Source organism: Callithrix jacchus, chromosome 17, assembly GCF_049354715.1.
Source record: "Callithrix jacchus isolate 240 chromosome 17, calJac240_pri, whole genome shotgun sequence".
NCBI lineage: Eukaryota > Metazoa > Chordata > Mammalia > Primates > Cebidae > Callithrix > Callithrix jacchus.
Genome location: NC_133518.1, coordinates 35,964,461 through 36,108,639, shown reverse-complemented (window position 1 = coordinate 36,108,639; position 144,179 = coordinate 35,964,461). Strand labels below are relative to the sequence as shown.

At 38.7% G+C, this 144,179-nt stretch overlaps 4 protein-coding genes and 1 pseudogene across 26 annotated transcripts in view; 2 read left to right on the top strand and 3 right to left on the bottom strand.

Annotated features, from left to right (window-relative positions):
• HPS3 (HPS3 biogenesis of lysosomal organelles complex 2 subunit 1) overlaps nucleotides 1-1,636 on the top strand; it is a 41,347-nt gene extending 39,711 nt beyond the window's left edge. For all 14 annotated transcript variants that reach the window (XR_013528554.1, XR_013528553.1, XR_013528549.1 and 11 more), the window contains one exon: nucleotides 767-1,636. Coding sequence is in view for 7 of the 14 variants with exons in the window: in XM_078354023.1 (XP_078210149.1) it covers nucleotides 767-894 (128 nt within the window). In the remaining 7 variants the exon portion in view is untranslated. The remainder of the gene's footprint in view (nucleotides 1-766) is intronic.
• LOC100404354 (ceruloplasmin) overlaps nucleotides 1-56,414 on the bottom strand; it is a 65,172-nt gene extending 8,758 nt beyond the window's left edge. The window contains exons 1-19 of one of the 5 annotated variants that reach the window (XM_078354025.1): nucleotides 56,235-56,414; nucleotides 51,992-52,046; nucleotides 45,099-45,346; nucleotides 43,037-43,249; nucleotides 42,090-42,263; nucleotides 39,913-40,167; nucleotides 38,776-38,947; nucleotides 35,092-35,231; nucleotides 32,862-33,014; nucleotides 31,235-31,446; nucleotides 25,036-25,186; nucleotides 23,208-23,420; nucleotides 20,986-21,193; nucleotides 19,532-19,671; nucleotides 11,531-11,659; nucleotides 8,807-8,913; nucleotides 7,719-7,935; nucleotides 7,148-7,287; nucleotides 4,935-5,097 (exon numbers count right to left, since the gene is read on the bottom strand). In XM_078354025.1, coding sequence (XP_078210151.1) covers nucleotides 4,935-5,097; nucleotides 7,148-7,287; nucleotides 7,719-7,935; nucleotides 8,807-8,913; nucleotides 11,531-11,659; nucleotides 19,532-19,671; nucleotides 20,986-21,193; nucleotides 23,208-23,420; nucleotides 25,036-25,186; nucleotides 31,235-31,446; nucleotides 32,862-33,014; nucleotides 35,092-35,231; nucleotides 38,776-38,947; nucleotides 39,913-40,167; nucleotides 42,090-42,263; nucleotides 43,037-43,249; nucleotides 45,099-45,346; nucleotides 51,992-52,014 — 3,058 coding nt within the window. In that variant the 5' untranslated portion in view covers nucleotides 52,015-52,046; nucleotides 56,235-56,414. Of the gene's footprint in view, nucleotides 1-2,249; nucleotides 2,392-4,934; nucleotides 5,098-7,147; nucleotides 7,288-7,718; nucleotides 7,936-8,806; nucleotides 8,914-11,530; nucleotides 11,660-19,531; nucleotides 19,672-20,985; nucleotides 21,194-23,207; nucleotides 23,421-25,035; nucleotides 25,187-31,234; nucleotides 31,447-32,861; nucleotides 33,015-35,091; nucleotides 35,232-38,775; nucleotides 38,948-39,912; nucleotides 40,168-42,089; nucleotides 42,264-43,036; nucleotides 43,250-45,098; nucleotides 45,347-51,991; nucleotides 52,047-56,234 lie in introns of those variants that run through there. The other 4 variants (XR_614802.5, XM_008983683.5, XR_013528557.1 and 1 more) reach the window with 4 other exon arrangements.
• Nucleotides 56,415-62,560: 6,146 nt separating this feature from the next.
• On the bottom strand, nucleotides 62,561-122,579 carry LOC103788828 (ceruloplasmin-like). Of its 5 annotated transcripts, XM_078354020.1 has the most exons (24): nucleotides 122,526-122,579; nucleotides 122,318-122,409; nucleotides 116,922-118,612; nucleotides 105,015-105,201; nucleotides 104,754-104,821; nucleotides 103,910-104,023; nucleotides 102,872-103,107; nucleotides 99,640-99,852; nucleotides 96,735-96,905; nucleotides 95,840-96,082; nucleotides 92,746-92,911; nucleotides 89,929-90,059; nucleotides 88,594-88,734; nucleotides 88,129-88,340; nucleotides 86,324-86,474; nucleotides 85,053-85,265; nucleotides 82,069-82,276; nucleotides 81,126-81,265; nucleotides 79,485-79,613; nucleotides 77,506-77,612; nucleotides 76,161-76,362; nucleotides 73,193-73,332; nucleotides 64,578-64,740; nucleotides 62,561-62,685 (listed from the first exon to the last, which is right to left on the bottom strand). In XM_078354020.1, exons 4-24 carry the CDS (start codon nucleotides 105,039-105,041, stop codon nucleotides 62,681-62,683), a joined length of 3,180 nt encoding a protein of 1,059 aa, XP_078210146.1. In that variant the 5' UTR covers nucleotides 105,042-105,201; nucleotides 116,922-118,612; nucleotides 122,318-122,409; nucleotides 122,526-122,579; the 3' UTR covers nucleotides 62,561-62,680. The 5 variants fall into 5 exon arrangements, with proteins under 5 accessions (XP_078210146.1, XP_078210147.1, XP_078210148.1 ...); XM_078354021.1 differs by lacking the exon at nucleotides 116,922-118,612; XM_078354022.1 differs by having other exon boundaries at nucleotides 104,582-105,201; nucleotides 122,318-122,579.
• Nucleotides 121,505-122,054, top strand: LOC100403632 (ADP-ribosylation factor 1 pseudogene; annotated as a pseudogene).
• A 7,892-nt stretch (nucleotides 122,580-130,471) lies between the features above and the next one.
• On the bottom strand, nucleotides 130,472-142,905 carry TM4SF18 (transmembrane 4 L six family member 18). 2 transcript variants are annotated; one of them, XM_002759504.7, is made up of 6 exons: nucleotides 142,811-142,905; nucleotides 142,527-142,720; nucleotides 139,691-139,780; nucleotides 135,210-135,352; nucleotides 131,704-131,884; nucleotides 130,472-130,943 (listed from the first exon to the last, which is right to left on the bottom strand). In XM_002759504.7, exons 2-6 carry the CDS (start codon nucleotides 142,701-142,703, stop codon nucleotides 130,929-130,931), a joined length of 606 nt encoding a protein of 201 aa, XP_002759550.2. In that variant the 5' UTR covers nucleotides 142,704-142,720; nucleotides 142,811-142,905; the 3' UTR covers nucleotides 130,472-130,928. The 2 variants fall into 2 exon arrangements, with proteins under 2 accessions (XP_002759550.2, XP_035133913.1); XM_035278022.3 differs by having other exon boundaries at nucleotides 131,704-131,873.
• Nucleotides 142,906-144,179: the final 1,274 nt, after the last annotated feature.

The following is a 144,179-nucleotide window of genomic DNA, read 5'->3' as shown; positions in this document are numbered from 1 at the left end:
TTGCTGCATATTGGACAGATGACTTTGAGTGGATCTTACATTTCACTTACTCGGCAAATAGAGTAAGTGATGGGCGCAAATATCACACAGGGAATGGCACTGACATGTGGATAGAGGTGTAAGACCAAGTGGATGTTTATTGGGACACTGTTCATAGCTGTCACTCTTCTATCCCAGGAGAGGGCAGAATGTATCTGTTAAGAAGCACTAGAATCATAAAATTGCATGGTTATTGTTTTTTAAATGTATGTTAAATTCCTTAACATTAAAAATGTTCATTAGAACACCTTCAGACTTTAGGGTAAAAAGAAGTAAATGGTCATGAAAACAGATTTGTGCTTATTAACAACATGAAATATTATAAAAAGGAACTAATTTGGGAAAACATTGGTGTTACTTATCCTATCAAACAATCTTTGTAATTTAGTGTTACTATAGTCTTAGAGTTAAAAAAAAAAGTATGCAAATGATTGAACTTTTCTTTAGAGGATAGTAGAAGTTGATTGCAAAATAATACAGTCATTGAGTAATGAAATAATAAATCCAAATTTCATGTGGCTGATATAAAATAAACTTCAAAGGATTCTAGTAAGGAAAAATAAGTTAAAACCATAAAGAAGCCTATGGATTTAAGAGATTGACTTTTTTCTTTGTAGTTATAACATTTTGTTACCTGAACTGGCTTCTAATTGTTTGGTTAAGAAAAAAGAGATTGAACGTAAGACTGACTTTCAGTTCTAACTCAGATACTTTTTTCTACAAACAGAAACATTGTCAATTGTTGCTGTGGAACTAGAACTGAAGGATTTCATGAATGTTCTCCCAGAAGATGGTACTGCAGCATTTTTCTTGCCATACCTTCTCTATTGCAGTCGAAAGAAATCATTGACTTAAAGGTTTCATTTGAAAAACACCATAATGGCATTTGAGACTGAATTTCCAAAAATTGAAGGCCAAAGTACAAGTAGAGGCATTTTGATTACACACATATGTATATGTAATCATATATATATAATATATATATCACACATGTATGATGCAGATGCTTTCAGGCTGCTTACCTTACCATATAGTGGTAACTATTCATTTCTTAATTTATGACCTCAATCAGTTTAATTGTCTAGAATGTAAAAAGTCTTCAAGACATAAGAATTTCTCGGAGAAACCATATATTTTTTTAAGGTAGAAATTGACTTTTATTCCAAGGAACAACATCAGTTCACTGTTATTGGAGACACGACAATCTTTTTCGTCCCAAGAACACTTTAAGGAAACATTTTGCAAGTATGCTTGAAAGAATGTCACTAACTGGTCCAGAATTTTATCTTCTTGATTTTTCCAATTTTCTCTATGCTTTTGAGAAAGATGTTAATGTTTTGCCATGGTAAAAAATTTCAAACCTCATTTTTTTGTTACTTTTCTTGTTACCTTAAGAAAACTCATGCTCTGTTTCTCTTTGAATCAAATGAAGTGAATGTTTACAAAGCTGACTTTCTTCTTGTCTAGCTATTAACATGATTTGTCGAATGCATGCTTTTTTAGCCAAAGCTTTGTTTCCATTTTTTGTTGATGTGTACTCTTCCCTTGTTAGCTACAGTGTATGTGAAAATAAAGAAATATATCACTGTATTCACAACCATGTGTCTTCTTTTTTAACTTGTTTAAAAATTTTTTAGTTCAAGTTCAGTTCATTGATGTTATCCTTGGAATGCACTTAAGGCTGGGCAGAAATTCTACTCCTGTGACGTCTGCCACAGGTGTATTTTGAAGCTTTTCTTCTAATGGTGATGTTTATCCTTAACAGGATTTAAGCTGTAGAATTCTCTTTCATCTCTGCATTTCTCCAGTTCCAGATACCATCCTTTAGACCATCTCTTCAAGGGTTCACAAAACTGATTTGCATCATCCTGTTTTATTTTTATTTCCTTCTCTCGTACCTTGCATTCCCATTCCCTCTGATTAGGTGTGATGTCAACAGCATGTTAGAAGGATCGATGGGAAGGCAATGATTGAAAGCATTTCACTGAACCTTAATAGTGCTCCTTTGAGGACCACCCAGGAGAATATCTGGTCATAGATCTTTTTAAAAATGCAGTTTTATAAAACCCTAATAGTGGTGATATGAGAGACTGTCTGAATCAGTTTTATTACCTAGTATACAGGTGTCAGTCATGTATCATTATATAGTTTGTTGATCTTTCCATTTGCAAAAAGTTAAGAGTATTCCCCCACAAATGCACAAAGTTGTATGTTTTCAGTCTTTTTTTTAATGTTTATAGTCATTCCGAAGTAACATTCTTTTTTTATACTTTCATATACATTGTTATGAATCATTGGTTTTTCTCTTTTTTCCACTTATCACCAGTTTATTTCATCCAGCCATACTGGTCTCTATAGAAAAAGAAATTTTAAGACCGTTATGAAAAATAATATATATTATATGGTTTAAAAATTAGTAGATGGTTCTTTAAATGTATTCTACTTTTTTACTGTTACTTTATTCCTGATTCATTTTTATTTTTCTACTTTTTATATGTTTGAAAATTTCTCATTCTATTACTGCTTTATTTAAAGAAAGATTACTTTCCTTCCTACAAGATCTTTATTAATTGTAAAGAAAACACGAATAAATTTACAGTGGAGAAACTTGGTAGACACCACCTTAACCAAAGCCTGAAGTTAACATAACCAGTAATGGAACCAATCACTATCTTGTGCCTCCTGACATCGTGTACTAAGAAAAACACAACATCATGCCATGATAGTCTTCAAAAGTACAGAACCTAAATCTAATCATGAGGAAACATTAGACAAACTCAAATGGAAGGACATTCTACAAAGTGACTGCCCTGTATTAAGGACCTATTCAGAGTAAGGGAGACTTAAAAGACATGACAACAATGCAGCATGTGATCTGGGATTTTCTTTTTCTATAAAGAACATGATTAGGTTTATTAGTGAAATTTGAAAAAGATCTATTGTTTTTTAAATCATTGTTAATGTTCTGATTTTGATCATTGTATTGTCATGTACAAGAATATTCTTGTTTTTAGGAAAGATAGTTGTATGTATCTATACATGTCTGCGTGTGTACTTATGGAGGGTGAACATGAGAGGGAGAGAGGAAAAAGAATGAGAAAGCCAGTGTGGCTACACAAATCATTAACATTTGGGAAATCTGGGTGAAAGGTATATGGGAATCTGAAATCATGTCAAAAAATAGTTACAAAAGTTTCTCTTCATTGAATTAATACATTGTTATATATTCAGTAAGCAAACTATTGTATTGGATTTGGGTACTTAGCTGGAAATACAGAATACAGAATATGTAGTCCCTGCCTGTAAGAAATTTAAAGCTAAGCAGGCTTTTCTAAGACTCCTAATTAATGTAAACTTGCTCAAAGCTTTATTGGACTTATGTAAAGATAATTCAGACTGAGAAACATGGCTACTGATTTTATGGGCCAAAGAGAGTTCAAACTTATCTTTTTTTAATTCCTTACTGCTTCTTACAGTCTCATGCAATACCTTTTCTCTTTACAAAAGTTAGGTTTCTCTTTAATTTTTTTGTCCAGTGTCGATTTTCCCTTCATATTTGCTGTTTGTTCTGTATTTTTCCTATAGCTTTAAAAACTGTCTCACCTTTCTTAACCAAGCAGTAATCTCCCTCTTCTTTCATGGTTGTTACACAGGAGGAATCTCATCTGTGGCTGGCTGTGTGTGTACGGTTGCTCTGTAGTGTCATACTGCACATGCCAGGCATTTGCACACATGCATTCCCCAAATACCTCCACGTTCCCTTACTCGCCATTATTTTTCTAGCAGGACCATCCTTTTGTGTGGTTTCATGCAACTACATGTAACCACATGGTTTACTAGTGTTAAAGTTTTCTTTCTCATCATATTTGGCTTTTTTCACCTTGTTAAAGTTATTGGCATTAAATTTAGGGGCTTGTCTGTGAGCCTTTGATATTCTCGTGTTATCAGTGACTGCTCTAATAAAAAGGGCATTAATGGAAATAGTTTTCCATGATATAAGTTGTTTGTGTAAGACCCAGGAGCAGAAATTAAAACTTTTCATTTGCACTAAAGGTTAACCTTTCAGGGCTTCTTAATTTTGAAATATATTTACATATATATTTTGTTCATTTGTATGTTCCCTTTTCCCCCCATTTTAGAGAGGAAAGACATATATTGGTTTTCTTCACATAATTTCCTCCTGTTGGGTTTGCCATTTCCAATTACAACAATTCTCAACTCAAAAGACCCAGGAAAGACCAAAGCCTGCAGCCACAGTGCAGGAATCTTAGAATAATAATAATAAACTGTTTATTTTTCTTCAAGTGTATGTGTGTGTATCTACATATGGGGTAGGTTATTGCAGGGGTTGGGGAGCAGTACATTTAAATTTTGTTTCTTCCCTGGATCTTTCACAAACAATAATCAATAAGGTCTCTCCTTCTTCTTGGATGCACAGAAAGACACTGCCTATTTGAAACTATATTATTTGGGGTTGTCTTGGGCTTCTCTTACACAGAGACGCCACTTAGAAAAAAAATTCTTTTTGTTAAGAAAGAAATTAGATCCTAAATGTGTCTTATGTAAATAATGGTTTGTTTCTTGGTAAATAACTAACATGACTCCTCATATCAGCTTTAGGTATAATTACTCTGCATCAAATGGGTGTCAATTTGTATTAGCTTAGAAATGACAGGTGCTGTTAAAAGTACTGGCTATCAGGAAATTAGCAGTATCCCTCACCATTTAGCAGTAAAAAAAAAAAAATCCTTTTTTGAGGTAGAGGAGAAATCAGGGCAGCAGATTCACAGATGCTTCATATTGATGCTTCATGTTGGGGGAAGTATTTAGGCAAAGTAGTTCCTTTGATTATATTTGTTATATATGGCTTCTAGAATTGCCACCTGGATATTCACCTTTACTTTGTAGAACGGTGTAAGTTGTTTCCATTCCAGCGTGAATGTGGTCGGTCACATGGCAGTGGAGTAACCAGATTCCAGGTGTTCTTGGAAACATTTCTAGGGTTTGGTATGTTCCAGGGAAAATGTCAAAGACATCAGAACTATAAATGCCCCTGTGCTTAATTAGAAAAATGACAAATAATGTATAATATTATATATGAGAGATCACTCATCATTTGGTATTGGTCAGCTCAGGCATATTGAAAGGATGGATAAATCTGTTTAAAATAATTGAGCTTGTTTCTGTGTTTAATACAAACGGTAAAATGTGGTTTTTGTATTCCTAGTAAGTCCTTGGTATCCACATCAAGTGGGTGTGAAAGAAAGATGAAGAGAATGAATTCATCAATCAGGACTACCCACACACCTCCTGTACCTCAACTCTGGTTTGCCTGTTTGTTGTAGCACTTAAGCTACACAAAAGGAACTCAGCCCTAGCCCTGTTTCAGCCCTAGCCTCTCTTTTGCCTGAATCTATCCTAGCTTTTCCTCGAAGCTTTAAGTCAAGGTAAAAAATAAAGGAAGTAGCCAGGCGCAGTGGCTCACGCCTGTAATCCCACCACTTCGGGAGGCCGAGGTGGGCGGATCACAAGGTCAGGAGTTTGAGACCAGCCTGGCCAATATGGTGAAATCCCATCTCCACTAAAAATAAAAAAATTAGCCGGGCATGGTGGCGTATGCCTGTAGTCCCAGCTACTTGGGAGGCTGAGGCAGGAGAATTACCTGAACCTAGGAGACGGAGGTTGCAGTGAGGCAAGATCACGCCACTGCACTCCATCCTGGGTGACAGAGTGAGACTCCGTCTCAAATAAATAAATAAATAAATGAAGGAAGCAGAAAAGGAGGCTGATGAAAAAGACAAAAACCAGAGGCACTTCAGGCAGTGCCTGAAGTAGGTGACAGCAGTCTATTTCTACAAGGATAGAATTAAAAGTCCTCTAAGAATACAATATATCTGTGTAAAACAAGATGGAGATAACAAAACAGGCTTTCTGCAGTATGCTTTTTGATAACCTCTGCATTTTCTAAATTAGCCCAAAGCATAAGGAAAACGGATTTCCAGGAGGGCCGTTGGCTTCTGCTGAAATCAGCACTGAGAAAGAATAGAAGTAGGATTGAGATGTATGGACCAATTGCTTGTCACCTAACTGATCTTGCTCATCTTGGGCCATTTGAGATACAGAACTTAGAACACACAGGGCAAAGGTTATGATAAAGTCTTGCAGTCTCTACTCTCATCCATCATTATGTGAACACTCCTACCCTCTTTGTTAGCAATTCCATTCAGTTAGTTTCCTTACTCAGGAATGTGTGAGCAGAACTCCATGAAAATTCAGTTAAAAATGCAAATCCCAGGAAGAGCTCAAGGTGTAACAAAGGCTGGTGTGTCAGTTGTAACTGTTGTGCCCTATTTTAGTCATCTCTCAGTATCTATGGGGGATTGGTTTCAGGAATGCCCCCATACCGAAATCCATGGATGCAAAAGTCCCTTAAGTAAAATGGCATATTTCCATATAACTTACACATATCCTTCCATATACTTTAAATCATATCTAGATTCTTATAATACCTAATACAATGCCTACATATCTCTTCATTTGCATGGATTTAACGTAGTAGTGCTGCAAATCCACATTTTTCTTTTTGGAACTTTGTGGAAATTTGTTTCCTGTATATAAATTTTTTCATTTATTTATTTATTTCTTTTTTTAGACGGAGTTTTGCTCGTCACCCAGGCTAGAGTGCAAGGGTACGATCTTGCCTCACTGCAACCTCCTTCTCCTGGGTTCAAGCAATTCTCCTGCCTCAACCTCCTGAATAGCTGGGATTACACATGCCCACCACCACACCTGGCTAATTTTTGTATTTTTAGTAGAAACAGGGTTTCACCATGTTGGCCAGGCTGGTCTCGAACTCTTGACCTCAGGTGATCCACCTGCCTCGGCCTCCCAGAGTGCTGGGATTACAGGCGTGACCCACCACGCTTGACCTTCCTCTGTATTTTCAATCCATGATTGAATCCTGGATGGGGAATCCATAGATAGGAAGGGGCAGTTGTAGTCTTTGCAGCTTTCAATTTTTCATCAGTCTCTCTGAGGAAATATTTCCTTCACTTGTATTAAAACATTTTCAAATAGAGCAAGAGTAATTGCCATGGATGGCTCTTACCTTGTATTGGAAGCTATGGCCATGAAAATGTACAGTGTGTAAGTCTATTTCATTGCCCATTCCCATAAGATACCAGTTGACCTCATCTCCCACATGCATTGTGAGGCCTTGTAGGTTTCCAAACATTCTTCCATTAATAGCTAGGGAAAGCATATGGTTTTATATTAGTTTTCAGGATATTTTAAACCAATAGCTCTTTCAAAGAAAATATGATTTCTAAGTTAATGTAAAGAATCTTTTTGATGTAATAAAATTTATTTTACTACAAATGAGGAAAATGGATACTTTAAAGTCAATAATATCACACACTGCTTTGCTAGCACTTTGCACCACAAGCCTTAATCTTAATCATGGATTATTTAAAAGGAAATGAGATTTTGGAATTGGAAAATAAATTAGCAAATGATTTCGAACATAGTCCCCTTTTTGTTTTGAACAGAATTCTACCTCACATACAAAGTGAGGCAGAAGTGCTTTAAGACAAAACAAATGAGTAGTATCCAATATAATTTTATTTGAAAGAGAAAAGGATAAAAAAGTAGAAAAATGGTTTTAGAATCATGTAACATACCATGCATTTTGTTGCTTTCTATGAATTCCTCATCGTCTTTGTTTACTTTCTCAGGGTGATCAGAGTATGTATTGATGTTGTCATCTAAGTACCAAGATTCATTCTCATCAAAAACTAGAAACAGAAGGACAAATTCCAGTTTCTTCCTGGGATTGAACACTTTCAAGTAATGTGTTCGACAAACAATCAGTGGGCCAATTAATCCACTGTAGAGATCCTAGAAACAAGGAAAATCTTTAGTAACCCTTGTGGTGTAGGTCAAGATTTCAGAGAACTGAGACTTTACACCCATGGCCTCAGGAATTCTGGAGCGACCGATTGAAGCAGTAGACTTTGCCCAGTGTGGTAGTGCCAATTTAGTAACTTTTCACTTGAAGTAGTTAAATTGGAACAACGTTAACTAGTAGGTAGGTCATGTGGGTGATGCTGACATAACAAATGTCTGCAGAGGCAAAATTTAACTCAGCTAATGAACAGTGATTTTAAAAGAATCCCAGATGAACAGTGTTGGTTTGTTCCGTAAACTCATGAACTCTTGAATGTGAGCCAAACACTGTGGCAGTCCCTAAAGCATCCATAGATGACTGAAATATATAATAATAGCACCACAAATAGCAGATTTACTCATTTGTTTGAGACAGAACTCTGAATTATCAAGGAGCTACTTCCCCCTGGCTCACTCAGGCAGTTCATCTACCTATCTATAACTCATTCCATTTCTTTTCTCCCTCCACACAGTAGAGGTCCTTGACACATATTACAACAGCCCTTCAGCCTCCAGCCTTTCATCATTCCACCAGAATGAATGATCTGAAATGCAAATTATACTTCCTTTCTTTGTCAATTTTTCAGTGGCTTCCTATGACCCACAAGACAAAATCTAAACTTCCTGAATATGATCTTGAAAGACCTTTGAGCTGTATCTTAGGAAATTTCAGCAGTGTATTTGATGAAGTGGATTACACAGCAGCTTATTTTCCTAGGATTTTAACATAGAATTGGACCACAGGAAAATGCTAACCTCATCTTCCTTCAATTGTGTGTCTATTTTGGGAAGTGTCACAAAACATAAAGGATTTACATTTTACCTTAACTTGATCCACAGTTGAATAGTAAGCCCACGGAATACAAGCAGAATCCTCTTCTCCAGCTCCAGATCTTTCTGGGATTTTCCATACGTAAGTTCGAGTTTCACCTAAATTAATCAGATGTTAATGGATAACAGATCTGGTTATATTTGGTTTATATTATACACACACACACACACACACACACACACACACACACACCCTTGATAACTAGAACCCAGGAACTGGAAATGTCAGTGTAATTAGTTTTTTAGTTTTAAAAAATTGTGGTACTGACAAGTTTTCAAGAATAGAGTTTTTAGACAAATGCTAAGACAAAATTTTGTCATTTTTTAGGTTAATTATAAATTAACTTTAACCCACTTACCATACCACAAAGCTTTAGGAGGTGCACTTCCAGTATTAAAATTTGAAGAAACTTTGCAACCAATCTTTTCTTAGCTTGAAGTATGTTCTCCTAATATATTTTGTTCTCTTCAGATATCAAGCGATTTTTTTCCCAGTTGCTGGCACCTTTCCCGTAATCATCTCAGTGTGTATCTGGACTGTTTTGTGCAATTCCCTCAGCTTCAGCATGGCCTTCCTTTCCTCGTCCTCTCTCATGATCATCCTTAGTGAGCTCATGATTCCTGGCGAGGAGCCATCAGACCTCATGATCTCATGAGTCACTGACTTGCCGCAGTTCTGTTTACCTCCCCTTTGGTCCATCTCATTCTATCACACCATGTGCTATTCTGTCACTACTCCCACGTACAGGACATAACCACACCCTAGGCCTTGGCACTTTGAAGACAACCAGTTGCTTCACCCTCCTACTTTGCCAATGCTCTTACCCTCTTCCTATGTGCTCTGGGCTTTTCTCCAGTCTGATCTGCATTTCCAGTCACCTCAGGACTTCCTGTGCAACTGCTCACCAGACCTCAACTTTTGACCATGCCCACTCACCAATCCCAACCACACTCACTGTCCATCCCATTTATTTAGACCACACCATTACATATGCATGCTGTCATACTAATCTGCCAGAGTCTGACAGACATTCACTAGGGAATTAAGCAAGACAAGAGAGATGGTCCCAAGTGATGTAGATATCTTACTTTTTCTTCAAGCCTCAAGCTGAGCTATTCCATGTCCTCGCCCTTTTTCTAAGCAGAAAATTTCACCAGAATATAAAATATGGATTCACCATCTGCACAGATTACTGTCTTGCCATCACTGCTTTTACTTATTCTCATAAGCTGCAAAATAACATTTCCTTCTCTTTTCCACACCCCTTTACAACCTGCCCTTTCACCAGCGGTCAGTGCCCAAAACTTTGGGGTCACGCTTGACCCCTCTCTTCCCTAACACTCCCTAGTGCCCATTTGCCAGTAGGCCCTTTAGGCATCACCTTCAAAATAGAACAAGAATATGATAACATCTCACCACTTCAGCTGCTTCCCCCATGTTCCAAATCTTGATGATTATTATTTTTTTACCCAGATTATTGCAATGGTCCTTAATTGACCCCAGATTCTGTCCTTGCCTCTGTATGGTCACTTAACCACACATCAGCCAGAACAGCCCCTTAAAAAGTATCCATCAGAACATCAGTCTTAAATCTCGAGTCTGAAGTCCTCCCTACTCCATCTGGTCCCTGTTCTCCCTGGATCTCACCTCTAGCTTTCTGTGCTCTTAATCTAGCCTCCGGCTGCCTTGGTAGTGCTCAAACACACCAGGCATACTCCTGTCTTCGGGGCCCAGAATCTCTTCCTGCACAATTACCCGAATTTCACTACTTCTCAACCTTTAGGTGTTTTCAACAATGCCACCTCCTCAAGGAAGCCCTCCTGACCACTCTGCCTAAAATAGCACCCTTGCTACTCCCTGCTAGGTTATTGAGAAATAGTCTTTTCCTGGAAGCCATTTTTACAACTAATAGAAGAAAAATATGGTTCTTATATAAGAAAATGTTCACCTGTGTATATAATCTGTGTAAAATTTTACTGTGTTTATTAAAGGAACATTTGATGACCTCCTAATACATGCCAGATACTGGACTAGATAGGGGGAATTTAGAGTTCCATGTGGCGGCCTCTGGCCCTTAGAACAGCATGTGCTGGAGACAGACGTGGGAACATCAGCCACATGCGGTGTGGTAGATGTCATCTGAGCTGTGTTCTAGCTGAGCGAGGAGACAGCATCTCTCTGAGTCACCCTTGAGTATTCATAAATGTCCGCTACCTTCAGGTTTTTCTCTTAAGTTCTCCTGTGGACTTTTTTTTGTATGAGCATGTGTGTACACCTCCTTGCATCCTGGCTTCACAACTACCTCCCTTTTCTTTCTTTCTTTCTTTTTTTTTTTTTGAGATGGAGTCTCACTCTGTTACCAGGCTGGAGTGCAGGGGTGCGATCTCAGCTCACTGCAGCCTCTTCCTGGGTTCAAGCAAATCTCCTGCCTCAGCCTCCGGAGTAGCTGGGACTATAGGCTCACGCCACCATGCCCAGCTAATTTTTGTATTTTTAGTAGAGACAGGGTTTCACCATGTTGGCCAGGATGGTCTTGATCTCTTGATCTCCAATCCACCCGCCTTGGCCTCCCAAAGTGCTGGAATTACAGGCGTGAGCCACCATGCCCGGCCACAACTACCTCCCTTTTCACTTTCTCGGTCCAGACTCTCTGATGAGAGCAATCTGTGGAAAGGCTGTGCACCCTGTTAAAATGCTTCCCCCCACCATGAGTACCTGGTAATGTTGGAATAACTGTAGAACTCTCCGTTTGTACCCCATGGGCATGTATTGAGTAGGGTCTCGTGGCCATGTTTTTAAAGATAATGTTGACTTTGTCTCTAACATCTGCATGAAGTTGTGGACCTGGCAAAAGTGAAAAGAAAGAGTGACTTGTATACCTGTCCAATTGGAAGGTCTAACTTAGTAATAAAAGCAAAGATAACTTGTTTATCTCCTCATGGGTTTGTGCTGTAATACTCTTGAATTTATACTGGGTCCCAGGGAATTTGGGACAAAGATGCTGGAAATAAAGATGGAGACCATTTGTTTATCTCTTAAGAGTTCTAGGGGTGGTTTGGCTTGAAAGTCTTTTGCAGAACACGAGAGAAGATGGCACTGTAGGACCAACTCAGGATTGCAGCTCCCAGTGAAACCACAGATGGTGAGTGGACGCCGCATTTCCAGACAGATCTTTATTGCCCACAGACCAGGAGATTCCCAGGTGTAGGAGCCCCACGGGCCGCCAGCATGGCTGTTTGGGCTGGGGCTGCAGCGCAGCAGCACTCCATACAAAATACACTGGTTTGGTTGCCCTGTTAAACCAGCAATTGGAGATTTCCGAAGGCAGATTAGCACATTCATCTGATTAAACGGGACTGAAACAGAAAGCCAGGCCAGGAGATTCCTGGGCAGCAACGTGGTTCCAGCCGGTGCAGTCGGTCGCTGCACGGGAAATCACACAGATCCCGGTGCCCTTTCAACAGGCAACTGGAACACCTGGGAGAGAGTCAACTGCTCAACTTAAAAAAAAAAAAAGGGCTCTGAGGCAGGGAGCCAGGTGATCAAGCTTGGCGGGTCCCACTCCCACAAAAACAAACAAAACAGCAATTGGAAATGCTCGGGGTTGAGAGTTTCATGGCAAGCACAGCTGAACCCAGGATGGTGCAGCTTGGAGGGGGAGGAGCATCTGCCATTACCGAGGCACTTGACCCCTATGGAGGTACACTACCATTGCTGACTGACGCAGCCTGCCGTTGCTGAGGCAACCCGCCATAACAGAGAGTGTCCCCCACTACAAAGGTGGGCCATCTTCACCACAGCAGCTCTAACCACACCCATATAAACAGAACTACAGGGAATTACACAGGGCAGCAGGGCAGAGCCCATGGCAACAGGGCGGAGCCCACGGCAGCTCAGCATAGCCACTATAGGCAAGCAGTGATTAGACTGCCTCCTTGCTGGGCAGGACAGTGCAATGGATACTCAGAAATAAAGCCCTAATTCTCCGGGACAGAGCACCTGAGGAAAAAAAAGGTACTTTATGAGTTCTGCTGCAGCAGACTTAAAAGTACCTGCCGAGCAGCCCTGAATGAACAACAGAACTCACAGCTCAGCACTAGAGCTCCTATAAAGTACAGACTGTCTCCTCAAGTATAAAGTACAGACAGTCTCCTCAAGCAGCTCCCTGACCCCCGTATATCCAAAGAGTCACCTCAAAAAGGACTGATCAGACTGACATTTGGCGGGCATCATTCAGGGACAAAGATAGCAGAAGAAGAAACTGGTAGCATCCCTCACGGTTCCACAGCTGCTAAAGGTGTACCCCAGGCAAGCAGGGCCTGGAGTGGACCTCAGTAGTCCTACAGCAGAGGGGCCAGACTTTTAGAAGGAAAACTAAGAAAAAGAAATACTTCATCATCAACAATCTGGACGTCCACTCAGAGATACAATCAGAAAATCAGCAACTACTCAGATGACAGGTGGATAAATCCACAAAGATGGGAAGAAACCAGCACAAAAAGGAGGAAAACACCCGAAACCAGAACACCTCGCCTCCTACAAGGGAACACAGCTCCTCACCAGCAAGGGAACAAAGCTGGATGGAGAATAAGTATGATGAAATGACAGAATCAGACTTCAGAAGGTGGGTAATGAGAAACTTCCATGAGCTAAAAGAACATATTCTAACTCAATGCAAAGAAACTAAGAACCTTGAAAAAAGATTTGAGGAAATGATAACAAGAATGGACAACTTAGAGAGGAATATGAGTGAACTGAAGGAGCTGAGAAACACAACACGAGAACTTCGTGAAGCATGCACAAGTTTCAACAGCCAAATTGACCAATCAGAAGAAAGGATATCAGAAGTCAAAGATCAACTCAATGAAATAAAATGAGAAACCAAGATTAGAGAAAAAAGCGCAAAAAGGAATGAACAAAGTCTCCAAGAAATGTGGGACTATGTGAAGAGACCTAATCTATGTTTGATAGGTGTACCTGAATGTGACGAAGAGAATGAATCCAAGCTGGAAAATACTCTTCAGGATATTATCCAGGAAAATTTCCCCAACCTAGCAAGGCAGGCCAATATTCAAGTCCAGGAAATACAGAGAACACCACAAAGATATTCCACAAGAAGAGCAACCCCAAGGCACATAATTGTCAGATATCCCAGGGTTGAAATGAAGAAGAAAATGCTAAGGGCAGCCAGAGAGAAAGGTCGGGTCACCCACAAAGGGAAGCCCATCAGACTCACAGAAGATCTCTCGGCAGAAACCCTACAAGCCAGAAGAGAGTGGGGACCAATATTCAACATCCTTAAAGAAAAGAACTTTCAACCCAGAATTTCATATCCAGCCAAACTGAGCTTCATAAGTGAAGGAAAAATAAAATCCTTTGCAAACAAGCAAGTACTCAGAGATTTTGTCACCACCAGGCCTGCTTTACAAGAGCTCCTGAAAGAGGCACTACACATAGAAAGGAATAACCAGTACCAGCCATTCCAAAAACATACCAAATGCTAAAAAGCATCAATAAAATGAAGAATCTGCATCAACTAATGGGCAAAACAGTCAGCTAGCATCAAAATGGCAGTATCAAATTTATACATAACAATATTAACCCTAAATGTAAATGGGCTAAATGCACCAATCAAAAGACACAGACTGGCAAATTGGATAAAAAGCCAAAACCCATCAGTGTGCTGTATCCAGGAAACCCATCTCACATGCAAGGATACACAAAGACTCAAAATAAAGGAATGGAGGAAAATTTACCAAGCAAATGGAGAGCAAAAAAAAGCAGGAGTTGCAATTCTCATCTCTGATAAAATAGACTTTAAAGCAACAAAGATCAAAAGAGACAAAGAAGGACATTACATAATGGTAAAAGGATCGATACAACAAGAAGAGCTAATGATCCTAAATATATATGGACCCAATACAGGGGCACCCAGATATATAAGGCAAGTTCTTAATGACTTACCAAGAGACTTAGACTCCCACACAATAATAGTGGGAGACTTTAACACTCCACTGTCAAAATTAGACAGATCAACCAGACAGAAAATTAACAAGGATATCCAGGACTTGAACTCAGACCTGGAACAAGCAAACCTGATAGACATTTACAGAACTCTCCACCCCAAATCCACAGAATATACATTCTTCTCAGCACCACATCACACCTACTCTAAAATTGACAACATAATTGGAAGTAAATCACTCCTCAGCAAATGCAAAAGAATGAAAATTATAACAAACAGTCTCTCTGACCACAGTGCAATCAAGTTAGAACTCAGAATTCAGAAACTAACTCAGAACCGCACAGCTTCATGGAAACTGAACAACTGAAATGAAGGCAGAAATAAAGAAGTTCTTCGAAACCAACAAGAATGAAGACACAACATACCAGAATCTCTGGGACACATTTAAAGCAGTCTTTAGAGGAAAATATATAGCAATAAGTGCCCACGTGAGAAGAGTGGAGAGATCCAAAATTGACACCCTAACATCAAAATTGAAAGAGCTGGAGGAGCAAGATCAAAAAAACTCATAACCTAGCAGAAGACAAGAAATAATAAAGATCAGAGCAGAACGGAAGGAGATAGAGACATGAAAAACCCTTCAAAAAATTAATAAATCCAAGAGCTGGTTTTTTTAAAAGATCAACAAAATAGACCACTAGCCAGATTGATAAAAAATAAAAGAGAGAATAACCAAATAGATGAAATAAAAAACGATAAAGGGGAAATCACCACAGGTTCCACAGAAATTCAAACCATCATCAGAGAATATTACAAACAACTCTATGCACATAAACTAGTAAACCTGGAAGAACTGGATAAATTCCTGGACACTTGTGTTCTCCCAAGCCTAAACCAGGAGGAAGCCGAAACTATGAATAGACCAATAACAAGATCTGAAGTTGAGGCAGCAATTAAGAGCCTACACACAAAAAAAGTCCAGGTCCAGATGAGTTCACAGCCGAATTCTACCAGACACACAAAGAGGAACTGTTACCATTCCTTCTGAAACTATTCCAAATAATCCAAAAAGAGGGAATCCTTCCCAAATCATTTTATGAGACCAACATCATCCTGATACCAACATCATCCTGATACCAAAACCTGGCAGAGACTCAACAAGAAAAGAAAACTTCAGGCCAATATCCATGATGAACATAGACGCAAAAATCTTCAATAAAATACTGGCAAGCCGATTGCAACAGCACATCAAAAAGCTTATCCACCATGATCAAGTAGGATTCATCCCGGGGATGCAAGGCTGGTTCAACATACACAAGTCTATAAATGTAACTCACAACATAAACAGAACGAAAAACAAAAACCACATGATTCTCTCAATTGATGCAGAGAAGGCATTTGACAAAATTCAACAGCCCTTTATGCTAAAAACCCTCAATAAACGAGGTATTGATGGAACATATCTTAAAATAATAAAAGGTATTTATGACAAACCAACAGCCAATATCATACTGAACGGGCAAAAACTGGAAGCATTCCCTTTGAAATCTGGCACTAGACAAGTGGCCCTCTCTCACCACTCCTATTCAATATAGTACTGGAAGTTCTAGCCAGAGCAATCAGGCAAGAAAAAGAAATAAAGAGTATACAAATAGGAAAGGAGGAAGCCAAATTGTCTCTATTTGCAGACAACATGATAGTATATCTAGAAGACCCCATCGTCTCAGCCCAGAAACTCCTCAAGCTGATAAGCAGCTTCAGCAAAGTCTCAGGATATAAAATCAATGTGCAAAAATCACAAGCATTCTTATACACCAATAACAGACTAAAAGAGAGCCAAATCAAGAATGAACTGCCATTCACAATTGCAACAAAAAGAATAAAATACCTAGGAATACAACTAACAAGGAACATAAGGGACCTCTTCAAGGAGAACTGCAAACCACTTCTCAATGAAATAAGAGAGGACACAAACAGATGGAGAAACATTCCATGTTCATGGTTAGGAAGAACCAATATTGTGAAAATGGCCATACTGCTCAAAGTAATTTATAGACTCAACACTATCCCCATCAAGCTACCATTGACTTTCTTCACAGAACTGGAAAAAACCACCTTGAACTTCATATGGAACCAAAAGAGAGCCTGCATAGCCAAGTCAACTCTAAGCAAAAAGAACACAGCAGGAGGCATCACACTACCAGACTTCAAACTATACTACAAGGCTACAGTAATCAAAACAGCATGGTACTGGTACCAAAACAGAGATATAGACCAATGGAACAGAACAGAGACATTGGAGGCAACACAACATATCTACAACCATCCAATCTTTGATAAACCTGACAAAAACAAGCAATGGGGAAAGGAAATAAATGGTGTTGGGAAAACTGGCTAGCCATGTGCAGAAAGCAGAAACTGGACCCCTTCCTGACACCTTACACTAAAATTAACTCCAGATGGATTAAAGACTTAAACATAATACCTGGCACCATAAAAACCCTAGAAGAAAATCTAGGCAAAACCATTCAGGACATAGGAGTAGGCAAGGACTTCATGAACAAAACACCAAAAGCATTGGCAACAAAAGCCAAAATAGACAAATGGGACCTAATCAAACTCCACAGCTTCTGCACAGCAAAAGAAACAGTCATTAGAGTGAATTGGCAACCAACAGAATGGGAAAACATTTTTGCAGTTTACCCATCTGACAAAGGGCTGATATCCAGAATTTACAAAGAACTCAAACAGATTTACAAGAAAAAAACAAACAAGTCCGTACATAAGTGGGCAAAGGATATGAACAGACACTTTACAAAAGAAGACATACATGAGGCCAACAAACATATGAAAAAATGCTCATCATCACTGGTCATCAGAGAAATGCAAATCAAAACTACATTGAGATACCATCTGACGCCAGTTAGAATGGCGATCATTAAAAAATCTGGAGACAACAGATGCTGGAGAGGATGTGGAGAAATAGGAACATTTTTACACTGCTGGTGGGAGTGTAAATTAGTTCAACCATTGTGGAAGACAGTGTGGCGATTTCTCAAAGACCTAGAAATAAAAATTCCATTTGACCCAGCAATCCCATTACTGGGTATATATCCAAAGGATTATAAATCGTTCTACTATAAGGACACATGCACACGAACGTTCATTGCAGCACTGTTTACAATAGCAAAGACCTGGAACCAACCCAAATGCCCATCGATTATAGACTGGACTGGGAAAATGTGGCACATATACACCATGGAATATTATGCAGCAATCAAAAACAATGAGTTCTTGTCCTTTGTAGGGACATGGATGAATCTGGAGAACATCATTCTCAGCAAACAGACGCAAGAACAGAAAATAAAATACCTCATATTCTCACTCATAGGTGCGTGATGAACAATGAGAACACATGGACACAGGGAGGGGAGCACTACACACTGGGGTCTATTGGGGGGAATAGGGGAGGGACAGTGTGGCCGGGAGCTGGGGAGGGATAGCACGGGGAGAAATGCCAGATGTGGGTGAAGGGGAGGAAGACAGCAAATCACACTGCCATGTGTGTACCTATGCAACTATCTTGCATGTTCTGCACATGTACCCCAAAACCTAAAATGAAGTAAAAAAAAAGAAGAACGTCTTTTGCAGAGTACTGGTCTAATTATGGTGGGTTGAATGTCCAGCCAGGAGTCACTTTGCAGCCCTTGCTGTAAGGATACCCCTCCCATTTATACCCTTTATACAATCTTAGCTTGACTCTTGTAAGATTTTTGTGCTCCAGCAACAATGTCATTTTGCCTTGGTGTCTTTGTCTAGGAGTTGAGCATAACCAAGCCTCAGGGGAACTCTGACAGTATGGAAATATAGTGGGGTTGGGATGGGAGTGGGGGTCTCTGCACGTGAGAGTTTTAAAGAAATGTCTCAATACCAGTGTTGCTCAAGTTTTAGACATTCTGTCTTAAAGTGAGTCCTAAAAGATTGAAGGCAACTTTTCCCCTGCTTTGTGCACGGCACAATTTTTTTCTTTTCTTTATTACCTGTTGTAATTAATTTCTTTTGCTATATTTCTTGTTATTAATCATTTGTATTTTAATTTTAAAAGTAAATATCTATAATTTGGTGGGAATGGGTAGGATAATGGGGAGAATTTGGTTAAGAATTTCATTAGGACCAGATGTGGTACCTCACACCTGTAATCCCAGCAGTTTGGGAGGCTGAATGGGCAGATCACTTGAGGCCAGGAGTTTGAGAACAGCCTGGCCAACATGGCAAAAGCTCGTCTCTACTAAAAATGCAAAAATTAGCTGGATATGGTGGCTCATGTTGTAGTTCCAGCTACTCGGGAGGCTGAAATGTGAGACTCAGTTGGGCCCAGGCGACGGGGATGGTTGAAGTGAGCCGAGACTGCGCAACTGTACTCCAACCTGGGTGACAGAGCGAGACTTTGTCTCAAAAGACACAGTGTCATTAGAAAATAGTTTCTGGGAACTTCACTAAAATTACAAGCATCGATTTGATAAAAGCCAAATATACATACATCAGTATATGGGATAATACATTGTTTCCAAGAGAAGTAATATTTTACTATGCCATATTATTTAGTAAACATAGGTCTTATTTTATTAGATAACTAATTTTTAAATTTTTATTTGAATAACTTTGATATATGAACCAAGAAAATAAAACCTGTAGACATGAATTGACTATGGATTTCTACCACACACGACAAACTGGAGCTAGTAACATACCTAGAATTCCCAGATGTTCTTCTTCTGCTTTTCTCTCCACTGGAACACTGAATGTCCCATCAGTATACTGTCGATACACAACTTTCTTGTACTTTGAGCCTATGTAAAACTCTTCCTTATCTAAAAATGCATTTGAAACACTTAAAAAGGAAAACTAAGGTTAGTATTTATCTTAATTAAAATGGAATTAAAGTTTTAAACTTTAAATTTCAAATAAAAATATAGTTTTTATTAGAGTAAATATGGTAGTTTTTAATCATCACTCTCCTATCCAAGTAAGGAAGAATAATAAGACTTAGAAGTATGTGTGGGAGAAAGCACACCTAGCCATTGGAGTGTAGCCATCTGAGCCTGGCCTCTACCCTGCCACTAGAGAAAATTTCCTCCAGCTAGTCACTGCCTGTTGGCACCTTAAGTTTTTTCATACTTAAAATGAGATATTTGAACAGATAATCTCTAAGATTTCTTTATAGCTCTAAAATTTGATGAGTCCAATATTTCTGATTTATAGGAACTGAAATGGACATCTTTTCTGAGGCATTCCCTTTTCCTGAAGTTTTCACTTACTTCTAATGGCACCTGGAGTCTTTTAACCATTTTACCCCAATTACAAAATTAACTTTTACTTCTTCACACTGCAAACCATACTCAGTACTGCTGTAAAACTAACCAGGTAGCCACTTTCTAGCCACAGGTCACGAGTTGTGCTGCACACCTGGATCTGAACACCTGTCCATCCCAATCCCTCAGATCATCTCCATGTGGTCAGTGCACGATGTAAGTGAGATGATGAAGAGGAAAGTGCTTGGAAAAGTATGAAAAAAGGACTAACTAGAAGTAATGAGTGATGCTGTTCTAAGTTAATATTTCTGAAGCTCTAATAGTTACTTACATCTATTCATACAGAATTTATTTTGTACTTTTTCATAATGCACGTTACTGGTAATTTTGTGCCATTTTTTCCTGTACGTTCTTAGAGGGTAGAGAACCATATCTGCTACATCACCTTCAAGCATTTAAAATATTCCACACATAACAGTTTTAAGAATGTGAAATGACTGACTGTTAGACTAACAATGAAATCTTTGAAGAAAAAATAACAAACGGTAAGGGGAATAATATTTCATCTCTAAATTTGGGCATTAATTTTTGTTAAGTCTGAAAATAAATGGCAACAAGAGGGCACATGAGTGTGAGAAGACACTCCAATAGAAAAGAAAGCAAGACTCCAAAGGATCAAAGGAGTACATGGACATTTTCCCTTGAGGAAATGGAGAGAAGCAGAAATGAATGAGGACAAGTTCCTAGGAAGTGTTTTGTTGTTATTTTGGTTGTTATTGTTTAATGCAACTGTTTTTTTTTTCTTTTTTAGAAAATTTGGTGTAATTCTTACTTCTCTGAAAAGGAAACTTAAAATTACAACAGAAATTGGGAATCAGAGTCTGGAGAATTACTTTTGCTCTTGTAAATGATGCAGCTCCTTTTCCCACTTCCTTTGTGGGGAATAATCCCATTCCACCTCCACTGCTGCAATATAGTATGTCTTCTCTCCCAGGTAGAAGGTAGAATCCTCAGACTGCTGTCTGCATTTTTTCACAGTATATGTTTGCTTCATGCCGCCTGTGTAGTGATCAGTTGTAAGGCATTCAACGTTAAAAGTCCCTGGAGTGGTAAATAAGAAAACATGTCACTTCTTTGCTAGTGCCCTATAGGGCTCCCCACCTTCCTTAGAATTAATACTGAAGTCCTTATTCTGGCTGCAGTTAGATAATCTAGCCTTTCCACATCTCTGGTTACATCCCCTCCCGCTCACCCTTCTCCATCCACATAGGCCTTTTGCTTAGAACAGGTCAAGTGTGTGCCTGCCTCAGGACCTTCGCCCTTGCTGTTTCCTCTGCCTGAACCACTTCTCCCCAAAATATCCTCATGGTTCATGCCCTCATTTTATTCTGGTCTCTCCTCCTGAGAGAATCTTGACCCTTTCCCCTCTCCGTCACCATCTCATTCCCCTGCCTTATTTTTCTTTATGTTCTTATAATCATTTGACATATATGTATTAAAATACTTGCTTGTTGTTTGTCTCCCTATATTAGAATTTCAGCCACATGAGACATCTTATCTCTCTTGTTCATTGTTATATTTACATTTGTTGAAGGAGGGAAAGAGTGACACTGGATTGATCTTAAGTTTCACTGGCCTATAATAAACCAAATAAAGCCTGGAACAAGTTAGCATATTTTCACATTTTGATTAAAATTCTTTTTCTTCTGTTTTAGTTTGTTTTACTCATTTAGAGCTTGGTCTGTAGATGTCTCTCAATTCGCATGGCTACAATACTAGAATAGAATATTCACTTGCAACCGACAAGCCAACACTACATCGAGGCTACAGAGACATGATAAAAAGTTTAGGTGCAGAATATTTAGGGAGTCATTCCCCCTCTAGACTGATTTTCCAGCTATCTTTAAAAGAACCATAATTTAAAAAAGGATCATCTTAGCCAGGTGCGATGGCTCATGCCTGTAATCCCAGAACTTTGGGAGGCTGAGGTGGGAGGATCACTAGGTCAGGAGATCAAGACCATTCAGGCCAATATGGTGAAACGCCGTCACTACTAAAAATACAAAAAACTTAGCTGGGCAAGGCGATGCATGCCTGTAGTCCCAGCTACTCGGGAGGCTGAGGCAGGAGAATTGCTTGAACCCAGGAGGCCCACATTGCAGTGAGCTGAGATCACACCCCAGCATTACAACCTGGGCAACAGTGCAAGACTCTGTCTCAAAAAAAAGAGGGTGGAAACAGAGAAAACCACAGCTTGTTACTTTCTTACTCCACATTCTCCTCATTAACTAGGAAACAGACCTATCTGGTGCACACTTGAGCTGATAGCGGCCCAGACTTGATCTATCTTTCTTTCTTTCTTTCTTTCTTTCTTTCTTTCTTTCTTTCTTTCTTTCTTTCTTTCTTTCTTTCTTTCTTTCTTTCTTTCTTTCTTTCTTTCTTTCTTTCCCTTCTTTCCCTTCTTTCTTCCTTCCTTTCTTTCTTTCTTTCCTTCTTTCTCTCTCTCCTTCCTTCCTTCCTTCCTTCCTTCCTTCCTTCCTTCCTTCCTTCCTTCCTTCCTTCTTTCTTTCTTTCTTTCTTTCTTTCTTTCTTTCTTTCTTTCTTTCTTTCTTTCTTTTTCTTTCTTTTTCTTTCTTTCTCTTTGTCTCATTCTGTTACCCAGGCTGGAGTGTGATGGCATGATCTCAGCTCACTGCAACCTCAATTTCCCAGGTTCAAATGATTCTCCTGCCTCAGCCTCATAGGTAGCTGGGACTATAGGTGCATGACACCATACCCAGCTAATTTTTGTACTTTTGTAGAGACGGGGTTTCACTATGTTGGCCAGGCTGGTCTCGAACTCCTGACCTTGTGATCTGTCCACCTTGGCCTCCCAAAATGTTGGGATTACGGGTGTGAGCCACCGCCCTCAGCCTTCCTCTCTCCACAATAGGAAGAGCACTGGGAGGCTCTTGACACTCAGTGTCAGGAGTGGCAGGGACACTCCCTGACACTCCTGGGATAAACTTATCCCAGGAGAAGGGATAAGTTTATCACCTAATACATTCTGCTACAGAATTTCAAATGAAAACTACACAAATCCATCCAATAGAGACTTGGCTTTAAATAAATATACCCTCTGTGTCAGGCCACATGAGGAGCGTAAGACTTGTTTGAGGGAAGAGGTTTGCTGTGTCTCTCCGTTGTCCTCTCCACAGATATGTGTTTCCTGAAAAGTATATCCCATGTACATCGGCCTCATTTCCAGCGCTGAATAAGTACCACACGACTGAATCTCCTTTGCACATACTGAGACCAGGCTGATTCCCATACATGAATCCATTCATGGCTGTAAAAGTTGGAAAATAACATTTTGGAAGTGATTTAGGTTCTACTACATGACAACCTCTGAGACTTTCCAGACCAACTTTGTTTTCTTTTTAATTTTTAATTTAAGACCTATTCAGGCCTGCCTATGCTTTATGTGTCAGGAGTGTCCCTGCAACTCCTTGCTGTTCCTGGCACTTTCCGAGTGGCCCCTGGCTGAAAGGAGCGGAGCTGAATGCATAGTTCTTGAAGTTCTGTGCTAGTGTCGCTAGCAACCTGGGAATCTCACTGTTTTTCCTGGCTAAAACAGTGATTTTGTTATTTCCAGTTATTTAAGTGGTTATACTTGTGAACACCCAAATCTGTAAATAATAACAGCTTTTCCTGGGCACCATATGCTGGAAGTGTGTTGCTGTTCCAGGTGAAAAAGTCTCTGATTCATCTTGAATAACAGGGAAAGTCATATGTAGGAAGTTTTTTCCTTGCTTACCTTGCATATTTAATTATTTCCGAAGAATAATATTCTTAGTGCCTCCAGATATACAAAAATGCAGAATCAAAAGAAGTAGTTTAAAGATTGTGGGTAGCATGACTAGTACTGGTCTAACTTTAAAAAATCAGTTTGTAACACAACTTTACATGTTTTTCTTCTACTAGCTACAGTAATTTGTACTGTTGTCCATTAGTGGTGTAGGCCTTTTGAATAATGAGCTCACTGTCTCACTGTCTCTGAGTTCTAACCACTTTTAAGAATTACAATAGGTATTTTAAAAAATCTAATGTTAGATTTAAATAATAATCTCTGGGGGTATTCCAGGGCACTGGTCATTTTTTAAAAGCTCCCGGGTGATTCTAACATGCAGTCAAAGGTTAGAATCATTGAGGGCTGAGATCATATCTTTCTGCATATTGAATAATCAAATAAGCCTGTCATCACTGAGCCACAGATGAGAAAAGCATTTAATCCAGTAGTTTTCAAACTGTAGTGTTCATCAGGATCACCTGCAGAGTTTGTTTAAAACAGATGGCCGGGATCCATCTCCAAAGTTTCTAATTTTGTAGGTCAGGGTAGGGATCCAAGAATTTGCATTTCTAATAAGTCCCTCGGTGATGCTGAGGGGGCTGATCTAGGGAACCACACTTTAAGGACCATTAATATAATTGACATATCTTGAATTAAGTGAAATAATGAATAACTGACTGACACATCAAATAACCAATGATATTACCTTCAGGGCACTATTGTAATTACTTATTGAAAAATAATCGATGAGCAAAGCTATTCACATTTTGGTTTAGTAAAAAGCATTACCCCAGCACTTTGGGAGGCTGAGGCGAGTGGATCACAAGGTCAAGAAATCGAGACCATCCTGGTCAACATGGTGAAACCCCGTCTCTACTAAAAATACAAAAAATTAGCTGGGCATGGTGGCGCGTGCCTGTAATCCCAGCTACTCGGGAGGCTGAGGCAGGAGAATTGCCTGAGCCCAGGAGGTGGAGGTCGAGGTGAGCCAAGATCTCACCATTGCACTCCAGCCTGGGTAACAAGAGTGAAACTCCGTCTCAAAAAAAAAAAAAAAAATTACATATATAGTACTAAAATAACTTGGTAGGTTGGTGGATGATGCAGTACTTACAGTGCATCTTATTAGATTCCTGAAAGTCTTCATCTTCCTTATCCACCTGATCAGGTGCAGTTGTAAACATTCTAATATTATCCTCCAGGAGTAAACTCTCATTCTCATCAAATACTGTAGGGAACAAATAGAACTCCTTGTCTACATCTTTCTGTAAATCAAAACAAAATGAGATGGAGACAGAATGAGTAAAGCAGAAGACTTCCATGTGCACAATACTGTTTGTGCACACACACGCCTAAAGGAAGGAATGAGAACAGAAGTTTCTGTTGCTCTTGGGAAACTAGAGTTCATGAAATACCTCAGATCACCACCAGAGCTTTCTTTGGTATCTGTTTAGTGCATTTATGGTTCAATATGGTAATCTGAGCCTCTCTCTGTATCTAAAAGTTCTAACTCTACCTTCCTGCCCATGTTGTGCATACAAATTGAAGCCGCCAAAAAAAAAAAAAAAAAAAGATTGTTAAAATAGGGGAGAATATGGGTCTGTGCTGGAAATCAGGGAAGATCCACATTCATAAAAACTGGAAGAATTCCTGTAAGGCAGAGCAGGATGGAAGCAGATTGAGGAAGAAATCATCCTAGATGAATTTGAACAGAGATTCATACAATCTCCACCCAGTTGTACAAACATTCTCACCTCCTCCCACTTCTCCCAGTGGAAAAAAGGAAGCAGAAATGCTATCTGGTCTATGAAATGATTCAGTAGTTCAGAAGAATGCAGTCAAAGAAGTCAAACCAAATGAGCCCCTCCCCGAGAATGGGTGACTCTCAAAGGAGGGAATACAGATGATTGCCTGTCTTTCCCTTGAGATCAGTCCTTCAGATACATGGTAAGGTGATTATCAAATTAAAAAAAAATCGAACTAAAACAAAGACCTGAAGATTAGACCCTGCATAGAACTGAATCAATGATAAAAGTGATCTAAAGAAAGCTCCCATAAATCAGAGGAGAGCATTCCAAGATGAAAAATATACACACTGCAATAGTTTTAGAAAGAAGTTACAAAAGAAGGAGGCACAAACACAAGAAATACTACTGAAAGTGTTTGCCACCACAAACGGAAAAGACTAGAGGACTCAGATTCAAAAGCTTCACTGAAAACAAGACAAAATTAATAATAGAGATCAATACCTAAAAATGTCCTGGGAAATTTCCATTTAAAAAATGTTATCATGAAACAAAAAAATCAGGTTGACATTGAGATTATCAAGCACAATAAACACCAGAAGAAGGTGAAGTAGCATTTATCTTTTTGAGAAGAAAATATGCTACAAAAATGTAATACCAAGTAAAGAACAACAAATGTCATTTTCAGATGTCTAAGCATTCCAGCAGGGACTGGAACAATCACTTATATACTGATCAACAGAGAAAACTTCGATGAAATGTTTTCAGGTCATATTTTCTGATCATAATGCAATAAAATTAAAAATTACTAGTCAAAGACAGAAAGTAAAAAAAAAAAAAAAGTATGTCAGTTTTGATCCAAATAACTCTTAGATCAAAGAAGAAATAAAAATGAAGTACTGAGATTTGGTAAATAATTTCTGTGAAAACACTGTAAAGAAAAATGTATGAAATATGACTAAACATATAAACTAAGAATAGAAAAGCTTTTTGTCTTAGGCAAAACCAAATGAAAATAAATGTAAATATCTAAAAATTTTTAAAAACTAGTTATGGAGAAAAATTAACAAAGACAAAAGCAAAAATTAACAAATTTAGCACAGGTAAAATAATTAAACCCAAAACTATATTATTTGAGAAGACCAGAGAAATATATAAATCTCTGGCAAGTCTAATGTTAAAAATGGAGAGAACCAGAAAATACCACATTAGAAATGAGAAAAGAATATAACCACATATATAGGGGTGAAAAATTTAAACCATTATATGCAATAAATGTGATCAACTGACTTAGAAAGAAGTACCTGAATAGACCAGTACTCATGAATGAAATAAAACCGTGATTAAAAACATAAGCAGTCTGGGCGTGGTGGGTCACACCTGTAGTCCCAGCACTTTGGGAGGCAGAGGCAGGCAGATCACTTGAGGTCAGGATTTTGTGACCAGCCTGGCCAACATGGTGAAACCACGTCTCTACTAAAAATACAATAATTAGCGGGGTGTGGTGGCACATGCCTGTAATCTCAGCTACTCTGGAGGCTGAAGCGGGAGAATTGCTTGAACCCAGGAGTCTTCAGTGAGCTGAGATCGTGCCACTGCACTCCAGCCTGGGTGACAGAGCAAGACTCAATCTCAAAAAAAAAAAAAAGGAATCCAAAAGTAGAAAACCTTTTTTATTTCAGTTATATATTTAAAACAAAATTTTTTTTGAGACAGAGTCTCCCTTTGTTGCCCAGGCTAGAGTGCAGTGGTGCAGTCTCAGCTCATATCAACCTCCACCTTCTGGGTTCAAGCAATTCTCATGCTTCAGCCTCCTGAGTAGCTGGGATTACAGACATGGGCCACCACACCCGGCTAATTTTTGTAATGTTAGCAGAGATGAGGTTTTACCATGTTGGCCAGTCTGGTCTGAACCCTTGACCTCAGGTGATCCACTGTCCCTCTCCTAAACTGCAGAGATAATAGGTGTGACTCACTGCACCTGGCCACATATTAAAAATTTTAAATAACGGTGTTACTATTTACAAAGGCCAAATAAAAATAAAATATCTTGGCATAATCTTAAAAAAAATCCAAGATCCGTATAAGAGGAACTATACTCTTGAAAAACACAAAGTAGACTTGAACAAATGGAAAGACATCTGTTCTTATGTAGGATGACTCAACCTCATAGTTATGTCTGTTCTCTCTAGTTTAACTTACACATTTGAGACAATCCCAGTAAAACACTATCAAGTCTTTTTTCCAGATCTAGATAAATTTTTCTAAAGTTATTTTAGAAAGAATAAGCAAAAATAGCCATTAAAATGATGGAAAAGAAGAGCAATGAGACATAGCTACTAGCCATTAAACATATTAAAGGGCTCTCTAATTAAAGCAGTACGTTATTGGTGCATGAATAGATAAAGACCAGCAGAACAGCATAGAAAATCTAGAAAAAAACTCACTTATGTATAAATATTTTAGTAGATGATAAAGGCAGCATTTCAATCAATGTGGGAAAGTTTAGCTTTTTTGTGAATAATGTTGAAATAACTGATAGCCACATAGAAAAAGATAAATTTGATCCACTCCTCACCTGTACCATTTATTTCCCATCAGACTGGTGAAAATCCCCAAATTTGACAATATAGTTTGTAATAATGCTGTGGAAACACAGAAAGTCTCACATATATCTTCTGAAAATACAAACTGGCACAACTACAGACGGGGATTTGGCAATATTTCACGAAACTGTTTAAGCATTTACCTTTTGTCCCAACACTACAACTGATAGGAATTTATCACAAAGGTATGCCAGCAAAAATACAGAGAGATATGAACAAGGCTAACAAGGCTGTACATTGTTTTCTATTTGTGTACATGTTTTGTATTTCTAGTAAAGACTAGAAACAACCCAAACACTTATCAAATAAGGGACTGATTGTATAAACTGTAGCATGTCCACATATCAGAGTAATATATACTATGTAAAGAAATGAGGAATGGGCAATATTTCCGTACATTAGTATGAAGAGATGTCCAGATTCTATTGTGAAGTGAAAAAAGCAAAGATATGAATACACAAACTTGTTTATTTAAAATTGGAGGAATAAATTATAAAGTGAAAAAAAAAAGTTTACCTATAGTTAGGAGGCAGAGACTAGGTAGGAGGGGAAAGGGATGGAAGCTAGATTTATTTGAATATACCCTTTTTATAGGTTTGGTGTTAATGCCATATGAATATTTTACATAAAATGATATTACAGTTTTCAAAGGAATTACTTAAAAAAGATAAGTAAAATGAATTAAATAAATCCGCATACCCAGTGGTGGCAAAACTATGTAGAGAAGAACTATCCCAAGTGACTTTAGGTATGTAATTTGGCTAAAAATCTCTAGTAGGATGTACCCTAAGGACAAAGTGGCAAACAAATCTTAAACTGTTTTCAGTTATTATATTGTTGATTGTAGTATTGTAATTGGGATTCTGAGATTGCTGTGTGTATATTATGGGATGAATCAAGTGAATGTGTTGGTGTAATTAAAAAAATAAGATTTTTCAGTGCAGTTTAAGGCAGAAACAAATATAAGATTGATGCAGTCAATAACAAAAAAAATCTGTAGACTGAAATTCAAATAGAAAGAACTAGTATGAAATCATGATGAATTTATCTGAAAAGTTTTCCCCCATTTCTTTCCATTGCAAAGGTTCAGAAATAATGGTTTCCCCAGGGCCGGGCGTGGTGGCTCACGCCTGTAATCCCAGCACTTTGGGAGGCTGAGGCGGGTGGATCACCAGGTCAAGAGATCGAGACCATCCTGGTCAACATGGTGAAACCCCGTCTCTACTAAAAATACAAAAAATTAGCTGGACATGGTGGCGCGTGCCTGTAATCCCAGCTACTCAGGAGGCTGAGGCAGGAGAATTGCCTGAACCCAGGAGTCGGAGGTTGCGGTGAGCCGAGATCACGCCATTGCACTCCAGCCTGGGTAACAAGAGCGAAACTCCGTCTCAAAAAAAAATAATAATAATAATAAAATAATGATTTCCCCAATAGCAACAAGCACTTCTAGTGCCCACATTGTGGTTCTAGAAATGATTCCTCACCAAAAGAAAAACAAAAAATGGCTTTTGGGAACAAATGGCTAGTTCCAGTTCTGGCTCAGAAAACGTACAAAATGAGCGTGATATTTCATTATACTAGAAAGCAGAGAATCTTCAAAGACTACGATGATAAAAAAATAAGGGAGTCAACCTGAACAAGTCCTTCAATGTCAAAAAGGATACTTTGAACATCAGTAGGGATAACGGCAGTGAATTGTAACACACCAAATATGCTTAAATCCATGAGTGCACAATGCTACTTAAAAGGAAAAAAATTATTGAGACGCCTTTGAAGAATGCTAGAGGAGAGTAATTAATTTGAAAACTGGTAAATACAGGGAATGAATCAAGTATTTGTCATACCCTTTCTATATACTGTGTGCCTCAGTGTAACCAAATAATTCTGTTTGTAGAGAAGTTTCTGTTTGTAGAGAAGTATGCCAGCTAATAAAGAAAGGAAGATGCAATTAGAATAGTACTATTATGCAACTCTGATTAGTTTATGAATCTAGGAAACCATCATCAGTAGCTGATAACATCCCCAATTAAGGGACAACTATGAATTAAGTACTCCCTGATAGAAGTGCTCAGTACCATATTTGAAGTAGTCTTGAAAGAAAAAAAAATCTGAATTAGATCAAACTTTTAGATCTAACTACTAGTTACAGGAAATAGAAGCAGAGAGAAAGGAACATGTTTTAGCATCCCCAACATTTTTGGCACCAAGAACCAGTTTCATGGAAGATAATTTTTCTATAAAAATGCTGGGAGACAGGGAGGTTTCCAGATGAAACTGTTCTACCTCAGATCATCAGGCATAGATTCTGGTAAGGAATGTGCAACCTAGATCCCTCACATGCACAGTTCACACTAAGGTTTGCACTCCTATGACAATCTAATGCCGCCACTGATTTGACAGGAGGTGAGCTCAGGTGATAATACCTGCTGCTGACTTCCTGCTGTGTGGCCCAGTTCCTAACAGACCATCTAACAGGCTCACCTCCTGCTGTGCGGCCCACAGGTGTGTGTGTGGCGGGGGCGGTGACTGGGGACTCCTGTGTTAAATGATACTGCAGGGATAAAATAAGTAAAATCATGACATAGGAAACTTCTACAGGACCGATGACTCTAGCAACAGAAAAATTTCAAGTAAACCATCTTAGGAAACATATAAATTCATTGTAATATGTATAATTGTTTGAATACTGATTCAAACAACAGACTTAATAAATCAGTTGGGGAAATGTGAACGTTGATTGGCTATTTGATAACTTTAAGGAGTTATGATGTGTGTGGTTATTATTTTAAAGTGTGGTAATTATGGGCATTTTAAAAGACGTCCTTATATTTTAAAGGTGTATACTAAAGTATTTTTGGAGATAATGATAAGGTTAGATATTTCTATTTCTATGTCAAATGATCATTTTCAAAGAGACTGAACAATTGTTCATTTCATGTGTTTTTTCCCCAATTGCACTTACCTGTCTCCCATTTGCATGTAAACTTCCTTTCTTGCATATTTTCATTGGCCCAATAAGCCCAGTGAATATATCTTTAGTGGGGTCCACAGCAGAATAATACATCTTAGCTAGACATACAGGATCTGCATAAGTGGGTCCTACTTCTTCAGGGACAGTCCATTCATAGGTGAATGTTCCTGTAGGTGCCACATGGGAGGCTGAAGAAGGCACACCTGAGAAAGGTCACATTAGAGAGGTTAAGTGTTTTCTAATGTGGTCATTTCAGCCAAAAGGTAGACTAAGTTTAGTCCAGAATAGCCCATCTCTGAGTTTTTAGTTAAAAGTTAGAATGGAATCTCACTTATGATCTAGTGACAGATAACAGACTAATGTGATTGTATCCAGATAGACTTTTTTTTGTTCAAGGTGGAGTCTGGCTCTGTCTTGGGGCTAAAGGACAGTGACTCAATCTCAGCTCACTGCAATCTCTGCCTCCCAGGTTCAATCGGTTCTTCTGTCTCAGCCTCCCAAGCAGCTGGGACTATAGGCACACTCCAGCACACACAGTAAATTTTTATATTTTTAGTAGAGACAGAGTTTCACCATGTTGGCTAGAATGGTCTTGATCTCTTGACCTCATGATCTGCCCACCTCGGCCTCAGAAAGTGCTGGGGTTACAGGCATGAGACACTGCACCAGGCCCCAGATAGACTCTTCTAAACCTCCTGGGATTGGTTTCCCTCTCGGTGCTCACACATCTTCCAGAAATGTCCTTAGCACCTTTCATGTTATATTGTGTGTATTTCTCTTGAACAGAACTTAACTTTCTTGAAGGCAAGCACTGTATCTATATTTCTATCAACTAGAACAATGCCTAGCAATACAGTGTAATCAATGCACTTTCTATTGAATAAAATGGAACTGAAAATAATTGTAGGAACTTTGCAGATGATCCTATTTAAATCTCTCAAATTTACGCCTGAGAGAACTGAGGCCAGAAAGATTGAGTAACCTGCCCACAGTCATATTGCAGGTGATAGCAAAGTCACTAGTCTTCACTGGTCATCCTTGATATGTTAAAACAGTAAAAAATATACACATGATGAAATATTTTATATCATTAAAATTATGTTTATAAACCCTTATAATGCTAAGAGAACAAACTGATTATAAAATTAAAATAACATGTGCTATGATATAAACCACATTAAAAAGATATGTATGTAATACAGATGAAAGTGGAAGAATCATGTAAAAATATAATAGTGATTATTTATAGAACTATGGACAATTAATATTTTGGCTACACTTTTCTATATTTTCAAATATTCTAAAGTGAACATCGAACATTCTTATAAGAACTTTTTTAAAAATGAAAATCACCCAGAATACTCCAGAAATGTAAAAACGATACTAAACTAAATTACTATCAGCATTGTTAATAATCACCCAATTAAGGCAGGACAAAATTCCATAAACCAATTGGAGGTAGAAGAAGGGGCTTATTTGTTTCCTGGCATGATGCCTAGAAATGATATATGAGCAGTTTCCTTGGGAGTTCCTGCCTTCAGTTTTTGCAGGACACTGTAAGTGACCAGTACAGTGGGTTATTAAATGTTGTTGATTGGTTACAGAGTGCCATACTCACTTCCACTCTGGGTATTGTAATGTGAGGAATAGTATGTGCCCTCGTTGTTCTTATTGAATCTCACCCCAATTGGCTCAATACTCAGGGGATATGCCCCTTTGTTATGGAAGGTTACTCTGATCATGTCTCCCACCTCTGCCCAAATGACAGGACCTGGGAACAAAGAGAGAATTATTATCCTTCCTTGGTATATAACAGGCAGAACGTATAAGACAGTACTCTTCTTTGACTGTGTCCTCTGGCAAGAATTACTAGGAGCAACATGCCTATTTGTGGTGAATGGAAAGCTTGGTTTTCGAAAAGTACATAATCAATCTGATATGTTGAGGTTTGAAGGAGGAAGGGCTTTTTAGTCCAACTTCAGATTAATGAAATTGATTACCATTTTTGTACAAGTCAGTTAGTAAGCTTTACACATGTACAAAAACTATCCAGAATGTTGACACTCCTCAGCCTAATCTTCTATTGGCTAGAGGTGTGTCCTTTGTCACAAGAGTTAGGTACTATAAACTTTGATCACCCAAAGCAGGTAAGTTGAATTATTTTGGATGTGAAGGATAACACTGTTTTGGATTTTCCATGACCAAAATTAATGATTACCAATTATAGAATAAAAACATATATTTTACATAAATATTTTATGTAATATACAAAGTGACATTTATCGAGAGCTGCCTATCTGTTCTTCTGAGTATATATATGTATTAATTCATTTAATCCCTATACCAACTTTAGTAACTATTGTTCCCATTTTACAGCAGGGAACAGACACAGATAATGAATAATTCTCTTTCTTTCTTTCTTTTTTTTGAGTCTCACTCTATTGCCCAAGCTGGAGTGCAGTGGCGCAATCTCAGCTCACTGCAACCTCTGCCTCCTGAGTTTAAGCAATTCTCCTGCCTCAGCCTCCAGAGTAGCTGGGATTATGTGCCCATCTAATTTTTGTATTTTTTTTTTAAGTAGATGGAGTTTTGCCATGTTGGCCAGGTCTCAAACTCCTGACCTAAGTGATCTGCCTGGCTTGGCCTCCCAAAGTGCTGGGAATACAGGCATGAGGCACTGCACTTGGCCAAGTTGAGTAACTTTCTTTTCTTTTTTTTTTTTTTTTTTTTTTTTTTTTGAGATGGAGTTTCACTCTTGTTACCCAGGCTGGAGTGCAGTGGCGCGATCTCGGCTCACTGCAACCTCTGCCTCCTGGGTTCAGGCAATTCTTCTGCTCAGCCTCCTGAGTAGCTGGGATTACAGGCACGCGCCACCATGCCCAGCTAATTTTTTTGTATTTTTAGTAGAGACTGGGTTTCACCATGTTGACCAGGATGGTCTCGATATCTTGACCTCGTGATCCACCCGCCTCAGCCTCCCAAAGTGCTGGGATTACAGGCTTGAGCCACCGCGCCTGGCCCAAGTTGAGTAACTTTCAAAAGTCACACAGCTAATGTATGGATTTTATACTCACACAAAAAAACAGCTTTTTATAAGAGCCTCCAATTCTTGTAATATCTTGTTGAAAAGTATTATACCTCTGAATCACCGCCAGGAAAAAAAAATTGAAGAGCCAGGACAATCTGAATCCACCATACTCCACTCACCCACTAGGCTATTCTGCCTGAGTGCCTTGGAAAGAACAGGTCTCTGGACTCTGCTGGGGGCAGCCTGCAGAGGGCTCTAGGATAATTGGGCTGGTCTCATTAATGGCCTGGGTTTTCTTTGTTTGTTTGTTTATTTATTTATTTATTTTTTAGATGGAGTCTTGCTCTGTCACTAGGCTAGAGTGCAGTGGTGTGATTTCAACTCACTGTAACCTCTGCCTCCTGGGTTCAAGAAATTCTTCTGCCTCAGCCTCCCGAGTAGCTGGGACTACAGGTGCATGCCATCATGCCCTGCTACTTTTTGTATTTTTAGTAAAGATGAGGTTTTACCACGTTGGCCAGGCTGGTTGGTCTCAAACTCCTGACCTCAAGTGATGCACCCACCTTGGCTCCCCGAAGTACTGGGATTACAGGCATGATCTACCACTCCCAATCATCAGCATGGCTTTTAATGATGAAAATTTACTATTGATAATTTATATTTGGAAAAGTAATTAGCTGCTGCATTTTATTGTTTTATCTTCCACACACCTACTTTCACATAGAAATCAGGCAGTAGGTCCTGAAGTTACTATTCTTTCTGAGGTTGGTGTAGACCGTGGGAAGAGTACACCAGCCATATATATTCTACATGGACTCACCCAAGATGCCAAGATGCTCTTCTTCAGGGCCTCTCACCTTTCGATTTGTGAAGGAGGCATCTGTGTACTCACGATAAACCAGTTTTTTATAAGAGCCTCCAATTCTTGTGGGACCTTGTTCAAAAAACACCTTTGAGTCACTGCCAGGGGGAAAAAGTGTTTAATGCTGGAGTTGAAATAGAACAGAAAACAGGTATTCACATAGGGTAAATGAAGAGAAAAATCCTGACCAGGGCTTACAGATGAATATTATCCATGATTTACAACAATCATATGAGTTACTCAAACAGAGCAGGCGGTTCCAGGCCACTCATACAGGGATGGCAAGTTAAGAAGTAGAGAGTCATGGAGGATGTTTACATTGTCAAGTGAAGAAAAAATTTTCAGGCGGGCCCTTGTCAATCCCTTGACAAAGGGTTCTACCATAGAATTTATTTATTTATTTTTTTTGAGATGGAGTCTTGCTCTGTCGCCCAGGTTTTTGGAGTGCAGTGGCATGATCTTGGCTCACTGCAACCTCCGCCTCCTGGGTTCAAGTGATCCTCTGCCTCAGACTCCCAAGTAGCTGGGATTACAGGTGCCTATCACCACACCTGGCAAATTTTTGCATTTTTAGTAGAGATGGGGGTTTCACCATTTTAGCCAGGCTGGTCTTGAACTCCTGACCTTGTGATACACTGTGCCTGGCCAGAATATTTTTATCAAATTGTGAAATGTTTAAAACACAATGGCTATTCTTTATTGTGTATTAGTACTGGCCAGCTGCTCAGGAGCATTGATTGATTGATTCATTGATTGATTCACTGATTTTTGAAACAGAGACTCACTCTGCTGCCCAAACTGTAGTGCAGTGGTGCAACCTTGGCTCACTGCAACCTCTGCCTCTCTGGTTCAAGTGATTCTCATTTCTCAGCCTCCTGAACAACTGAAATTACAGGCTACACCACCACGTCCAGCTAATTTTTTCTGTTTTTAATAGAGACAGGGCTTCACTATGTTGGCCAGGCTGGTCTCGCATCCTGGCCCCAAGTGATCCACCTGCTTTAGCATCCCAAAGTTCTGGGATTACAGGCATGAACCACTATGCCTGGCCAGGAGCTTTTATTTATTAGCTGAAACTCACATGACATTGCAACAAAGTCAGTACTATTCTCCATATTTTACAAATGAAAAAATTAAATTTTAGAAAGGTATTTATTTGACTTCCACAATGCCTCCTCATTCGTCATGTCTTTCATTTGACAATGTATTGAACACCTTCCCTTTTCTGGGAATCCTGCTATGTGCTGATGACTTAACAACAAGCAAAGTGGACTCATCCCTGTCCACATAGACCTTACAGCTGGCAGAGAAGACATGCTATGAACCCATCAATATAATACAGTATAATAAGCACAGAGTGTTATGGAACATTTCTTTGAGGTTGGGGAAAGTGCAGGGAAGAAGCCACAAAGAGGTTCCAGAGGAAGTAATTACTTAAAACTGAAGGGGAAGTAGAGTTAGCAAGATGAAGTGTGTGTGTAGCGGGAAGACGGGGGTAGGTGTATACAAAGAGAAAACTGCCTGTGAGAAGCCTGAGAGAAAAGAGCAAGCATGCCATATTCTAGATAATATTCTAGATAATATGGCATAAGCATATCTTCTAGAAGGATAGCATGCAGGGCAGGGCAGAGGAGTGATGAATGAGGCTTAGATAGATGGAAGGTAGGTAGGAGGACCTAGCTGAGGTTTCAGCCTTCCATCCCAGGACAGTGAGAAGCATTTGGGAAGACTTAAGCATTCAGGATTAGCGTTTTAGGAGGATCCCTGTGGCAGCTGTTGGGAGAATGTGTTGGAAAATGCAAGACTGCAGTAGGGAGACCAGTGAGGAGCGTGCTTTTCTAATTTCAGTGAGAGGCAGAGATGATTTCATAGGTATTGGCAAAGAAGATGGAGAGAAGTAGAAAGCATTCAGAGCAAGTTACTATAAAATGAGGCAGTACTTGATGAGGAGAGAAGTATGAACAGACTCATCCAAGGAGGGGTATCACTGAGAAGTTTGAAATGCAAATCCGAAATTCACGAGAGCCTTCTAAGTTGGAGATGCAGCTTTGGGAGTAATCACATTTAGGTGTCAGTATAGCCTGTGCCTTAGATCTCTCCTTCAGGAGTCACAGGTCTGGGCTGAGCAAGGCCTAACTGTCCATTTATTGTGTGATGTTGAATGAATGAATTACTTAACCTTTCCAAGGAGGGTATTTTTAATATGGATGGCAAACAGGCCTTCTCTGAGGAAGTGATATATGAATAAAGACTTGGGGCAGGGGAGTGGCATCATCTCATTGACATTTTTGAAAGATCACAGTACTGCTTTATAAAAAATCGATAGTAGGACAGGAAGACAAACAGATGGCTGGGAGGCTGTGGAAGTCATTCAGACATGTACAAAGAGTCACTTCTGTACATCAAAGGACACTATCAAGAGAGTGAAAGACAACCTATAGAGAGCCAGAAAATATTTGCAAATATTTGATAAGGAATTAACATCCTAAATATGTAAAGAACTCCTACAAGTCAACAACAACAAAAAATCCCACTTCAAAAATGGCTGAAGGACTTAAATAGACATTTCTCTGATGAAGATACACAAATGACCAAAAAGTACTTGAAAAGATCCTCAACATTACTAGTCATTAAGAAAATGCAAATCAAAACCACTATGAAACATGATCTCACGCTCATTAGGATGGCCATTATTAAAAAGAAAGAAAGAAACAGAAAATAACAAGTGTTGATGAAAATGTGAAGAAATTGGAACCCGTACATTGTTGATGAGCCTGTAAAATGGTGCAGTTGCTGTGAAAAACAGTAATGTGATTCCTAAAATAATTAAAACTAGAATTACCATATGATCCAGCGATTCCACTTCTAGCTGCATGTGCAAAAGAATTAACAGCATAGACTTGAACAGTGATATTTGTATAACAATTGTTCCTAACAACATTATTCACAATAGCCAAAAGGTGGAAACAACCCAAATGTTTATGAAAAGATGAATGAATAAACAAAATGTGGTACATATATACAATGAAGTATTCAGCCTTCAAGAGGAGTGGAATTTGGATGCATGCTACAACATGAACAAATCTTAAAACACTACGCTAAGTGATATAAAAGACACAAAAGGACCAATATTGTATGATTCCACTTGTATGAATTGCCTAGAATAGGAAAACTCATAGAAACAGAAAGTAGAATTGAGTTTAGCAGAGGTGGAGACAGAGTGGAAGAAAGTGGTTATTCTTCAAAGGGTTCAGAGTTTCTATTTGGAGTGAGAAAAAGAAGTTCTGGAAATGGATAGTAGTGATGGCTATACAGCACTGAAAATGTACTTAATGATGCTGAATTGTACAGTGCTACGTTTTCTAAATGAAAAGCATATTCGTTGATTTATCTAATTGTATTCAATGTTTTCTTAGGACTTTGTCAAGCATTTGATAACTTTTGAATCCATCTTTTTTCATGAACTCAAAACTCATAGTTCTCAAGCTCAGACTCTTACACCAAATACCTTAATAAATATTTAGCAGTCTAAGTAATAAGTTTCAGATGCCAATTAAAATTCTAATGGCTGAAATAGCCTTTTGTGGTTCTTTTGTGTGGGGAAGAGCATACTTTGAAATAGTACTCTTTTTTGTGAATTACCTTCCAGGTGCTGTTAAGTTTTCTTTGGTGAAGATGTCTATACCAGAGGGAGCATAGTTCCAGATGATTTCCTCAGCAGCAATGTAGTAGTGTCTCACATGGTTCCCATGGGTATTATCCTTTGATGAAGACTTGTTACACTCCTGGACCTGGAAAAAGGCTTGCAAACCAGCTGAAATGAAACACAAAGAGGCATTGATTAATGGAGCCAGTGCTTCTCTCTCCTATTGCCCTGTAAACACTGCTCACGAGATGACAAGTGGAAACTGGAGGAGTAGATAGATAGAAATAGTACTATAAACTAGGGCAAACAGCTGTAAATAAATTAGTAATGGAAAACTCAAATTTAAAACAGACATACTTTGTTTTTTGTGTACATATAGCACAGAGATATTAAGCACATGTGTTTTCAAAATATGGTACCAGTTTCTGTGGGGCTTCACTTGGTAGTACTTTTGATGAGAGATAAAGAACAAATGTATAGATAAACAGAAAAGAGAGGCTTTGACGTATTTTAAAGGGTTGCATTGGGTGGAGGAGGAGGAACTGAATGAGCATGTATTATTGCTCTCTTGCACAAGATGGTTGTGCCTCTGCTGTGCAGGGCCTTCTAAGCAAAATATCCAAACTCCTATGTTAAATTTAATTTCCTTCAGTAGACCAATATTAAAAACTAATATTTTTCAAGAACAAGGAATGTTTTTATTGCCTAAGTTAAAGAGATAAAGGAAGGATTTATTGAATTAAACTAAAAGATGGCCAGGCTCAAATAAAGAACAAAGTTGGTTATACTTGCTGGAAATAAGTTGAAAAACAGGGTACTTTCCAGTGCAACATACAGTTTTTCTGGATTTTACAATACTGCATATTTTACAAAGCTGAGCAAATATGTACAGCATTATACTTTCAGTGCCAGTTGTTCTTTTCCAAAAACTAATTTATTTTCAGATCTCATTACTTTATAATATTCCTGTCTTACAGTCTTTTTTATTACAGTATTACATAGACCATCATAGGAATAAAACTAAGATGCCAGTTCAAACCTCAGATTATTTCAAAGATATTTTGCTTTCAGATTCTGATTCCCAGTCATCACCTTTTTCAGTTGACAGCTAACTTCAGGTAAAGATATCCTACCTTTCAGATGGTTTAGATTCTGACAGCTGAGCATCCATTCTCCAGGGTTCTGAGCCACCATAAAAGCATCAAACAGGGTAGCAGGAAAGAGGTTGATTGTGTCAATACGGTAGTTTTTGTTGGTCAATGCTTGCCCATGAAAGAAAGCTGCGTGCACATCAACTTCATTACCCATACCAAAAAGGTACCATTTCACTTTGTCTTCAACGCACATGGAGAGTCCTGGGAGACTTCCAAAAGTGTACCCATTCACAGCTGTAAGCCAAGAGCAGAGGTTGTGACTAACAGTCATTAATACTTGAGATAGTGAGAGTTATTGCTATATAAATAGAATCAATTTGGAATGGAAAATATCTTGCACACATGCTGGTATTCCTCCCTCCCATACCCATGTCAGACATTGCTAATCAATCACATCAGTCTTTCATTTTGAAGTTGAATCAGCCCGAGGATTCTTATCAATACCATATTAACAGATGAACACAATACTGGAGATAAAACCTACTTGCTGTCTTTGTTACAAACTGTACACATTGTGTGTGTGTGTGTGTGTGTGTAAATACAGATGTTGCATAATATACACAAATAAACAAAACACATACATAGAGTTAATAGAAAAAAGACTGAAGATTATTTAGTATTCAGTTATTAATCACGTTGGTAGTAGTTGTATGGATATTTTATACATATATTTTTTTGTTTATCAGAAATTTTCCAATTTTCTACCATAAATTTCTTTTGTAAAAAGAACATAAAAATAGCTTTTTCTAAAGATTGCAAGACAAAATTTTTAAGATTGGGAAAGATACAAAGGAGGGAAAAAATGTAGGACAGCAGGAACAGAACCACCAAGACCTCAAAGTTCATATGCAAAGTGGCCTGAAACTCTCAGAAGAAGCCTACAATCATTGGCCGGGTGCCGTGGCTCACGCCTGTAATCCCAGCATTTTGGGAGGCCTAGGAAGGTGGATCGCAAGGTCAGTAGGTTGAGACCAGCCTGACCAACATGGTGAAACCCTGTCTCTACTAAAAATACAAAAAATTAGCTGGGCATGGTGGCGGATGCCTGTAATCCCAGCTACTTGGGAGGCTGAGACAGAAGAATTGCTTGAACCCAGGTAGCAGATGTTGCCGTGAGCAGAGAACGTTCCATTGCACTCCAGCCTGGGCGACAGAGCAAAATCCCATCTCAAAAAAAAAAAAAAAAAAAGAAAAGAAAAGAAAGTTATGGTCATTGTTCAAACTGGGTGGGCCTACACATTTCCAAGGTGGAAATTAGTTCAGGGAAGAATCCTGAGTGTACCATATGTGACAGTGGAACCAAGCCCAACCTGCTCAGGCTAGAATTTTGACGATGTTTTTATAACATCTATTTTTGTTACTACAAAACAAAGGAATAAAGTAGGGAAAGACGACTCTCCACCCAGATGTAAGTAAAAGTTGGAAACAAAACCTGTGCTTTGTTCATTGGCTTATTACTTTGATGGTATAGTTATTTTCGTGCTCTCAGTTTCTTAGTGCAGGTTATTTTGAAGAAGTTAAACACAAACAAAAAATCTCTACGTATTGGTTTAGTTGTTGTCAAGGGATTCTCTTTCTCATGCAAATTATGAAATAGATAATCTTACTAAGCTCATTATTTTGTGTCTGAGAATTAAGAAAAAGTCTAAACTGTAAAAAAGGCATTTCCAGATAAGTAAAGTGAACTGAAATGTAGAAAAGAATGAGGCAGACTAGGGGGCCCAGTGAGGCAACATAGTATGTAAAATGAATACCTTTCAGAACTCGTGGTTCAAACTATTTTCTTAAATATAGTTAGTTTAAAATATAAGTATAGTTTTAAGCATTTAGTTAAATAATTTTAGGCTGCCTCAAATAATTTTTGGAATGAGTCTAGTGGATAAATAAATATATAAATATAACACACATATGCATTAAACCATAATTGCTGTTTTATCCTTACCAGTTTGGGAACAAGTTTGGTATATCTGGATTAACCTGGCTGAGAGTTTTTAGTTTGACTTACTTAGCCAAATATCAAATTGCACATCCAATATGCTTTGTTATGAGGATCACTGACTAATAGAAACTACTGACTTATGTGAGGGAATAAGGTTAGCAGAATTAATGGATCAAGGGGAAAAAAAGTAAAGTTAACATGTCTTCTGTAATCTTACAATACATTCTGTTACTCTCCTGGAAGTCTTCATTGTCTTTGTCAACTTTCTCTGGTTCTGAGCAGTAGGTTTTAATGTTGTCCTCTAGGTACCAGCTGAGATTTTCATCCACCACGGAAAACATCACCACAAATTCTTGGTCAATATTTTTTTCTTTTTCTTTGTCTAGAGAATCTGGAGTTAAAATTACTATTTTAGTAGGACTAAATTTTTAGCATGTGTTTTGGTTTATGTTTTCAGGTGATTTATAGTTTTTAAAAAGTTTAGCATTCATTTTTTCTAATAAACCACAAGTCTGGACCAGTCACTCCTGTTTTACAGACAGAAACACTCAGGGAATTTTATGTTCAGTGTCTAGTGCCTGGAAGACACTCCTGTATCTGGATATTGACTGACCACATAACTGTTAAATGCTTTTTGGCAAATGGGAAGATTGGAATTCAAAGTTGTGTGTCTATTTTCTGGTGCATGTAGCCACACACTGAGGCAAGTCTTTACAGGTAACTATTGTTCAAGTCAGAATTATATTTCAGGCTCTTGAGACACGTTGTCTTTTTCACAATGTTAGAAATAAATACTATGATGTTATATTTACCAATATAATACGAGTAACTACAGATCTATCACCATGGAGTGCCTTTTTGGGAGTCACATTTGGTAAAGTCATATTCTCTTTAGCACCACTGCTGGAAGTTAGATACAGCAAACTGATCCCAGGGGAGAACATATTTCTTTCAGCTTAGCTTCATTGGCATTTTCCCCATATGAATGCTTGTTCCATTTATCCCTTCTTCTCTTACTCCTGCCTGGCTCTTCCCTTGCTCTCTCACCACCACCTCTCTACCTTACTTGATCTCAACACTGAAGACTTGGCTTATTTTTAAAAGACACACTGCCCTGCCCCTGTCTTTTGGTAGTATAGTGAGTGCAATAATAAGAAAATGTACCTTTTTTACAGATTATTAAAGGTCCGATGAGTCCTGAGGCAATATCTTTAGGAGCATCAATGTGGGAATGGTAAATCCTAGTCACGCAATTGCCATCTCCCTCACCAGGACTTTGTTCTTCAGTGGCAAGCAACATGTATGTATACTGCTCTCCTGGAAATACTTTGTCGTCTGCTCTTTGAAAATCTGTGGTGTTATCAGGGTAGATGGCCCCTAGGAAGCAACATGCAATGAAGGTGCAGAGTGAATGTGTTTGAACTTAAATGAGAGAAAGATAGTCCATTAATTCATTCAGCAAACATTTATCAAACAACTACTATGTGATCCTTGGGGATATGATATCCTATTTGGACACAGGAAAATGAGAGGCTAATAGCTAGGGTGTTTAGAAGCTTCACAGACATTTATATTATTTTTTATATTTGATTGGGTTTTCACAGCGCGTAATGACATTTTATTTGCAATGTAAAGATCTTGGGTCATGGTATGGAAGTCTGAGCAAAATGGACTCAAACTTCTTGTACGATCTCAGATGTTTGTCCATGAAGTAACCATAGAATTTAAAAAATTTCTACTCTTAACTTTGGAAATTTCCAAACATACAAAGGTTGAGAGAAGAATATGCTGAACCTCCATGTACCCGTCAAACCAGCTTTAACGATGATCGACTGAAGGCCAATCTTGTTTCATCTCTACCCCAACACACGATTATCTCCAGTACCATCAAAGTATTTTAAAGCAAATCTCAGTCATCATATTCCATTCATAAATACTTGAATATGTATCTCTATAAGTTAGGAATTCTTTTTTTCTTTTAACAAAACCACAGTACCATTACCATGCCTTTATAATGAATGCTAATTCCCTAATCAGCTATGAAATCACTAAAAAGAAATGAATGGCAGTCAGCCTTTTATGCCATGAATGTAATTTAGCCCTAAACAGCAACAACAACAAAAAAAGTCAACACATTCACTTTCTAAAACAATATCTCTTTTAAAAAGACAGCTAATAATCAATCAAATCTAATTTTAAATTATTTTCCCTGCTTGATCATTATAATTTCAGTGAACTGTAGCATGACTCTAGCATTTTTGCTTATGATAACAGCTGATATTTATTGAGCTATTACTACGTATTCTCATTGTCTCTATTTTATACATGAGGAAACTGAAGCTGAAATAATTTAAATAATTTGTCCAAGGTCACTCGACCAATAAAAGGCAAGGCTGGGGCTCAGAACTTGGTCTATTAATTTCAAAGCCCTTGCTTTTTGTCACTACAAAATACCACCTGTTTCATCATCATTGTTAAGGACTAAGAATGAGATCACAGGCACCAAACCTTATCTTTGTTTTTCAGGTACTATTTTCAAGGCTTCCAAGTCCTATATTCAAATGACTTTTTCAGTTAATTGTGTCTCATTAACTGTGTCTCATTGTGACTTGAGTCATCCAGGCACATGTACAATTTGACTGACATAGGAGACTACTTATGCCACCTTGGCTGGGGCAGAGGTTGTCTAAAGTTAGAATGGGAGGTAACAACAGCCATAGCATGTTTACATGTAGGAACTTCAAAGATAAGGCAGTCCACATCTTGAGTCCTTCTTTCTCTTCCCTCTGGATTTTTGCCTCTTCTAGGCTCTAATGTACATTGTCCCTTTCTCTTATTCTGACTATTTGGCCAGAAAGGACTGGGCGCTGGGAAAGAAGCTCCAGTTCTCTCTGACTCTCACTGAGTCCACCTAGAAATTCTACCACATTCTGGGCCAGGCGCGGTGGCTCACGCCTGTAATCCAAGCACTTTGGAGGCCAAGGTGGGTGGATCACCTGAGGTCGGGAGTTCAAGAAATTCTACCACATTCACACTTTCCATAAACCAGCACAACAAAGAAAAACATGCCATTGTTATGTGGAAACAAAGTACCTATTAATAAAATAGTTTAGAGCTAAATGGCAGTTATAGGTCTTATCCAGAAGAGAAGTCTACAATTTTAGAAGCTAAAAGACACTTCTACTGAAAAGTAGGAGGAAATTCCAGCTACATGAGCTGAACTTACCCTCATGTTCCTTATAGTAAGTTATCCCATGTGAATGAAAAGTGTAGGGCCTAGAGGCAAGGTTTTTTAAGTGTACATAAACTTTATCTCCAGTTTCAGTTTTGATAATAGGGCCTAAAAACCCGAGCCAGAGCGGTTTTTCTATAGTCGTCCTAAAGGTTTCATCTGTGTACTGAAGATAAATGGCCTTCTTATATACTTTCCCAATTCTATCTGGGCCATTTTGAAGATAGATGTTGGAATATTCCCTGCAAAGAAAAAGAAGACAACTCTATTAGAAGCCATCATTTCTAGGGATGACATTATAATTATAATTATAATTTAATAACATTGTAATTAGAGAAATTAGTGACTACATCACATTAAATGTTTGCCTGTTGTAGGGATGCCTCCAAATTTGAAGTGGAGAGCTGGCAGTTAGCCCTGTTATTTTAATTATGTGAGGCTTTCCATATCAGGTATATGTCAAAGAATCGTCTGCAAAGTCATCATAGAAATATAGTGCATCTTACTGAAGTATTTTGTCCATGATTTTTATGTTAAAGCTCAGAGATATTATATAATGGAATAGAATATAAAATTAAGCTGAAATATTAAGATAAAGCAGCTAATTAACACATTTTTTCACTTATACCTCTCAGCTACTACTGGAAAAATTTGAGTTTACAATTAATCAATCTTGATATTTCAGACTTCCGTGTGTGTGTGTGTGTGTGTGTGTATACTTTTTTCCTTAAAGTAAAATTAATGAAGCTAAATTAATTCTTTTTAATTTCTTTTAACAGCATTAAATCAAAGCTAGAGTTATTGATGCATGCAATGTATGTGGTTTTTAAATTACTTTTGAATTTAAATTATCCCTGGGTTTTTTAATCCTGCCCTAGTATAGATACTTAACATTGAATGTTTGTATTCTAGTGAATGCCCATTAATGGTTGCTTAAAACTTTCTTAAAAACGTCAGTGAAGTAAATAGTAACCTGGAAAAGAAAAGATGGAAAGAAAGTAAATTTGGTTTGAACCAATTTCTTGTGTTATCAACCTTAACTGAAGGCTGTGTATAGCCCAGTGGGATCTATTCCTGGGCAGTATCATGTAGCCATTTGGCAGGACCCACCTAAATTCTGGCCTTTGGCAAGACCCTCTACAACCAAGGTTTCTTCCATTTGAATAATTGCCCATCATCGTGTGTGTGTGTGTGTGTGTGTGTGTGTGTGTTTTGCCTCCTTTCATCTTAGTTATCTTTGATACTTCACTGTTTTCTACGCAACATTTGTGAGGTTTAGTAACCTGACTGAGGAATAAATTTCTTCTTGTTACCTCAGCTCATTGGTAAAAGTGAGTTATATTTTTGTTTCCCTTCTTTAAGACAAGAGCAGAGCTTGTCCGAGAACTCTGGACTTTCACTGCTACAGAATTTAAAGATGTGGTTTTCCAAAAGGCCTGTTGTTTCTTAAGTTTGAATATGCACAGGAATCTACTGAGGAACTTAGTGAATTGCAAATTCCTGGGGCACAACTCCACTGATTCTGATTCTGTGGGTCTGGAGCAGGGCTCAGGCATCTGTATTATTAACCAACACACTGGTGTGTTTCGATGAGACAGGCTGCTCTGGGCCCCTGGGTAACCTGTGTTGAAGAGGCTTCAAAGTTTAAGATTAAGAGAGCTGCCCAATCCCAGAGGCAGTGGGATTTCTAATACCATGAGATAGAAAGGTAGAAAGCTCTGTTTCCAGGTCACACCTGGTGATGGCAAGACTTTTGCTGGTGTTGGCTATATAGATTAAGCCTTAGTGCTGGGGCCAGGTAGCATGGCTGGTTGGCAATGATCCTGGTGGCTGAGTTTGGGCAGAGTGAAGAGGTATTGGAAATAAGAGCCACCATTCTCTGGATTGATCAAGGAGTTTCTATGATGAGTATTTCCTCCTAGTCACTACCATACAGCAATACCTGAGGATGCCAGTTTTCCAGAATTGTATAAAAATGGATTCCCAAAGAAGACAAAATTATTCACTAAAAAGTGACTGAGTTGATGTTTCCTTGCCTGTCCCCAACCTAGTGGGAGGGCTAAGCTAGCAGTTAGAAAAATCAAGTGTCATTATCTGCAGCCTACGTGGAGCAGCAAAACCAAGGGTGTACCCTCATTTTTCCTCATTTTTGTGTTTATCTTCTAATTGTTTTCTACCATTTCCAAATTTGTTAAAGCAAAATAGGAAAAGATTGGGAAGGCAAAGAGAGACTTCATGGACACAGGTAGGCATGGGAAAAGGACAAAACACAAGTATGAACTCTGCCTCTACCCATAGCAAGGAGTGCACCGAAAGAGTCTTAATAAATGTATGCCTTGACAACAGCAAAATTGTTGCATTGAAGACCAGTGAGATTAAAAGCAGAGTCATTTAGTCCATATGACTGAGAAGGTCAACAAGAGCACTATTTCAGTTAGGTACACAACTGTAGCTGCAAAGTCTATAGTACAAAGGTACGATTCCACTCTGGTCTCACCAGAACCCTGGACCAATCAATCTCACAGAGACTTTTCTAAGCCCAGGGTAAATTTTCTTAAGGGTCTGGGCATACTTTTATTTCTGAGAGATAAACTTGATAATATTTGGAGACTTTTACTCTGTGCTTTACCATGTCCTATTGATACGCATCTTATTTAGGCCAAAGTTTAAAGATAGCCCTCAAATTCCTAAAGCTTCATTTAAATAAAACGTGTATTTATATTTACTGAATGTACATACACTTTGGCATATATCACATCCTATTTTGATAAGCAGGCTTTGTCAAAATGCTTTTATTGCATTGAAATGCTACTGTATTAATCATTTCCTAAAACAGGAAGAGCACTGCCGTAAACCAATACCTAATACCAAGACCAAGACCTACATTGCCTGGGCTTTGTAACTAATTTTGCTAGGCAAAGATGTTTTCGGGGGGTGAAAAATGCTTTTAAAATTATTGATCTGAAAGTAAAACATATCTAGGTGTTTTAACATTTGAAATTCCTCTTATACACATTGTAATATACAAACTTTTTGCATCTTGCCTTTTATTGTGGAAAAAAACGGTCTTAACCAAATTGAAAAATGTTTTACACTGTGGGCCGCTTTGGGAGAAGTCTATTTGTCTATGCTTTGTCTCCAAATCAACATTAAAAGGTCGTTAGGGACTGTCTGCTTAATTTCGACAGCACGGCTTGGGGACAAAGGGCCAGTTACTGGAAGCTTGCAGGAAGTTTGCCAGTCAGTTATTCAGCCACAAGAATCTATTATAGCTGTTCTTTGAACCAAATAATTCACATTTAATTGTAGTTCTTCCTGTTGACAATTGTAATATGTTCCTTTCTATGCATTACAGTAGACATATCTCCCCTCCAGTAATCACATTCCCTCTTTTTAAGCCCCTTATTTTAAAAAGGGGGCTTAAAAAAAAAGAAAAGCCAGCTCCTATAATTTCTGGTAGTCTTAGACCGAGAAATTAGTTTTCAATAGTAGGATAATTAATTTTTAATATTGCTTTATTAAGATATTAATAATGCTATTCTCTCCCTTAAATTTAGAATTCACTCAAGTGTTCTTGGTTTATGTTTAGACATGGTTCCCAAAACTTGGATATTATAGGTGAAAAATTTCTAGATTTTTGGCTTCATTAATTGAGACATAATATATTAGGTTTTTTTGCTGCATAATAAATTATCACAAAGTAGGTTAAAACAGCACCCATTTATAATCTCACAATTCTATGGATCAGAACTGTCACTGGGTTCTCTGCTCCATGGTGTGACTGGGTTCTCTGCTCCAGGCATCACCAAGCTGAAATCAGGCTGGGCTGAGTACTTGCTCTGTGGAGTAATCTGCCCAGCTCATTTGGGTTATTGCCAGAATTTAGTTCAATGGGGTCATAGGATTAAAATCCCTGTTTGCTTGCTGGCTATGGGCCAGAAGCCTCTCCCAGTTTCTTAAGGTCACCTTTATGCTTTCTTAGGTGGCCCCTTTCATCGTCAAGTCAGCTTCAGTGTGTGGAATCTCCAGATAATCTCACTGACTGAAACATAAATCATTTGTGTGTCTCTTCCTGTTCACAGGTTTTGGAGATTTAGGATAGGATATCTTTTGGGGCCACTTTAGAAATGCTGCTTACCTTAAACAAGAGTCATAAGGAAAACAATCAAAGATTAACTGGTGCAAGAAGTTGGCAGAGACTCAACCCAGGTCTATGTAACCAAATTCGAGTGATTTGCTGGTTCTAACTAGCCTTCCTCCACTGCACAACATGAATGCAGTACTTAGTGATGAATTTTCTTTCATTTGTGTTCTCAGGAGAAATAGAAATTGTGATAATAAATGGAGCTTGGTAAGTGTGAAATGTTAGTCACTTAATTAGCTCTTTCATACAAGCTGTCTTGTGTGAAATGTTTGTACTGCACTAGCTATTACTTGCTATTTTTTTTTTTTTGAGACAGAGTCCTGCTCTGTTGCCCAGCCTAGAGTGCACTGGCATGATCTTGACTCATTACAACCTCTGCCTCCCAAATTCAAGTAACTCTCCTGCCTCAGCCTCCCAAGTAGCTGGGACTACTGGCGCATGCCACCACACCCAACTAATATTTTTCTTTTATTTTGGAGATGAAGTCTCACTCTGTCGCCAGGCTGGAGTGCAGTGGCACGATCTCCGCTCACTACAACCTTCACCTCCGTGTTCAAGTGATTCTCCTGCCTCAGCCTCCTAAGCAGCTGGGACTACAGGTGCATGCCACCTATTTTTTTTTATGTACTTTAATAGAGATGGGGTTTCACCAAGTTGGCCAGGATGATCTCGATCTCTTGACCTCGTGATCTGCATGCCTCAGCCTCCCAAAGTGCTGGGATTATAGGCATGAATCACCACATCCCGGCTTATTGCTTGCTATTTTTTTATTTGCAACCTTGGAGAATGAGTCATCTAAAGTAAACTTTCCAGAAAATTTTAGCTAGTAATTATACGTATTTAAGAATCATTAAAAAATTCAAAAATCATTTTTGAAGGAATGTTAATAAATTGGGAGGCCATTAGGCTGAGACGGCTTCAGTGCCTTGGGTTCCTACCTAAGCAAACCAAAACCCAATTCAATGTAATAAACAGTGAAAAGAAACTTCTAATCTGTAACTAAAGACTTTATCAATCAGAAGCCACCAACTAACCTCTAACTAGGGAGTCTCCACTTTAACCAGTTTTACATCTATTTCTTAGTCTTTCTTCTGAGATACCTTATAAAAGTTTCCTCCCTACCCAGAGGAGCACTGACTGAACTGCTTGTTGTCCTAGAGCATCCAACTGATGTGGCTGAAGCCTTGAATAAACTTGTTAAAATGTCAATATGGCCGGGCGCGGTGGCTCACGCCTGTAATCCCAGCACTTTGGGAGGCCGAGGTGGGTGGATCACGAGGTCAAGAGATAGAGACCATCCTGGTCAACATGGTGAAACCCCGTCTCTACTAAAAATACAAAAAATTAGCTGGGCACGGTGGCACGTGCCTGTAATCCCAGCTACTCAGGAGGCTGAGGCAGGAGAATTGCCTGAGCCCAGGAGGTGGAGATTGCGGTGAGCCGAGATCGTGCCATTGCACTCCAGCCTGGGTAACAAGAGCGAAACTCCGTCTCAAAAAAAAAAAAAAAGTCAATATGCCCAAGTGTATCTTTTAATAGGGGTAAAAGGAATGCCTTTAGTGCAAGCTTTTTCTTTAAAAATATTGTATTTGCTTCCCTGTTTTTCTAAACAGAGGATATACTGGAAAAAAGGCAACCTTTTGATAATAATAATAGTGAAATGAATGCTTATTGAATACTTATTATATCCTGATCACTTAAGATCATAATTATAATAACTATGATTACCATAGGGTGGAATGTTCTTTGTTGGCTAGATTTTGGTCAGGATTTGAGCTGTTATTTCTTCTTGGTCACTGGACCTGTTCATAGTGACATCTGTACTGTACCATTTGTTTTGGAAACCTACAATGGAATGAAATCCCAGTAACAATGTAAGAGTTTTGTGATCACTGTTCTTATGCTTTAAAAATTTTTCACTTATTTCCAGCTTTCTAGAGGTCATCAGAAAAAAAAGTAATCTGAAGATAACAGAACTATATAATTTTTGCTATTATATAGTCAATTAATTTAATAATTAATTAATTAATGCCTACTATGGGCCCAGAACATGCTATTATGTTTACTATTGTTTTTATATGTATGCCATTTATTTTTATTTGAATATATATATAACTTAGGATCAGGAATTATATCTTATAAAGTCTTTAACTATTTATTGATGTGTTGAAGTGACAGATCAGGCACTAACCCAAGTAAATGGCCGTACTGAGCATAAGAAAATTATTTTCCACTTCATCCTTTTAGAAATAAAGATTATTGGCATTAATACCAGAGAAATAAACTCTATTTTCCTAGTATCCCCCAAAACCTATATATTTTTCTCTTTCAATATCTGCCAATGTTTTCAGTTGCACTAGCCCTGCATATAATCCTCTAAAGTGACTTTTCTATTTTATTCTGTTGCCTGATTGGTTCTATAGCATGAATCTCTCCACATGGGGAGCAAGAAAAAGTTTTACAATGCAGTCTATGATTTCTTCTGTCTTCCTATGTATCTTTTGTTTAATTTAAACTTATTCACAAATATTTATTTAGGATATCCTATATTCTAGGTACTAGTTACCAAGCACTAGTTCTTATCATTTCAGTGCACATTTTCCTATTCATCATCCCTGACCTTCAAGGTCAACATTCAGCTTAAACTCATTACATAAAACTCATATTGCACTCTTTCACATCTTACTCAGCAGCCTGTTTATTTCCTCTCCTTTTTAGTTATCACACAATGAGGAGTACCAACCATGTCTTGTGATACTCCATCATCCTTCAGTGACTGGGATCAACATGCTGCAAATCTGGGACAAAGAAGGGACCAAAAAGTTACTATCTGCACACATCTATGCAAAAAGTTTAGCACAGTGTTGGCAAAATTGTTGAAGCTATATTCAAAATTCTCTGGTCAGATATATGGGGAAAAAATTTACAGAGCAAGCAGTCCCACCTAGAGTTTGCCCAAATGTAGCATATTGTTGAAGCCAATGGAGATGTTAAAGCCACAGAACAGTGACAAAAAGAGAGATGGACTTTGCAACTAGAAGATGCTCCATTTTTCCTTTTAAGGATCCTTAAGTATCACTATTAAGTATACCTTTTAAGTAACTGATATGGTTTGGCTGCGTTCCGACCCAAATCTCACCTTGAATTGTAATAATCCCTGCATGTCAAGGGTGGGGCCAGGTGGACATAATTGAATCATAGGAGTGGTTTCCCCCATACTGTTCTCATGGTAGTGAATAAGTCTCATGAGATCTGACTGTTTTATAAATGAGAGTTCCCCTGCACAAGCTCTTTCTTGCTTGCTGCCATAAAAGATGTGCCTTTGCTCCTCCTTTGCCTTCTGCCATGATTGTGAGGCCTTCCCAGCCATGTGGAACTGTGAGTCCATTAAACCTCTTTGTCTTTAAAAATCACCCAGTCTTGAGTGTGTTTTTATTAGCTGCGTAAGAACAGACTAATACAGTAAATTGGTACCTGAAGTGGGGAACTACTGTAAAGGTACCTGAAAGTATGAAAGTGACTTTGGAGTTGGATAGCAGGCAGAGGCTGGAATAGTTTGGAGGGCTCAGAAGAAGATAGGAAAATGTGGGAAAGTTTGAAACTTCCTAGAGACTTGGAGGGCACAGAAGACAGGAAGATGTGGGAAAATTTGGAACTTCCTAGAGGGGTGTTGAATGGCTTTGACCAAAATGCTGACAGTGATATGGACAATAAAGTCTAGGCTGACATGTTCTCAGAGGGAGATGAGGAACTTGTTGGGAACTGGAGCAAAGGGGACTCTTGCTGTGCTTTAGCAAAGAGACTGGCAGCTTTTTGCTCCTGCCCTAGAGATATGTGAAACATCTAACTTGAGAGAGATGATTTGGGCTATTTGGCAGAAGAAATTTCTAAGTGGCAAAGTATTCATAAAAGTTTGGAAAATTTGCAGCCTGATGATGTGATAGGAAAAAAAGTAACATTTTCTGGGGAGACATTCAAGCTGTTTGAAGAAATTTGCACAAGTAATTAGGAGCAGAATGTTAATCACCAAGACAATGGGGAAAATGTCTCCTGGTCGTGTCAGAGTCTTTCAAGGTAACACCTCCTGTCACAGGCCTAAGAGGGAAAAATGGTCTTCTGGGCTGGACCCAGTCTCCCCCTGCTCTATGCAGCCTAGGGACTTGGTGCCTTGTGTCCCAGCTGCTCCAGCCATGGCTAAAAGGGGCCATGGTGCAGCATGGGCCATGGCTTCAGAGGGTGCAAGCCCCAAGCCTTGGCAGCTTCCATGTGGTATTGAGCCTGTGGGTGCACAGAAGTCAAGAATTAAAGTTTGGGAACCTCCACCTAGATTTCAGAGGATGTATGGAAACACCTGGATGTCAGGCAGAAGTTTGCTTCAGGGGCAGGGCCCTCATAGAGAACCTCTGCTAGGGCAGTGCAGAATGGAAATGTGAGATTGGAGTCTCCACATAGAATCCCCACTGGGACACTGCCTAGTAGAGCAATGAGAAGAGGGCCGCCATCCTCCAGACTTCAGAATGGTAGATCCACTGATAGTTTGAACCGTGCACCTAAAAAAGCCACAGACACTAAGACTACCCCATGAAAGCAGCTAGGAGTGGGCCTGAACTCTGTGAAGCCATGGGGCAGAGCTGCCCAAGGCTGTGGGAGCACACCTCTTGCATCAGTGTGACCTGGACATGAGACATGGAGTCAAAGGAGATCATTTTGGAACTTAAGATTTGCCTGCCCCATTGGATTTAGGACTTGCATGGCTATAGCCCCTTTGTTTTGGCCAATTTCTCCAATTTGGAACAGTTGTATTTACCCAATGCCTATACCCCATTGTATCTAGGAAGTAACTAACTTGCTTTTGATTTTACAGGCTCATAGGTAGAAGGGATTTGCCTTGTCTCAGATGAGACTTTGGACTGTGAACTTTTGAATTAATGCTGAAATGAGTTAAGACTTTAGGGAACTGTTGGGAAGGCATGATTGGTTTTCAAATGTGAGAACATGAGATTTGAGAGGGTCCAGGGATGGAATGATACGGTTTCGCTGTGTCCCCACCCAAATCTCACTTTCAATTATAATAATCCCCACATCTCAAGGTTGGGGCTAGGTGGAAATACTTGAATCATGGAAGCAGTTTCCCCCATTATGTTCTTTTGGCAGTGAGTAAGTCTCATGAGACCTGATGGCTTCTTAAAGGGGAGTTCCCTGCACAAGCTCTCTCTTGCCTGCTGGAATGTAAGACATGCCTTTGCTCCTCCTTTGCCTTCCACCATGATTGTGAGGCCTCCCCAGGCATATGGAACTGTGAGTTCATTAAACCTCTTTTTCTTTGTAAATTACCCAGCCTAGGTTATGTCTTTATTAGAAGCATAAAAACAGACTAATACAGTCACAATGGGGTAAACAAGCTTATACTCATTGCATAGCTTCCCTGGCACAGACAGGCCATGGGAGTAATTAAAAACAAAGGAAATTTCCTCTGCCCCCATTCATCAAATTCTAAACAAACTCTTCACTCTTCTACTCCCTGATTTCTAGTATTAAAGATTTTTTTTTTAATTGAAGCATAGTCAGGGCAATGTCTTGCACTTAGTTTATGCTTGATAAAGCTGATACGATTTTCGACCATGAACAATGGCAGAATAGTGGTGGGTGAGGGCATGGAGAAAGATAGTATTTTTATTTTTTTAATGTGTCTTTTTGCTTGGAAATAAAAACCATGTATAATTTATATTATATTTAATCAAGAAAATACTGAATCCGTGCAAAATAATGTTTCTGGTGAAGCTGTAAAAATATGTCATATTTCTAAGAAGATAATACCATCTTAAAACCAGGTTAAAAAAAGAAATAATTGCAAGATACACTAGTTTTACTTACAACCAGTTATCTTCAGGTCAGAAACTTTCCTTACTGTATATTATTAAATGAACAATATAATTGGATATTATTATCAGATGCATTTATTTTTATGGTGAAAAATTTCAACTTTACATAACATTAAAGACAATAGTATATACTCATCAATAAGATCCAAAAATTATAAACTTTGGCATCCTTATTTAGCTGTTTTTTAAAAACACAATCTTAGCAGCTGATGGTCATTGGGCTTATTTGTGTTTTACTTCCACTGAAATACACTTTAATGTAGCGAATATTGATTTTGAATTCCAAGTTCCCATTTGGTGGTTAATGTTTAATTAACATTATTAAAGGTGAAGACCTCAGTATAGATAAACTTCCATAACAAAAATACTTCATGGAGAAGTAAATTTTTTTGTTTTTCTGTGCAGTGAATATTGCTTTCAACAGGGGATTTTACAACTAAAATATGAAGACATTTAAGTTATATGGAGCTTTTTGAGGACCATCATAATAAGTGTCTGACATTTTTGTGCACTTGTGTGCCAAGCATTGTCCTAAGAGCTTTACATGCACCCACTCTTTAAACAACCCTATGAGCTATGCTTATTATCCTCATTTTACAAATTAGAACTTTGACGCTGTGAAAGATTAACCTACTTAACTGTCCAAAGTCTCTAAATAAATATCAGGCAGAATCATATTTGCTAAAATTGTATTTTATTTCTATAAGTGATGTTTTTGAAAGATTTAAAAAAATGTTATCCCTACCATGAATAACCATTAAATGGTGTAATAAATATAACATTTTATACAGTCATTGTTTAAATTAAAGAACTTCTGCATAAACAGACAAAAAGACTGAATCCTAATCAGAGATGCAGTAACGACCATGGGAGGTAATAAGAGATGAACACAGAACACCAGAAACAATGGGAAAGAAGCAGGGCAGTCCCCCAGATAAAAAATATACAGGAATATAAGGAAATTGATTTAAATGTCCTGGGTTTTAAGTCTACATTTTGCAGTTTCTGCATATAAAATTTTTAAAAAATATTTCAGCTTATTAGATCTATTTTTAAAAAATAATTTTAAATTTTGGTCTATAAACAATAAAAATAGTGACTTACGTGTCAACAGAAATAAGTTTCTTTTCCCCATGGTCAGAGGCATAATTCCAAGCCGTTTCCATAATTCCAATGTAATAATGCTTTTCTTTCGCCCAGCCTGGGGTACTATATAAAAACAGAAATATACCAAGTATCAAAATCTTCATTTTTCTCCCCACTTCTTGAAGCCTGAGAAGCAATGAAGTAAAATCAGGAGCAGACAATTTTATAAATAAGACTTTCTTCCTTATTTGCTTGATTGACACAATTTAGTGTTGCACAAGAGTAAATTGTTTCATTAAAGTAAATATTTTCCAATTCAGTTGAGTTCTTGTAAACCACCAAAAAGCCAGTTCTTGGTTGCCAGGATTCTCTGACCGAAAATAAAAAGTCAACAGTTATTGTTGGAGGCCTTAGCGTGTACATAACTCTGTGCCTTTTTCCATTCATCATGTAAATTCCAGGAGGGCAGAGAACATGTCTAAATGGTCTAAATGCTCCCTTTGTTCCTCTGACAATATGTCACAGCACAGTATCTTGCAAACAGTGCACTTTCAGTACATCAGGATAAGGATTACATAAAATGAATCAAAACATGTAGCTTTTTAGTACAGTGGTTCTTAATGCAGGGATACATTCTGAGAAATGCGTTGTTAGGCTATTTCATCATTGTGTGACTATCAGAGGGTACTTACACAAACCTAGATGATACAACCTACTATACATCTAGGCCGTATGGTATAACCTATTGCTCTTAGGCTACAAACCTGTACAGTATATAACTATACTGAATACTGTAGACAATTGTAAAACAATGATATGTGTGTATCTATATATATATAAACATGGAAAAGTTACAGTAAAAATATGGTGATTATAATCTCATGGGACCACCATCATATATGCAGTTTGTCATTGACTGAAACATTATTATGTGGTACGTGACTATTTCTAAAAGTCTAACAAATGGTTAATTGCAGCTTTACGATGTGAAACATGATATCTAGCATGCAAAATTTAAGTAAACAAAAATAAGAATTTTATTTGGAAGAATTTATCTATTTTCTGATCTTGGACCACATCTGCATAAAAACTTTACCAGATCATTTTGTATTGCTATATGTGAATAACTAGCAGAGCCTAGCAGGGGCTGATAATTTTGTTTTAGTCATTAAAGAACCAATCATAACTAAACCTGTCTTCTGAGGCAAAGATTCATCTTAGTAAATACAAAGTACTCCTGTTTATTATTAGACTGAGATTTCTCTCTTTGAAGTAGACATGAATGTAAGGTGGGAGGCTTTTTATTAAAACCCTGTTTTTTGTTAGGAAGTATACGTCTAAAGGTATGAAGTGGCTTTTTTTTTTAGCTGAAGAAAATCCTGGTAACAGTTGACACTTTGTGTTAGCACAATTTTTTTCTCTCAAATATCTCCAAATACTGTGTATTTGCTAAAAAGCCACTTGTTGAAATAGGCTGGTATAGAATGCTTCCTGCTATTTGAACAATTCATTCATTTAGAAAATATTATCAAACGAGCCTCATTGTGTGCCAAGTTCTGTTCTAGTCACTGGGAATACAGCAATAAATAAAACACCTACCATCATGGAACTTACATTCTACTTGGGGGAAACTGACAGTATAAAAACGGAAAGTGAAATACACAATATTAGTGGTAAGTGCCATGGAGAAAAATAAATCAGAGGAGAATAATGAGTAGCAGAGAAAACAGCAGGGTGAAGATCAAACTCTGATGCTACCACATGACCTCAAGTAAGATGCTTCAGCTCAGCCTCAGTTTCCTCATCCAAAAATCTCAGGTTAATTGAAACGATCCATGTTAAGGCAGACAGTGGAGGAGCTTCTCTTACCAGCTGGTAATAATCTTAACTAAATGACCTGATACAGAAAACTGAATCATGGTGCCCAGGATGCTCCAAGGCCTTCTTCTAGGACTGCCTTGAACAATTGTGCCCTCATGTCTACGAGAGGACCGGCAAGGGACTAAAATCTTGCCGAGATGCCACTGGCCAAACCCTGTGCCTTGCAAGAAACTGCTTTTCCACTAATGGTCCACACAGACGGGGGGGCATCTTTCAGCCATTTATTCTCCCCAGGGCATAGGGAAGGGGGATAGTTTTTTACTAATTGGCATGAAGCCACAATGTGAACCTGCAACTGTCCCAGCCATTTGCTTTTTATTTTTCACTCAGGGCTCAAACCCAGCTTCAGTCTTGTGGATGGAAGGATAGTGATCAGAGCACAATAACCTTGCCCAAAATCACTGGTTTCAGCAATTGTACCAACCAACCACCCAACAAACAAACCTGTTCAAATAGTTGCTGAAGGTTCCAGAATGTATGCATAGCACACCCCTCATATTGGTGGTGAAATGAAATGGTTAAACAGTAACACTGTGACCAGTGCCCTTATGAACATTTTATGGTGTAATGCAAGAAAGGTCATGCAGTCCATATTTCTGTTCTGTTTTGTGGTAGTTACTCTTCTCATCAAAAGGCATGTGGCATGCAGCAAGAAGTGGGGAGAATTCTCTGAGCCTCAGGACTATTTAAGTAAGAGGGAAAAGCCACTGGGAGCTAATAAACTCAGCCATCAGCCGAGACATTTTGCACTGCAAACCTCATTACAGTGATTCCAGAGACAGTACTTAAAAACGAACTTTGGGTAATGTTGCAATTGAGAGTTTTCTGCACTCAAGAAATGCACCACAACAGCACAGACTGGGGTAAGACAAGAAGGAGCAGAGGAGCACCAGAAGAAGCCTAGGAAACTTAGAGCATTTCAGGAAAGAGAGAAAACTAAACTGCCAGACAGGCTGTCTTCTCAGTTTTGCTTGTCAAAAGGTTTTTACCTCAGAATCCCAGGGTATCTCTTTGTTATAAACAACTAGTGTGTGTCTAAGTTAACAGCTTAGTAACCTGAGTATGGTTACTTAGCAGAAGTTTTCATCATTTTCCACTTTTTGTTGTTGTTTTTGTCTTAAGGATTTCTGGACTGGGCGAATCTTATCTGCATTTAGCAATCACGATTCTGGGACTGAGGATGGCTAACATCAAGGAAGTAGCCTCCTTTACAGAATATCCCTTCTGTTTATTTCTGTCTAGCAGGATGCAATCTCTCTTTACTGGAACTATTCCTGTCTGTATCTTCTAGTCTCATTTTTTGTTGACCCATGAGAACTGGCTCCTAATCTCTACTCCGTGCCAACAGAATTATCAGGAAACCATCAAGAACTGTCCTTCAGTTTGTGACAGCAGTAGACTCTAAGTATAAAATAGCAGGTCATTCTGACTATGACCAATTGGACAGACAACCACACTGCTTTCTTTTTCGCAGGAAATTGTGTAACTCTGGAATTTTAGAGGTGAGTGAGGGCACGTACAGACTTTGCTAATGAGTACACTGACTTGCCCTAGCACAGTGTGAGCAGTGCTGATCCTATTCTCCCCTATCAGTCAGGTCATGACTGGTTAGGAAATGATCTCTCAGATAGGTCTTCAGTCATGCCATCATCCCCCTTTGGCTGCTCATTAATGGGTCATGGCCCTACTCATCAGCTCCTGGGATGTAAAGTGGTTCCAGCCAAGGGAAGAGAGAAAGACCAGACTTTAACATACCGAAAGCCTTAACATGCAATCGTCCTATGGGAAAGAGGCTTTTAAAAAATGGCATAAAAATTTTGATTAATTCTTCATTCTTGTTCTCTCATTACCTTGACTGTTATAGAAATCAAAGCATGTGATTTATCAAAAATGAAATAGAACTACAGTAATATAATCACATATTTTTAAAAAGATTAAAGAACATCTCTTTTTAAAGGAATAACTTAATTAACTACTTTGACTACATAGAACTTTGATGCATGACTCTTTGGAAACGTTCTCCTCTGATAACACCCCTGGCCCATTTTCTCTTGCTTTGATACCAGGTGAGGGTTGTATGCAGTGCATAGCTCTTAACACTCTGATTTGTGTCTGGGTCTTAATTTACAACAGGTGACTGAGTGACAATTGTGAGGGGCCAATGCCATTGAGAGAACACTTACTGCTACTGATGGCCCCCAGAAGCAGGAGAAACACCATGCCATAGAAGGCCATGTGGGAAAGCGCTGAAGTAGCTCCAGGTCGGGCTTCCCAGTCTCTCTGCACTCGAAGGCATCTACCTGCGTTCTGGTTGTCACTTGGTAAATTCCAAACCTTGGTTTTGTCAGTTTACTTACAGGTGACTGGGTTTAAAGGGGCTGATTGATTGTAAATAACTTGGAGAATAAATCAATATTCATTCATAAAGTTAAATAATTCATGTAAAATTAAAAGGTAATGGGCATAATTTATATTATTGGTCTTTTTTCAATTTAGGGACATTCCCTCTTTGTTTATAGATCTACTCAGAAAATCGTATTACAGAACATAGTTTTCTTTGTAGGTATAGAATTTGAGCAGAAGGGTAGATATTCTTTTTTTACAATTAATTTTTATTTTTATTTTAAGTTCCAGGCACATGCGCAGGATGTGCAGGTTTGTTACATAGATAAACATGTAATGTGTTGGTTTGTTGTACCTATCAACCCATCATCCAGGTATTAAGTCCAGCGTGCATTAGCTGTTTTTTCCCAATGCTCTTCCTTCTCCCTACCCCACCCCTACCCCAGCCCCAGTGTGTGTCATTCTCTTCCCTGTGCCCATGTATTCTCATTGTTCAGCTCCCACTCATAAATGAGAACATGCAGTGTTTGGTTTTCTGTTCCTGCATTAGTTTGCTGAGGATAATGGCTTCCAGCTCCATGCATGTCTCTGCAAAGGACATGATCTCGTTTGCAAAAGGGTAGATACTCTTAAAGGGTATTTCTTTTCTTTTTTCTTTGACATTTCAAAACATTAAAATAATTTCTGTCTAAACTGGGTACTTATTATTAGAATAAGAGCACCTTCCAACAGCTGTGCAGGTGACACATTCCAGGAAATGTGTCCACATTCTTAGTCTTTGATTCTCTCCAGTTAAGAATTCATATAGATTACTATTCTTCCATTCAACTCTATTTACTAAATCATACTTCACCCAACTGTTAAGTCAAAGTTTGGAACTGTGTTTTTAAATGAATAAATGAATTAGTTTATTAAGCATTTTTCTTGGTAAAATTTGGGCAATATCTTTTGCAATTTCTTAAAGAATGTTCTAGTTTTATCAGGACCTTTAAAAGTTTCAGACTTGGATGTTTCTAGGGAGGGAGCTAGTTGCACACATATTTTATAAGTTCTTAATAGTTTTAGTATCAAATAATGAGGTATTATTGCTAATTTTGTCTGATGTTATAACAGCATTATTACTATATTACTTTTATTTATTTATTTTATTTTTGAGATGGAGTCTTGCTCTATCACCAGGCTAGAGTGCAGTGGTGCGATCTCAGCTCACTGCAACCTCTGCCTCCTGGGTTCAAGTGATTCTCCTGACTCAGCCTCCTGAGTAGCTGGGACTACAGGTGTGTGCCACCACACCCGGCTAATTTTTGTATTTTTAGTAGAGACAGGTTTCACCATGTTGGCCAGGCTGGTCTTAAACTCCTGGCCAACATCGTAAAACCCTGTCTCTACTAAAAATACAAAAATTAGCCGGGTGTGGTGGTGCATGCCTGTAGTCCCAGCTACTGGGGAGGCTTAGGCAGGAGAACTGCTTGAACCTGAGAGGTGGAGATTACAGTGAGGCAAGATTGTGACAGTGCACTCCAGCCTGGGCAGCAGAGCGAGACTCTGTCTTAAAAAACATATAGCTAAACCAATCTTAGCAGCCAGCTATCTCCAAACGGTTTTTGTTATATAGGACAAATAGCACTGGTAATTCTCTCTTAGCTAGGTTTTCTGTTGCTTATAGAACAACACATCCTAACTTGTTAGTATTGTCAGGTACCAGCTTAGAGATGAGTTCCCCCCGCTCTTTTTTTTGGTTCTGGAAAACTGAAAATTATGTATTCTGTAATCTTTCATTTTCCAATTCTAAGGCACAATATAATATATAGATTTACATTTTAAGATAGATGTAAATGCTTACCCATGCTATGAGAATTTCACTTTTTGAAGGTTTACAAATATTGCAGTCTAGGGCAAAGTCTTGGACTGCATACATTTGGTGCTTTTTATAACTGAGCAAGACTTGGCTCTTGCTCTCTCTGTCTCTCCTACCTAACCCCTTGCATTTGTTAAAGGCATTATTCCATTAGTTACAGGCACAATACAGACACCACTTCAGGGTCAATTTATGAAAATAAGAAGCAGCTCTCACACAAAACTTACTAAGAAAACTTTTATTTCAAACTAGTTTTCCCTAGTACATTGTCATGAAAGTCTTTAGCTGGTTCCTCCCAGACTCCTTGGTCCCTGGAGTTTTCCTTGTTTGGCAGCTTTACCTTGGCTTGTAAGCTTGTCAATATTCATATTATATCAAGTATTTATGCTGTAGAAAAGAAAGTTTCAAAAGTTGACAATATTGTATAATAGCATGAAGCTCTAAGTTAGGATATTAAACTAGGGCCGGGCATGGTGGCTCACGCCTGTAATCCCAGCACTTTGGGAGGCCCAGGCGGGTGGATCACGAGGTCAAGAGATCAAGACCATCCTGGTCAACATGGTGAAACCCCGTCTCTGCTAAAAATACAAAAAATTATCTGGGGACGGTGGCGCGTGCCTGTAATCCCAGCTACTCAGGAGGCTGAGGCAGGAGAATTGCCTGAACCCAGGAGGCGGAGGTTGCGGTGAGCCGAGATCACGCCATTGCACTCCAGCCTGGGTAACGAGAGCAAAACTCCACCTCAAAAAAAAAAAAGAATATTAAACTAAAATGTTTATATACATTTAAGGAATAAATACAAAATTTATATTAGTCTTAGAAGCACCCTTAAAAATGATTACCATTATTTTTGCCACAAGAAGTTTACTTATTACATCAATAGCAATATCAATGTCACCCTTCTGTGGGAACAGATGACCTGTAGACCCAATCAAGTTTGACTTTATTTTTTTTGAAAAGCAAAATCTAGTCTCCCAAAGAATGAATGTTAGCAATGGGGAATTTATTTCATGGACAGCACACCAAAGTCTCTTTTACTAAGAATGTGTGTGAACACTGATAGGAATAAGAGTAATGATTATTAGAATTGTATCAACAATGATATTATTGATATTAATAGGATGCTATAGGTGACAATTATATTGGTGGCTAATCAACTTTTGATTTTGTCTACAAATGTAGTACTGATATTGAGAGAAGATTCTGAGAAACTGTTCATGCAGACTCTCCTTTCTCTGTTTCAGAGGCTCTGTTCCATCAGCCCTGCAAGGAGCCCCACAGAGAAAATATTCACATAACTCAAGAGCTGCATAGTATATTTTAAATAGTGTATGATATATATGTTTAATAGTTTTCCTAATTTTGAAAGTAATTTAAACTTTACAAAAACCTTGGAAGAAATAGGTTATTAGTGAGGTGTATTGTTTTCTTAATAAATATTTTCTTAATAAACCTCACTAATAATTTCACTGCCTAGAGAGAACCATCAGTTACATTTCAGTAAATTTCTATTCAATCTTCATATATATTTCAGATACTATTTTGTAGACTGCTTTTTTTGCCACCCAATATAGTATTATAAGCATTTATTCATTAAAAATTTTAAGACATGATTTTTAAAGTTGGATATTTTAGATGACAAATTGCAGTTTTTACACACATTTACAGTATATAATCTGTTTTCAGTTTTCCATTAGCATAAAACAATGTGGTGATATATATTTTTCTGCATTGTCGATAATTTTCTGAGATTAAATGCCAGGTGGAAATACTGAGTCAAACTATCAGGATGATAATTTAGATTCCTGCAAGATCTGCAGAAGCAGTTTACACATCCCCCAAAGTATATGCAATGTGCCCTATCTCATCACACTGTGGTCGATGCTATCATTCAAAAGAGATAAATATTTACCAAAATATACTCAAAAAGGAATCTTATTGTAGCTTAAATATGATTTTGAAGTGATTTGATTATTGGCAAGTTTGGATATTTTTATTTGTTTTTGATCTATGAATTGTCTGTTTACACCTTAAATGTATGTCTTTTGTGAATCTGGAAATTACATTTAACTCCAGAGTATCTTTTATCAGATTATGAAAAGTTACCTAAGTTTTGCAAAGGAAATAAAACTAGAGTATCTTGGTCATCTCAAAATAGTAATCTTTGAATGAATGAATGGCACATCACATTATGTAATGTAAAATGCATTAAATATCCTTATATAAATACTGCATTTGTTTAAATATCACTTCTAATTAATTTGGACAATGGATCTTACCTTTTCTTTCAAGTACAGTGTAAGTGCTTTCCATTCCAGCACTAATGTGCTCACTAACATGGCAATGAAATAACCAGGTTCCAACATCTCTTGGATACATTTTTACAGTTCGATAGACCCCAGGAGGAAGGTCGTTAACATCAGATCTATACACTCCCCAATCCTTAACAAAGAGATAAAACACCATTACATGGCTTATAAAAGGTATCAGTCATTTACACATCTTACCACTTGCTATAATTCCCCAATTCTAATATACCTAATTAGGTGGCAATTAGAAAGCATTAGGTACTAGACTGGGCATGATGGCTTGTGCCTGTGATCCCAGTTACTTGGGAAGCTAGGGAAGGAGGATGACTTGAGCTCAAGAGTTCAAGACTAGCCTGAGCAACATAGCAAGCTCCTCATCTCTAAAAAAATTTATTAAAAAAATTCGCCAGATGATGGTGTGCGCCGGTAGTCCCAACTACTTGGGAGGCTGAGGTGGAAGGATCGCTTGAGCCCAGTTCAAGGATGCAGTGAACTCTGATCATGCCACTGTACTGCAGTATTCCAGCCTGGGTGACAGAGCAAGATTCCATCTGAAAAGGGAAGGGGAGGGAAAGGAAGGGAAGGGAAGGAGGAAAGGAAGGGAAGGGGGAAAGGAAAGGAAAGGATAGGATAGGATTAGGCCATGAAAGTTATTTTGTTCTCTTCTGAGTACAGTTGAGGGTCTGGAGGAGAAGTAAGCCCAGAACATTCCGGTGTCAGATAGAATGCAAAGAAAGTATTTCACTCTACAGTACCTGTAGTTAATATTGGTGTTAGAAACTTGCCAGTGTCACACCACTGAGCGCTCTAGATTTCAGAGAACTTCTAGTCTCAAATCCCAGAGGTTCTAACTGACATATTTTTAATTTGGAATGTTGTTGATGTGAAGGATTGTCGTTTCTTGAGATGCAGCTAATCAGGAAAACTCAATTGTTACCAGAAAGAGAAGGGGAGAGGAAGGAGAAGGGAGGAGGAGCTTCCCTGGCATCTGCAACCAAGTCTGCCTTCTGGAGATTGGGGCTGAGGGCTGAAGGTACCTTTTAGCTAATTTATCTCCTAAGCAGAGAACCCAATATTTAGGGAACTACCTCTGTAGGCTGCTTAGAGTTTTAGAGATGAAGTCCTAAGGGCTAGTCTAGGTGGATTGGAAGAGATTAAGAGGAAGGTGAATTGCTCTACAAAATAAAATGAGAGGTATTTGGAGGATGGTGGTGGCGGGGATGGGTTTGGGAAACTGCAGCTCAAGAATTCTGAATAATTTGAGAAAAAATGAGATGTCAGAAAGTCTAGAGAGGAAAAATATGGAGAAACAAGTCCTGATGATGAGAATAAAGGGCAGACGCTAGAGGCTTTCAGTGATGCATGGTAAAAGGGTAACTGGGGGTGGGACATCGAGTGTCAAATGGTAAGTGCTTTCACTATGTAGTACTGAAAAAAAAACTTCATTTAGCCCTACCCTTACACTAAAAGTCTGTGACTCACAATGGCCTTGATTTTGTGGTTGCTTGAGTATCAGAGGAAATGGCTTGTGCTCCAATTTTGGAATTTCACACAGATATGAAAAAATACCAGCCACAGGAGTTGATGAGCAAGGGAGACGAGCAGAAGCAGGAAATTAGAGATGGGGTGAATGGAAGACATTGAAGCTCTCAAGACTCCCTGCAGATATCGGAAGGCAGGCAGGAGGAAGACTGAACTGTCTCTTACTGGATGCAGAATTGGAGCTCAAGCCATTGTTATTTAGGAAAATTAATTTTGCAATTAAAGTGAAAATAATACCGATGACATACTGTACATTTTTTTGACATCAAAAAATGTAGAGAACAGTATGAAAAAAATTTAACTACAAATTGACAATTTCCAAAGTACCAGTAAATGTGGAAAATATACCTAGAGCCCTGGCACCCAGGAAGACTGTAGCTTTAGGGAACAAGCTGTGACTGGCTGGCTTGTCCCAGGACTAGGTTATTAACCACAGAGGGCTGCTTCGCTGCCCCCAGGAGTTTCAGGGAGTAAAGCCCAGTGTCTGCACAGATGCTGGAGTGATAACATTCTGTCTCAAGGTGAGAGACTAGACATATCCTGCAGTGGGTTTAGAATGAGTGGTTAAAGTTGAGAGCTGGTGATACCAGGCTCTGTGGTATAAATAGGGTTATACTTAAGGGAGGTGGTTTTGTGAAGCACTAAAGAGTTCAGGTTCTAAAGTGACAGCCAAGGTGTAAATCCAACTTCTATCACTTTCTGCCGGTAGGAAAGTTCCTTATTTTGTTAATGCTTCATATTGTTCCCATGCAATTGTCCCTGAAAAACAATTCTGATTTCCTTTCAGCTACATGCAGCACTTAGCATGGTTTTGGGCATGTTAGAGGCATTTTCTGGACTGAACTATTATATTTGACAATATCAAATAAATTGTAAAACACGATGACCAGATTTTAACAGTTATGAACTGAATAATCCTAATATGTAGGCTTTTACTTTAAAAAAATGAGGAGCATAGATTAGAGTGTAGTGGGGCCATGGGGTGGTTAGATTTGGGTAATTGGGGTTTGTTTCATTATTCTGTTTTTTTTATATAAAATTCTCCATAATAAAGAGTTTTTATTCCAAAAAATAAATTTAAGAGGAATAAATCTGTTCATTCAATGGTGGGAAAGAAAGCAGCACACCAATAAGGCTTTGTGCAAACCAAGTCATGTATGCTTATCTAATTTATTTCTACAATAGACACTGCATTAAAGAAGTTATTAATATAATATATCTGGAATTCAGGAAAGCTTTACCTGAAACTTTTATCCATGTGGAAAAGGTAAACTGTACTAATGCCTAGTGGTTGGATTAAATGTGTAAGGTGTGATGTGAAACACAGAGAATATAATTGATTGTAAAATATACATCAATGTTTATATAAGGAATTAGGAAAAAGAAATAAAAAGCTCTTTAAGTAGATGTTAATAAATGATACAAACTCGGAAAGCAAAAGAGGAAGGATAAAATTTAAAATACTTATCAAGAAATGATGAGTAAAAAGTGGTCATGATAACAATTGTAAGTAAGTATGGGGGAGGGGCCAAGATGGCCCATTAGAAGCAGCTGTGGAGTCAAAGAAGTAAGTGAATTCAGCAACTTCAACTGAAATATCCAGGTTCTTGCACTTGGACTGACTAGGCAAACCACTCAGACCCACGGAGAATGAAGAAAAGCAGGGTAGGGAGACAGCTCACATGGAGTGGCATACAGCCAAAGGAACTCCCAACCCCAGCTAAAGAAAGTGGTGAGTGATTATGTGACCCTACCCAGGAAACCATATTTCTCCCATGAATCTTTGCAACTAAGGATTAGGAGATCCCTTCATGAGCCCATGCCACTAGGGCCTGGGTCCCATACATAGAGGTGTATGGACTCTCAGCAGAGCAGCTATTGAGTCACACACAGAGACCCAGGAGTTTCACATACTGTGGCTCCAGGAACCCTGGCACGTCAGGAGATCCATCCATACTTTCCCCAAGAAAGGGGACTGAATCCAGGGAGCCAAACAACGTTGTTCTGCAAGCCCCACTTCCATGGTACCTCACAAGTTAAGACCCACTGGCTTGGAATTCCAAGTCAATGGCAACAGGCTGGAAACTGCCTGGGACAGGACCAAATTCCTGTGGGGAGGGTAGCCACCATTTCTGTGATGCAGTCAACTCAGCTGTTTCAGCCTGCCAGCTTTGGAAAACGCAGGCAGTCTGGATGAGGAGGGGTCCCCTATGAAACAACACAGTTGCTGTGCCAGATCATGCATGGCCAGACTGCTTCTCTAAGTGGCGCCCTGATTCTTTCTTCCTCACTGGGCAGGGCCTCCCTGCAGGCTTTCAGCAACTCTAGCCAGGGTTATACAGACAAAACTGATCTCTCCCGGAGACAGAGCTCCCAGGGAAAGGGGAGGCTACCATCTCTGCAGTTTAGTTGACTCTGCCATTCCACCTTGCCAGCTCTGAAGAGTTCAGGTGGTCCAGACAAGGAAGGGTCCCCTCCAATGCAGCACTGTCCTACCAAAAAGGAGCCAGATTGCTGCTTTAAGCAGGTCCCCAATCCTGTTCCTTCTGGCTGGGCAAGACCTCCCAACAGGGGTCTCCAGACACCTCCTACAGGAAAATTCAGGCCAGCAACAGATTAGTACCCCTCTGGAATGGAGCTTCCAGAGAAAGTATCAGGCTGTCATCTTTGCTGTTTTGCAGGCTTCACTGTTGATACCTTCAGGTACAGGAAAAACAAAGGCAACTAGGGTCTGAAGCAGACCCCCAGCAAACCACAGCAGCCCTATGGAAAAGTGGCTTGACTGTTAAAAATAAAGAGAAAACAACAGGAAGAGACCCCATAAAAACCCCATTCAAAGGACAGCAACCTCAAAGATCAAAGGTAAATAAGCCCACAAAGATAAGAAAAAATCAATGAGAAAATGCTGATCATTCAAAAAGCCAGAATGCCTCTTCTCTTCCAATTGAGCACAATACCTCTCCAGAAAGGGCACAGAACTGGGCTGAGGCTGAGATGGCTGAATTGACAGAGTAGGCTTCAGAAGGTAGATAATAACAAACTTCACTGAGCTTAAGGAGCATGTTGTAATCCAATGCAAAGAAGCTAAGAATCATGATTAAAAAAATACAGAAGCTGAGAATCAGAATAGCCAGTTTAGAGAAGAACATAACCGATTTGATGGAGCTGAAAAACAACATGAGAACTTCACAATGCAGTCACAAGTTTCAGTAGTGAATAGACCAAGTGAAGGAAAGAATCTCAGAACTTGAAGACTATCTTTCTGAAATAAGCAGGCAGACAAGAAGAGGGACCAAAGAATAAAATGGAATGAACAAAACCGTTGAAAAATATGGGATTATATAAAAAGACTGAATCTATGACTGATTGGGGTACCTGAAAAAGATGGGAAGAATGGAACCAAGTTGGAAAACATACTTCAGGATATCATCCAGAAGAACTTCCCTAATCTAGAAAGACAGGCCAACATTCAAATTCTGGAAATGCAGAGAACCCCAGTAGATACTCCATGAGATCAACCCCAAGACACATAATCATCAGATTCTCCAATATTGAAATGAAAGAAAAAATGTTAAGGGCAGCTAGAAAGAAAGGCCAGGTTACCTGCAAAGGTAAACCCATCAGACTAATAATGGACTTTTAAGTGGAAACCCTACAAGCCAGAAGAGATTGGGGACCAATATTCAACATTTAAAGAAAAAAATTTCCAACCCAGAATTTCATATCTGGCCAACTAAGCTTCTTCATAAGTGAAGGAAAAATAAGATTCTTTTCAGACAAGCAAGTGCAGAAGGAATTTGTCACCACCACCCTACCTTGCAAGAGCTCCTGAAGGAAGCACTAAATATGGAAAGGCAAAAATATTAACAGCCACTACAAAAGCACAGTGAAGTACAGAGATATGAAGCAACCACAATAACAAGTCTGCAAAATAACCAGCTAGCATCATGACAGAATCAAATTCACACATAATAATACTAACCTTAAATGTAAATGAGCTAAATGCCCCAATTAAAAGACACAGAATAGCATACTGTCTTCAAGAGATCCACCTCACATGCAGTGACACCCATAGGCTAGAGATAAAGAGATGGAGGAAAATTTACCAAGCAAATGGAAAACAGAAAAAAGCAATCCTAGTTTCTGACAAAACAGATTTTAAACCAACAAAGATCAAAAAAGGCAAAGAAGGGCATTATATAACGGTAAATGGTTCGATTCAACAAGAAGCACTAACTATCCTAAATATATATGCACCCAATACAGAGCACTCAGATTCAGATTCATCATGCAAGTTCTCGGAGACATACAAAGAGACTTAGACTTCCACACAACAATAGTGGGAGACTTTAACACCCCCTGACAATATTAGACCATCAAGACAGAAACTTAACAAAGATATTCAGGACCTAAATTCAGCTCTGGATCAAGTGGACCTGCTAGATATCTACAGAACTCTTCACCCCAAAACAAAAGAATATACGCTCTTATCACCACATGGTACTTACTCTAAAATTGATCACATAATTGGAAGTAAAACACTCCTAAGCCAATGCAAAATAATTAAAACCACAACAGTCTCTCAGACCACAGCACAATCAAATTAGAAGTCAATTTTAAGAAATTCACTCAAAATCACACAACTACATCGAAATTGTTCAATTTCCATGAACAATTTGAACAATCCTGAATGACTCCTAGGTAAATAGTGAAATTAAGGCAGAAATCAAGAAATTATTTGAAACTAATGAGAACAAACAGACAATGTACCAGAATATCTGGGAATCAGAGACAGGTCTCAGTCAATTTAGAAGTTTATTTTTCCAAGCTTAAGGATATGCCCATGACACAGCCTCAAGAAGTCCTGAAAACTTGTTCCTAAGGTGGTTGGGCTACAGCTTGGTTTTATATGTTTTAGGGAGAAATAGGACATCAATCAGTGTATGTAACATGTACATTGGTTTGGTCTGGAAAGATGGGACAACTGGAGGAGGTGAGGGTTCCAGGTCATAGGTAGATTCAAAGATTTCCGGATTGGCAGTTGATTAAAGAGTTTATCTAAAGACCTAGAATCAACAGAAGGGAATGTCTGGGTTAAGATAAGGGGTTTTGGAGACCAAGGTTTGTATAATGCAGGTGAAGCCTCCAGGTATCAGGCTTCAGAGAGAATAGATTATAAATGTTTCTTATCAGATTTTAAAAGTGCCAGACCTTTAGTTCATTCTCTCCTGGATCAGGAAAAAGACCTGGAAAGGGAAGAGGATTCTCTACAGAATGTAGATTTTCCCCATAAGAGATAGTTTTGCAGGGCCATTTCAAAAAATGTCAGAGAAATATATTTTGGGGTAAAATACTTTGATTTCCTTTAGAGACTGCTATCTGTCATGTTGGTATCTTATTACTACAAAGAGTCTGTTCTATCAGTCTTAAGGTCTCCATTTTAATGTTAATGCTGGTCAGCTGTGCCTGAATTCCAAAGGGAGGAGAGCATAATGAGGCATATCCAACCGTCATTTCCCATCATGGCCTGAATTAGTTTTTCAGGTTAGCTTAGGAATGTGCTTGGTCTAGAGGGGGCTTAGAATTTTATTCAATTTTTCAAGTGTTTGCGGGGGCATTTAGAATTTTACTTTTGGTTTATGATGAGGATTGATCACCAGAAAGACCAAGGCAGGATTAGAGGATTGGGAATGTCAGTGCTACCCCTTAGCTTGTGGGAGGGAAGAAAGGTCAAAAGTTCATGCCTATGCAATGAAGCCTCCATAAAAATCCAAAAGGACAGGATTCAGAGAGGCTCCAGATAGCCAAACACATGGTTCCTGGAAGGTAGCTCACTTGGAGGAAGCATGCAAGCTCCATGTGCTCCTTCTCCCATACCTTACTCTAGCATCTCTTCATCTGATATTCATTCATACAATTTATAATATCTTTTTTGATAAACCAGTAACCGTAAGCAAGTGTTTCTCTTCATTCTGTAAGTCACTCTAGGGAATTAATTGAATTCGAGGAGGGGGTCGTAGGAATCTCAATGTATAGTCTGCTGCTCAGAAGCATATAAAAACAATCTGGAGTTTGTGATTGGCATTGGAAGTGGGGGGCAGCCTTGTAGAATTGGGATCTGACATGTATCCTGTAGATAGTATCAACCTGTGGGATCTGACATGTATCCAGGTAGATAGTATCAAAATTGAATTGGAGGACGTCTAGCTGGTGTCCAATGCAGAACTGATGGGTTGCTGGTGGAGGAAAATCTCCACACACTTATTTGTGACCAGAGGTCAAAAAGTCTTCTGTGTAACTGGCTGTGAGTATCACTTTGATATGGTTTTTATTCCTATATTCTCAGAATCACCTTAATCAAGTTATCAAACTTAGCCTCGGCAATATGAGGACCTATAGCCATCATGTACCACTTGATGTGATGTGTGGGGAGTATACAAAATCACCCATGTCATGTTCTTGCTAAATTCGTTAAACATGTATCCAATCATGAGGAAACTATCAGACCAATGCAGAATATGGTACATTCTACAAAACAACTGGCCTGGACCCTTCAAAAATGAAATGTTATGAAATTGGAGGTGTGATCATTTTATTGTGGTTGGGGTGAGGACTGTCCTAATTCTTAGGGATGATTCAGTATTTAGGGGCAAAGAGTCATAAGGCTTACAATTTTGAATTGAGTTCAGAAAAAAACAGAAGAGAAAGCTAATGTGGCGAAATGCATACGAGCATTCAGAGTGTTTTTCTTTATGTTACTGGGGGCATGAAAAAGAATTTTTTTAAGTTGGGATAGAAAGTACAAAACTAGAAATGACTATAAAAGCCTTCTTTACCTATTAACTAACAATAGATCAGAGTGAGAAATCCATTTTATTCTTTGGTTATTATAATTATTTGCATGTACCTGATATATTATAGATGATGTGGATTAAATTTCTGACTTATTCATTTTCTTTCTAGCCCTGTTTTCTTGCCATGCTACCCCATAACTGGTTTACAAGCCTTCGCGGTAATTAGATGGACCCATCAAAGGCTCTTACCTTGTATTCAAAGCTGTGGCCATGAAAGTGAACTGTGTGCAGGTCAACCTCATCCCCCATGCCAATCAGATACCAGTTCACTACATCCCCTACATGAAACGTCAGACCTTGGTTGTTTCCAAATAATCTTCCATTAATTGCTGCAGGGGGCAGGGAAAGGCACAGTTTATTATATTCAACAAACATTTAAAATAATGTAGGCTTTTAAAAAGTTAAACACTTTAAAAAGTATAATTATCCTTATAGAAAATAGCCTGGGTATTTTCAGAAGCAGTGGGGATATTATTTTATTTTATTTTTTAGAGACAGGATTTCACCATATTGGCCAGACTGTTCTTGAACTCCTGACCTCATGTGATCTGCCTGCCTCGGCCTCCCAAAGTGCTGGGATTACAGGTGTGAACCACCACCTTCCACCAGCAGTGGGGATGCCAGCCTGTGGAAGTCATTAAATGTGACCAAGCCATCCATTTATGGATGTGTCTAATTCTAAGGAGTTTTTCTTGCCCAAGCAAACGAGGCACTGACTTTGTGTTAATACGATTGGGTTGAACTTGACTATTTCACAACTAAGGCTACTTATATTGGTGAACTATGTATTTAAAATTATCACAAGAGACTTAGAACATTAGGAATGGACAGGCATGGTGGCTCATGCTTATAATCTTAGTACTTTGGAAGGCTGAGGTGGGAGGATCACTTGAGTTCAGGAGTTGAAGACCAGAGTGGGCAACATAGTGAGATCTTGTCTCCGTAAAATAAAAAGAAGAATATTAGGAGCATCCATTCTTATTTAGCTGCCCTAAGTCAGAGCTTTGTGATCTGCCACTTGTATTTCTGGAATGGCCATTTATGAGGTCAGGCACCCTTTAACCTCTGCAGGTATGGTCTCCAAGGGGTAATATGAAGATTTAAAATATATATATGTACATGCACACACAGATCCTCTTTTTACTTTGCTATTTTGTGTGCATCTTTAAAATGTATAAAATGCATTGATACAGTGGTGCAAGTATATAATCTATAATTATGTATCTATGGAGGCTGGGTGCTAATGCTTTCAGCTGATGGAGGGATGTAATGGAAGAAACTAGAAGACACTGCTCTACACTAGTGCTTCTTACACTTAAATGTGAATATGGCTTGGGAATTTTGTTAAAATTCAGATTCTGACTTAGGTCTGTGAAGCCTAAAATTCTGCGTTTTTAACAAGCTCCCAAGTGCTGCTGATGGTGCTGGTCCTGGGGCCACACTTGGAGTACAAGTGCCTGGATGAGTGCCAGAGTTATTTCTAAAACACGCATCTATCCCCACCACGCCCTAGCTAGTGATCTTGGTGTTTTAGCACAGTGGCTCTCTACAGGAGGTGATTTTGTCCCCCCAGGGAGACATTTGGCAATGCCTAGAGGTATTTTTGGTTGCCATAACTTGTGGGGAGATGCTACTGGTATCTAGTAGGTGGAGGATATAGATGTTGATAAACATCTACAATGCACTGGATAGCTCCCTACGACAAAGAGTTATCTAACCTAAAAGGTCAGAAAGTTAAGAAATCCTGGTTTAGATCAAGCCTAAATTCTCAACAAGGTGTTTGAGGTCTTCCACAACTCTGTTGGCTCTTTCTTCCTAAGTGCTATGTGATTTAGATGACATTCTTCCATCTACCTGGAATGTCATCTCCCTCCTTTTCTAACTGGACAGACTCCTATACAACCTTAAAAAAATCAACCTGAATGTCTCTTCCCTAGAATGAAGCCTTTTCACATCTTCCAAATAAGAATTTAAAGTACTCCACTGTGTTTAAATTTCTGTGACAGCATCCCACACTCTGCCGTCCTCCTTGGATTGTAGCAATGTACAAGTCTGGCATCCCTTCGACTGTAAACAACATGAGGGCAGATGACACATATTGCAAGGTGCTTTGTGTCCTCCTCTGTGACACTTATTAAAAAATATACTGGTAAAATGGATGTCACTCTTAACTTTAAATTTACATAAATTTCTAAAAGGGGGAAAAAAAACAACCTTAGAAGTGGGAAATTACTATATTTGAATTTGCCTTAGTTGAGGATCTTTTACCCAATCATACTTATGAGCTCTGTCAGCTTAGAGGTTTAAGACCAGAAGTTTCCCTGGCTAAGCAAGTAAGTACAGGAGATTGTTTATGTGCTTTCTATTGGATAATTGTCTTGCTATTGTGATTCCAGAAGGAAGGAGGTCATCTGGATGTACCTAGATGCACCTAGTCACAGTGGACCTACTAAATAATTTTGGTTGATGAGCATGAAGTTTTCAAAAGTTCTGCCTGTGAAGGTAAGGTGATGAGGAAGGGTTGGTGGGGCCATGTTCACTTTGTTTTGCCCCAAGCTCCACCTCTCCTTGTGTTCATCCAGGTAAAATACTTAGAAAATTATGGGAGTAAAGCCCTCCTGAAATGACAGCTGATGTTCCTAGTTTTACATTGCCTGCATAGCTCTAGAAAACACGAGCATTTGCTGTGCTTGCTAAGTCAGTGGTCTGTGGTCTATGGGCAAGATCCAGCCCACTGCCTGTTACTGTGGCCCATGAGCTAAGAATGGTTTTTAAATTTCTAAATAGTTGAAAAAAAATTAAGAATATTATTTCTTGACATGTGAAAAATTACATGAGATACAAATGTTGGCGTCCATAAATGAAGTTTTTGGCTCTCAGCCACTTCCATTTGTTTTCCTATTGTCTGCGACTACTGTCATTCTACAGTGGGAGAGTAGAGTATGGCTCATGACAGAGACCACGTGGCCTGTAAGCCTAACTTCTTTACTATCTGGCCCTTGGCAGAAAAGAATTTGCCAACCCCTGGTCTACATGATCTGTACCAGTTCTATGTGGTTGAATGCTATAAACCGTGCCGAGCGAGGCAATTTTATCTGTTTCATTTGCGCAGAGCAACCTGTGGGTTACGATTGGTGAGTCAGCGAGTGAATGTTACCGTGCATTTCATTGCTGAGTTCAAAATCATCATCTTCCTTGTCCACTTTGTTTGGTTCTGAAGCATAGGTGTTGATATTGTCTTCAAAGTACCAGGATTTGTTCTCATTAAAAATCATGAAGTGGAGAACACGGTGAACTATGTTGGGGTTGGTGTCTTTGTGGCATACAATCAGAGGGCCTACCAGTCCACTGTGAAGGTCCTGAGGAGGCAAAGCAAGAACATTCACTGTGGCCACAACTAACATTTTCCCCCACAAAGCAAAAGAGGTAGAATCAAGTTTTAGTTTTTAGTGAGGTCAGATCCTGAGTTTTTAATTATCGGGATTCCAAGAGTGAGGAACAAAATGTTTGACAGCCTCAGTACTTGATCAAAGAAAAATTGTAACCTCATTTATTAGAGCTGAAGTCTGAAGAGAACAACAAACGTCTGACAAGGATTGTAGATATATTTTTCAGTGGATTTAGCTCTGTTTTTGACATTGTAATTAAAAAACACTTTGATTTTAGTTAGAATTCTTGGCATTGAAGTTGGTTGGCAGGAAGTTTAAAGGAGTTAGTCTCTTCACCTTTGTGCTTCTGCCCCCTGCAGCAGCTTTTAGTTGAGAATCTTGGTTTGTTTGTCTTCATTTTGCTTTTTAATTAAATCTCTGTGTAGATTCTTTTTCCAGCCAGAGCGGGCCAAGGTAAGTAAGAGTTCAAGTAGAATACTTGCACTGTTTTTTGTTTTGTTTTTTTTTTTTTAGTGCAAATAAACTTGAACCTTATGGTTGAGAGTTTTAAATATAAACACACACCCACACAATATGATATGTTTATTTCTTATTAATCATACAATTATACCATTATTTATTTATTACTCAATGGTGTGATCATAGCTCAGCATAATCTGGAACTCCTGGACTCAAGCAATCCTCCTACCTCAGCCTCCCATACCTAGGACTACATGCACCACTGTGCCTGGCTAATTTTTAAGTTTTTTTGTATAGACATCAGCTACCACACAACTGAATTTTAAAATTATTTAGAGTATGTTGTTTTCTGTTATTCAAATACTATTCAATGCAACAAAGTATAGTGTATTATTGTATAATTAGATACGTCTTTCAATTCACTGTGAGATTTTATAAAGAATCATAAACCTAAGTAATCATAATGTAATAATTTATTTTCCTCTTGAAAAATGCAGACCCATGTAGGAATAAAAGCTGAACAATAGTTAAGTTACTTAAAAGAAAGTTTCCATAGAACTAAGAGTTTTTAAAACAATGACAGACACCTTCTTCCTTCCATTGTAATTTCTAGGAGAAGATAGGATTAAAGCCATTATTTGATTTAAAGTTTACCTTAGCCACAGACACAGTTGAATAGTAAAACCAAGGTATGCATTCGAAGTCTAGTGAGGTAGGACCAGTTCTATCAGGTATCTGCCAAGTATATATTTGAATCTCTCCTGAAATAGACAAGTAAAGTGTATTTAAATAGAGACTTTAAAATCAGACTTCTTTATGAAGAACCAGACAATGAGCAAACACCAAAGCTATAAAAAGATTAGGCAGCACAGTCCTAGCTTTCACTTCTGGTCTCGCTTCTTGCTTTGTGATCTTATTAGTCAACGTGACAAAGCCTCGAATCCCAGCTCTGAACCTTCCCACATGTGGATCACAAGTACCTCCTCCCTGCCCTCAAGGCTGTGCATGTTAGTCCTATTGGATCTTAATTCCATATTCTTGCAGTAAACTTCTTTTGCTTCCTCCTCACCATAACCCTATACCTCCCACTTCCAAAGCTTCCATGGGTGTCATAGCCCTGTGACACTAACAAACCCCAACCCCAGCTTTCAAGTCTTTAACAATCTGCTTAGCACCAACCCTTGCTTTCCAGCAACACAGTGCCCGGCATACAGCAGGTAAAGTACTTGGAAGTGTTTGTGGAACGCATGTAGCAGATCCTTTCCTGACTAACCAGAACAGAGGGCTGACTTGCTAACTCCCTTGATAGGAGATTCAAACAGACTATAGACAGTATTGTTTTTAAAAACAAAAAGAAATATTTTGCCCGACATCAAAGTCTGTTGTCAGTTCCTCTGCTTTACAAATCTTTTTTTTCTGATGTTGGCTTTCACTGATACTCTGAATTCCAAAACTACTTGCTTTGGTGTGCAACTATAGTAGACATTCTAATGCCATCCTATATCCTTGAGCAAGAATGAAGCACATGTTGCTCCAGCAGATATCAGGAGAGAGCCTTGCTGAAGAAAGCCAGCTTGCTAAGGATTGCATCTAATGACTGGTGCAGGGATACAACAGCGCAGCTCTCTTAATCCAGCTTAGGACTGCTGAGGGTCACCCTATCTTCAGAACTAGGTTGGCTGTGACTTCTGTGGAGGTTGCATCTCTGCTAAACCTCACTCCCTGTCCAATCCTACTCATTTCTCACTCTTTCCATATTAGTTGATCCCACAAGCACTACCTGCACACAAATCCTCATATCAGAGTCTGCTTACTAGGCATTTTTTATTAAAAAATATTAATGTTCAGCTGGGCACGGTGGCTCACGCCTATAATCCCATCACTTTGGGAGGCTTAGTCGGTTGGATCAGTTGAGGTCGGGAGTTTGAGACCAGCCTGACCAACATGGAGAAACCCCCTCTCTACTAAAAGTAAAAAATTAGCTGAGTGTTGTGGTGCATGCCTGTAATCACAGCTACTCCGGAGGCTGAGACAGGAGAATGGCATGAATCTGGGAGGCGGAAGTTGTGGTGAGCCAAGATCATACCACTGCACTCCAGCCTGGGCAACAAGAGCAAAACTCTGTCTCAAAAAAAAAGTAATGTTCTTCCAAGTTAATTATGCTGAATGGCATGCTGTGTGGCAGTGATTCCATTCCATAGAAATGTTAATACATGGAGTTCATCATTTCCTCTTATTGGCTCAATCCTCTCCTGCTTCCTCACATACTGCATCGTGTACTCAACTCCAACTTTAGCTCTTGAGTTGGAGAGATTGAATATAGTATAAGAATATCTGTCAGCTAAACAGGTACAGAGGTGAGAGGGAGGGTGGCCCTAGAGGACAAATTCATACCCTGGAGAGGTGGTCCCTGAAGACCAAACCTTCACTTCACCGTTTTGCCCATAGTGCCCCAACCTAAAAGTAAACCTGACTTGCAGAAGGAACTCCCATCCCAAATGCTTTCTTCAGGCCCATCTTATTAGTCCATGGTCTCACTCATCTGGAACTGCACCCATATATTTAAAAGAACATTAGCCCCATAGTCCTGCATAAAAGCTTTTGGGGATATTTTTTTCTCCCAAAGTAGTTACCTGGCTGAGTTGGAAGAACAGTGGAATTATTTGTTTTCACTCCATGAGCATGAATAGAATATGGTCTTAAGGCTTTATTTTTAAAGATAATTTGAATTTTTTGACCAGGTTTGACCAATATTAATGGACCTAGGGAATATAAAAAGGAAAACATATGAGTAATTATTTAATTTAAATTACGAGTCCTCTGTCTTCTTAAGTATTTACACAGTGACTTATTCTTATCCTTTTACTTAACATGCAGCCAAATGAAATAAACACATGTAACAAGTAGATCATTGCTGATTTATGAAATATGATTTTTGCCTGAAAATTTTAAATCATTCAGAATTTTATGAGTTTTTTTTTTTGGCCAGAAAACTTACTTTAATGAACATCAGTTTATGCCTAAGGAAACACACAATTTAAAAATGAAACCTTTTCTTTTCTTTCTTGACCAATCTCAACTTTTATGCCTTTTAGTCTCTTGCTCTTTATTTTACTGGAGGATTGTGAGGAGGTGCAGAGCCTGTTATAGTGATTTTCTCCCTCACAGACTGAAAACCTTTATTTTACTCTCTCTCCCTTTCATCCTAAGCCAAGAACTACAAGTATAAAATTCATTTTAAATCTTCTTTCTATTTGGAAGCAGATTGAATCAGTGGCTCTGAAAAATTCTGAAACACAGATGGTTTTGAGGTGAGATAAGCAGCAAGAACTCTCTGCAGACTTGTGCTATAAATTACTAAAATTAGAACCCTGAAGATGTCTGGTGGATGCTAGATGCTAGCTGAAGACAGGGTCTCCTTGCTCCCTGTGACCATTTCACCTCCCCAAACAATATGCATGTTTTATCTTTATAATAAAGTGTTTTCCTTTTTGCAGAAATAATAATAGAATCTTGAGGGTCAGATTGCATTATTTATATTCATGCATTCAGCCAGAATCCTAGAGAAAACAAACATCTTGTGGTTACTAAAGATAGGGGCCCACTCAAAAGCAGCAGCAACAGGATAACACAGGCTTCTCCTCCAGGGCTCACAAATAGACAAGCTCTAGAGACTGATGGAGAACTAAGAAGAGCAAAAGTTTCTCTTCATCAGCATGTAAATCCATCTTCTCAGGGTCTTATGTCATAAAATAACCTCTAATATACACATAGAGAGCAAGGCTGAAACAGGAGTTGGGTGTGTGGAAATATTGCATGTAGGCTCCTGGGTTGACTCAGAGGTTTCCTAGTTGATCTATCAAGGGTGGAAGAAACAGTTATCACTTTCCTCACTCAGACATAAGACACTTAAATTTACATAAAGAAGTTCCTTTCCTCACTATACTAGGGTCCCCTGGTCTTTGCTTCCATCTTATGGAAATGATCCCTAAATGCAACTTCTAAACTCCTTTCTAGAATTTTTTAATACTGACAACAAGAATCCAGGTAATCTGAAACTGAGCACAATTACTTTTCTACATTGTCTTTAGTTTTTAAGGAAACAATACTTAAATCTTTTTTTTCCAATAAAAATGCCTATCAGCAAACAAATTAGAATTACAGGCACATTCCTCTGTCAAGGTAGAGACTGACAATGTATTCCATGTGTACAACAATCTCTAATGGCTGAAGACAAGAAAAACTCAAAAACCAATCTTATGGCGCATCAATACCTAGTATATCCAGATGTTTTTCATCTTCACTCCTTTTTGTTCGATTTTTGAATGTGCTATCATCATATTGACGATATAAGACTTTCTTATATTTGGACCCAAGATGTGTTCCATTTCTATCCACATACATGCTCGTTTGTCTTTAAGAAAATAAAAACAAAAACAACAACTAAACTTCCACAAAGTTAGTTAATTTAGCCAATAATTTAGACAAAGAACTCATATGGAAGAACTTCTTATATCTAGAAGCTGTTTTACCTAGAAACGTAAGCCATCTTTTTTAAAAAAATATTAATTCTGGCAAAAGAGTTAGATATTCATTCTGCACTTTAAAGCCTCTTTTCTGGATACAACTTTAGTTTTGATAAATACATAAATAGTAAGAGAGAAAACCAGAGAAAGAAATCAAATTGTACAAAAAGAGAAAAATAGGTGTCTTGAAGGTGAAGTTCTCAGAATAGAGGTAGAAGACAATGAAGACAAAAGAAAATTCTGATTGACTGTAGATATTGAATGTAGCTGAAGTTATGTTGCTCTTCCTGTGGTGAGATTAAATAGTAACGTATGTCCAGGAAGGGTGCAAGAAGTGAAAAGACAGGCAGGAAGAACTAGAGCCCATAAGTAAGTTATATGGACATTTAGAAAGATCTGAAGCCCTTTGCAGTTGAGTATGTCACACACACCCACAAATTTTGAAGTGATTTATAATTGAGAGTATCCTAAACACACAAATACCACAACCACATCCACATTATGCACATACCCACCATACCAAACACAAATAAATACACCACAGACACACACACACACACTATACCAAACACAAATAAATACAACACACACACACAGGCACAAACACATACAGACAGACAGAAAGGAGAGGAAGACTCAGAAAAAAACCCTTAGAACCCTTCCCATTTAGAGACTGGAGCTATCAGGGTACTTCTCTCTTTGTAAGCGGTGCAGTTCATTCTCCCACTTTCTGCTAGGAGAATAATCCCATTCCATTTCCTCGGCTGCAATGTAAATAATTTTCTCCTCCTGGTATTGCGTTTGATCAGGGTTTGGCTTCCCACATTTCCTCACATGATATTTATTTTTCATGCCTCCTAGATTATGCTTTATTGTTATGCAAACCAAATCAAAAGTTCCTACAGACGAATAAGAAAGGAATGGTTAAAGCTTTGCCTTCAGATTTCTTTCCTCTGTAAAATTAGTCATAAGCTGCAACCCTCAAAAGAAATATAGTAAAATCTTTCATTCATTCTTTCATTAATTCAACAAATATTTATTGATCACCGTCTTGTGTCAAACGTATTTCTAGGCACTCGGGAAATATCAGAGAACAAAACAGTTAAAAATTCTTGCTCTCAGAGTTTATATTGCAGGGTGTTGTGAAGACAGACACTAAATATGTTAAGCAACCTGCATGTGTGCTGGAAGGTGATAAGAGCTATGATTAAAGAAAAAAGGAAAACAGCGTAAGGAGGACTGAGAATTCTGGGTGTGTGTTGGGAGGGGCTCAAGAGAGCAGCGAGCGGTGTAGATCTTGATGGGAGGGTGACATCTGGGCAAAGATTTATAAGAGGTGAGGTGGATCTGGAGGAAACATGTGTTCTCTCCAGGCAGAGGAAACAGGTGGCAAAGAGCCCGGTTCAGAAGCCTGTTTGCTATGTGTGAAGAACACTCAAGAGGCTGGTGTATCTGAAGGGAGGGAGCAAGGAGGAGAGTACTAGGGTGTGGAGGGCCAGGTCATGGAGCTCTTGTGGGCCACTGAATACACGATAGCTTTTACTGAGTGAAAAGGAGAGACATTGCAGGATTTTAAGTTAATGAAAGGCTTAAGGACACTCTAGCAGCTGTGCTGAGAACAGACTGGTGTGTACAATGGTGGAAGAAAGGAGATCTGTTGAGAGGCTATTAAAAATAATCGATGAGCCGGGTGCTATGACTCATGCCTGTAATCCAGCTCTTAGGGAAGCAGAGGTGTGAGGATAGCTTAATCCCAGGAGTTCGAGGCCTTCCTGGGCAATATAGCAAGACCCCATTCTCCACAGAAAGCAAAAAACCAAAAAGACAAAAAACAAGTAATAATAATTGATGAGAGATGATGCCTTTGAACAGACTGGTAGGTAGCAGAGAAGTGAGTGAAAAAAGTTGAATACATTAAAAATCCAAAACAATGACAAAAAATAAAAACACACCAACATAACAAAAAAACTCCAGGCTAGGTGTGATGGCTCACACCTGCAATCCCAGCACTTTGAGAGGCCGAGGTGGGTGGATCACGAGGTCAACAGATTGAGACCATCCTGGTCAACATGGTGAAACCCCGTCTCTACTAAAAATACAAAAAATTAGCTGGGCATGGTGGCGCATGCCTGTAATCCCAGCTACTCAGGAGGCTGCAGCAGGAGAATTGCCTGAACCCAGGAGGCAGAGGTTGCGGTGAGCCGAGATTGCGCCATTGCACTCCAGCCTGGGTAACAAGAGCGAAACTCCATCTCAAATAAAAAAACAAAACAAAAAAAAAACAAAACAAAAAACTCCAGCCTGATTCTGACCAGAACATTCCACCTGAATTCTAGTTTTCTTTCTTTTACCCTGGCAATTTTAGGCCCACCACGTGCTGTCACTGCTTCTTGATGAATCCTCTTTCAACTCTCCATATTTCTGTTGTTGCTGTTACTTTTGTGGAGGGTAAGGTTTAAGAATATGCACAAGGAAGCAAAACCTTCAAACTCAGAGAGTTTGAGAAAAAGAATTTGTTTGAATTGAAATGATCCCTGTACAGTCTCTAGTACAGTGCTTAACACATGGTGTACATGTCTGCACGTTTGCTACAGTTGATAAGGCTTGGGAAAGAGAATGAGATGTGGTAGTTTTTAAATTCAGAAAAACACCTGCAGGGAAAAGGAGAGGAAGGACTGGGGCGGGAAAAAGCAATAAGTTGTCCCCGAATGAGCATGCAGGTACAACCTCTAACAAAGAGGAGAGAAAAAGCACCAGAGAAAGTGCTTTTTTCCCCCTCCAATCAGTCTGAATCACAACTTTCGTTTGTTTGAAAAGTAAAAGTTTAAATTTTGAAATGAAGAAAATGTAGTCAAATGACTACTTGGCATCACAAAGGGTCAAGATACCAATTCATGGCATTTACACAGTAGTTTATCATATAGCCAGTTTTTGGTTGGTATCAGTCATTTTTGACCAAGATAGATGGATTTTTTGGGGGACAGGTATGTGGGATGAAGGTGAATCTACTGGATTAAAGAAGAAACTAGCATTTATTGACAGTCTAATGTATGCCAGCACTTTACTATACTTTACCTATCTCGTCTGATCATTGTCTATTCCTTTTTGCAAATTACAAGTTTTTGCAATTCTTATTTTACAAATGAGGAAACTAGGTTCAGAAGGAAGGCTAGTTTCCTTTGATCCCCACACAGTTCTTTGCTATGGGGTGCCTTCTTTAAAAAAAAGAAATGTTACCAGGAAGGACCAACCTCACTGAAGCTAAAACATTTACCTAGAGAGCAAAGCTAGTAAGGAGGATAGAAAGAAGAAGGGAGAAGGCAGTAGGGTAAGGGCAAAGGAGGAAGGCCTGGGAAACAAATGGACAGAAGAGTAAGAAATGCAACAGAATGAAAATGAGTTTAAAGGGTTTAAAATATCTTCTTCATTTTTGAAGAGCGTTGGGATGGTTTAAAGCTTAAAGGCCTAGGAAGAAGGCCTGAAAAAACTAAGGGGATTTATGTGTATAGGAAATACTAAGGCTCCTATAAATGAAGTGGAACAGGACAAAGGTTTCTCAAGCACTGTTTGCATCAGTTCAGTTTTTTTTCTTGTACAGAATATTCAGTGCATATAAAGATAGTGCTTCTGCATACTTTGATGTTTCAGGCTGAATGAGAAGACCCACCTGCTTACCTATAGAATCAGGTGTCATCAAAAGTGTCTTAGAAATATGAGGAAATACAGTTTCTGTATCCTTTCTTGCTCCTAAAGAAGTGAAGGTATTTCCTGAAAAATATATCCCGTGTAAATTTTCCTCTGCTCCCACACTAAAAATGTGCCATGAAACGGTGTCTCCTAAACACATATCCAGTCCAGGCAGATTTCCATACATATATCCATTTATGGCTGCAAGGCATTTGTAACAGAGAAAAGAGTATTTAATTTACTGGTACTTGGTTTCTTTTGAAATCCAACAAAGCACTAATCATAAAGCAGCTCATTCATGTAAAAACAGCAAAGCGATTTTTTCAATTTTCCTCTCCTTTATCATTATTTAATCACTTCATGGGGGCTAAAATGACATTATAGAATTAGAGAATGACAGAACTCCATGATACTTCCATTGGATTATCGCAGTCAAGCCCTTCCTTTTAGAGCTGAGGAAATCAAGGCCAGACAAGTAGTTACTTGTCCAGTGTCATATGGCTAATGAATGAAACTGTTAAGACCAAAGTCCAAGTCCCCAGATTCCAGATCAGCCCTTTCCTCACTACACTGTACAGTCTTCACAAACCAGCAACCAACCAGCCACCCACTCACCCACCCACCCAGCTCAACAAACACCCTACTGCACCCACTCTACAAATTTGGCAATAGAGAAGTACATGACTTTTCACATTTAGCTGTAGATAAAATATATTGCATGAAGAGGTGTTGGTAAATGTTTGGTAAATTAAATTCAAAATAATCAACCTAATAAACAATATTCTTCTTGGGAAATGATATTTACTTACTATTTATCTATTTATTTATTTTCTTGAGACGGAGTTTCACTTTGTCCCCCAGGTTGGAGTGCAATGGCATGATCTCGGCTCACTGCAACCTCTGTCTCCTGGGTTCAAGTGATTCTCCTGCCTCAGCCTCCCAAGTAACTGGGATTCCAGGCATGTGACACCACAACCAGCTAATCTTTGTATTTTTAGTAGAAACGGGGTTTCACCATTTTAGCCAGGCTGGTCTCAAACTCCTGACCTCAGGTGATCCACCAGCCTTGGCCTCCCAAAATGGTGGGATTATAGGTGTGGGCCACTGCACCTGTCTGGGAAATGGTATTTAAAGGAAATATACGTGTATTAGCCAACCATTGTGGGAAAAACCTAAGTCTCTTTTAATCTGTAATTCTTTAGCAAAATAAATTTAAGTAAGTGTTTAATGCATTTATCTTGTAATTTTTTTTTTCTTACAGGACATCTTATTTGAGGCTTGGAAGTCTGGATCTTCTTTATCTACATTTTCAGGCTCTGTGATAAATGTTCTGATATTTTCATCCAAAAGATAACTTTTATTTTCATCAAATATTGTGGCAAGTAGGTAAAACTCTTTGTCTACACCTTTCTGTGGATGAGAATAAAAAAAGGAATAGATATGGTATAGATGGTCCATATTCAAATCTAGCCAAATGGTTGATCTACATACAAGATTTCCCACAAAGGAGATTGTGTATGTGTGAAAAATTTGATCAATTGGCTTCCTGATTTTGGATAGTCCATAGAAAGGCACAAGTCACAGTGAATAAATTATCATAGAACTAAGAAGTTGGGAGAAATCTCTATGGCTTTTTACATACAAAGCGTTTACTCCAGGGATTCCTACATCTAAATTTCATAAACTAAACCATAAGATATTTATAGTGGCTTTTAACATAATGTACTCTATGGAAAGTAAGTTAAATACATAGTTTTCAATTCTAGAAAGTCTGAATTTTAAGGGCTTTTGAACAAATTAAATATATACATATTTCTAAATTAAATATAAAAATGAGTATTATAAGAATTATGACACTATAAATATGACTCATTATATAGATAAACATAAATATATATCTATAATTTTGAATAAGATATACATTGTTATACATATATTTATGGATTTTAAAGCTTCATTACCTATACTTTTTTATATAAATGTAGAAAATAACTAGATATTAGTTCACTTCTGAGTGAGAAAAAAGGGAAATTCATTTAACAAACATTTATTGAGCACTTATTATATGCCCAAGGGGAGCTGTAGTTATTATAAAAAAATTAATAAAATCTTGTGTATACTTTCTAGAAAGTCTTGTGCGTACTTCCACTAGAGACAGTCTAGTGGAAGAAACAGGCCAATAAAAACAATTGCATGGATAAATACTCTGATAGAAACATACCTAAACGACTATGGTAACCTGCAGGAGCTTCAACAAACTTTAGTTAAGGAACATTGTCCAAAGGAAGGTACTCTCAGTCTGTGTTTCAAAAATGTCTCCCTCTTTTGGCAGAGCAAACAGTGAGGAAAGGCCATTCCAGATGGAGAGAAGAGGGGAAAAACAGACATGTGAAATAGCCTTCCTTACTCAGGGTCTAATGAGCTAATTCCACCACACTGCAGAATTCCACTTTGCCAATTAGAAGAAGCTAATTCTGCAATGTAGGGGTGGGAAGGGACATGAATCAGAAGAAGTTGTCAGGATCTGATGTGTTGCCTTCTGAGCCAACAAATTGTGGGGAGATTTTTATTGCAGGGAGTGCTATAGCCAGATTCCTTAGGAAGGGATGTGGACTAGCTGTATTAAAGCAAGAGTAGAGATAGAAGCTAAGAATGAAAGGAATTCAGAAAGAGATGATAGTGCCTAAAATAATACAGAGGTATTGGAGACTTAGTGATAAATGTGGAGGTGAGACAGAAGGAGTTGTTGATGAAAGTCCAGTGTTTGGTGATATTATTAACTAAGAAATAAAATGGAGGAAGAAAAGAGGCTGATTTAGGGAATGGAGGGACAGTAAAAGTCTGTCCAGAAGGATGAGATGTCTGTGGGACATGCCAGGGTGCAGTTTTATTGGGCAGAGGAAAATACAGGTGTTTAGTTGAGGAAAGAATAGAATTGGGAGACATCAGTACACAGAAATTGAAGCTGCTGATTCCTCTGGCCCTGAGACATTGCCATTCCTCTGCAGCTCTGTCTTAGACAGCTCTCACCAGGACTTACCTGGCCATATGCCTCAGGACTCACCTGTTTGCCATCCTCTCCAAGACTTCCATTTCTACATACAAGGAGAGGCCCCAGAAGGCCACTGTTGGTGTCTCTTGTCCCATTTACTGAAGAGTAATAGAACCAGGTCAAGCAGTTGGGATCCGTGGATGTGGGACCTACAGAGTTTGGAACTTCCCATGTATAGACAAATGTTGTGCCAGGATTTACATGTGAGGAAGGTGAAGGGGCACCTAGCAAGAAATAAACATTTATAGAACAGAACCTAAGGCCATACATGCACTAGTCTAGACTGTGAGATCTCTGAGAACAAGAACATATCCTTCTCTTCGGGTGACAGTCGAATAGGAACTGAAGTAATAACTGCCACAATAAGTACACAGAGCTGTTACACTGTGACAATTTGGCTGCACAATAGGAGTTATATTACTTGCTGACATTATATGGCAGTATGGCTCCATTGGACCTCCCTTGAGCACTACTTACTTCCTCCAGGTGTTTCATAGAATGAACCTTCATTGCTCTTGTTGTAATGCAGTCCATGAGGCTGAATGCTGAGCGGCAGGGAAGCATTGTTATAGAAAGTGACTTTGATGATCTCTCCCACCTCTGCCTTAATAACAGGGCCTAGAAAGCAACAGAGTTAGTAGTTATCCTTGGATTTCATAAAGATAATTGTCAGGTTGCATTAATTGAGTAAAGTTTTTTTTTTTTCTGGTATTTTTTTTTGAGACAGAGTTTCACCTGTTGCCCAGGCTGAAGCGCAATGGCACAATCTTGGCTCACAGCAACCTCCGCCTCCTGAGATCAATCAATTCTCCTGCCTCAGCCTCCCGAGTGGCTGGGATTACAGGCATGTGCCAGGCTCAATTTCTTGTATTTTTAGTAGAGACGGGGTTTCCCCATGTTGGTCAGGCTGGTCTCAAACTCCCGACCTCAGGTCATCCACCTGTCTAGGCCTCCCAAAAGCTGGGATTACAGGCCTGAGCCACAGTAAAGTTCTTTTAGGAAGAAATTAAAGGGATGATGTCATGAATCCAGAAAAGGGTGCAACTGCAAGAAGTCTAGATGATTCAAGGTCTTACAAAGTCACTTTGGATCAAAGGTATTAGATATTAGATGAATATATTAGTCTTTTTGGATTTATAGGACCAAAGAATGTAGTTAAAATCACCGAGTTGGCTGGGCTCAGTGGCTCACATTTGTAATCCCAGCCCTTTGGGAGGCCAAGATGGGAAGATGGCTTGAGCCCAGAAGTTTGAGAACAACCTGGGCAACATGGTGAAACCTTGTCTCTACAACATACAGCAATTATCCAGGTGTGATGGTGTGTGCCTGTGGTCCCAGCTACGTGGGAGGCTGAAGCATGAGAATCACTTGAACCTATGAACCTGAGAGGCAGAGATTGCAGTGAGCTGAAATTGAGGGACTGCACTGTAGCCTGGGCAACAGTGAGACCCTGTCTCAAAAAAACAAAACAAAACAAAACACCACAAAAATTAGCTGGGTATGATGTTGCGTTCCCGTAGTCCCAGCTACTCCGGAGACTGAGGTGAGAGGATTGCTTGAGCCTAAGAGGTGGAGGTTGCAGTAAACAGATATCACACCACTGTACTCCAGCCTGGGCAACAGAACAAGATTGTCTAAAATAAAATAAAATTTAATTTAATAAAAAAAGACATTGGGTAAATCAATGTATTATTTTCATAAGGCTATATATTACAACTGAAATCTATAACTGTGAATTGGTGAATACTGTTTTGATTGCAGAATATTAATAAATAATGTTTATAACCCCACGAGCTATGAATAGAATTTCACCAAGGATTCCAAGATGTTCTTCTCCTGCCTTCTGTGTTTGGAAGGAAGCATCTGTGTATTCACGGTAAACCAGTTTTTTGTAAGCTCCTCCAATTCTGGTTGGACTTTGTTCAAAAAATAGCCTGGATTCACTGCGCAGAGAAAGCAGATACACAAAGAACTTTTATATTTACAGTTATGTGAAAAGAAAGAAAGAATCCAAACACATCTGTTTAAAATATTTGCAATTTATTTCTGATTATAAAAGTAATGCATGCTCATTGTCTAAAATTGGGAAGAGAAACAAAAACACAACAAAGAAAACAGAAATCTCCATAATCCCACCATCTATATATTACCACAGTCAATATTTTCTATAAATATCCTTTCTGGTTTTTGTCTATGCACATGTATATAGTTATCTATATGTATCTACCTAGTTATTTGCCTGCAAACTTCCTTTTGGGATAAAAAGATATTATATCTGACTTTTTTCAAGCAGGTAATAACAAATATTGCTATTAAAACAACTATTTGCAGAGATGATATAATATAAAAAGAGATGTTATTATTTTTTAAATTATTATAATAAAAAAGGAGCCTCTGAGAAAAAGTATTTCCTAATAATGAAGTAACTTGCTGTGCCAAAAACATCATAGAATTTTATAGCCAGGAGAATCAAGCAAAATGAATCTATTAATTCATACTTATTTTAGTCAGTATAAAATGAGAGTAAGCTCTAAAGCTAAATCTAGTTTTTTGCTCTAAGCCCAGTTATGTTTCTGACATTTAATATGAAATTTCCATTACACAGATTGAGTAATTTATTGATGAGCTTAAAATGTAAGAAAAGGACTACAGACACCCAGCACTCGCACTCACAAGGACCAAATCACTGAGTAGATAATCACAAACTGGACAGAGCATCTAAGAGAGAACACTGGAATTTGGCAGGAAAATGTCAAAGAACACCTGAGGCACAGAAGGAGAGGGAAGCAAGGCAGCCTCACTGCTCAGATTGGCTGGGATCCAGGAGAGGCTCCCCAGTGTGGGAAAAGGGTAAGTGAGAGATCCCCAGGAGTCCACACTTCTACCGTGGATTCCTGCAATCCTAGCTACAGGAGAGACCCTCAGTCCTTGTAGGCTTTGAGACTAGTAGAGAGAGTGGCCTGGAGTTGATACAATCTCATTATTCCAGAGATGGAGTTCATTCTGGGTCCCATACAACCCCCGAGACCCAAATAGCTATAGCATGGAACCATTTTGAGAGCCCAGCCCCCACCAGACTGCATCCTGCCCCAGGGCCCAACAGCCACTGTATCTCCACATCCCTAGAACTTCACTGACATTCCCCTGTGTCCACTCAGAGTGCTGAAGCACTGTGACATTAGCTGGATCCAGGAGAGTGGCTGGGTCCCCAGCACTCTAGCGCATATGGTGTTCTACATTGTGGGGGATGGGCTGTGCAGTGCATCAGGGAGGCTGCCCCAGAACAAAGAAAGCTGTGCGTGCCCTCTCCAGAGCCTGAGAGCCACCTGCCTGGAGCGACTGCCAGTGATAGCAAATACTGCCCTTTCAGGAGCAGGGCTACCACACACCTGAATGCACCTTTAGTAGACATGAGACCAAACCATCTAGCTGTTGTCTTGGAGTCTGAGGACAGGCACACCTGTCTACTGCTGCTTTTACCCAAGTGCACCATCTTGGGTACTGGGGATCGACTTGCCCTGCCTGCCACAGCTGTTGCTCATGTGCATCCACCTGAATATACCACTGTGGGGGTGGGGGTGGGGAGGAATGGACGGTGAAGAGAGGTTGTTAATGGGTACAAACATACAATTAATTGAAAGAAATATGCCCTTAATATGTGTTCAACAGCTCAGTGGGGTGACTATGGTTAACAACAATAAATCACATATTCCAAAATAGCCACAAGAAAAAATTTGAAATGTTTCCACCACGAAGAAATGATGGATGTTTGAGGCAATGAGTATCCTAAATTCTCTGATTTAGGTATCATACACTGTATGAACATATCAAAATATCACTGCCCATAAATCTGTACCTATATCATGTATCAATAAATAATTTTAAAAAAGAAGAGAAACTGTTTACTTGACATAGTGTTCTTTGCTTTCTAAAATTCCTGTGAGTGAATTAGAGAAAAATAAACATCATAAAGAACATTATTTTCTGGTGGTTTTAGAACTTTGTTCTAACATGCATCTTCATTCAATAGGCCAGAAGAATTAAATCTCCTGTTGTCCTCAATCTGGTAAATACACTTAGCAGTTGGACTATCAGAAAAACTTTTTGCCCACTTTTAAATGCTAATGCCAGAGTAATGCATTTTAGTGTTAGTTTTTGGTTATTAAGATAATAATTGCTAATATATTCTTAGGTGTTATTGAGTTAATAATATTTATAGAATATAGTTTAAGGATATCACATTCGATAATTATGCCTTCAGATATTAGCAGGAGTGTATAAGTTACACATAAATAATAAAAAATGTTTAAAAATTTTTATAAAATGTTATTGATGACATTGTCTTATGCTGTTAAATGTTTCGGAAGTATAATATAAATCCATTTTAAAGTTTTGTACTAGGAAAAAGATGAGTAGTACATTTTCCTTTACATTGTCTGCCAGGGATTTAGAGAAGAATTTTGTCTAGCAATGCTCCTTGGCTTCAAATTTTTCCAATTATTTTTCATATTTATTTTATCAATATATTTTAATTAGATGCCTAAATCCTTTTGAGAAGTAACTAGATTATGAAAGATTTCAATTATGTTAATTATTTAACTATCAATATTTTAACCAGTGAATCATTACCTTCCAACTGCTGTTAAATTTTTTTCAGTGAAGAAATCTATACCAAATGGAGCATAGCTCCAGAGAATTTCCTTAGCAGCAATATAGTAATGTATAACATGTGTCCCAGTAACATCTGTTGAAGGTTTCTGGCAATTACTTACATTGAAAAATGCCTGCATACTCTCTGAAAAACAGTAAACCCAAAAAGAGAATGTTATTAAAACATTCAGACAATTTTCTTGGTCAAGATGTATTTTCAGTTTTAGCCAACAATATCGAGACTTTCTATTTCTTTGAGAAATATGATGTATGAAATCGATGGAAAAAAACATAAAATGTATGAAATAAGTACAAAAGTCAGGATGCAAAAGTGAATATTAAAGGGATATATATTATTAGAGAATAATAACCAACTTTGGACCAAGTCTTATGTGAAGATGGTGCCTATATACTGAGAAGAATTTGAGAGTCCAAGAACATCTCCCCTCATGAACATGAAATTACTACTAGTAGCCACTAATGAGTTAGTTGGTTTAGTTCATTAACTACTTGGCAGGAAGAAAGAAACTCAAGGCATGAGAAGATCAGTCCTGTGTTTTAATTTCAGAGCACTGTTGGTGGGAATGTTAATTAGTAGAGACTTTTTGAAAGACAATTTGTTAAAATTAAAAGCAGGCAGTGGCTCATACGTGTAATCTCAGCACTTTGAGAGGTCGAGGCAAGTGGCCTCACTTGAGCCCAGGAGTTTCAGAATAGCCTGGGCAACATGGCAAAACCCCATCTCTACAAAAAAATGTTTAAAAAGTCAGTTACGTGTGGTGGTGTGTGCCTGTAATGCCAACTACTCCGGAGGCTGAGGTGGGAAGATTGCTTGAGCCCAGAAGATTGAGGTTGCAGTAAGCCATAAACTCTAGCCTGGGCAATAGAGCAAGATTCTATCTCAAAAAAAAAAAACAAAACTCTCTGCTATTATATAGTTTCACTTCTTGATAGTCATGAGAAATATTTGCACATACATGAAAAGGTATTAACTAAGTCTGGGCATGGTGGCTCACGACTGTAATCTTAGCACTTTGGAAGGCCGAGGCAAGTGGATCGATCACCTGAGGTTGGGAGTTTGAGACCAGCCTGACCAACACAGAGAAACCCTGTCTCCACTAAAAATGCAAAATTAGCTGGGCATGGTGGCACATGCCTGTAATCCCAGCTACTCAGGAGGCTGAGGCAGGAGAATTGCTTGAACCCAGGAGGCAGAAGGCAGAGGTTGTAGTGAGCCAAGTCGGGCCACTGCAGTCCAGTCTAGGCAACAAGAGCAAAACTCCATCTCAAAAAAAAGGTATTAACTGTAACATTGTTAATAAACCAAAAAAGCAGTAGCAATTTAAACATCTATCAGTAGGCAAATGGTTAAATAAATTACAGTACAACCAAAATATGGAAAACTATGCAACAGTTAAAAAGAATGAGTTAAATGTATTGGAAATACATGAAAAGAGACTTTAAGACTTTGATATGAGTGATGAAAACAACAGAATATTATATGCAGTGTGATCTACTTACATAAAACAAAACACAAAACATAGCTGTGTGTTGTTTCTACATGCTCATGTTTATGTTGCGTGAAAGTGTAGAGTAAACAGGTTTTCTAGTACTTGCATGAATTTATTACAGTGATTAAGATGGTGATTGGGTGGAGCTGGACTAGTGGTATGTCCTTAAAGCAGCTCTCCAAAGCCAAACACTGACTCTGATATGCGTGCTATTTTTTCTGTGGTGTAAGCATGCCCATTGTGACCAGTTTGAAGCTACCAATAGTTTAACGGCTGGATTATTTAACTCTCAGCTCTTTGAGCTGGTATGAACAGGCTAATACATACTGCATTAGACTTCTTTCTCTTTCTGCCTGCCTCCCTCCACCTATTTTTCTACCTCTTTTCTTCCCTCCCTCCTTCCATTCTCCCTCTTTTTTGTCTCCATTCTTTCCTTCCTACCTTTCTTTCCGGCAAAGATGTATTGATATATTCTTGTAATTACCAAAAAAGAAAAAAAAAAAGGAGTAAATTAAAAAGCAGAAAAGCTGCAGAAGGACACAGAAAGAAAAGACACACAGGAGAAAGTGATGGCATCCCATCAGCCAACAAGGCTTTGAGGCATTTTCTCACTTGGTCTAGGGCTGACACTAGTCTTTCTGCAGAGCTGAGGTGGAAAGACTGACTTGAGGGCATGATCTGAGAATAAGGTAGATGGGAGGTATTGGTGGAACTGAGTGTACATTTTAATCTGAAAGTGATCATCTTTTCTAAGTGACAGCTTTTTGTCCCTAAATCCAGTCCTTGAGTTATAAGAGCCGCGAGTGGTTCTTCCTTTTCTCACAGCCTGGGGAGGGATGCAGCACATAGAAAATCCTGATAAATACTTGTCATTTAGTGGTTTGAATAATTAATTGAAACATGATACTAACCAAAGTTCAGGACTTACAAAAAGAAAGGTTTTTCATCAGAGAAATAAACTTCATTTTTCTACCAAAAAAATAAAGTTAAATTCTTTAATTCTAATGAAAATTATGTTTTCTGATTGAAAAATAACCCAGAACATTTACATGATTATATATAGTTTGGTCATATTCAGGAATAGAAAAGATCAATAACTTCATAACTGACCATTCTGTCATTAAATGGCAAATGTGATTGGAGAGGGAAATAAACAAAAATAAGGAGGATTACTTGAGTAATGAATTAGAAGTATTGGGTTCTGCATAATTTCTTGCTCTGCTTCCCATAGGATTTTGATACTTGTCTCCTGAATTAAAGAACAAACTGTAATAATATCTGCTCTGTCTGACACTCAGGGTTCTCACTCAGGGTTTATATTCTTACAATGGATATGAAAGTTTTTGTAAAAACAGCAACCCAATCCTATATACTTAAAAGGATGTATAGTAATCGAGTGAAAAGATGTCAGGGACCTGGGTTCCTGGGTTCCATCACTGACTGTTTCCAAAAGGAATGTTGGATATCAGTTTCGTCATTTGTAAGGTAAGACACTGTAATGGGTTGTGACCTTGTAAGTTTTCCGACTCTGTATTTATTACACAAAAGTTATAAATCCCTACCATATATCTGGCATCCCAGCATCCACTCTCCGGGGCCCTTGGCCACCATGAAGGCATCTTCCAGTGAGGAGGGGAAGACCATAATTGTGTCCTTTCTGTGATTCCGAGAGATCAGAGTTTGTCCGTGGAGGTAGATGGAGTGTATGTCAGCCCCGCCACCCATGCCAACAAAATACCACTTGACCCTATCTTCAGCACACATGGTGAGATTTGGCAGATTTCCATACACGTATCCATTTATTGCTGAAAATAAATGTATATTAATCCATGAGGCATGATAGATCAGTGCCACGTGATAAAAATTTGATGTATTTCCTTATTATATTAATATAAACTTCCCAGTGTCAACATTGTTCTCACACATAATCTACAACATCTGATTTGTGTTTCATAGAAAAGGAGGTCGTATGCATTTTGTATTGTGAGAAATGAGGGGAGCACAAAGGCTTAAAGGCAAGAGGTAGAAACCTGAAAGGCAGGAAGCAGTGAAAAAGGAAAATAATAGAGACTAAGTTCATGAAACCAGAAAGCAAGGATAAAGGTGATGGAGTATGGAGACATCATTTCTGAAACAAAAATACTATGTTGGATAAAAACACATATTCATAAAAATGTGGTCAATTATGTCTTCGTTATTCCGTATTTTATGACTTAAAGATACATCTTTCTTATGTTTTTATCACCTATTTTTAGTCAATATCAGACTTCAGAAAACAAACGTGGATCAAATTTGCTATCGGACTTAGGAAATGCATGTCAGCCAGTATACTCTGAGTGAAACGCTGAAAAATAGAAACTCAATTAAACAAACTTAAACAAAGGGAAATGACTAAATACAATCATAGAAGTTAGATTTACAAGATATTATGTATGAGAAAGTTCTTTTTAATCTTACATTGCATACTCATGCTCTCCTCAAAACTGGGATCACTAGTGTTGATTTTGCCAGATTCAGTAAATGCACGAATATTTTCATCACTATACCAGCTACTTCTTTCATCAGTTGTAGAAAACATCAGAAAATAAGACCTGTCAATATCTTTTTCAGTGTCTCCGATCAGCGTCCCTAAAACAAAAAACACATTTCTTACTTTTCATGGAGACATTAATTAGAACCATTGTCAAAGATAAAACTACTTTTACAATAAACAGTTTTGTTAATTGTTAGGGCCCATGAAAAAGGTAAATGTTTGCCATGTGTTTGTCAGTTTTTGTGAAGTTTGCAACAAACTTTAAAAACCATATTATATCTATGAAACCAAATTTAAAGAATCCATACTCATCTTTACTTCAAATCAGTAACTTTCTGCAGTATCTATCTGCATCTGATGACCATTAACGCGTGAGATTGCTCAAAGTCTCATAATTTGTGCCTTCTCTAATGAAGGATAACTTGTTCATACCAATTCATTTATTCTTCTGTGTATATACTCAACAAATGTTTATTGAATGTTTGTAATGTATCAAGCACTATGGCAAGTGTTGGGTTCATAAAAGTGAACAAAATACCTATCTACCCTTGCAGAGCATATAATCAAGGGTGGAATCCATCAATAAATAAGATACTAACTATAGTGTGTAAAGTTCTGTAGTTAGGAAGACTCAGTGTTTGGGAGATGATTAATTGAATCTTGGGTATGGAAACCTCTGAAGGCAGTGACACCTCAGTTGATACTTAAAGGATGAGGAGTTTGCTGGGGTATACCTGTAGAGAAGATTCCAGGCAGCAGTTAAGCTAAAAGGAATTTGGACTTTATCATCAGAACAATTAGCAGTCATTAAAGGATTGTAAGCAAAGGAGTGACAGAATCAGAATCATCCTCCCACCTTCTCCTCACAGACAGAAAGCCAAGTGGAGATCAAATCAAAGGGGAAACACTAGAGACTGGTGGGCAGTTAAGAGGCTGCTGCTGGTATCTGGCAAAAGGATGGCAATGGCCTGAACTAGGTTAGAGCTGAAGAAGAACTAGGTTAGAGCTCTTCGTGGAGCTGAAGAGGAGTGAGCTGATCTAGTGATGTGTAGGAAGTACAGGTAGTGGGATTTGATTGATGTATTTAGGAAGTAGTGAGGGAGAGGGCAGTATCAGGAATGATACCCAGTGTTTTGTCTCTGGTGACTAACTGGAACGTACTGGAGCCATTCCCCAAGGCAGGGAACACAGAAGGAAGGGAGAGATTCAGGGCAGGAAAAAATGATGGGTTTTGGAATATGATGTATTTAGGTACCAATGAAACACCCAAATAGAGATGTCAAGTTGCCAGCCCTGACCATCAGTAAAGGAGTTTGAACCAAAGTTGTAGATTTCAGATTCATTAACACACAGATGGAGACAAATGACTCAGAATGGATAAGATCACTCTGAGAGCTTAGCGTGAACAAAAGAGAAAAGTGCCTAGGACAGTGGGATTACGATTGTTATATATAAACATAACATATAAAAATATTATATATGAATTATCAGCCAAATATTTTATATCAGCCTTATATTTAAAACCATAGGGCATAAATCAACATAACTGTAAACGAGAAGCTTTCTTTCTTTTTCTTTCTCTCTTTCTTTCTTTCTCTCTCTCTCTCTCTCTCTCTTTCTCTCTCTCTCTCTCTCTCTCTCTCTCTCTCTCTCTCTTTCTTTCTTTCTTTCTTTCTTTCTTTCTTTCTTTCTTTCTTTCTTTCTTTCTTTCTTTCTTTCTTTCTTTCTTTCTTCTATCTTTCTTTCCTTTCTCTTTTTTTGTACAGATGCAGTTTCACTATGTTGCCCAGGCTGGTCTTGAAATCTTGGCCTTAAGCAATCCTCCCACCCTGGCCTCCTAAAGTACTGGGATTACAGGCATGAGCCACTGCACCCAACCAAAGAACCCTTGATGACAGTTCACATACTTGCCTTTGAGAATGCAAAGCATTAAGTTATCTTACTGTTTAAAAAGAAAAGGGAGAAAGTTTGGAGATGTTCAGACTAGATAGCCTAGATAGACTAGATACTGTTTAAGTTAAATATAACAAACACTTATTCTTTAATTTGCCATTATGCAGTTGAGTTTCTTGCAAGTTTGAGAAGGTCAAAAAGCTCTTCCAAAGTTGATTTTAAAAGGTATCTCCCAAGGAATGTGATTTGTAACCATGAGACTATGTGTGTTTACTATAGGAAACTGCAATTGTTAAAATATTTATTGAAAAAAACTGTTTACCTAAAATTTAAACTTTGATTGTCATGGGAAGTTAAATTCATTCATTAACTTCGTAAAAATCAAGTGCTATCACTTTGTTAATCTTGTTTTAATGAACCAAATCAGAATTTTCCAAACTCTGTATTTCCTTGCAAGTTTGAAACCTATCAGTAAAACTTCCTCCTGGCAAGAATTATTAATAAACTGATGATTCTAACTGATGATTTAATTTACCTTAAAACATAAACATAAAAACATAAACTTAAAAAAAACATAAACAATGCAACAGACCTTCCTTTTGCAAGGCTGTCATATTATCAGGATACATAGCACCTAGAAAACATATTCTGCACCGTGGCAGTAAGTTTGAATGAAGATGGCTGAAGCGAAGTTTATTGGGTTGGACTACCATCTAGTGATCAACCTACATTATTGATTGAACTGAGGGTTGGACTTGAGATCGCCATCTAGTGCTCAGAGTTCAAGATGGCAAGTTTTCATTCTTGACTGGAAAATCAAAGTTAAAGCAGGAAAATGGAGCACCTTGGATAGGAAAATTCCTCTAGGAGAGCAGAGGACAGCCTACCCATTCCGGTTTACTCTTTTACTGCAGTGAGATTAAAAAAAAAACTTACCTCTTTTACAAGTCAGAATTGGTCCAATAAGTCCCGAAGGCACGTCTTTTACAGTGTCTACATGTGAGTGGTAAATCCTTGTCACACAATTACTGTCATTGGGGCCAGGTCCCTGCTTTTCTTCTACATACCACTTGTAGGTATATTGTTTCCCTGGCTCCAGATAGTCATCTTCCTTTTGCAAGCCTGTCGTATTATCAGGATACATAGCACCTAGAAAACATATTCTGCACTGTGGTTACAGTAAATATTGGATAACACTATTTTGAATGTGACTCAGGCTTCCTCCATTAAGCTATGAATGTATGGTAATCTGTATTTCTTTAAAAGTGTGCATTTCTCTCCACCATTTCCCAGATTCCTACCTCCCTAAATCCCCCTTAGTTGGCGTCTACCTGAATGCTCAGTTTGGCTGCAGTTTTTAAACCAAATTGGAATGCAGCAGGCGGTATATTAACAGGCCATCATCACCTTTGCTGATGGATCCAACAAATATTTATTTTGCACCTACCATGTGCCTAGACCTCAGATGCAGAGGTAACCTCTGGATTCCCGAGTTGCCCTCCATGTTTTCTTCATGGCTAGTCACACTTGGGACCCAGGGCACCCAAGGGTGTCCCTGTTATTTCCAAGTAGCCCACTGCCAAAGTGGCCTCTGCCATTACTCTGAACTATTACCTCAGTTCTGACTTTGGACCCTTGCGCTCTTTTCTTTCTTCTTCTCTGGCTAAAATTTTGCCTCAGATCCTTACCCCTTGTGGCTGGGATCCTGCTAAATATGGATAAAAGTCCTTTATTCAATAAAAGACTTTGAAGCATGAGCAGCCTCCAATTCTTTATTCATCTTTTTGGACCCTCCTGTTCCACACTGAACATGAAGAGATTATGACTGGCTGACTTTTGTACTTTCTTCCCGCCCAGCGGCCCATCTGGAGCTGCTTCCGGTCATGGTCCGGTTTCCTGAGTCTGTTTCAGTCCAGAGGATTAATTCAAGGCCTGTTTCTAGTTCTTCATGCTTCCCTGAGGGAATCATCAAACCTCAATCTAAGTTCTGAGAGTTGATTAAAAAATAAACAAATAAAGCAAACTCTTGTTAACATTTTTCACATTATATGTCTGTAATATAGACAATTTTTCTCTTTTTTTCATAGAATATATTTAAAGAGCAATAATCATTGCAAGATGGTTATATAACATGGCAAAATGATGATGATAGATGAATAAAATGGCATATGGGATTTCCACGACCCTGCATTATCATAGAGCCTCTGTCGGAAGAAGCACTCATTCTATAGGTGGCACTCTTACCAAGTTGGCCTAAAGTTCCAATTTTCTAAAGATTTATACCAGGCCTTTTAAAAAACACATTTCAAACACTGGGAAAAAATATCTATGTTCTACTCAAGACAAGCCCAAACTCTCTTTTCCTAGCTTTCTTTGCTTTCTCCCAAAAACTCATAAAACCCCACTTGTTGGCTTTCTCTTCCCCTCCCTTTTTTCAAAATTAGGATGTATCTGTGACTGTAGATGAGTATGAGAGAAGATTCTGTCTGGAAGTAGCGATTTCTCTTGAAACTTATATCTTTCCAAAGGGTGATCCTCATCTACTAGGAAATGGAAACGAGGTGGGGGCAGTATAGGATTTCTGCCAACCTAACATTTAGCTCATACTGGCTAGCTATGTGCAGAAAGCAGAAACTGGACCCCTTCCTGACACCTTACACTAAAATTAACTCCAGATGGATTAAAGGCTTAAACATAAGACCTAACACCATAAAGACCCTAGAAGAAAATCTAGGCAAAACCATTCAGGACATAGGAGTAGGCAAGGACTTCATGAACAAAACACCAAAAGCATTGGCAACAAACGCCAAAATAGACAAATGGGACCTAATCAAACTCCACAGTTTCTGCACAGCAAAAGAAACAGTCACTAGAGTGAATCGACAACCAACAGAATGGGAAAACATTTTTGCAGTTTACCCATCTGACAAAGGGCTGATATCCAGAATTTACAAAGAACTCAAACAGATTTACAAGAAAAAAAAAAAAAAAAAAGCCCGTTAGTAAGTGGGCAAAGGATATGAGCAGACACTTTACAAAAGAAGACATACATGAGGCCAACAAACATATAAAAAATGCTCATCGTCACTGGTCATCAGAGAGATGCAAATCAAAACCACATTGAGATACCATCTCACGCCAGTTAGAATGGTGATCATTAAAAAATCTGGAAACAACAGATACTGGAGAGGATGTGGAGAAATAGGAACACTTTTACACTGCTGGTGGGAGTGTAAATTAGTTCAACCATTGTGGAAGACAGTGTGGCGATTCCTCAAGGACCTAGAAATAGAAATTCCATTTGACCCAGCAATCCCATTACAGGGTATATATCCAAAGGACTATAAATCGTTCTACTGTAAGGACACATGCACACGAATGTTCATTGCAGCACTGTTTACAATAGCAAAGACCTGGAATCAACCCAAATGCCCATCGATGATAGACTGGACAGGGAAAATGTGGCACATATACACCATGGAATATTATGCAGCAATCAAAAACGATGAGTTCGTGTCCTTTATAGGGACATGGATGAACCTGGAGAACATCATTCTCAGCAAACTGACACAAGAACAGAAAATGAAATACCGCATGTTCTCACTCATAGGCGGATGTTGAACAATGAGAACACATGGAAACAGGGAGGGGAGCACTATACACTGGGGTCTGTTGGGGGGAAAAGGGGAGGGACAGTGGGGGGTGGGGGAGCTGGGGAGAGAGAGCATGGGGAGAAATGCCAGATATAGGTGAAGGGGAGGAAGGCAGCAAATCACACTGCCATGTGTGTACTTATGCAACTATCTTGCATGTTCTTCACATGTACCCCAAAACCTAAAACGCAATAAAAAAAATAAAACATTTAGCTCATGAGCGTTTCTTACAAAACAAAACAAAACAATGCCTTCTTTTTTTCTTATGTGGTGAGGGAAAAGTGTTTCATTTCCTAGGATTTGCATAAGGGCTGTTACTCAATTAAGATGAGAAACTGAAAAAGAACTGTCATGGGTATAAACATTAAATAGGTTGGAAGTAGAGTCTGCGTCACTGTAAACCCCACGTAGTTCACAATGCTGACCGGTCCATGATCACCTGGCTTTTTCTAATGTGATGTGCTCATACTCCCCATAAGCAAAACTCATGAATGCAGGAAAGAGGGTCTGCTTACCTTCATTTTCTTTGGAGTAGGTGAGTCCATGAGGATGAAAACTATAAGGTCTTGAAGCATTATTTTTTGCATGTACATAAATGAAGTCTCCAGTCTCTGCCTTAATCATTGGACCTAAAAATCCCAACCATGATGGTTTTTCAATGATCCTTTGAAATGTATTATCAGTATATTGAAAATACAAAGCCTTTTTATAAATAAAGCTCTTTCTTGCTTGACCTCCTTGTAAAAATTCTCTATAAACAAACCAAAAAGACAGAACTTTAACCAATTTTGACTGGAAAGAAACAAAATGTTAAACAAATTAAAATGAGAGGTCAAAAGCTCCACAGCTAATTTTGGCAGATAAAACCTGGAGGCAAGAGAATATGTGAAGGGAGTCAAAACTAGGTGTAATTGATGAGAAGAATGTTGAAATACTGAATGAAGAAATCAAATACAAATGTAGTAAGTAAAACGTGGCATTTTTGTTTAAAAGACATACCAAATTCTTTAAACTGAACTGCATATAGATTTCTAACCCCACTTTAAAGTTACTTTAGCATTCAAATAGTAGGTCAATTCCCATTATATAGGACTGTTGACACATTTGAATGAATTTGTGGATTTATTGGTAGCATTAGGGTGTTTTTCCCCTAAACCATGGGAAATCAGAACCCCACTCATGTCCTCTATATTTTCCTCTCTCAAATATCTGAAGAGAAAACTTAAGAAAATGGCTTCACACATATCAAAAGGAAAGTGTTTTATACCTTGTCATGTGAACAAAAGTAATGATAAATAGAATTAGCTATGATCTGCAAAATAATGTGTCAGGAGGGCAAAAGTGGCAATAATTACAGGAAAGAGCAATTTTGGATTTGTATTTCTACCTCTTTTTTATACCATATTTAAGCTAAACAAATGAAGTGGTTCTAATGGCATATGTGCCCTGAAAGTGTCAATCATGAGAAAGTCTTCATCAGCATTTCATCAATGATCAACAATTACCAACTTTTGCTTTAGATAGTAACTTTTTAAATGCAAAGGATTACTTACAGGTCTTCAGAGAAAGCCTTTCCATTGATCATATTTTTACCAGAAGGAGCATAGTTCCAAATGATTTCTTTAATGCCTATGTAGTAGTGCCTATCTATTGCCCAACCTGGAGAACTAATAACAAACAGAAAAGTCAATGGTAAAAGCATCCTCATTTTCAAAGTCTGAGCCTGGAGAAGCTAACTGAGTAGGGCTTGCCTATCTTTTATAATCCAAGCTTACATATTTGTGTGTATTTACATACATCAAGTTACATAAGAGCTTATTATGTCTTCATTAACATATATGTCATTTGCATTCCAAGTGGTTTTGGATTTCATTGTCAAGTGAGGTGAAATGTTGCACAGCACACTGGATCGTTAGGCTGCCCATCATCCATCGTCCCTTGATAAATTATCTATTCCTAAATTATAGAAATATTCTCCTGTCTAGCCTCTAGTCTCCACTTTCTTACTATTTAGTCCATTCTATGTACCATTCCCAGAAAATTCTTGAAATGCTACCTTTATCAAGTTTTTCTACTGGATTACTGGATGATAATTTAAAATTTCTTGTCATATAAGACTTTCATTAAGTTATTCTCAAACTTCTTAGCATTTAAGGCTATTCATATAATCTAGGCCCCAATCTGGTATCTCTGATACTCCACATTTTTTCTCAAAATTCACTTACAGGATCCCTTCGTTTTGGGGAGTTGTCTTCCTAGGAACACAGTGTGAGGCAGGAAAGAACGCAGAAAACCTGAATCAGACAACCTGAGTTTGACTCTTAGCTCTGCCACTTTTCAGCAATGCGTAATTAGGTAACTTCATTTCTTCAGTTATAAAATAATAATATTACTTACCCAGTTAGGAAGTTGTGTAAATTCAATGACAGCCATCTTGTGGAGGAGCTTGGGGCCACACAAGGAAGCTGGTTCATAGTCAACATTTAACAGGTGTTATTTACAATACTTCCTTTTCATTTTTTTGTTATAATATGCTTTCTGAACTTACCTTTTTTGTGCCCATTTCCCAGCCTGATCTTCCCTCCCTCAGCCTCTCTTTTTTTTGGCTAATCCAAATTTTTCCCATTCTCATTCTTTAAGATTCAACTGAAACTTTACCTTCTCAGTGAAGACTTCCCTGACCATTTCAGCTCACAAACATGCCCCTCTCTGAATTCTCCAGCTGCAACACAGGCTGTCAACCAACTACAGCCTGCTTCAGATTATTGCTTGAATGTCCATGTGGTATTTACTTTTCTCCAATAGGTTGTAACTCCTATAGATTAGGAAGCATTTATTCTATTTCCTGGAGATATCAAGAAATGCTAAATTTAAAGGTTACATTTATTGAACAAATAGAGTGCCTTGGCAGAGGCTACAATAAGTAAGGAAAGAGCAGGAGTGTTTATAAGCCGTTGATCTGATCTGGGTATCATCATGTATTGTAATATCTATTACTATTAGGTATTGTTTGAGATTTTAGAATTAGAAAGCTACAGTGTGTTTCAAAAGTAAGGCTCTGATTTAGGTTTAGAAACCCATGGTTAGAAACATTAAGGTAGCACAATCATATGGTATATGAGTAAGATCTACTGCTTGATAGCACAAAAGGGTGACTGGAGTCAATAGTAACAACTATACATAAAATAATACAAAGAATGTAATTGGATTGTTTGAAACTCAATGGAAAATGCTTGAAGGGATGGATACCCCATTCTTCATGATATGTTTATTTCACATTGTGTGCCTGTATCAAAACATTCTATGTACCCCACATATACATACACCTACTATATACCCACAAAATTGTTTAAAAATTTAAAAAGAATATGGTATGTATCATTCTGTAGCTTGCTTTTATTCATCAACTATATGTCTTAAATGTCTTTTATGTCAACTCTTAGAAGTCTAGTTCTTTCATTTTAACTGCAGCATAGCTTTTCCTATTTTTAATATAAAAATACACATAATATAAAAATTAATATAAAAATACTATAATTTATTATTAATTATAAAAAAGTGCTATAATTTATAGGTTTATTTAGACAGAGTTTTGCTCTCTTACCCAAGCTGGGATACAATAGTGCATTCTCAGCTCACTGCAACCTCTGCCTCCTGGGTTCAAGTGATTAATGTGCCTCAGACTCCAAGTAGCTGAGATTACAGGTGTGTGCAACCACACCAGGCTAATTTTTGTGTTTTTAATAGAGACAGCGTTTCACCATGTTGGCTAGGCTGGTTTCAAACTCCTGGCCTCAAGTAATCCACCTGCCTAGGCCTCCTAAAGTGGTGGGATTACAGACGTTAGCCACCACACCCAACCTGTTTTCCAAAACACACAAAAATCAAAGTATATTTTTTCCCATGAGTATATATAGATATCTATACATATTTAAGAAAATGCCACATACCCTACACGTCAATACTCCAAAAAGTGTTGGAGTATTGGATGAAGAGATAAAATATAAAGGTAGCAAGTAATATATGTGGCATTTTGGTTTAAAAGACATACCAGATTCTTTGGGCTGAACCATATATATGTTTCTTATCTCACTTTAAGGTTACTTTAGCTCTCAAGGAGTAGATCACGCTCCATGATTTAGGATTGTTTACACAGTTAATTACATGAACAGCCCAGGCTTTGGCAGATATTAAGTCATCTGCAGATCTTGAAAGGAATTAGGAAAAGCTGGGTCTCCTGAAAGGACCTTGGCACTGGGAGAAACCATCCACAGAAGATTCAAGAGAAGAGATTTACATCCCACACCTTTTGAGAAACAGTTGAAAGGGCTGGCAAGAAGACCCCAGGCAAACACAACGTGTCACAGGAGAAAAGGATTATACATGGGCTCTCTGCCTCAAGGAAGAAATTCAACTGGGTTTGAATAGTTGGAAGCTACAGGCCCACAAATTTAGCTCTATATATGGAAGAACCTTAAAATCTTCCCTGTCACTGTGGCCTGAACTAGCAGCTGTAAAAGCACCTACCCACCAGGCAGGAATGGGATTCCTTAAATGCACTTGCAAAGACCCTTCCTCCCAACATTTTATGACTTCTTTCTCATTCTCATAGGAACATTAATTTTACTCCAGAATGTAGATAACAAAGGATTGATTCGGCTAGCATTTTTTTTTTCTGCAGAAGGTATCCCAAAAAGTGCAAAAAAGTCTCATATATCCAATTCAAGTAGATCTACCTCCAGTTCAACTCCACCATTTACTACCTGACCCAGAGTCCTGTTATCTGTAACACAGGGCAATAATCATTAAAGTTCAGGGCTCCAGTGAGCACCTAGCCTCTACTTTGACACAGAGCAGGCACATGGAGAAGTCAGCTCTCGGCTCCTGGACAATCAAAAAGGTAGAATATGGTATTGGTAAATATTTGTTGTCTCGGTTCTTCTCAACAGATGACTAGGAAAGTTGGCTGCTATTTTTGTTTTCCTGGTTGAAGGATGAAGGGTCAAGCACTCTTTCTTAGGTCAAGTGATTGCTTGTCAAGATGAAATACTTGTTGCAGTCCTTTCTGTCCCTCCCTGCATAGCCCTAAGCAGATCAGTCTTTTGTTACAGCAGTGTTTAAAGTTGGTCACTATCATTTGACTATATTCTTGGTTATAGCTCAAGAGCTATAAGTTTACTTAGCTAAACTTTGTTGAATTTAGCTTGAAGGTGTGAGGCTTAAATACCTTGGAGGAAATACCTTGGAGGAAATACTAGAACTGTAAATAAATTTAAGAAATAAATAGAGCAAATAAAAATGTACGTAAGGGACTAGTGATAATAGGATCTTATGTCTGTAAAAACTTTGCTATATAGAAAATATTTTATAAATAAAAATTATTACCTTATGTAATTTTCCCAACAGTTTCTCCCTTAACCCCACCCCTTCCTTATACCCATTTTGTACATAAGAGACCAAAAACTCAAAAGGTCAAGTAACTTACTGTAGAATGCACATTTTTCCAAATTGGAATTTGGATTATTGGATTCCAAATCAAATTTTCTATTCCTTTCTTGCTACCTGTCATAGCATTGGCTTTGTTTAAGTGTGTAGACTTCTTTATTATCTACAAATGCTCAGTTTTTCTCAGAATATATGGCTCTAATTATATCTTCCAACAAGGCTGATAGATTAGATATAAATGATGCTGGGGCAAGATGGGGAGTTTGAAGACACTGTGGAGGATGTCAGTCACTGGTAGAGCCATTTCCATTCTTTGTCTTACTTCCACCATTAACCACCATTTGTTGAAAGTCAGCTCTTCTTTAGCCCCTTTGTAAATACTAGCTCTAATTGTGCCAGCAACCCTGAAAGGGACGCTTATTAAGCTCTCTTTTATAGATAAAGAAACTGGAACTTGATGGTTTTAAACAACTAGCCAAAACAATAAAGTGTTATTGCCAGAATTTAAACCAGGGCCCTAAGGCCTGGTGGATGCTGTACTATTAAACTCCTTGCCTTGTAATCAAAGTTATTCCATGAAAAACTATCAACCAGTAAGAAAAACATAAATAAGTAGAGCAGCTAGCAGCTGGGACAGAAAGTTCCTCTTCAGTTGGAGCCCCGAGTCCTTCACAGTTTAAGGCTATGCACATCACAAGCTTTTGGAATATGGGATAGACTACACAAGGGGCTTGAGGCCCATAAAGCAAGGAATAGAAGGGAACAGTGGAAAGATACTGAAGAACAATAAGAAGACTAAAGCAGCCCCTGACATCCAGCTGTCCTGGTACTAGTGGCTATGTTTTGCCCAACTAAGAGCTGCCCTGGCACTCACAGCTAGGCCCTGGTGTCCTCTGCTTGGGCATAAACCATTTCCCAGAACATCAACATCAGACAGCACCACTCTGTGACCTTGATGGAGCCAGAAAAAAACAATACCACTCCAGAAAAATGTCTGATTATTGTTGATGAAAAGACTCAAACTCTAAAATATTTTAAAACATTTATTCTGAATCATGAGTGACCATAGCCCATGACACAGCCCTTGGGAAGTCCTGTGAACACATGCCCAAGTTAGGGTGCAGCTTGGTTTTATAGCATTTCATGGAGGCAGGAGACAACAATCAAATACATTTAAGAAATACATTGGTTTGGATAGAAAGGCAGGATAATTAGAAATAGGGGTTTCCAGGCTATAAGTAAATTTAAACATTTTCTGGTTGACAATTGGTTAAGTTTGTCTAAAGACCTGGGATCAACAGAAAGACAGGTCTGGGATAAGATAAAGAATTGTGGAGACCCAAGTTCTTATTTGCAAAGAAAGCCTTTAGGTAGTAGGCTTCAGAGACAACAGATTGTAAAATGTTTCTTACCAGACTTAAAGTCTGTGTTGATATTAATGCTGATAGGTACAATGAGGCATGTCCAACACCCTGCTGCCTGTCAAGCCCTGAAACAGTCTCCAGGTAAAATTTTAAAAGATCCCTGGCTAAGGAGGAAGTCCCTTCAGATGGTTAGGAGGGGCCTTACAATTTTATTTTTGGTTTACAATATCCATGAGAAACATCAACATTGTCCAAATCTCATAAATAACCATGCATTCCCTGACTGCATTTTATGGCTCTAGCTTTGTTTTATTCTTTACCAATTATAGCTTTAGCTTTGTTTCATTCTTCTTGGGTTCAAGTAATCTTCCCACCTCAGCCTCCCAAGTAGCTGAGAATACAAACATGTACCACCACACCCAGCTAACTTTTTTTGTAGAGACAAGGTCGTCTTGTGTTGCCCAGGCTGACTGTGAACTCCTTAACTCAAGTGAACCTCCTGCTTGGCCTCCCAAAGTGCTGAATGTGTTTCTATTAAAAACATCTACAGTATGTTGTAATCACAACTTTTTAGCATACTGTTAGCTTAAAAAGAAAAATATAGGTTGACTGCAAAAATTTATTTGCAAGTAATTCATCACTTGGACCTCAGAATGACTTTTTTCCATTGAAGCAATGTTGCAAGTGGTTGGTGAGTTTCATTTTTGCCTTCCCAATGCCATTGTAAATCCAAATGTAGATAAAATAACCAAAGATAATTGCTATTAAAAATATGTACTTAAAAACAATCCATTGGAAACTGCAAGCAAACCAAAATATTGTGTTAGGATTTTATCTTGAGAAATGAAACCAATAAAAAAAAGCTTATTTTATCTTATGTTAAATCTCACTGTTTAAAATTTATTAAAAATGGCAGTTATTGTGGCTCAAACTAATATTTAATACAATTTTGATTAGGTTTGTAAGTCTTTGCCAAATCTTAAAATGAACCAAGAATGAACAATCCAAAATGTTTGGCTTTGAATGTTACAATTTTTGTTGACATAGCTGTAAGAGAGCACAATATCAAGTCCTTTATTTCACTGTTGATTTTTGCAGTACCTTTATGAGTAGGGTCATTTTGCCTAAATATTAGAGGGCGCTTCACTTTTTCCAAGGACATCTCTTTTTTTTTTAAATTTTTTATTGGATTTTAGGTTTTGGGGTACATGAGCAGAGCATGCAAGACAGTTGCGCAGGTACACACATGGCAGTGTGCTTTGCTTTGCTTCTCCCCTTCACCCACATTTGGCATTTCTCCCCAGGCTATCCCTCCCCACCTCCCCCTCCCACTGGCCCTCCCCTTTTCCCCCCAATAGACCCCAGTGTTTAGTACTCCCCTTTCTGTGTCCATGTGTTCTCATTTTTCATCACCCGCCTATGAGTGAGAATATGCGGTGTTTCATTTTCTGTTCTTGTGTCAGTTTGCTGAGGATGATGTTCTCCAGATTCATCCATGTCCCTACAAACGACACAAACTCATCATTTCTGATTGCTGCATAATATTCCATGGTGTATATGTGCCACATTTTTCCAATCCAGTCTATTATCAATGGGCATTTGGGTTGATTCCAGGTCTTTGCTATTGTAAACAGTGCTGCAATGAACATTCGTGTACATGTGTCCTTATAGCAGAACGATTTATAGTCTTTTGGATATATACCCAGTAATGAGATTGCTGGGTCAAATGGAATTTCTATTTCTAAGGCCTTGAGGAATCGCCACTCTGTCTTCCACAATGGTTGAACTAATTTACACTCCCACCAACAGTGTAAAAGTGTTTCTTTTTCTCCACATCCTCTCCAGCATCTGTTGTCTCCAGATTTTTTAATGATCGCCATTCTAATTGGCGTGAGATGGTATCTCAGTGTGGTTTTGATTTGCATCTCTCTGACGACCAGTGACGATGAGCATTTTTTCATATGATTGTTGGCCTCATATATTTCTTCTTTCGTAAAGTGTCTGTTCATATCCTTTGCCCACTTTTGAATGGGCTTGTTTGTTTTTTTCCTGTAAATCTGTTTGAGTTCTTTGTAAATTCTGGATATCAGCCCTTTGTCAGATGGGTAAACTGCAAAAATGTTTTCCCATTCTGTTGGTTGCCAATTCACTCTAGTGACTGTTTCTTTCGCTGTGCAGAAGCTGCGGAGTTTCATTAGGTCCCATTTGTCTATTTTGGCTTTTGTTGCCAATGCTTTTGGTGTTTTGTTCATGAAGTCCTTGCCTACTCCTATGTCCTGGATAGTTTTGCCTAGATTTCCTTCTAGGGTTTTTATCGTGCCAGGTCTTATGTTTAAGTCTTTAATCCATCTGGAGTTAATTTTAGTGTAAGGTGTCAGGAAGGGGTCCAGTTTCTGCTTTCTGCACATGGCTAGCCAGTTTTCCCAACACCATTTGTTAAACATGGAATCCTTGCCCCATTGCTTGTTTTTGTCAGGTTTATCAAAGATTGTATAGTTGTATGTATGTTGTGTTGCCTCCGGTGCCTCTGTTTTCTTCCATTGGTCTATATCTCTGTTTTGGTACCAGTACCATGCTGTTTTGATTACTGTAGCCTTGTAGTATAGTTTGAAATCCGGTAGTGTGATGCCCCCCGCTGTGTTCTTTTTGCTTAGAATTGACTTGGCTATGCGGGCTCTCTTTTGGTTCCATATGAAGTTCATGGTGGTTTTTTCCAGTTCTGTGAAGAAAGTCAATGGTAGCTTGATGGGGATAGCGTTGATTCTGTAGATTACTTTGGGCAGTATAGCCATTTTCACGAAATTAATTCATCCTAACCATGAACATGGAATGTTTCTCCATCTGTTTGTGTCCTCTCTGATTTCGTTGAGCAGTGGTTTGTAGTTCTCCTTGAAGAGGTCCCTTACGTTCCTTGTGAGTTGTATTCCAAGGTATTTTATTCTTTTTGTAGCAATTGCGAATGGCAGTTCGCTCTTGATTTGGCTTTCTTTAAGTCTGTTATTGGTGTAGACGAATGCTTGTGATTTTTGCACATTGATTTTATATCCTGAGACTTTGCTGAAGTTGTTTATCAGTTTCAGGAGTTTTTGGGCTGAGGCGATGGGGTCTTCTAGGTATACTATCATGTCGTCTGCAAATAGAGACAATTTGGCTTCCACCTTTCCTATTTGAATACCCTTTATTTCTTTTTCTTGCCTGATTGCTCTGGCTAGAACTTCCAGTACTATATTGAATAGGAGTGGTGAAAGAGGGCATCCTTGTCTAGTGCCAGATTTCAAAGGGAATGCTTCCGGTTTTTGTCCATTCAGTATGATATTGGCTGTTGGTTTGTCATAAATAGCTTTTATTACTTTGAGATACGTTCCATCGATACCGAGTTTATTGAGGGTTTTTAGCATAAAGGGCTGTTGAATTTTGTCAAATGCCTTCTCTGCGTCAATTGAGATAATCATGTGGTTTTTGTTTTTGGTTCTGTTTATGTGGTGAATTACGTTGATAGACTTGCGTATGTTGAACCAGCCTTGCATCCCCAGGATGAATCCTACTTGATCATAATGAATAAGTTTTTTGATTTGCTGTTGCAATCGGCTTGCCAATATTTTATTGAAGATTTTTGCATCTATGTTCATCATGGATATTGGCCTGAAGTTTTCTTTTCTTGTTGGGCCTCTGCCGGGTTTTGGTATCAGAATGATGTTGGTCTCGTAAAATTATTTGGGAAGGCTTCCCTCTTTTTGGATTGTTTGAAATTCCAAGGACATCTCTTAATCTATGCTATTCAAATCATTCTTTTGATACACATAACCTGTCATTACCCTGTTTGCTTTGCTCTTCTTCAAATGTTTACCAGATTCTTGTCAAATATTGATGTGTGATTCATGTAGTTCCTCATCACATCCAGTCACTTTTAAATTCTGCTGTTTTCATTTAAGTGGCATTCTGTTTGCTCCATGAGAGCAACAAATATATTCACACAATTAATATGGAAGTATATTTGTAACAATGGGAAGAAATGTTTAAATGGAGATTACCATAAGCGGTCACTTCTAATGCTCTGGAAAAATCTTACCCTACAAGAAACCAAAGTGTCACTCAGGAGATGGGAGGAACACACTTTATTATGCTGGTGGGCCCAGAAGGGTTTGCACCCAAAAGTCTGGACCCTGGCTTAGAACAGTTTACAGTTTTTATAGGTAAGGGACGGGGAAGTAGCTCAGGGCTTTAGACAACACAGCAGGTTTTAGACAACGTGGCAGTTTCTCTCAAGGGTTTTCCAGTTAGTAAGCAATAAACTGATGTACAGAAGCAGGAAGAGGCCGTTATTAACAAAAGTAGGGGCAGTTTTAAAACAGGGACAGTTGCGGACTACATGCTGACAAAATAGACTTGAAGTTTGTAGATATTTTTCAGTGTCTGGGCTCTGCAGAGTTAGATATTTACTGTAGTCTTTTTCAGTCTGGGCTTGTTTGTACCTGTCCTTGGGGAGGTTTTTCAAGTATTTGAAGGGATTGGGTGTTGTGATCTAACTGTGTCAGCATTAGGGAGCACCCCAAGCTTTGTAATGCTGTAGTTCTTGCAGGCTTGTAGAGAAACTGCCTTGGTGGTTTTCAATAAGATGGTGAAAAGTTCCCTGGATTACCACTCAGAGACTCTTGGTCTCTTCCCTTACTTTCTCCCAAACAAGTGGAATCTTTCTCTGTACTGAGCTTCCTACAGCTAGAAGTGGGATGACACAAGGACCTTTGTGTTTAGCACTACTGGGACTGCGCTGAGTCAGACTTGAAACCAGTACAGCACCGGATTTAGCCCCAGGCTCACTGTAACTACTACCTGGCTACTGCCTACATTCACTTAAGATTTCTAAGGCTCTACAAGCAGCAGGCAGTGAGGCCAACCAGGCTTGTGTCCTTCCCTTCAGAGTGGCAAGTTCCCCCAGACCCTGGGTGAGTCCAGAGATCCTGTCTGAGCAGCAGGAATGCAAGTTAAAAACCTTCTAAATCTACCTGGTACTTTTTCTGTAGCAGCTAATGTGGCACTCACTGACACAAAGTCCTTTCCACTCTTCCTTCCTCTTTCCACAGGCAGAGGAGCCTCTCCCTATGGCCACCACCATCATAAATCCTTGCAGACTACTGCCAGGCTACTAATGATGTGCATTTAAGATCCAAGGGCTCTTCTGTCAACTTATGGTGAATACTGCCAGGCCTGGGTCTCAGCATAGTGGGCTCCCCTCTGGGCCAGGGTAGATTCAGAAATGCCACCCTAGTGTCAAGGCCTAGAAGTGGGGACTCCAAGAGCCTTCCTGGTGCTCTGCTTTACTGTCATTGAGCTGGTACCTAACATGCAAGACAAAGCTCCCTTTAGTTTTCTTTCTGCTATTCTCAAGCAGGAGTCTTTCCCCTTAGCCACTATCTGAGAATGTGCTGGGTCTCACTTGAAGCCAGCAAATCTGAGTCTCACCCAAGGTGCATGGTGTCTTGCTAGTGGTTGGGAGCTCTTTGGTCAGGACTGGGTCCTTACCCTCAAGGCAACTGGCTCCGTTTTTGTGCAAGGTGTGTCTAGACACATTATCCTGGAGCTGGGGCCTGGAATGGGGGCCTCATGACTCTTCCCAGTGCCCTATCCTACTGTGGCTGAGCTGGTATCCAAGATACAAGACAAAGTCTACTTTACTCCTCTCTCCTCTTTTTAAGCAGAAGAAAGGAGTCACTTTCATTGCTGCAAGCTGTGCTGCTTGAAGTTGGGGGAGGGGTGGCACCATCATTCTCTTAGCCACCCGGACTGGTGTCTCACTAGGTTACATGCTGCCCAAGTCCACTGGCTTCCAGCTTAGCACAGCACTACTACTTGCCTAGGAGTTGTAATCCTTGTGGCCTAGACTGCCTTTCATTTATTTGGCATCCCAGAGCACTTTAGCCCATGGTGGCAAGGCCCGCTCAAGCTCAAGTTCTGACTACTGGGGTGGGCAATTCCCTTTGGGAAGGGGTAGTCTAAATGCTTCCTCTATGGGTGGGCATCAGTTGAGTTCAGATCTGATTTGTTTTCTGCAGTGACAAGACAGCACTGAGTTCAATACAAAGTCCCATAATGACTGTGCTGTCCCTCCCTCAAGTGCACAGACTCTCTCCCTACCACGGGGCTGATGCTGGGGATGTGGGAGGGGTAGTGTCAGTGATTCAAGACTGTTTTTCCTACCCTCTTCAATGCCTCTTTCAGCAATATAAAATTAAAGCCAGGTACTGTAATTATTCACCAAATCTTTGCTTCTTATGAAGGTGCTTTTTGTGTAGATGGTTGTTAAATTTGGTGTTCCTGCAGTGGATGGAGGGGATGATGGGTGGGAGCTACTGTTTGGCCATCTTGCTCTGCTCCTCTGCAAAAGCCATTTTAGCAGCCAAATCTCCAGTTTTACTTTACATATATTTTATTCATTTTGCATTTTAAAGACTCTTCTTTTGTCCATTCCTCTACTTTTTAGTTTGAAATTTCAAAATACAGAAAAGTAAAAAAAAAAAATGGACACTACAAACACTTGTATTCCCTTTGCCTGGATTCGCCAATAATAAACTTTTGGCACATTTGTGTTCTCTCTCTATATATATATACTTTTCTCTGAGTCATTTAAAAGTAATTTGTAGATATGTCACTTCTAATACTCAGCACGCATTTGGATAAGGACATTCTCATACACCACCACAACCTTGATACGGAAAACTTGTCTAATACAGAGTGCCTAGTCAAACTTCACCAATTATTTCAATAATGTCCTTGTTCTTTATATCTTCTTTTCTTTCTTTTCTTCTGATCCAGGAACCAGTCAAGTAATATGCTTGCATTTAGTCATCATATCTTTATAGTCTTCTTTTAGAAGAGTTTTCTTGAATTTTTGGTCTTTTATTAGATTTACATTTTTGAAGAGCATAACTAGCTGTCTGTGAAATGCTGCACAATTTCCCAAATCAGATTTTGTCTGATTGTTTTAGCATTATTAGATTCAGGCTAAATAGTCTTTGATAAGAATACTACATGGGTAATATTGCGTACTTCCTTTCCTATTGTATCACATTAGGAGGCTTGTAAAATTAGTGCACATCTTTATTGGTGATGTTACAAATCTTAGTTTGGGTTTCCTAAAAAGCAGACCCTGAGACAAGGATTTGGACACAATTAGTTTATTTGGGACATGATTCCAGGATGCACAATGAGAGAGTAGGAAAGTGAGAGAGGGAAGAGAGAAAAGCGGGTAAGTGAGTTACTACTAGGGGTAAGTGGTGTTCAGTTGGACTGGGGATTCTGAGTGACTGAGTAATACCACCCTCATATTTATCCTACTGAAAGACAAGGAGATTATGAAATTTGTCTACCAACTCTTGTTGTTTGAAAGTAACATACTTCTATACTCAGAGAATATCTTTAGGTAGAGAGATGTATCAAGTCGTTTGCCTGTTCTGAAGCTGTCTGCAGAAGCCCTATGTGGTGGACCAAAGGGCCCTGACAGTGTTGCCACACTCAACTTGGTCGCTTGAAGAAGATGGTGTCTGCCAGAGCTCTTCATTATAAAGATATCTTTCTCCTTTTGTAATTTATAAGTAACCTCAAAGGTAAGATTTTGAGATCAAATGGATGTCTTAACACCCAAGCACATTTTCACTCGATGTTAGTATTATTCATTCATAACTACTTAATACAATGGATCAAATCCTATTTCTGATCCCTGAGCTCCAAAAAACATATAATTAATGAGGTTTAACCTTACCTGAGCTCCTGATGCCTTTGAGTCTTCCCCTCTGGCTATCTTCTTAGGTCTTTCGGTTCAAAGGAACTTATCCCTCGAGTTTTTCTAGTGTTACAGAATCTGACCCAAGATACCAGGAACTGCCTCCGTGATTCTTGTAAATGTTTTTCTTTCAATCTCTCTGTTCCTATGCCTACAGCTGGGTCTATCTGTACTTTGCCAAACTAGATAAAAACGAAAGGCCTAGAATTCAGAGGCAAAACAAAGAGATTTACTTTCTCACATTCAAGAACACTAAGAGGCTCTCAGAAACCTCATTTTTTCAGCTCAAAAGAAGATGAAGGACTCCTCCATGGCAGGCAGTGTTTGTATTTACTAGAGTTCCCATCATGGTAGACTTGATGGATTTTCTAGAGAAGCAGGACTCAGCCAATATATTCTAGCCTGCCTTCTGAGGCAGAAGCTCCCATGCCCCATTCATTTCTAGGGTTCTTTTTGTTGCAGCTAAGCTGGCACTCAAACACTGACACAAAGTCCTTTCCACTCTTCCTTCCTCTTCCACAGGCAGAGGAGCCTCTCCCTATTCATTTCCCAGGCTCCTCATTTCTAGGTTCTTTTTTTCCCCTAGATCCCTCAGGAATAGCTTCATCTGGATGCACTGAGGCCAAGAAAGCTCCTTCAGTTCCCATTTAGCAGGGGTATGTGTCCTTGGTCTGTAGAGGAAATTCTAGCTCTCAGCCCAAGGAAACCTAAACAAGGTTCAACTACCAACAAGTGCTTTCTGTTATATCCATTCTAGGTATAGTGTTTCTGGAAGTGGAGAAACAGAGTTACACTGAAGATAAAAGGGAGTTGGGGAGGCCCAGAAGCTGTATTGAGTTGATCTATAAGGATTTCAGGGTCCAAAGTTTGTCTATAGACACAAGTGAGTTCTTCTTAACATGTTTAGAATCACTCAACTATATTAGTCTTAGTGCCTAGAGTGGTAGGTTATGAACTCTAGGGCTCTCAGAGGTACTTAAACTTCTGAGGGCAAATGGAGAAGGACCACATTCTGGGTTGTACAGAGATTATTTACTAATTTTAGAGAATATGATAAAGGCCCCAAGACCTCAGTATTAATATCAGTTCTTGGGATGATATGCTTGAGGCTTTTTGTGAACTTGAATTCCTCAAGATTCCTCCAATAAGACCTTTTGTATAAAATCTAGAACCTACTGTTAAAGACCCAGCAATAGCCAGAGTGACACTGTACTCTGCCTTGGTGAACACAGCTCATCTTCTGGAAAGTACTCTACTTTCTTCTGCATTATGTATCACCTGTACTTCTAACCCTAAATAACGTATTATTTATTTTTGAAGAAACAGGAATACCAAGTAATATGGTTTGGATCTGTGTTCCCACCAAAATCTCATATTGAAACGTAATCCCCAATATTAGAAGTGGGGCCTGGTGGGAGTTGATTGGATTGTGGGAGCAGATTTCTCATGAATCGTTTAGTACCATTTCCTTGGTACTGTCCTTGTGATGGTGAGTGAGTTCTTGCAAGATCTGGTCATTTAAAAGTGTGTGGGACCTCCCTCATCTCTCCTTTGCTCCTGGTCTTGCCATGTGAAGTGCCTGCTCCCCCTCTGCCTTCTGGCATGACTGTAAGTTTCCTGAGGCCTCCCCAGAAGCTGAGTAGATGTCGACATCACGCTTCCTGTACAACCTGCAGAAACATGGACAATTAAACCATTTTTCTTTATAAATTGCCCAGTCTTGGGTGTTTCTTCACAGCAATGTGAGAATGTACTAATACAGAAAGCATAACCTACTCTCAATCAGTTTAGAAGTTTATTTTGCCAAGGTTCAGGTATGCCTGGGAAATCAGTCTATGTCTTTCTCCAAAGATTATTTTGAAGGATTCAATATTTAAAGGGGAAAAGCAGGCTGGAGGGGAAAAAGGAAGGGTATGGTCATAATACTGAACCCACGTTTCAAGAGAAAAAGAAGCAGATAAGGAATAGTCAATTATGTATTCATCTCCTGCTCACTAAATTGGCACTTTACATAGGATAAGGTGAACACAGAACAGCTACCTGTGAAGATATTTAACCTTTTGTCTGTAGCTGTCTGCTTAGGAACAAAAGGAAAGGCAGCTTCTTGCATGACTCAGCTTTCAGCTTTTTTCCTTTTGGCATAGTGAATCAAGGTCCCAAGTTTTTATTTTCCTTTTGCAAAACTATTTGTGAGAAAAGGGTAACTGTGCTACTGTTAGATGAAGGTTCCTGGGAGAAGATCAGCTGAGGTGTTTTTAAGTCACAGTTTTGTTTCAGCTACCTGAAGTTTTAAGAGTCATGGAAAGTCAGGAGTGACTTCTGCTAAACACCGGGCTCATCAGAGTCAGAGAAGCCAGCAAGCCTATGGTTTGGACCAGGTACTGAACATTTGATAAGAGTGTGCCAGGTGTAATGAGCTACTGTTTATTTCCCTTTAAAGCTTTCATGTCCTAACTCCAGCTCTCAGGTGTAGGCCAAAAGAAGCACTTCTGTGTAGCAAAATGAATGTTCTTAGCTGATCCAAATAGAGGAAAGTGGAAGGAAAAGCAGGAACACCTTTGGCACAAAGTTAAATTAAGTCAAGTCAAGATGAGACTCTCACCCAAGCATCCTTTCCTGAAGTTAAAAGAAATGTTTCAATCTGATACATGAAGGAAAGAAAAGAAAAGAAAAGAAAAGAAATGTATGTTGGCAGCTGAGATCTTGCTGATGAATACCCTTGGCATAGCTGACTCTCAGGTCACACTGCTCCTGTGGATTGGTTGCTCTACACCTGCTGAACAGCTGTCACACTGGGACACTCTTTCCTGGGCAGTCCTCTCATCTCTCTCCTGTGCCCTATCTCCTGTTTCCCAAATCCCATTTCTTCTGTTCTTGGAAAAAAGAAATCTCTTGTTTTGGTGGGGTACATTCTCCAGTGGCTTCTTGGAAGGGAGAGTTTTTGAGAATTTACTCATTTGAAAATGTGGAAATCATGGAAATAATTTTCTTCAGAATTCTAAAGGCATTGACAATCTTAATCTTATTTAGCTGTTCAGAAATCTAAAACAACTATCATTCCCTACACGTTCTTTGTGACTTTGGCTATTTCTCTTGGAAGCTTGCAACTATCTACATTACCTCCAGGTTTTAAAATGATGAATTGTGTCTTCCAATCCTATGTTCTTTTTTCAAGAAATTCCAATTACTTGGGATTGGACTGCATAGACTGACTGGCTTTCTAATTTTCTTAGCTTTTTTCTCCATTAAAAAAACTTTTATTCTTATTGTTTTAGTCTCTGGATGATTGCTTGATTTCATTTTACAAATTTTCTACTGAGTTTCTCATTTATGCTATCTTATTTTTAAATCTCAAGAATTATTTTTGTGTTGTTCTGTGAATGGGTTTTTATTAATAGCATTCTAATATTGCTTCCTGAACAAATAATAATTTTTTACCCCTCTAAGAATATTGTTAACAGTTTTTAAAAAGTTTTCATCTCCCCAAGATGGTTTCATCCAAACTGATCTTTTAAAAAATGTGTTTGTTCTTTCTTTTTTTAAACCATACTGAGTCAATGAAATGAGAAGTTGGTTTTTTGAAAGGATAAACAAAATTGATAGACCACTAGCTAGATTAACAAAGAAAAAAAGAAAGAAGATCTAACCAAGCACAATTAGAAATTAAAAAGATGACATCACAACAGATCCCACAGAAATACAAAAGATCCTCAGAAGTGACTATGAACATCTTCATTCACACAAACTCGATAAATGGATAAATTTATGAAAAAATGGATAAATAAATGGATAAATTTATGGAAACACAAGGAATTGAACAAGGAATATTGAACAAGGTTGAACAAGGAAGAAACAGAAATGCTGAATAGAACAGTAACAAGTAATGACATTTAAGCAGTAATTAAAAACTGACCATTCAAAAAGCCCTGAACTGAGGAAGAGGGACTCCTCCCTAACTCACTCTACAAAATTTGTATCATCCTAATACCAAAATTTGTCATAGAACAATAAAGAAATAAAATGACAGACCAATATCCCTGATGAACATAGATGCAAAAATCCTCAACAAAATACTAGCAAACCAAATCTGGCAACACATCAAAAAATTAATCCAAGTGGGTTTTATTCCTGGAATGTAAGGTTCAGCATATACAAATCAATAAATGTGAATTACTACATAAGCAGAATTAAAAACAAAAACCATATGATCATCTCAATGATGCAGAAAAAACATTCAACAAAATCTGACATCCTTTCATGATAAAAACCCTCAACAAACTAGGCATGAAAGGAGCATACCTTAAAGTAATAAGAACCATCTGTGACAAACACACAGCCAACATCACACTGAATGGGAAAAAGCTGGAAGCATTTCCACTAGGAACTGGAACAAGGATGACCACTCTCACTATTCCTGTTCAACCTAGTAATGGAAGTCCTAGTCAGAGCAATGAGGCAAGAGAGAAATAAAAAGCATCCAAGTGGGAGCAAAACCAACACCTGGCTCAGAACAGCAGCTGCTGAGGTGTCCCTGGCAAGTGTTCTTCCACCTGTCCACAAGCATGGGGAACATCTTCGGCAACCTCTTCAAGGGCTATTTTGGCCAAAAAAAAAAAAAAGAAATGCGCATTCTCATGGTGGGCCTGGATGCTGCAGGGAAGACCACGATTCTGTACAAGCTTAAGCTGGGCAAGATCCTGACTACCATTCCCACCATAGGCTTCAATGTGGAAACCGTGGAGCACAAGAACATCAGCTTCACTGTGTGGGACATGGGTGACCAAGACAAGATCTGGCCTCTGTGGCACCACTACTTCCAGAACACACAAGGCCGGATCTTCGTGGTGGACAGCAATGATAGTGCGTGAACGAGGCCCGTGAAGAGTTCATGAGGATGTTGATTGAGGATGAGCTCTGGGATGCTGTCCTCCTGGTGTTCGCCAACAAGCAGGACCTCCCCAACGCCATGAATGTGGCCGAGATCACAGGCAAGCTGGGGCTGCACTCCCTATGCCACAGGAAGTGGTACATTCAGGCCACCTGTGCCACCAGTGGCGACGGGCTCTATGATGGACTGGACTAGCTGTCAATCAGCTCAGGAACCAGAAGTGAACATGACCCCTCTCCCTGTCACTCCTCTTGCCCTCTGCTTTACTCTCACGTGACAATCGTGCGGCTCCTGGTGTGAGTGTCAGAAGCTGCCTCCGTGGTTTGGTCACCATGAGCATCTCACCGTGCTGTAAATGTGGCAGACTCAGCCTGCAGCCAGGCTTTTTATTTAATGTAAATAGTTTTTTTTTCCAATGAGGCAGTTTCGGGTACTCCTATGCAATATTACTCAGCTTTTTTTATTATAAAAAGAAAAATCAACTCACTGTTGAGTGCTGAGAGAGGATGTAGGCTCGTGGGCACCTGGCCTCCAGGAGTCACTGTGTTGGGCGAACCGGACATGCTCTTGGCTTTAGAGCTGTGTTGAAATCCATTTTGGTGGTTGGTTTTTAACCCAAACTCAATGCATTTTAAAAAATAGTTAAAAATCCAAGTCAAGAACACTTGAACACACAGAAGGGAGACCCTGCCTACCATAGATTTGCAGTTATGGCCTGGATGCCGGTTGCCAGCCCGTCTGTTGCCTTTAGAACATGAGGCTGTGGTGTGGCAGAATTCATTTTCAGAATTCTGCATGGTCACAATAGAGATCCCCGCAACTCGCTTGTCCTTGGGTCACCCTGCATTCCATAGCCATGTGCTTGTCCCTGTGCCCCCACTGTTCCCAGGGGCCAGATTGGGAGCCCACAGCTGCCCCACTCTCCTGCAGGCCACCTCACCCACCTTCAGGCCACCTCACCCACCTTCAGGCAGCCTTTGGGACGCAGGGCCCCACCTGTCCCTTGGTCTTCATGTGGCCAGAGTGGGTCCATCATCCCCAGCACTAGTGCTCGCTCAGACACTTTGGCAGGATGTCTGGGGCCTCACCAGCAGGAGAGCGTGCAAGCCTGGCAGGCAGTTCACCTAGACCCACAGCCTCTCGGGAGCACCCCACCTCCGTGTGTGACTTGGTGTTCTCTCCGTCAGCCTGCAAGGGTCCGATTTGCCATCGGAAAAGACAACCTCTACTTTTTTCTTTTGTATTTTGATAAACACTGAAGAAGCTGGAGCTCTTAAATTTATCTTGGGGAAACCTCAGAACTGGTCTATTTGGTGTCGTGGAACCTCTTACTGCTTTCAATACATGATTAGTAAATAACAGTTTTGTATACTTGTTTTCAGTTTTCATTTTGACAAACAAGCACTGTAATTATAGCTATTAGAATAAAGTCTCTTAACTACTTTTAAACAAAGGCATCCAAATAGAAAATGAGAAAATTAAATTACTCCTCTTTGCTGAGGATATGATCTACACCTATGAAACCCAAAAGATTCCACCAAAAGGCTCCTAGACCTGGTAAACAAATCCAGGAAAGTCTGTGGATTCAAAAATTGATGTAAAAAATTAGTAGCATTTCTATTCACTGATAACATTCAAGCTGAGAACCAAATCAAGAATGCAATTCCATTTACAATAGTCATACACACACAAAATAACTTGAAAATACATCTAACCAAAGAGGTGAACTATGTTTCTGAGGAAAACCATAAAACACTTCTGAAAGAAACAATAGATGACGCAAAGAAATGGAAAACCATTCCGTGCTCATGGGATGACAGAATCAATGTTAAAATTTCCATACTGCCCAAAGCAATCTATAGATTCAACACTATTCTTATCAAATAACCAATGTCATTTATCACAGAATTAGAAAAAACTATTTTAAAATTCATATGCAACCCCGAAAGAGGTCGAATAACCAAAGAAATCCTAGGCAAAAAAAACGAAGACAGTTCAAACTCCAATACAATGCTGCAGAAACTATTAATAAAACATCATGGTACTGGTACAAAATTAGACACATAGACCAGTGGACCAGAATAGTGACCTCTGAAATAAAGCCACACCCCTACAACCAACTGATCTTTAATGAAGCTGACAAAAATAAACAATGGGGAAAGGACACCCTCTTCAATTAATGCTGCTGGGATAACTTGCTAACCATATGCAGAATAATAAAACTGGACTCTTACTGTCACCACATACAAAAATTAACTCAAAATGGATTAAAGGCTTAAATGTAAGACCTCAAACTATAAAAATTCTAAAAGAAAACCTAGGAAATACTATTTTAGACATTGATCTATGCGAATAATTTATGATGAACACCCTTAATGCAAATGCAACAAAATAAAAAATAGACAAATGGGATTTAATTAAACTAAAGAGCTTCTGCACAGCCAAAGAAACCATCAAAAGAGTAAACAGACAACCTACAGAATGGGAGAAAATATTTTCAGAATATGCATCTGGCAAAAATCTAATGTCCAGAATCTATAAGAAACTTAAATGAATCAAAAAGAAAAAAGCCAGAAACCTCACTTAAAAGTGGTCAAAGAACATGATCAGACACTTCTCAAAAGAAGACATACAAGTGGCCAACAGACATATGAAAAAGTGCTCAACATCACTAATCATCAAAGAGATGCAAATCGAAATCCAGTGAGATACCATCCCACACTAGTCAGTATGGCTATTATTAAAACATCAAAAAATAACAGATATTGGTGAGATCACAGAGAAAAGGGAATGCTTATACATTGTTGGCGGGAATGCAAATTAGTTCAGTCCTTATGGAAGGCAGGAAATTTCTCAAAGAACTAAAAATAGAACTACCATTTGACCCGGCAATCCCATTACTGGGTATATACCCAAAGGAAAATAAATTATTTTACAAAAAAACAAAACAAAACAAAACAAAACAAAACATGTTCACATGTATATTCATTGCAGCACTATTTACAGTAACGAAGACATGGAATCATCATAAATGTTTATCAATGGGAAAGTGCATAAACTGTTGCACATATATACCATGAAATACTATGCAACCTTTAAAAAAAGTGATTTCATGTCCTTTGCAGCAAGATGAATACAGCTGGAGGCCATTATCCTAAGCGAATTAATGCAGATTCCATTACACAAACAAAATATTGTGTGTTCTCACTTATTAGTGAGAACTAAATCTTTGGTTCACTCAAATATAAAGATGGAAACAATAGACACTGGGGACTCCAGAAGGAGGGAGGAAGAGAGTGGGGCAAGGGCTGCAAAACTTCCTATTGGGTGCTATGTTCACTAACTGGGTGATGGAATCAGTAGCAGCCCGAATCTCAGCATCATGCAATGTTCCCTTATAACAAACCTGCACATGTACCTCCAAATCTAAAACTCAAATGGAAAACAAATTTAAAAAATAAAAATGTATTTGTTCTCTATCTTTCATGCTCTGTATCTTTCATCAGATGTCTAAGACACTTGACTATTTGCTCTTACTCATGAGTTAAGAAAAGGGCTGCTTGGGAACTGAGAGTGAGCTTTGAGTTTACTGACTCTGAATTTCACTGTTGCGTGAATTGGGTGAACCATTGACTAAGGAATTTCAAATGCCAATATATTAGTTTCTTATTGCTTCTGTGAAAAATAATCACAGACTTAGTGACCAAACAATACAAATTAATTATCTGCAGTATCTGCAATTCTAAAGAGTAAAAATCCAGAATCAGTGTCACTGGACTAAAATAAAGGTGTTGGCAGGCCTGTGTTCTGACAGTTCTAGGTGAGAATTTGTTCCCTTGCCTTTTCCAGTTACCAGAGGCTGCTGCACTCCTTGGTTTGTGCCCCTTCCTTCATGTTCAATGCCAGCAGTGTAGCAACTTCTCTCCTCTTTGATTCCTACTTCCATCTTTACATCTTTTCTCTCTGAATCTAATACTGTGACCTGCCTCTATAAGGACTGTATGATGACACTGGACTCCCCTGGATAATCCAGGATAACCCTTGCCTCCATTTTAAGATCCTTAATTTAATCACACCTGGAAAATCCATTTTCATTCATTCCTGTGTAGCATATTCACAGGTCCCATGGATTAGAATATGGCATTTTGTGGGGGCTATTATTTAGCCTACTACAGCCAATATTTAAATTTTTGCCTTTGCACTGGCCAGACTCCATAGAGAGAGTCTCCAGCTGGGAAGGTCAAACTCTGAATGGCCATCAACTTTCTGAGATCTGAGTGGGTTAAGAGGGCTTGTGGGAGGAGTGCCTCAGCATTCATCCTTCAGGATGCACCAGTTACTTAATTCTTGTGATTTTGGGGTAGTCTTCATATCTTTAGTGAATCTAGTTTCCTCCAACTCAGAGAAGACCCTCTATTTTACGCTTCCCAGAGAACTTTCAAATGTCAGTCACTTCCCAGAGGCATAGAGAGGAGGAAGGATACAGGACTCACAGAATTTCTGTTTTAAGGGTCTTCCTTCACTTCCAGGTCCAGAGGGCTCTGATACTGTCAATTTGAAAATCTCTGGAAAATTCTGAGGTGTAAATCAGGTTAGCCTTCAGCTTCCCCTACTGACAACTCAAGATTCTCATGTTTCTTGAGTTGGTTTGGTCAGTTACTTGTCATCAATATGTTTTGTAGCTTCCAAAATTTTATTGCTTTTGACATCTTTCCTAGTCTCTCTGTATTTGTGGTTTTGTGTGTTAAAAACAAACAACTTTTATTGTAAATTTAGTGTGATTTTATGTAGGAGTAAAATAAAGAGAGGGGTGTGTGTGTGTGTGTGTGTGTGTGTGTGTGTGTTTTCATCTTAACCCAGACAAAACATTTTTAAGTTTTGTTCCTTGGACTAGGCATGGTGTGATCTCTGACCTGGGTAGCCACATCCAGTGCTCTTTCTAAAGTAAAAAAATTTCAGCGGCCAGGTTTCTGTATCTTGCCATGCCCATCCAGTTGCACACACTCAAGCTTGACTCCTTAACTTAATTTCCTACCATATATCTCGGTTCTTCTATAACTGGAATCTTCTCCTTAATTTTCAGCTTCATCTCACAAAGCAGGAAGCAGAGCCAGCAGGAGTCTTTCTGAATACAAATAGTTATGGTTTTCATAATGGTAAACTTGGATATCCCCTAATTCCTTATAGCTTTCCAAAGGGATGGAAAAGTGTAGGCTAGAGGCTGGGTTTTTGCTTGTTTGTTTTTATTGCATTTCAGATTTTGGGGTACACGTGAAGAACATGTAAGATTGTTGCATAGGTACACACATGGCAGTGTGGTTTGCTGTCTTCCTCCCCATCACCTATATTTGGCCTTTCTCCCCATGTTATACCTCCCCAGCTCCCCACCTGAGGCTGGGATTTTAAGAATCAGAGTATGATGTCTGTTAAGCTCACGGTCGCCAAGCATGTGACAAAAGGTAAGGAAGTGCTGGCCTCTTGTGCACTTCGTCTAGTCTAGCAATGCCTACCTACCTTCACCTTCTTTCTCTCCCAAAATGGCTGACTCTTTGCTGTCCCTATGAGCTTTCTCCATTCCCTTCCCCTTCTGTTGTTTTTGTGGCATTTCCAAGTCCCCACCATCCCAAATCTCCAACTGCACCTGGGTTCTGATTTAAGACACCCAGGAACTAAGAACTTTACATGTTCGAACTCAATTAATCTTCACAAGAACCCTATTATTATTCTTGTTTTACAGACTTAGAAATTGTGCACAGGGAGGTTAAGTAAACTTGACCGAAGTCACACACCTAGTAAGGCAGAGTCCAGATTTGAACGGGAGAAATTTGACTCCAAAGTACATCTTTATTCCACTATGCTGTAGGCTACCTATAAATCATATCCACATGCCAAATACAGTTTTATGGCATGCATATCAATAAAAGTATACAAATCACTATATAAATCCATGCGTAAAATATAAATAATTCTCAATTAGGATTAGCTGGTAATATTCTCTCTCAGAATTAAAAAGTAGAAAGATTATTTCTAGAAAGGGTAAGAGAAGACCAGTCACACACACCTGTATAAATTTTTCTATTTTAAACTCCTTAAATGAATTTTACAGACAGAATTAGAGGACACTTCCTTTTTAAATAACATTTATTTTTTTCTAATAATTCAAGTACATAACAAATTTTAAAAGAAAATTTGAAAATACTGAACAATGTAAAGAAAAGAGATATAAGTCATAGTCCTATCAATGGGTGATAATTATTAAGTATTAACTTTTGTAAACTTAACGCTTTCCTTTTCAGCCTATTGCATCTAGTCTCTCATCCAAGTAATAACCTGGCCCAACCCTGCTGAAGCTTCCAATATAGGCATTTTCAGGGTGGTATGACCACAGATAATGAAACTATTAAATTTTAAATATTTTCTGGTCTTTACATATCTGAAGGTTTATACATGTCTACATGTAATTATATGGTTACTTAATTAAAAATTTGGGCTCAAACTGTATATATATGAGTGTGTGTGTGTTTGCGTGTGTGTGTATATGTGTTGTTTCTTTTTTCCTATTTCCTTTGAATTCACAAGGATATAAAACATGCATATTCAGCTTTTTTAATTTAAAATGACATGATTAGCATATACTCTTCAAATATGGAATATTTGATGGCTGTGTTAAAATTTAATTTTCCTGATAGAGATATAATGCTGCATTTGGCTGTAGCTCTGATGTGTCCAATGCTGTGGTGGAGTCATTTGGCAAACATCTATTAATATTTCGTTCAATGTATGGTGCCATGCTGAATCTAAATAAGAGATAGACAGTCCAAAAGTATCTGGCAAACTGAAGAGGTGAACCTGCTAGAAGTCAGTTTACAAGAGGGCTGATGAGACTTTGAGAGAATTTTTGACAAAATGGTCCTGGATATGACTAGCTTATGGGATTGCTAGAGAAACCCTGGGCTGTCAGAGAGGAGAGGTGACCCTGAGTACAACATGGTATCCGTAGCTTGGGTTTGTCTCCTGGCCCAAGACCCTCAGACCTCATGTTTAAGTTCTTTGGAAAGTAGAGTTATTGAATGAAGTTCTGTAATACTCTGGAGCCTAAGCATCTCTGTCTTGGCATCCCTCCAACCCAACATCTAAAAGGGAAACTTCGGTTGGGTCATTTTGGTTGCAATAAACAGAGCTGCAATGATTTAGTGGTGGGGGTTACTAAAATGATCAGCACAGTGACAAAGAAGAAAGACTATCTAGAAATCCAAGAGTAGAAACCAGGCCTAGTATATATTGTCACTGTTCATTGTTGGCAAAGACAGTTTTAGGAAGCTTTGGAGCAGAAGTTCATATATCCTCCTTTTAATATGATACCATTATTAAGATGAACCAGATACTCTCTGTATGTTGGCTTCCTTCTTTATCCTTTAATCACTCCTTACGGCAATGCTCAGGTTGCTTCATTCTTAGCTTCCTAGTTCAAAATCTGATGCTTGAATAACCACCAGTCTTGTTTGTACAGTGTTTCACTCCAGGCTAAGTCAGAGGCCACTAGGAAGACAATAGGCTGTCCATGACTCTGGGGCCTGTCCCAGTTCAGTCAGCTAAACCCAGAACATGAGGGCATGGCTTGCTTTCGCGATGCTAGTTTCGGCAAAGGCTGTGAAGAGGCACCTTGGTTGGCACGGCAGACATCAAGGAGAAAGACATTCTCTCCCACATCCTCCCAGCCTACTCTCTGGCTTTGGCACAGAGCAAGTGGCAGACCATTGTTGACAGTGTCCATGGAAGAGACAAATAGGGAAATGGCAGAAGTGTTGAGGCCCAGTGCACCTGTGATGTAAGCAGTGCTCAGCAGGGTAAATTATAAGAAGCAGAAAACCTGGTATGAGCATTCAACACTGAGTGCCTACTGGGTCCACTGTGTGCTGGGTCTTGTGGATGGTGGAAAAGTTTGTAAGCTGTGACTACTGTTCATGAGGAGGTCATGGCATGTATAGGTGGAAAGTCTGTAAATCTTCTACTTTTTAATTACTTAAAAATAAATATAGATACTGGTAACTCCCCGTGACACAGCTATTGACTGGTCAGTGGTCATTTTCTCTTGCCCATTGAGATGTTCCCTAGTTGCTCACTTATTTTAAGACTACCTCTTCTGCTCCATCACACTCATCATCAGGAGTCAAGAAGGAAGAGCAAGAGTTTAGTTTGATTGTATAAGCTTGTATAAAACTCTTTTTGGCTTATCTATATCACTACTTCCTCACTGAATGTTGATGAAAATGTCATTCCACGAGTTTTACAAATAATGTTGAGGAATGTGGAAAGAGCATATGCCTTAAAGTTTGGGAAAAAAATTAATAGTGAAAATATGAGTTTAGAAAATATTTTCATTAAAGCATATTCAATAAAGAAATCTTGGAAAATATAGAAAAGGGGGGAGAAGGATCATCAATGCCCCAAATCAAGCATAGTTGGCATTTTGTCATATTTCCTCTTAGATTTCATTTTCAGTCTAAATTGTGATTATTAGTGTTTCATTTCCTTTAAATAGTTATACTGTAAACATGAATTTGTAACCTGCTTTTTGATGTAGCATTATTTGTAATGTATAAAACATCATTTGTAATGACTATGATTTTACACCACAAAGCACTCTTTATTTTTTATTTAATTTTTTTTAATATCAGAAAACATTTACAGTATTTACCACTCTTAAACCTTCCTCTAAGTTTAGAATTTTGGAGCATTTCTAATATTAAATAATGTTGTAACATACATATTTGCATAAATTCTTCTCTCATATTCTTATTTACTTCCCTAATATAGATTCTTAGGAATGGATTTGTTTGATTAAAGGGCATAAGTATTTCTGAAGTTCCTGATGGCCCAGAGCACAAGGGTCATGTGATATATAACATTACTTAAAAAACATTCTAAATGGAGGAAGGGTGGCATACTTTTATGTGCAGTGAGGACTGCAAATTTCACAAATAAACACCAAATGGAAAAAGCACCATCGTTTCAATATTGTCCTCAAGTCTACACAGTTGGTGTAAGATTTAGATAGATGGCTGTGTCTTGATAATGGAAAACATTTTTGTCCTTATTCAAATGATTCCAGGCTATAGAAAAAAAGGAAAAACAAGTGATTAAAGTTACAAATTTGTCTTGATTAGTAATCCGCAATCCAGATAGCAACATAAACTTACATTTCATATTCAAAACGTGATAGAACAGAAAAACATCTATTTGAAATTGCTAGGAAGGGTATTATGCATTCTGTGTTGTTAAACAAAATACAAGAGATCTAATTCATGATTTTTCTTCACTCTGGACTTGTTGATAGTAGTTTCAACCATAACTAAATATTAGTATTTCAGCAGATGAAATAGAAGTCGTTTCAATAGGATAAAGAGATATTTCCCTTCTTTGAAAGCCTCACTATGCACTCAAGATAAAGGTTTATTAGTTGAATGTAGCACATTCAGAAGAGAAGTTATTTCATTGAGATAAGGTTTTGAGCCTTTGCTTATCTTATGAACAAGGAAATTCTTGATAAATGGTAAAAATTCTTTATGCTTTGGATTATCATTACATAGAATACTAAAACATTGCTCATTCAAAACATTTATGAAGTCTTGCTATACAACAAGAAATGCAGATTTTACAATTACTAAATTGATTCAACCCATATAGATAAGCCAAGACACATCGGGATATCAGAAAAAATTGAAATATTAGAGCTTGAGTAAAGATGAGGATAGTAGAAATGGCGGGGGGAGGTGGATGATGGAATTCTAAAGTCTTTTTAACAAGACTCATTGAATCCTGGAAAGTGAGAGTAATACGGATGAGCTACAGGTGCCCATGAGAATCTGTTACCTGGATGATCACTGAATAGCTTCCACACAGTATCCTGGATAATTGGATGACTACTCTGATGAGGCAGATGATCACTTGAAGCCCACTGAGGGTTATAAGAATGGAAAATAAAATGATGTTCCACTCCACAACATGTGCAGGTTCCAGACACTGAATCCATATGCTGGAATCTGTAAGAAAACTGAGAGAGAGACCCATGGCCAAATCTACAAATTATATAGATAATTTGTTATTATCTATATAAAAAGTTATATTCTATATAAAAAGTTATATCTCTATATAAAAGTTAAATTATATAGATCATTTGTTATTAGATACAAATTAATATGTTTTAAAAACCATTCAGATACGCATTTTGGACACATCATATGCATAGCACTGAGCTAGACACTTAGTTTATTGTAAATGTGGTGCCTGTCTTACCACTCCCATGACCTCTCCTCTTCATTTTGCTTTCTCCTTTTCCAATTCTCTCCTGCTTCCTTCTTTTTAACTCTTTCCCTCCCTTTATTTATTTCCTACTCTCTAATGCTCCAGGAAATAGAGGCACTTTGGGAATTTCTTGATATTGTTAATGGCTCTTGTCTCCAATAGGAAAGAGCACTGAATATGAAATCAGAATTCCTGGATCTGTAGGATATTGAGCAAAGAACTTGATCCCTCTGGCCTGCAGAGTCTTATCTTGATAAGGGGGTTAAAATATCTAACTTTAGAGTCATTGTGAATATTTGGTAAGAGTGTACAAAAATGGTTTGGAACCTGTAAAGTACAGTAACAGTGGTTTTCTGCTAAATTTCCCTAGACCTATCTCATATCCCATTTACCCCTATCTCTGTCTCAGCCACCAGGGAAGTGAATCCCTCCAGATCCTTTTTCTAGACTCCTAGTACATGCTCTGCATAAATCATGTAGCAGTTTAAAACACGATGACTTGCAGGGCTTCTGCTTATCTCCCAGACTATGGTACTGTTTATTCTTCTTGTAAACAGTACCATAGTTTACAGAAAGGCCTAAGTGCTCTGGCAGCGTTGGGGAGGAACAGAGAAGCTTGCCCTGACACCTACTCCCTGCACTACCTCCACACACAGCTCTATGACTCTATGATAGCATTGATTTCATTTGTTTTAATTCTATCTGTATCTGTATATCTATTTATGGCTGCATCTATATCTGCAACTGTTTTTATTCCCTTAGCAGACTGTACTCTAAGAGCACTGACCATGTTTTGCTCATCTCTGAAGGGCCAGCTCTAAACTCTAAGGTTGTGCTTGACAAATTGTAAAGATCAGTAAGTATTTATTGAATGAAAACAAACTCAGGATCCTCACCAGCCATCATGTTAGTGACTAAATCTGTCGGCTACCTGGCAGGTGGGGAATGTCACCTGTTAATAATAAAACCTGAGAATTTATCACATCACATTTGTGCATTTCTTCCATTTAATTCTAAATTCTATGAGATAGAAGTGATTCTTGTTTCCAACTTACAGAAGCTCAGAGATATCCAGATACTTGTCTAAGGTCATGTAGCTTTATAAGTAGGAGGGAGGGACTTAAATTTCGATCTATAACCATCAAATACCTGTGCTCCAAGGGCAATGTTCATTCACCTTAAGGTTTCCATCTTAGTAGAATGTTCTGTCAGGTCTGTCTGAGCTCCTGAGGGAAAGGACTCTGTGTGATTTACCTCTGATGCTCCAGCACTTACTGCGAGGCCTAGAGACCTAGTCAGTGCTCAATGAATATTTGCTAGATAAATGCACAAATGAATAACTGATATGACAATTCAGTATTAACACCTGCTCCACCATGTATTTGTCAAGCCTTGGAAGCTTCTTGAGGGGACCAGAGACTTAGCTTGCCTATATTGCCTCCAATCAATGTTTCACCTTGAAACATTTTTATATAGACGGAAACAGGTGAAAAAAATCCTCTGAGGCAGCTTAAGGGAGTAATGGAGGGGCATACGGGCAGCCTAGAGAGTCATGACTTAAAAGGGGAGGTTTTGGCCTGGTGCAGTGACTCACACCTGTAATCCCAGCACTTTGGGAGGCTGAGGCAGGCGGATTACCTGAGGTCAGGAGTTAGAGACCAACCTGACCAACATGGAGAAGCCCTGCCTCTACTAAAAATACAAAATTAGCTGTGCATGGTGGTGCATGCCTATAATCCCAGCTACTCAGAAAGCTGAGACAGGAGAATCGCTTGAATTCAGGAGGTGGAAGTCACCCGAGATTGCGCCATTGCACTCCAGCAAGGCCAACAAGAGTGAAACTCTGTCTCAAGGAAAAAAAAAAAAAGAAAGAGGAAGGTTTTGGTTTTGAGTGAGAAAAAGTTCAGGGGCCGATGGTGTTAAAAAGGGGTCTTTTGCACCCAGTGGGAATTTCTGTATTAGAGTCTTCTTTACTGAGCCCCGTCAATTCCCAGTTGGAAGAGTGTCTCCTTCAATTGCTCAGGAAGGTCTGAAGTTATTGTGTAGGTTTTCCTGACCTGAGGTAGAGTCATGTTTACTAAAAGAGGTCATGATATGTGGCACCATGTAAAATCTTCTGAATGAAGGCAGCTGTAGGCACAGAAACAGCTCTGCCATGCAGGCCTAGATGCACGTGTAAGACTTCAGATAGACATAGGCCTTGAACAAATAAAGCCAGTCATGGAGAGTTGAGAAGAAAATATAACTGACCCCAACGAATGGTACAAACACTCCCTCATTTTATGCCATTAGAATTCTGAGCACAGGCTAAAAACTAGAGATTCAATGGACCTCTCCTGTATTTCTTTCTGGGCCCTGCTACCTCCTAATCCGCATCTGCTGCCAGGAACCCAATACTCCCAGCACAAGGCCAGTGTGAGGCATTCTGAGACCCAGGATTGGGTTGTGAGGCTCATGACTAAATTACTAGCCTTCTGAGCAAGGCTTCCTCTTTAGATCCTACTCCAGTATAAGCTGCATAAGCTCTGCTAATTCCACAAACTCCTGTACCGAATCGTGTTCCTAGATCTCAGAGTGTACTTCCCTGCTCACCCTGCCTGATTCTCTCTCTTTATCATGCCTGCTACTATACCCTGAGTGACACTGTTCAAGGGCACCATGGTTTCTCTCCTCCTCAAGCCCTTTCACACTTGTAACAAACCACACTTCCAACCTAACCTAAAACAGAATTGAGTTGCTGGAACCACCCAGGCCATAAGCTCCAGCTGTTACCAGACCATAGTAATCACACAACTTTAATATGAAGCATGGGAGAACACACCTTTCATTTGGATATTTCCATGACAGCCTCAACACGTTGAATGAAAATGGCATTAAAAGACTGAAGAAAAAAATCTAAACAAAGAGCCATGTAGGAACAAACTGGTCTGGATATTAGTAAACTAATAGGAACATTCTGCACTAAAACAGCCACATGGACCCCCAAAGTGATCACTAAAAATAAGTGTGAGCATGGGCCCGAGGCCAGGTATTTCCGATTTCTGATCTTCTTGGCTTGGGGAATTATTCCTTACCGTCCAGCAGTGCCTTCAAAAGCATACTCCCAGCCATCAAGGGTGCGGCAATATGGGCCCTGGACAAGACCCAAGGCAGAGATGACCAGGCAGTATCCAGAAAAGGCAATTCCAAGGGAAGAAAAGATAATTGACAGCAGTGTCTAAATTAAAATATAGAAGCAGGTTAGTGTCATAGAATGCGACAAGGGGGTATTGTGGATAAATTATCAGAAAGCTACATTCCCCTATTCAACCAGGCTCATGTAGTCTATACAATACTAAATGCCCACATACAAATAAAAACAAAAGTAAGCCAAACCTATTTGATCTTAAAAATAAGTTTTGAAATAACCTTTTGTTTGGCATCACACAGAGGTAAGTAGGTAATTTACTAAATTTATTTTTTCTTTTTGGAATTTTGATATTAAAATAATGACCACTTCTTATAAAAATGCAGTGAAGGATGTGATCAATCAGCCCGTAACTCTTTATTGAAGACCTACTCTTTTCTAGGTGAGTGGGTTCTCTAAGAATTAGAAGCTATGACCTCTGCTTTCCTCTTGTAAAGATACCTTAATATATTTACAGGAATATAAAGGAAAATATCAGGTGTAACCTCAATATTTATACACATATTCAAGTGAGGGTAGAATTGATGGAAGGGGGTGTTTTCATTTGAGTAGAGAGAATGGGTGATATTCACAGGCAGATCAGTGTAAGCAGAGCTGTCAGAAAATAGGTTTAATCTAAGAGGGGTTTATTCAGATGAGTGGGGAGAAAGATTCTGAAGACAGATTGACATGGTACTAATGCTGGAAAAAAGTTTGACAAGACACAGTTATGCTCTTGAGTAGCTTAAAAAGTGAGTACAGCTTGGTAGATCCAGGCCAGAGCTGGCCTTGAATGCCAGATCAAGGAATCTGGACTATCCTTCTGGGCAAGGGGCTTCCCTCCCCACAACCTTTTATTTAAAAAATTTCAAATCTCCAAAATATTTGAAAGTATAGTACAATAAATCCCTACATACCCTTTACCTAGAATCACCTAAGTGAATATTTTACCATATTTGTTTGTGCTTTCTCCCTTCTCTGTGTATACATACTCATGCAAAGTATATATATATATATATACACCTGTGTATTTATTAAATGTTTTTGTTACTGAGCCATTTGAAAGTAGGTTGCAGACATTATGATATTTCACCCCTAAAAATATCAGCATACATCTTCTAAAAATAAAAATATTTTGTAACTTTAAATGTTTTTGTACAGGATCCAATAAAGGTTTATGTACAAGATTATATCTCTTTAGTTCAATTTATATCAGTCTTCCTTTTTGTTTTTTGGGCTGTTCAACTTTTTTAAAGAATCCCAGACAGTTGTCTTGTAGAATATCTCACATTCTGGGCTTTTTTGATTATTTTTTCACAATTGAATTTAAAAATTTTAGCGAGTATACTTAATGGCTATGGTGTACATTGTGGGCCTCTCATACTAAGGGTGGTGCTAAGTTTGATCTCTTGGTTAAAGATGTCCTTCAAATCTCTCCCCTGGAAAGGTACATTTTTCACTTGCGGTTAGTAAATAACTGCCAATGTAATGCTTGGAGACAGTGTCATATTCTGTTTCTTAATAACATTTCAACTAATGGATCCTCATATTCATTGATTATCAGTGATCACTGGGGTTCCAATGTGGTGCTTTCATAATGCTATCATTTCTCTCCATTTAGGTTACTATTTTTCTGCACAGAACAACTTCTGTTTGTTCCCATTTCACTCTCCTTTGCCTCTCTCTATATTATCTGGACTCATGGATTTTCTAATTCACTGAACTATAATCCGTAAATGCTATTATACTTTTAGATGTACAGATGGTCCAAATTTGGCCAGTGGGAATATTCCTGTAGGTCAACTCCTATGCTCTTTGACACACTCCTGCCATTCTTTGAACATGTTCTTGCTTTCTGGCACAAGATATTCCAGGTTCATTTTGAGCTTATCCTTCCATAAACCTGGAAGAAGCTGGGATTTTGTTGTTTTTTTCTTTATTGTTGTTTTGAGATGCAGTCTCACTCTGTCACCCAGTCTGGAGTTCAGTGGCCCGATCTTTGCTCACTACAACCTCCAACTCTTGGGTTCAAGTGATTCTCCTGCCTCAGCCTCCTAAGTAGCTGGGATTACAGGCTCTCTAGCTAATTTTTGTATTTTTAGTAGAGACAGGGTTTCACCATGTTGGCCAGGCTGGTCTCAAACTCCTGACCTCAGGTGATCTGCCCACCTTGGCCCCCCAAAGTGCTGGGATTACAGGCATGAGCCACTGTGCCCAACCAGAAGCTGTTTTTTAAACAAGTACTGTAATTGGTTTTTGAGGAAGGAAGTGATATGCCCAAAATATGTTTTGGAAGAATCTGAATCATAGTTTTATTTTCTGTAAACTGTAGACGATGTTGACAGGAATAGCACCTATGTAACGGAGTGATTTCAAAAATAAAATATAATAAAATATTAGCTATGATTCCAAGTGCCCTTATTTAGCCAATATTTGTTTTCCAGGAATAATTGTCTAAGAATTTTGGCAGAAAACCAGACTCCATGTAGGAATGGATAGTGCCTTAGTTCCCGCTGCTATAACAAAAATACCTTAGACTGAGTAATTAACAACAGAATTTTATTATTTACACTTCTGGAGGCTGGAAAGTCCAAGATCACTGGCAGATTCAGTGTCTGGTGAGAGCCCATTCCTCATAGATAGCACCTTCTATGTGTCCTCTCATGGTGCAAGGGGTTTAAGAGTGCTCCCCTCAACCCTTTTATAAGGGCACCAGCCTCATGCATGAGGGAACAGCCATCATAACTTAGTCACATCCAAAAATGTCCCACCTCTTAATACCACCACGGTAAGAATTAGGTTTCCATGTGAATTTTGGAGGAACACATGCAGGCCTTAGCAGGCAACAGCCAATAAGTGAATCAACTTTCACTACATTTCAGAAGTTACAAACTGACGCAGACTCAAATTTTCCTGCAAGACGAACTTTGTTTGGTTTAAATGAAGATTAACTGCCAATATTTTACAATTGAAAAGTTTTACACAGAAATCCATATTTTTACTTTCTACTGAAAACTGAGAATTATTGCTCACTTCATCACAGCTACAACTGGCTGGATTTGAATAGCAGCTCCTTCTCCTCCTTGGGTGGGAATTGTGCTCTGATGCCTACCAGATTCATTTCATTCATTTATATCACACATGTGGCTTCTGGGGGTCATTTTAATTGAGACTTCTACTATTTTTTATGACTTTTTTATTGTACTTTAGGTTCTGGGATACATGTGCAGATCATGCCGGATTGTTGCATAGGTACATACATGGCAATGCGGTTTGCAGCCTCCATCCCCCATCACTTATATCTGGCATTTCTCCCCATGTTATCCCTCCCCACCCCCTGCTGTCTCTTTCCTCGCTCCTGCCAACAGACCCCACCCAGTGGGTGATGCTCCCCTCCCTGTGTCCTGGCCTAAAAATTTAGTTGTGTCTGGGCACGGGGGCCTCATGCCTGTAATCCCAGCACTTTGGGACGTCAAGGAGGGAGGATCACGAGGTCAGGAGATTCAGACTATCCTGGCTAACACAGCAAAACCCTGTCTGTACTAAAAATACAAAAATTAGCCTGGCGTGATGGCGTGCACCCGTAGTCCCAGCTACTCAGGAGGCTGAGGCAGGAGCATTGCTTGAACTCGGGAGGTGGAGTTTGCAGTGTGCCGAGATTGCGCCACTGCACTCCAGCCTGGTTAACAGAGGGAGACTCCATCTCAAAAAGAAAAAAAAAGAAGAAAAAGAAAACAATAAAAAAGAGAAAATCTGTTTGCATTATTCTCGCTGATACTATTTTAATTATTTTTAAAGTGCCGATTTAAAAAATGCACCTCACATACACCCAACAACATGGATGAATCTAAAAATTATTATCCTGGATGAAAAAAGCCAGATAAAAAAGACAAATACTGTATGATTCCACATGTATAAAATACAAACTAATCTATAATGACAAAAAGTAAATCAAAGGTTAATCTTTTGAGGTTGGCAGAAATACTCTGTTATCTTGACTACAATGGTGGTTTCATGTGTGTAGTCAACAGTTAAAACTCACGATATTGCATAATTTTAATGGATGCCATTTATTATATGTAAGTTAGCCCTTAATAAAGTTAATAAAGAAAAAATAGACTAACAGAAACTCAGGAAAAAGTATTACTTCCTAATTTTATGTATCTTTAAATCCTGATTTTCCAAAAGTGCATCAGTAGAACAAAGGTAGAGGAAAGACTAAGCAAAATGGAAGACAATCTTGGTAATAAACTCTTCTCTGTACTGATAGGGTACAGTAGTACCCTACTGTACCCTATCAATACTGTCAATATTTTTGTGTTTCTGAGTGACAGGAAAGAAAGCCAGAGCCCACTCAACCATCCTCAAAAAAAAAACCATTGCTCTTACCACGTATTTTTTGCCGCAGTTTTCACTCTGGCAACATTTATATTTGCTATTATTCTCCAGGACTAGAAGAGCTGTTGTTACTATAAGCATCTATAGGAGGGAAGAGATAAAATGTTAGTAATGAAATGCTAGTTAACATTTGTGCTTATAATCAGGGGACAGTGACTTCAAGCATAGATTCTGGGGTCAGGTAGATTTGGGTTTGAATCCAAGCTCTGCCACTTTCCAGCTGTGTAAATTTGAGACTCATTCTCTATGAAATGTTATCAAGAGGTTGTTATGAGGTAATATATGTGACATTTTGAGGATAGTGGTTGACTCATAGTAAGTGACTGATAAATGTTAGCTATTATTATCATAGTTACTAACCATTGAAAGCTAATGATTAAGGAGAAGTAAATGGTATGGATGGACCTGAGAATACCACCTGCCTTTCTCAAGGACTCAGTTGTAGAGACCCAAGGAAAATCATTCACCAGACTTTGCAGTTTGCTAGCCTCTCTTCATTTACTGTCCTCCGGGAATGGAGGTGAGAGGCTCAGATAATTGGAAACCATATCTCTTTAAAGTGAGTTCAATTTCCCGATGCATTCAAACCATCTCAGATTTAAATTGTTTCAGTGTGTTTTGTATGTATCAAGTCAACAAAGTGGGAGAATTCAATGAATTCTATTTTCTTTTCTTTCTCTCTTTTCTTTTTTGTATTTTAGGCAAAAGGCTAAAGCTAGAACATGAATTTCTTTACCATTATAATTTCCGGTTAGGCTAGATTATGGACCATGAATTGCTTATGGGAAATTCTGCACCCATTTTTTTACTTTTACTATTCAGGACTGAATCTTACAGCTGAGATCACTGTTATTTTACTCTTCATAGCCAACATTTCTAGTTTCCAAATTTCTTCAGCTTTCGTTAATTTTTTTGGTTCATTTAATTATTTATCTATATTCTTCTCCTTTCTCCTAAAAGGATATAATGCAGTTATGGTAATATATTTTAATAATTCCTGGAAAATGAAAAAAATAGAGAACAGGTTTCTTTTCCTAGTTTTAATTTTTACATGGAACATAAGCACAAGTGTCCTATATTCCTCTCCTTTCAACATCGTTAGTTCTCACAAATTGAAATAAATTCTGGCCTAATCTTATTTATGTCATGCCACTCTTCTATTTATTGCAATTGCATATTGAGGGGGAAAATGATGAGATAAGGCCAAAGCATAGTAACCAGCTTCATTACAATATTGATAGAGATAATTAGGCCTAGACCCTGTCATCTTATTGCTCAGGCATCAACTGTTGAAACTGCCTTCTTTTTTTCATTTCAAAATATAACTGCAGTGCAGAAGAGTCAAGAATAATGGAGGTATATTACACACAATTCCACCACCCTCGTGTGTCTTCATGTATTTATTTCTGGTGTTTTCCCACATATGTATATTTGACACAGCTGCAATAGTAATTTACCCACAACTTTGTTGTGTCTTTTTTAACTTAATATGAAATAATGTGCGTTTTCCATGTTGTTACATCTTCATAATTATAATTTTCACCATTGTTTATTTAGCTACTTCTCTGTAAGATACTTCTTCGAGTTATTTACTATTATACCAATGCTGCCACAAACATCTGTACACATAACTCTTTCCTTATTTTGGGTGATTTCCTCAGAATAAATGATGAGAGGTAGGATTACTGAGTCAAAGGACATAAGCATTTTCATAGATCTTGGTATATCATACCAAACTCTTCCCCAAAAGACTGACATTACTTTGTAGTTCAGCCAACATTAGTGATGTGCTTATTTCATAGCAACTTCAATAACGTTGGATATTAATATTTTAAAGTTTATTAATTTAATGTGCAAAATGAATAAATGAAAACTGCTTTACAACATAGCTATTAAAATATAATTAAACACCCCACAAAGATGTAGAAATAGATTATTTCTACATCTCTTCTACATGATTGGTGGTCTGATTAGCTTACAGTCTATAATGTGTTATTTTTAGAAATGACTTGACCAGGAAAAGCGTCTTTTCCTCTAAGTTGCCAACATGATTTACTATCAGTTTGTTTATTTTTGAAGAGCACAAAGTAATCAGGAAAGTGTTCGTGGATTACCGTTGATAATTCAATCTACTTTTCAAACTCTCCCTCCATTATGAGGGTCTCAATGTGGGACTATTTAATGATGACACAACCCATTCTTTAATAATCACGTAATTACAACAGTCACTGGCTATCTACCGCATGTCAGTCTCTTTCCTGGGTACTTTATCTATATATATTTTTTATCTCGAAAAGTAAATGCCATTATTCACATTTTTCACATTAGAACACTAAGGCTCAAAGATACTGAGTAACTTGCCAAAGGTCTCATGGCACAAATGACAGAGCTTAGATTTACATGCAGGTTTGTCTGAATATCCAAGTCTCTGCTTTTTTTCATGCTATCCTAATGCCCCTTCAAGCTAGAAAAACATGAGCGCAGACAGAAAATCTGTTCTAGAAAATAGTAATGCCACTGAAGATCAAATAACTTAAGTCGATATGCAGGGCTCATGAGAACATACTATTTTTACAAGTCAGTGTCCCACAAACTTTCATTAGGACTGACTTCCTGCATTACCGAAGCTGCATTGTTGAGCAGCTTATTGAGAACAAAGCCATGTCCCAAATCCTAGCAGATCACCTGCCCCTTTCCCCGCTTCATCTTTCAAATCCTACACGCAAGATTAGCAGAATGATTTTTCCAGTATTCATTATTTTTACTAGGCTCAAGGTAAATCTCAACAACTCCCCCTTCTCTCCCAAGTCTCCAAAGTCACACTTACCATGACGCCTGAGAAACAGATTCCTTCAAAATACCACACGTAGTTGGTGAGTTTATTGCTGGATGCATAGGAAGTTTGCCCATTTGGGAAATACAATAATATGTTCACAATTATACTCCAAAGTGCAAGCGGAATCAGCAGACAACTTAGGCAGCTTCCACACTTTCGAGACCCCATTTTGCCCTGCTTAGAACCTGCGGGAGATTTCAAGAGCACACAGTCACAGAAAGTCTATTTTTCTTCTTCCTACCTGACCATTTCTTTCTTTTTTTTCTTGAGATTACCTCCCACTTTCAGGGTCAGAGCCCTTCACTTCATATTCATGAGGAGACAGGGGATTGGAATATGTCCGCAGCCAACAATCTCAGTGGGAAACAGTGGTTTACTGTTTGAAGAACAATAGACAATGATCAACGACTAAGAGCTGAGCTAGTCTTCATCCTGTGCCAAAGGAATCCGGTGTTTTTTGCTGCTTTTTAAAATAAGTCATTTTCCTCTGTATTAAAGCACCGAAGGCTTAACCCTGACCCTGTTTTAAGAAGGAAGTTGGGGTGGGGACTGGAATTAAACGTAGCACATTTCATCCAACATTGGAGAGAGAAGGTTAAAGAGAAAACTACCAACGGGGCTTATATTTAGAGCTTGATATGTTTGTTAAAATGTCTTGACTTTATTCTCTTTATGTATCTGTCTTTCACCTAGTGTGCTTTTTGTGTGCTCGCTATTCACCAAGCTTTGTTCAAATTGCAAGGGATACGGAAAGGACTAAGAAAGGGGCTAGTGGATGAGAAAAACCAAATATCTTGGCTAGATCAGTACCGCTTTCCTTCCAAGAGTTTGCATCTATTATCTCTACCTCTCTGAAAATGAATGAGAGAAATAAATGCATATTTTTCCTACTATTAAGAAAACAAAGGTAGGCCAGGTGCAGTGGCTCACACCTGTACTCCCAGCACTTTGGGAGGCCTAGGTGGGTGGATCACCTGAGGTCAGGAATTCAAGACCAACCTGGTCAAGATGGTGGAACCCCATCTAGTCGGGTATGGTGGTGGGTGCCTGTAATCCCAGCTACTCAGGAGGCTGAGGCAGGAGAATCGCTTGAACCTGGGAGGTGGAGGATCGGACCACTGCACTCTAACCTGGGTGACAGAGTGAGACTTTGCTTCAAAAAAAAAAAAGAAAGAAAGAAAAGAAAAAGAAAAAGAAAGAAACTAGCTATCCAGGTTCCAAAGAAGTTTCTTGGCGCCCCCTTGTGGATACGATTTTTTTTTTTTTCTCTACAGTGCTTTTGATCTAAGTGCATGAAAAAATCTAGGCATTAGATCTTTTTTCCAGTCACATAGAAGCAGCATAAAATTATATTTACTAGAGTTACTGGGATGATTGGGAAGAAAATAACATTTTTGATTGAATATTCACTGAGCATCTCTTATGTGCTAGGCACTGTACTTGATGTTTTAAAAGGTTCACTCTGGCTGCTGTGTTGTAAATAGGTGGTAAAGGGTATGGAGTAGACAAAGGAAATGAATTCTGAAGCCATGTCCACCATCCAGGTAAGAGATGATGATGACTCCGATCGTGATGTTAGTAGCAGCAGAAGTGATGAAAAGAAGCTGGACTTGGGATATATTTTGAAGCCAGTGACAACAGGGT

What these genes read in the sequence shown, in the direction of transcription:
- LOC103788828 (XM_078354020.1), bottom strand. Translation starts at nt 105,041, where the DNA reads ATGGTCAGGGAAGTCTTCACTGAGAAG. An exon ending in GATGACACCTGATTCTATAG is followed by an intron (nt 82,277 to 85,052) that starts GTAAGCAGGTGG and finishes ATTCGTCTGTAG; the next exon opens with GAACTTTTGATTTGGTTTGC. An exon ending in GCCACAGCTTTGAATACAAG is followed by an intron (nt 64,741 to 73,192) that starts GTAAGAGCCTTT and finishes CTCTTTGTTAAG; the next exon opens with GATTGGGGAGTGTATAGATC.
- TM4SF18 (XM_035278022.3), bottom strand. Translation starts at nt 142,703, where the DNA reads ATGGGGTCTCGAAAGTGTGGAAGCTGCCTAAGTTGTCTGCTGATTCCG. An exon ending in TCTGTTTCTCAGGCGTCATG is followed by an intron (nt 139,781 to 142,526) that starts GTAAGTGTGACT and finishes TCCCTCCTATAG; the next exon opens with ATGCTTATAGTAACAACAGC. An exon ending in TTTGAAGGCACTGCTGGACG is followed by an intron (nt 131,874 to 135,209) that starts GTAAGGAATAAT and finishes GTTTTCTTACAG; the next exon opens with ATTCCAGCATATGGATTCAG.